Source organism: Coffea arabica, chromosome 3e, assembly GCF_036785885.1.
Source record: "Coffea arabica cultivar ET-39 chromosome 3e, Coffea Arabica ET-39 HiFi, whole genome shotgun sequence".
NCBI classification, from domain to species: domain Eukaryota; kingdom Viridiplantae; phylum Streptophyta; class Magnoliopsida; order Gentianales; family Rubiaceae; genus Coffea; species Coffea arabica.
The window spans coordinates 15,652,392-15,775,292 of NC_092315.1; the positions used below are offsets into that span (position 1 = coordinate 15,652,392).

A 122,901-nucleotide genomic window follows, 5' to 3' on the forward strand; every position below is an offset into this window, starting at 1 on the left:
ACTATTCATAGTTAATTAAGCATTATTTTTATTATAATCTTAGTATTTGTTGCTTTTACCATTAATAATTGATTAATCTTACCCTCTAATTTGTATCAGAACACAAGTTTTGTAGATTGAATCTTCAAAACATTGTTACTTTTACTCCAAATGTGATCACTAGATGAGCCCTTTATTTAAGATGGTGAGTCTCAATATATTTTGTCACATTTTTGCAGTAGTGCATCAATGTGTTTGGATCTGAGATTTTCTCATTTAATTTCTCGTACTCGAATGTCCACGTAAATGAGTTGTTATCACCGTAGGTTATCTACAAGACCAGTTCAATGAGGGTCCTATATGGATCCGGAGCCTTTGAAGTTGAACTTTTGTCTAGTTATGTACGATTATGCAATTGTTACGACATTTAGGATAAACTAATACAATTTTGATATAAACGTAAATTTTCATCTAATACAACTAACTTGATATAAAAATCATTATTGTGTGAGTTAATTACACCAAAGTTATCAGAATTACATCAATTTGACCAAATTAGATAGAAATCAGACTCTTTGTTTTTTTAAACACTCTCACCCTTCCCCATATCCTTTCCATCCCCGACCTGTCAGGCACAACTAGAATAACTAACCATAAAAAATGGGATAAAAACTAACCTCTAAATACTGAAGATACTTGTGTCTTCAATAACTAGAATAACTGCGGGTTTGTTTGTTTTTTTTTTTGTCGAAATGATAGCTTTTTTTCATATATATAGCACTTTAAACTGTACAATATTTGGACAAAGGTCCAGCGAAAAGGACAGACGTCCTACAAAAACTTGGTGCCTAGCACCTAAGAGTGGGATTTACCCATTCTTCATCTATCCAGATGGTTAGAGCATGCAAGCTCAATTTAATACTGCCTACTTTCCCTGTATTAGCAAATGAGAAAGAACACTTATGAAACTGATTACTAATGAACTGGATATCTTCCATTAGAGTAGCCATCATATGGTTGCAGTGCCTCGAACCTTTTATACACTCCATCAGCTCCTTGTTATCGAGCTCCACTCTGATACTGCTCCATCCTTGGCTGATCGCATTTAGTAACGCGAGTCTCACTACTACCGCTTGATCTTGAATTGGCTCAGTTGATAATCTTTCTCTTAGTGCCCAACCCGCTTGAATTTGTCCCATAGAGTCAGTTGCAGTGATTCCAATCCCTACTATTGCTTGTCTTTTATCTTGATGTGTATGGATCTTGATCAGTAGGCTGGTATGGCTCTCATTTTGCTCTAGCTCTGGTTCAGTTCGTTGCTGTATTTCTGTTTCCTGAGTGTTCTTCCTTGCTACGTTGCCTTTGTTTGCCTCATCAAACTCTGTCCACTCCTTCATGGCCCTTTGAATAATCTTGTGAGGTTCTCTTTCTTTGTGGTTGAATTCTCTATCGTTCCTTGCTTTCCATATCTGCCAGAGGATATTAATGGTGAGGTTCACCTGGTCCTCCCTTCCTCTATCTTGTTGAGCTTCCATTATTGTTGTCCACCACCTGATGAAGCAATCTGACAGCTCCATAATTCCATCCCACTGCACCGGAGCCATCTTCCAAATTTCCTTAGCTTTTGTACACTGGATCAGTAGATGTTCAAGAGTTTCCTCCTTGTCTCCACACCCTATACAAAAAGGATGCCCTTGTCTTGTTCTTCTGTGTATATCTGCTCTCACAGGAAGACCACCATGCAGGCATTTCCAAATGAAGACTTTCATCTTCTGGCTTACCTTTTGCTTCCATAGTGTTTTCCAGGTATTAGACATGGTCCCTTCATAGCTTGTTCCAGTATCCTCCCTCCTCCTTGTGCCTTCCAGATTCTCTTCCTTCATCCAAGTCTTATAGCCTGACTAGACTGTATATTGTCCATTCTGCGAGTGCATCCAGTAGTAACTGTCCTCCTTTCTAGTTAAGCTTATAGGGATTTTCAAGATCCTCTCAGCATCTTGTGAGTTAAATATTCTGAAGATCAGCACTGTGTTCCATCTGTTGTTGATCATCAATTCTGATACAAACTGGAGTTGACATCCCTGAGGCTTTGCAGACGTTGGTTTCCCTGATGGTCTGTCTGGAATCCAGTTGTCATCCCATATACGTGTACCTTTACCATTCCCAACTTTCCTCCTACTTCCATCTTGGACATCTTTTCTAGCAGTTGATAAGCTTTGCCACAGCCATGAAGCATTCCGAGGCACATTACAATTGAAAATGGATTCTTTAGGATAATATTTCGCCTTTAAAACTTTACTGACCAACAAGTTAGGTTGTGTTATCAACCTCCAGACTTGTTTGGCCAGTAGAGCTTTGTTAAACATTTTCAAGTCCCTGAACCCCATTCCTCCTGTACTTTTCTTTTCAGTCATCTTCCTCCAGCCAATCCAATGCATCTTTTTCTTCCCTTCAGATTCACCCCACCAGTAGTCTGCCATTTTGGCACTGATATCTCTACAGAGCTTAGTGTGTAGCCTAAAACAGGACATAGTGTAGGTAGGCATAGCCATCGCCACCGCCTTTAGCATAATTTCCTTGCCAGCCTGACTCAGCAACTTGTTTTTCCATCCCAATAGTTTATTATCAATTGAATTCCTGATGAAACCAAACACCTGCTCTTTTGACTTTGTAATGATCATTGGTAATCCAAGGTATTTGCCTTGTCCTACCTGCTGGATTGACCCCATTGTTTGACAGACTTCATGCCTCACTGGTTGGGTTGTATTTTTGCTAAAGAACACAGAGGATTTATCCATGTTGATAAGCTGTCCAGTAGCCTCTTCATACACTTTTAGTATTTGCATTAACTTCCTAGCTTCTTGAGAGTTGGCTTTGCAGAAAACTAGGGAGTCATCCGCAAAGAATAGATGAGTGATAGCAGGAGCTCCTCTACTGATCTTAACCCCTGTTAGCTCCTTCCCCATCTTTGCTTTTTGCAGCATATGTGACAGTCCCTCTGAACATAGCAAAAACAGGTAGGGAGATAGTGGGTCTCCTTGTCTGATGCCTCTTGAAGGAGTGATGAATTCCCTATGCTCTCCATTTATGTTGAAAGAGTAGGTCACTGAGCTGATACAGGTTGTAATCCATTCTATCCACTTGGTACAGAAACCCATCTTGGCCATTATAGCTTTCAAGAATCCCCATTCCACCCTATCGTAGGCCTTGGACATATCCAGTTTCACAGCCATTGAGCCTACTCTACCATGTCTTTTGTTTTTCAAAAAGTGTATCAACTCATGAGAGAGCATGATATTGTCTAAAATTTGCCTACCAGGAACGAAAGCTGATTGACTCTTGCTAATGCATCTACTAAGAAAAGGCTTTAGTCTGTTAACAAGAATTTTAGCTAGAGCTTTGTACACTACTTGGCAAAGACTTATAGGCCTATACTGTTTAATCTCAGTGGGGCAGTTCACTTTTGGAATCAAAGAGATAACAGTGTGGTTCATGGCTTTAAGAAGGACACTATTATTAAATAACCCTTGGATTGCACTTACTAGATCCTTGTGAATAATGCTCCAGAATTTTTGAAAAAAGAGAGGAGACATTCCATCATTCCCAGGAGCCTTATTAGGATCCATAGAGAAGAAAGCAGCTTTTATTTCCTTTTCATCCACTCTTTTAGTTAGCTCCCTATTCATTTGTTCAGTTATAGAGACAGGAATCCCCTCTAAGATTTCATCTAGTTCCCCTGACCCTGAACTCTTAAACAATTCCTTATAATAAGTGGCTACTTCCTTTCCCACCTCTTCTTCAGTTCCTGTCCACTCTCCACTAGACTTTTTCATATTCTGAAGCCTATTCCTTCTCCTTCTCCCCTTCACAGTTGCGTGGAAGAACTGAGTGTTTTTGTCCCCTTCTTTTAACCATCTCACTCTTGCTTTTTGGTTCCAGAAAGCTTCTTCATCCTCGTATGCAATTTTCAACAGTCCTTTCAACTCCTGTATTTTTTGCTTCTTATTTTCCACATCTGATTCCTTCATTTCCTCAATCTGGTTTTTGCACCATTTGATTCTTTCCATCGAATTCCCTTTCTTACTACTGCTCCACTTTAGTAGTTCAACTCTACAGTTCCTGATTTTCTGTTTCACCTTGAACCATCTTGTCCCCTCACAAGGTGTGTTCCATGCCTCCTTCACCACCTCCTGAATTCCATCATGCTGTAACCATCTTGTGTCAAGCTGGAACCTTTTTTTCCATTTCTTCCTTTCCTTCTGTGTATCTAGTACCAGCATGCTGTGATCCGATGCATGTGACTCAATGTGTGTGCATTTGGCTTCCTCATAGCAATGTGACCATTCAATCGAGCATAAGCATCTGTCTAGCCTCTCTTTAACTTCACCATTTCCTTTCCAGTTATTGGACCATGTCCATGGCTTGCCTTCAAAACCAATATCCATCAATTGATTTTCATTTATGAACCTCTTAAAGTCTTGGAAGGTTCTGTTATCTCTCATTCTTCCACCCCATTTTTCATCATTAGAGGTGATATCATTGAAGTCTCCCATAATCATCCATTTGTCTCCCCATCCTGCCTTCCTCCTTTTTAACACCTCTCACTGTCCTTTTCTTATTTGGCAATCGCAGCTTGCATATATACCAATAAACCACCAGCTTTCCTTTTTTTCCTCATCTTCCACTTTTGCTTCTATAGTAAAAGCTGTTCCTTGTACCTCTGAGATCTTGACATCATTGGTCCACAAAAGAGCCATACCTCCATTTCTGTTCATGGCTTCAACTATAAAGCTATTATCAAAATTCAACCTTTTTTTTACTTTTTCCATGTACCCTTTCCTGTTTTTTGTTTCACTGAGAAAGATAATACTTGGGGAGAGGAGTCTATTTTCCTCCTTCAAGTGGGGAACTGTCAAGGGGCTCCCTGCACCTTGGCAGTTCCACACCAGAACTCTCATGGATGGTTTAGAGACCATGTTGGGCTGGTCTCTTCCATCCTGTACATCTGTCCATTATCTTTCCCTTCTTCTACTGATTTGTTCCTTTTAGCCATCTGTTCAGTAGATCCCAAATCAGGCATTTCCTCATCAGTAATATTCAGCTTCCTTTTAGTGCTCAATCCTTTCCTTAGTTCCAAGTTTTGAATCTCCTGCAGAGGTTGTCTACCTCTTCCATTCTTCCTGTTTAAAAGTCTTACTCTTCGCTCTCTTTTTATTCCTCCTTCCATGACCTGTTCTGGCGCCTCCTCTTCCTCCTGCATGTCTATGTTCATCACCACATCTTCATCCACTTTAGTACCTTTATGCATATGCTCACTCTCTCCAGGCACTGATGAGAATCCTTCTATTATAAACTCATTCACCCTTCTCTCCACTTCAGAGCCTGTATCCTGATACACCTCTTGCAAACCTCCTTCTCCTTCCTTCACTCCCTTGACCTCTTGTGCATCTAGGATCTCCACATCTTCCTGATCACAGTTCTGTATACTCTCATTGAACACTTCCTTGTGACCTTACGAGGTGTCTGAGCTCACAGTCAAGGCCATACCTTTACTACTTTCAGGTCTGGCTGGTTTGGACCCCTGTTCACTGCTTTTCCCGTAATTTTTCCTTATCCATTCCCCATTTTGAAAACCCCACACATGTCTATCTGGATGGTACGAGTTGGATTTGCCATCCTTTTGTGGGGATACTTTCCCCGGCTGAGCTCGTAACCAGGGTCCGTACTGGTTCTCTTGCTGACCTTTTTTGATATTCACCTCATTCTTACACTTCCTCTCATTATGGCCAATTATACCACACTTGTAACAGAAGTCAGGCACTCTTTCATACCTAAAGCTGATCCATTTTAACACTCCATTCATTTTAACTGTTGTGCCTCTTAGCAGTGGTTGGGTCATGTCAGCACTCACAAGCAGCTTAAGATGCTTCCCTTCCTTGCCCCCAGAATGGGGAATTAACACCTCTTTTACCTCGTTGAAAACTTTCCCTATTTTTTTCCCCACATCTTTAGAAATCCAATGGATGGGCAAGTTCCATACCTGTACCCACAGAGGAGCAAACCTAAAAGCCTCAGTGTTTTCCTCAATTCCAACCTCCCACCTATTGAGTACAAGAATTTGATTATCTATCAACCACGGCCCACCTTTAAGTATTCGTAATCTGCTCTCTTCATCTGGAATAAAGAACTGAAACAAGTTAGGCCCAAGCTCAGCCATGTTAAGTTCTTTGGGGTACCCCCAGGCTGCAGTCACAAAATTCTTTACTCCAGTAAAATTAGCCACTTTTTCACCTCTTATCTTCCCTATTATGCTGTTCCTACACTCATTGATTCCAGGGCCTATATCATCCAACTCAAGCCAAGCTCCATCCTGTTCTAGATTAGACAGGGCAAACTTTTTTAGCACTTCCTCCAGTTCATCCGCCATGGAGACACGTAAATCTAAAGGGGATTCCTCTAGCTATAGTTAAGAACAAATAAAAGACGCTAACGAAACCAGTGAGAAAAGGAAATCAGACTGTTGTCTTCCCTAAGTAAGTACACTACCAGGTAGGCAAAAACACCCTACTTGTGCAAATACATGTGCAAACTAAGACATGGTGGAGAAGTTAATGCACTGATACCTGGGTCATTAGGGCTCCTTGAGAATAGAGTTTGTGTAAAATGAAGGAGGTACTGCACTGTCTGATCTCCGACCAATTTATTGAGCTTCTGTGTAGTTATCCTCCATTTGGCTGATCATAAATAAAGACTAAAAGGTACTTCATTGTCGTCTCTGCATCTACCTCGACTTCACTACTTTAGCATCCCGAAATCTTTGCATCAGATGTTGGTTAATTTGTTAAAGATTCACTGGATGTGTTTTGTTTTTCGACATTCTTGGGATTTTGATTTAGGATGGTTCAGAAATTTGAGCGGGGTTTTTTGAAATTTTCAATCTCCCACTCAGTGGAGAGAAAGCTCCCAATTAGAGAGAGAAAGCTCCCAGTAAGAGAGTCCTGTCTATGATTCGACTATTTTGTGAAATCAGATACACTGCGGGTTTGTTTGGACAGTAGATTATTTGGCCAAATATATTTGCTGACATCACCATTACAATTTTCAATACAGCTTTTTATCTTCCCAATTACCTTTTTATCTCACATATATCACATCACAAAAAATGTTACAGTAATTATTCCAAATAATATTTCAAATAATACCCTATCCAAACAAACTCTGGCATTACTAGCTAGACTAATTCTTACTTTAGCCATATCACAAGAAGTTTATTAATGTTTCATACCTGTAGTTTGAAAAATACAATTATTTTCAGAATAATTCTAAAATATACAACATACGAAATTTTTTTCTTAAATTATATGCACCAACTTGTTTTATTCAAATATAATACGTATATCTATTAATTGTGCTTCTAACACCAAAACAATGAAATAAAAGTTTGAAACAAAATATATATTAATCCAAGTAATGACGCAATTTATATCAAAAAATTTTCCGTGGGTATACTTCCATGCCTGGACGACTCTTAAAGTTCTCCAATCACCATCATGCTATATATATATATATATATATATATATATATATATATATATATATATATATATATTGTAGGAAAAGGGAAAGAGAATAATTAAAGTTTAAGCGTTTACAAGTCGGGTCATCATCATGCTATTCTTTTTTTTTTCTGGAGACAATAACAATTTTATAACCTATTTTGTCTTAAACTACAGGAGAGGGGGAGTCTAAAAAGGCTTGTGTTAGGAGCTAGCAGCTACACAGATTTTACTAGACCAAAGAAATATTTTAGCACCACTCTTGAACTTTTTTCACTACAGGTGAATTTTCAATCCCCACCTATAACCAAAGAGGGACTTAAGACCCAACTCCTTGGTGGCCACTAAGCTTAGCTTAGTGGTTGGCACCATCATGCTATTCAACACCTTGAATATGAGTAGGGCAGATGCCGGAGACATGATTTAAATATGAGTAGGGCAGATGCCGGAGACATGATGTTGTCTGTCGTAACGATTACACAGAAACACATCTCCATTTCATGATTTCATCTCGATTTGACCAGCTCACCACTTAAAATACTCATCTCTTCTTTGTTTTGTAGTCAACCAAGAAGCTAAGGTAGGTCTAGGGTTGCATATGAGTTGAGACACTCGCAGGAACATTACAAGCAGTTTGAGTTAAAGTTCGATCTCGAACTCGATCAACATCGAGTTCGATCTAATTAAGTCAAATTCATGTTCAAAAATATTCAACTCGTTAGCTCGTGAACTAGTTTGATTATATATAGATATAAATATATATATTATTTTTATTTTAATAGTGAAATTACTTATATATTCTTAATATTTTATTATTCATTAAGAAAAAAATTATTTTATTTATTTAAAATAAAATAATTTTTTTTATGTTTTAAAACTCGAGTTCGAGTTTGACTCGACTCAAATTTGAATCGAGTTCAAACTCGAACTTTACATTGAGAGCTCGTCGAGCTTTAGTTCGAACTTGATAAAATTAAATCAAGATACGATTCGATTAGTTCAAAACTAGACTTAATTTGACTCTGTAGACACCAAATTTTTAAGGAGTTTCGTTTGTTATTATTTCTATTTTGATTAATTTCATTTTTATTTTTATTTTTATTTTTATTTTTATTTAGGTCATTTTATCATTTAATTAAACTTTAATCATTTAATTTTCAATTTAATTTGTTTCGATGTTAGGGTTTTACTTTATCTTATTTTATTTTTGTTTTTGCACATAAGCCTATTTTGGTGGGTGAGATCTTGACCTTTCATCTTAGGTTTAATTTTTCTTTAGGGGAGATGCCTTAAAAAGAGAGGAGCCGCAAACAGGGAGGGGGGATTTAGAGAATGGAGCCACAGCTAAGAACGGAAAAAACAGAGGGCTTAGGGGGGAGGAAAGAAGGCAAGGAATTGGGGGGCAAGCAAAAATCAGAAAAAAAACAGAAGAAATGCAAGCAAGAGGCAGCGGCTGAAGGGGGGAGCCGGGAACCAAAGAAAGGCAAGAAACAGAGGAATCGAGAAGGGGGCTTGGCAGAACAGAAACGGGGAGCAAGAGTTGACGGCTGAGGAGCTAAGAAAAGCAGGGGGGCTTTGGCTAAGGGGGTGGTAAAAAGCAAAGAGAACAAAGCAAAAGAGGAGGACGGCAAAACAAAAAGATGGAACCAGAGGAGAAAGGCTTCAGCGAAAAAAAACATTGGAAAAACAGGGGAGAACAAAAACAGGGAGCTTGGGTTTGAGGCTAAAAAAAAAGATAGAGGAAAATAGAGAGGTCTCGGCTAGAGAGTAAGGAAAACATCGGAAATCTGGAAAAGGAAGAAACAGAGGAAATGGAAAAACAAAAGGGATGGGCTGCTGGTTTTGCAGAAGGAAGGCCGAAGAGAAAAAAAGAAAATTGGGAAAAGGGAGCTACGGCAAAAGAACATGGAAAACAAAAGAAAATCAGGGGCGGATGAAGAGGTTGAGCAAGAAGAAGAAAGAAAGAAACAGAGGGTGCCAATTAGAGAGGAAATGGAAGACTTGCGGCGGAGAAGCAAAACAGAGCGAAAGAAAACGGCGGAGGGAGAGCCGGAACTGCCGCTGCCACCACCGAAATTGCCCACCGCCACCGCTGCAATTTGCCATTACCGCCTGAAAAATCCTCGCCAAGGACGCCGCTGTAAGTCTTACTTTCAAGTGCAAATTCTGGAAATTCCCAACCCCAAGCGTGTTTCTGTGAGCTGGTTTTTACGGCTTTCTCGATTGCTTGTCCGTTTGTTTTTGTTTGATTGTAAATACGCTATGGGTCAATTGGGCTGTACTTTTTGGTTGCTGATGAAATTTTGGGGCGGGTTCTTGAGTCAATGGAGCAGAAATTTACCGAAGTTCTTCATGCTCGCCTAGTGTTCGATAAAATGCCCGAATAAAAATCAAATGGCAGTTTTTCTTGTTGGGTATGCATGCTGTCGGTGTTTGCTTGGACTAGATTTCCTGTTTTTGCTGATAATCTTGGAGTTGATTTTGACCCCAATTGAGCTAAGAATTGATGCTGTTTTTTCGTGCCCGTTTGCTGTTTATTCAAATGCCCGAATGAACATTTTACTTGAAGATGGTTTCTCATGCTTGACACATTTTCTGGTTGCCCGAATGAAATGCATGAACATTTTTATTCTCATGCTTGAATCCGAATTGATGTTGTGAGAGGGAGTGTTGTGAGTTTCGTTGATTGTTGGAAATAATTGCAATTGAAACCTTCATTTTCTGCCTAATTCCGCTGTGACCCAAAAATCTGGAATTTGAACTAATTTCACCCTTTTTGAAGTTTAATCCTCTGTTTGCATATTTTATGTGATTTGTTTGGATAGATTAATTCTTGTTTGTAGGTTGCAATTGAGGTTTAAGAATTCTATTTGATTTTATCATGTTGGGTTCAACAAAACAAGCGATGTGGGTTAAGAGTTTTTTTGTTGTTTGGGTCTAAGAAAGTGGGTTTTAGTTCATGATTTTGGGGTTTTGGTTTGGGCTAGAGGGTCAAGGCCCATCTATGCGGTTGGCTGATTTTTGGGCCAAAATAATATACTAGCCCCCTTGTTTTTCCTTGGACTTTCGATTGGGCCAAGTGATCTTGGCCCAAGAAAGGTGAAGATGACCCATTCCCTTTTTGTTTTGGATTTCCGATTGGGCCTGGAAGGTTTTGGCCCAAGCAAATAAGGAAAATGGCCCAATGGTTTGGTCCATTAAGAAATCAGAAAATGAATTTGCAAATCAGTCCCCGAATTTTTCTTTAACTTTACTATGGCCCTACAAACTTTCAATGCTTTCAATTGGGTCCTTACTTTAATTGCAGATGAGTCCTTGAACTTTGTTTTTCTTTAATTTTGGCCCCAAAGTTTTGTCAATCTTTGCAATTAGGTCCTTTCTTCTCTTAACTTCTTACATGTGGGTTGCTGACATGATTTAATTGATTCAAATTCATGCTTATTTTTATCATTTGTGATTATTTGCCAAATAAATTGGTGCCTTGACCCTTTTATTGTTTTGAAGCTAATATTCTCTTCATTTCGCTTCAAGAGAGGTACATTCTACCCTTTTATTTGCACTTCATTTGACCCTACGTGCTCCTACGTGCTATGTGAATATGCATGTCTACTTCGCTTTCCTTTGCCCTTCTTTAATTCCTTGCATTTATTACATTTACTTTACTTTTATTTAAGTTATTCATTATGGGGTATGTGTACACCTCTTGGCTTGTAATAGATAGGGCTTGGCGAGCAATTTGGTCCATTTCCCCTTCCCCTTTCCTTTTGCTTTTTATTTAAGTTATTCATTATGGGGTATGTGTACACCTCTTGGCTTGTAATAGATAGGGCTCGGAGAGCATCTGGTCCATTTCCCCTTCCCCTTGGTTGCTTGCTTTTGTTGCTACATGTTTAAATTGCTTTATTAGGCTCTTGTATCTAGTCGAGCATGCTAAGTGTTATGTGCTACGTGTTTATAAGTGTTGGACATGTCTACTCGCTTTCCATAGCTATGAATGAATGTAATGGATGAATGAACGTTTCCACTAGTCCAACGCTAGAAGGAATTTATAGAATGGGCTAGTCCAACGCTAGACCCTTAGGGATTTCTCCCGTGAGTCCATACTTGCATGTGTCACCTCATTTCATGCATTTTTTCTTAGTTTTATCATTTGGCATGCTCCTCTAACCCTTTCCCTTTCATTTTAGGTTTTGCATCTCATGCTAGTTATAGGGACATTTGCTTGACGAGTCCCCCTCTGATAAGGGAAACGAGCGAGTGTGGCTACTCGATAGCCTTGGCACGCTAGTTTTGCTTTCTAATCAAAGGGAAAATCGAAGTCGAAAAGTTAGGAGTCATTCCCATACCCGACCTGATGCATTCCTTTAGGATCATTCATTCTCATTTATCACTTACTCATTTTTTTTCAATTCACATTTCCTCATCACTTTTCCTTTCCTTATTGTTCATTTTGATTTCTACTTCACAAAATTGCACTTAATTACACCTATACGCACTTATCACTATATTTCATACACTTGCACACAAACACTTGGATTTTTCATACAATTTCACACGTGCACCTTTTATACACTTGCACACTTGTACTTTAGCCATCATTTGCATTAATCGACCTCTATAAGGTTTTCCTTTATTGGCCGCCACAATTCATGTGGTTGGGACCAAAAACCTTACAAGAGACATTTTAGAATTTAGGTTTGCATTTTTCCTTTCTTTTTGCATTCATCTAGTCAAATCCAACATGCGATACATACCTTGGGTAGAAAGTTAGGAATGGTAGGGCTAAATCACGCAACTAGCCTTGGCTAGGTCGAAGGGGTGCCTTGGATTTTATCCTTGCCTTCCCCTTCGTCAAATGTGACTCCCGATCCCTGTTTTGGTTACGTAGACCCAAAGGTTCTCTAAAAGGGTTTATTTATTTTTTTCATTCAAAAAACAAAAATCATTTTTGGGTGACTTGGTACACCCTAACTCTATACCAAGTGGCGACTCCATTTTTATTAAAAAAAACCCTTTTTGAACTTCACTTGGCCAAATCGTCGCATTCCTAAGTCCCATGGCCTTTCATCGTTTTCATTTTCACACGTTCACATTTCATACACACACTCACATCTCACACCACACACATCTCCATCAAAAAGTGGGGCGCGACAGTTGGCGACTCCACTGGGGACTTCCTAAGTGGGTCCGAGCATTTGATTTAGCCATTCTTTTCCTTTTTCTACCCTTTTTATGTATAGCATGTGGATATTAGGGTTGCATTTTCCCTTTTTAGGACCCTTTGCCTCACGCGCGTATCCAACTATTCCCTCACTCACGTATGTGTGATTGGTTGATTGGATATATGTTTACTTGTTTATCTCGCGCTTTGCATTGCTGTTATTCTTGGTTTTGATGATCACAAAGTATTTTGAAATGTATCTAACCTTCTTCGATTATAAGTGTCTTTACATATCAAAGAATCAGGTATGAATAGGTCATGAAATGCATTTCAACCAAAAGAAGAAGCAAAAACAGGATACTCACGTCGGACGGCCGAAAGGAATCTGTCGGACGTCCGAAAGGATAAAGAGCATCAAGAAGGAAGCTCTGTCGGACGCTCGTGAGGAAGCATCGGACGTCCGGAAGGATCGGACGCTTGCCATCGGACGCTCATCAACCGCATCGGACGTCCGAAAAATTCCAAGCTGACTTGCCAACTCTCTGCCTACGATCGGACGCTGCGGTGTCGGACGATCAAGACGCATCGGACGTCCGAACGTCAACTTGGATGCCATCGGACGATTGGTTCGGACGATGATTTGATCGTCGGACGTCCGACAGCCCCAACGGCTAGTTGACTCTTCAGCTGCCTTCTATCCGTTGGAAGCATTGATGAAACCCATTTCTGGTTCCCTTTAAAATCAAACTGGTCTGAACGAAGTAGGGACTTTTGCACACTTTGTTTACAAGATCTCAAGAGATATTTTAGCTAGAAAATAGTCTCCAAAGCTAGATTTGTTTTAAAGTGGTGTGAATTTCTGGTGAGCATTTCTTTTGTGATTGAAAGGATCTTTAGTGTAGCTTTGTTGAGGGTTTTCTGAGTGATTGTAAAACTTCTTAGCTTGACTAAGTGAGGCTTGGGGCAAGGAGGAAGTGATCCCTCCATTGTACATCTAGTTGATCGTCTTCCATCAAAGAGAAGTTGCTCTTCCTAGTGTGTGGTCTTCAAGTTTGAGGATAGCTTGGTAGACACTTGGTTTGATTCCCCAAATTTACTTTTCTGTTTAATAAAATTCTCATTGCTTGTTTATACTTGTGTTTCTGATCAATATAGCTCTTGTCTTCTAATCTACTTGGTTGATCATTACTAGAAAAGAAGGATATTTTCATTTAGCAAAAATTGTCTAAATCTGATTAAGATTTTGAATAACCCAATTCACCCCCCCCTCTTGGTTGTCTTTGGGACTTACAATTGGTATCAGAGCTTGGTCTCCTTGAGATTAAGCTCTAACGGCTTGGAGTAAAGATGACAACCAGTCATGCTATGTTTGTTGAGGGGCAATCTGTTACTAGGCCTCCCATGTTCAGTGGCTCTAACTATGTTAGCTGGAAAGAACGGATGATTATCTTTTTACAATCTATTGATATTGAACTATGGTTTATTGTGAGTGAAGGACCGCATGAAGCTAACTTTCTTGATGCAGATACAGGGCTGCTTCGGCCAAAAATGAGAGCTGAAATGAATGCTCAAGACAGGACTAACCTCACATTGAATGCCAAGGCCATGAATGTTCTTTATAGTGCCTTAGATTCAAATGAATCAATTAGAGTGAAAGGCTGTAAATCAGCCAAAGAAATGTGGGATAAGTTAAGAGAAATCCATGAGGGTGGTGACAATGTGAGAGAACAGAGAAATGCCATCTTGGTCACAAAGTATGAATCTTTTAAGATTGAACCTCTTGAGAATATTGACAAAATGTTTTGCAGGTTCACTGACTTGATCAAAGATCTCGAGGTGTTGGGCAAAGAGTACACCTTGGGAGAAAAGAACAGAAAAATTCTCAATGCATTGGGCAAAGAATGGGAAAATAAAGTGACTGCAATAGAGGAGGCTAAGAATTTAAGTTCTGTGCCTATTGAATCTATCATTAACTCACTAACCTCTTATGAGTTAAAACTGAAATCTAAAGTGCAGGAGGAAGAGGATGCTAGAGCAAAAAGAAATATTGCTCTAAAGATTACTCAAAGTGAAGATGATCCAGCTCACTTGGATGATGAAGATTCGGATGGTGATGATAATGATCTTGCTCTCATCACAAGAGGCTTCAAAAGAATCTTGAATAAAAGGAAGTTCAGAAAGGGAGGACCTAGCAATCAATTCCAAAATTATTCATCAAATGCAAGGAACAAAGGAAAACAAGAATTCAACAAGAAGCAAGTGGACAAATGCTATGAATGTGGACAGCCTGGACACTATGCAAACGAATGCCCCATGAAGAAAATGAAAGATGGAAAAGCTGATCGAAAGCCAAGATTCAACAACTTCCAGATTACTTGGAATGAATGCAACTCTGAAGGGGAAGTTGAAGAAGAGGAAGAATCAGCTCAAATGGCCTTCATGGCTATTGGAGATAATGAGGTAACTTCCATACACTCTCAATCTGAAAGTGATGATGAAGAAGATGATGATCTTGAATCATTTGTTGAAAAACTGCATAATGCTCTGAAGGAATCTTATGATAAGAACAAGCAGCTAAAACAGAAAATTGCTTTTCTCATTCATGAAAATGCATGTCTCCTTCAACAAAATAAACAACTAAAAACTGACAATGAATGTCTTGTAAGAGCCGGATTTGATGTTCAGAATGAGCTTGATAGAAAGACAAATATTTGTAAATTGCTGAAGGAAAGACATGGTGATTTAAAAAGGAGAATGGACAAATTGGATGAGACGTTGAAAGCAAGAAAGCAGGAGTTTATCAAAAGGAACATGTCACCTACACATCCTACTATTTTTCAAAGAACATTTGCACACAACAAAAATGCACATGGTTTCACAACATATAGAAAAGGTGGATTAAGATATGTCAAACCAGTACATGTTAAGAACTCTTCCATTATGTGTGGTTTTTGTTGTCAAAGAGGGCATTTGAAAAGTGATTGCTATGTGAAAAGAAATCTGAACAAAGGGATGAAATGCATGTGGTTAGTTAGATATAATGCTAACTATTATGGACCCAAAAATTAAAATGGGTACCAAACACTTTCTCTTTTCAGGAAAAATGCTCACACAAGTCCAAATGGTTCATTGATAGCGGTTGTTCAAGGCATATGACCGGTGATCCCTCTTTGTTCATAAAGCTGAAATCAAGATCAAGTGGAAAAGTGACATTTGGTGATGATGTGAAAGCTAAAACAATTGGAATAGGTGATGTTGGTAAGGATGGTGAAACTTTTGTTCATAATGTGCTCTTAGTTGATAACTTGGGTTATAATTTGCTTAGTGTTAGTCAATTGTGTGATAAAGACTTGAATGTGTTGTTTAGAAAGCATGAATGCATTGTACTTGATTCCAAATACAATGTTGTGTTCAAAGGTAAGAGGTTCAACGACATTTATATTGTGGTTCTTGATAAAATTGATTCTTCTAGCTTAACATGTCTTAAAGCTTCAAATGAAGATCCTTGGTTGTGGCATAGAAGACTTTGTCATTTTAACATGGAGTTACTAAAGGAAATTTCGAAAAAGGAGCTAGTTAGAGGCTTGCCAAAAATCAGTTTTGAAAAGGATAAAATATGTGATGCATGTCAATTTGGAAAGCAAACAAAAGTTTCTTTTAAACCAAAGAAGTGTGTATCTACTTCCAAACCTTTAGAACTCTTGCATCTTGACTTATTTGGCCCTACTCAAATCTCTAGCTTGGGTGGTAAGAAATACTGTTTTGTGATTGTAGATGATTATTCTAGATACACTTGGGTAATATTTCTTGCTCATAAGGATGATGCATTCAAGAATTTCACTTCATTGTTTGCTAAAGTGCAAAATCTGCTTGGATTAAAAATTGTTAGAATTAGAAGTGATAATGGAACAGAATTCAAGTATTGTGGTTTTCCAGAATTTTGTGATCATAATGGCATAACTCATGAGTTTTCTATTGCAAGAACTCCACAGCAAAATGGTGTTGTAGAAAGGAAAAACAGGACTCTCCAAGAGGCTGCTAGAACTATGTTAAATGAATGTAGGTTGCCTAAATATCTTTGGGCTGAAGCGGTAAACACTGCATGTTATGTGATGAATAGAATTCTCTTGAGACCTATCTTAAAGAAAACTCCTTATGAGTTGATGTTTGATAAGAAACCTACAGTTGGTTATTTCAAAGTATTTGGTTGTAAATGTTTTATTTTGAATCTAAAGGAACATCTTGGTAAGTTTGATAAAAAATCTGATGAAGGAATATTTTTGGGGTATTGTGAGAATAAAAGAGGATATAGAGTTTTTAATAGAAGGACTCTTGTGATTGAAGAAGCTATACATATAACATTTGATGAAACCAATGATGATAATTCCAAAAGTCCGTGTGAGGATGATGATGTAGGTGTTCGAGCAGGAATGGAAAAGCTGTCAATTGGAAATGAAGGAAGTTCTAAACCAGCAGCAACTGAAATGGAAAATGAAGTTCATAATGATCAAGAAGAGGAAGATGAAGACAAAAATGATGATCCACTCAAAGATCTTCCCAAGGCTTGGAAATTCAGCCAAAATCATCCAAAAGAGCTTATAATTGGTGATCCATCCGAGAAGCAAAATATACCAAGGAGTTGCTGAAAAGGTTTGGCATGGAGGACTCAAAGTAAGTTGGAACTCCAATGTGCACTTCTACAAAGCTTGACAAAGATGAAGAAGGTAATCATGTGGATGAAAAGCAATATAGAGGTATGATCGGAAGTCTACTCTATTTAACCGCAAGTAGACCTGATATTATGTTTGCTGTTTGCTTGTGTGCTAGATTTCAATCTTGTCCAAAAGAATCACATTTGAATGCTGTAAAAAAAATTTTTAGGTATTTGAAAGGTACATTAGACTATGGTCTTTGGTATGCTAGATCTAATGAGTTTGCACTATACGGTTATTCGGATGCTGATTTTGGAGGTTGTCGTGTGGATAGAAAGAGTACTAGTGGAACTTGTCATTTTCTTGGAAATTGTTTAGTCTCTTGGTTTAGCAAAAAGCAAAATGCAATATCTTTGTCTACAACCGAAGCGGAATATATTGCCGCTAGTGCATGTTGTGCTCAACTTTTATGGATGAAGCACACTTTGAATGATTTTGGATTGTTGTATGACTGCATGCCTGTATTCTGTGATAATACTAGTGCTATAAATTTGACCAAAAATCCTATTCATCATTCTAGGACAAAGCACATAGATATAAAGCATCACTTTATTCGTGATCTTGTTCAAAAAGGTGACATATGTGTAAATTATGTTTGTTCTAAAGATCAATTTGCTGATATTTTTACCAAAGCTCTGCCATTAGATCAGTTCATTCATCTAAGATCAAAATTAGGAATAATCGAAAAATCATCCTAAAATTTCTCAAAGTCTTCGGACGTCCGAAAGAAGATGAACGGACGTCCGATGATGTTCTTCAGCCATTTTCCAGAATTGCGCCTGTTCGGACGCAACTGTCGGACGCACAACTTCGTTCGGCCGTCCGACAGTGCAACGGCTCACTTTTTAAATTAACTTTCTCCCTCATTTGCTTCAAACTCTTCTTTTCTATTTCCTCTCGGACGAAAACCCTCTCATTTCTCACTCTCAAATTCATACCATTCTGAAGCTCTCATTCCCAAATTGACTCAAACAAAACTTTTCCTGATTGATTGCGATTCATTTCTCCTAATTATTTCATCGAATCGCAAAACATTTCGTAAATTCCCAAATTTCCCTCAAAACCCTACTTTCTCATAACCGCTCTGTCAAATCTTGTTCAAGGACTTTGTGTCCCAAAATTTCTGTGCGATTCACTTCCCTACTGCTGTGTGCATCATTTGCATCCCTCATTCCACACATTTCGCACAATGGTGAATCTAAGGGGAGGAAAAGTTACTGCCGGACGCAAGCATCCACTCAGGGATGAGGATGAGAGTCTTCCCACTGTCAAACGGACATCCAAACGCTTCAAAAGAGGAGCTATCAAGGGTCAAATGTCACAGCCTACACCACAACCCTCCTCTCAGCCTGAATCTGGACAGGGGACATCTTCTCAACCGCCTCCAAAATCAGCCCCTCCTCCTACATTCTTTGATGATGCTGCGAAAGACAAATACTCCTGGATATCCCAGAAGGGTGTCATCCCTCAAAGAACTGTAAACCCCTCTGAATTTCGCTCCATAGGTTTAGAATCCATTCTGAGTCTATTTGCTTTCCAGAAATGGTCACATCTTATTTCTATGCCAAATGTCTACTATCCTGATATGTTGCATCAATTTTTTGCCAATCTAAGGAAAGGTTCTGACCCAACTGAAATATTTTCCAGGGTTAATGGGGTAGACTTAATCATTGACTCTGAAATTGTGAACTCCATTTTAAATACTACCATTGAACGTTTATGCAAAGATAAGATTGCTAATTTCTTTTCTTATGAAGAGCTTCCTACTGCTGCAAATCATTTTGATGGGACAAAAATGTTAACCTATTTCAAAAGAAGTTTTTCCTCACCTGCTGATGCTAAATTGAATGATCTGGCTCCTGTGAATTTAATTGCTTTTTCTATCATTTCAAACCTGCTTGTGCCCACTGATGGGCACAGAACTGATGCAAACAAAATGGAGTTGTACCTCTTTTATTGTTTTCAAGAAAAAATTCGTATTGATTTTGGTTTTGTCATGTGCAAGTTCTTACTTCGCTATGCCACTGATTCTCGCAGAAAATTATCTTATGGAAAGTTTCTTCAAAAGATTTTTGAGTTTAACAAAGTACCTATTCTAGGTGTTTGTCCTAAAGAAGCATCTTCTTATGCCTTTACAAAAGGGTATTTTGAAAGAAAAAATCTTGTTTTCAAAGATAATCTGTGGGCTTATAAGGGTGCATCTTCTAGTGAACTTAGGTCTAAGACTGCACATGATCCTTCACCCATTTCACTCACTCCCATTCACCCTAGGAAGTCTGCCACTAAAGCATCTTTCTCTTCCAGTGATGAAGTAATTGAGCTCCTTCGTGAACTCAAACAGCATGTTTTTCTTCTAGAACATGGTCTAATGCTCACTATGTCCTCTGAGCAACAAACTGCCTTCCTAGACAAAAAGAACCTCCTGTTTCCCCCCCTGTTGTTGAGGAAGTTTCCCATGACAAAGAGTCACACCCCACTGATCCAAGTTCATCAATTCCGGATCCTGGTTCTTCAACCCCTGTGACTCCTCATGGCACCTCTACATCAGATAAAGGCAAGGCACCAGTTGAAGAGGCTGCTGAAGATGATGAAGAAACTGAAGAGGAGGATCTTGATCAATATCAGCTCTCTCGGAGGACACCTGGATCCACTTAGTTCATCATTTAGGACATTTGCATGTTGTTTGTCTCTTTTATGTTTTTGTAGTATTCAACAATGAATGTGTAATGTAATGGATATTTTAAGTTTCGTTTTGGATGTCTAAGTACTGTTTTGATGGATGTCTGAATATTTTGATGAATGATTGTCTATTCTGCTTATGTGATGAATGATTGTCTATTCTGCTTATGTGAATGTAATGATGGTCTAAGTTTTGATGTGTGAACTTGTCTAAATTTGTGAATTTGTGGATGTGGTGATGTGATTGGTTGCCCGTTTGTGATGACAAAAAGGGGGAGATGATTGATGATTGGTGATGTTGGCATGATTGATGATTGGTGATGTTAGGATATGTTGGATTGATTGTTTAAATTTGGATTGGCTGATATGCTTAATTGATTAACTCGGATGGGCAGCCTTGTGAGGGGGAGTTTTCCAAAATTTTCAAATTTTGTGATTCACTAAGACAGGGGGAGTTCTTGTCTATTTTGAAAGGGGGAGTTTTCATTGCAATCATAAAATTTCATTTCAAACCTTTGTTTTGTCATCATCAAAAAGGGGGAGAATGTTATTCTTGGTTTTGATGATCACAAAGTATTTTGAAATGTATCTAACCTTCTTCGATTATAAGTGTCTTTACATATCAAAGAATCAGGTATGAATAGGTCATGAAATGCATTTCAACCAAAAGAAGAAGCAAAAACAGGATACTCACGTCGGACGGCCGAAAGGAATCTGTCGGACGTCCGAAAGGATAAAGAGCATCAAGAAGGAAGCTCTGTCGGACGCTCGTGAGGAAGCATCGGACGTCCGGAAGGATCGGACGCTTGCCATCGGACGCTCATCAACCGCATCGGACGTCCGAAAAATTCCAAGCTGACTTGCCAACTCTCTGCCTACGATCGGACGCTGCGGTGTCGGACGATCAAGACGCATCGGACGTCCGAACGTCAACTTGGATGCCATCGGACGATTGGTTCGGACGATGATTTGATCGTCGGACGTCCGACAGCCCCAACGGCTAGTTGACTCTTCAGCTGCCTTCTATCCGTTGGAAGCATTGATGAAACCCATTTCTGGTTCCCTTTAAAATCAAACTGGTCTGAACGAAGTAGGGACTTTTGCACACTTTGTTTACAAGATCTCAAGAGATATTTTAGCTAGAAAATAGTCTCCAAAGCTAGATTTGTTTTAAAGTGGTGTGAATTTCTGGTGAGCATTTCTTTTGTGATTGAAAGGATCTTTAGTGTAGCTTTGTTGAGGGTTTTCTGAGTGATTGTAAAACTTCTTAGCTTGACTAAGTGAGGCTTGGGGCAAGGAGGAAGTGATCCCTCCATTGTACATCTAGTTGATCGTCTTCCATCAAAGAGAAGTTGCTCTTCCTAGTGTGTGGTCTTCAAGTTTGAGGATAGCTTGGTAGACACTTGGTTTGATTCCCCAAATTTACTTTTCTGTTTAATAAAATTCTCATTGCTTGTTTATACTTGTGTTTCTGATCAATATAGCTCTTGTCTTCTAATCTACTTGGTTGATCATTACTAGAAAAGAAGGATATTTTCATTTAGCAAAAATTGTCTAAATCTGATTAAGATTTTGAATAACCCAATTCACCCCCCCTCTTGGTTGTCTTTGGGACTTACAATTGCATTTGGGGAGGGTGTGTGTCACCTTTAGAGCCTCGCGTTGGTTCTTAACCCCTTCCCTCAAAATAGGGAACACTTCATACGTGCACATTTACTTGCTTTTATCCCATTTTATTTTATTTTTCGTGGGCTCTTTCCCACACCGCCTTGTAGGACTAGGAATGGTTTCTCTGGGTATGTGGATGGTGTGCTTTGCGCCTATAGCAATACCTAGGGGACCGCTCGAGCCACCGACCGAGGGTCTTGGGATTGATGACCCATTCCCTTAGGTCTGAAGGCTTGGGGACCTTTTAAGCCTTATCGAGTCTAATCGCATTAGTGAACCCCAGCCTCATGCATCCATGTTAGAATTTTCCTAGGTTAGAGTGAACCTCACCCTCTTTTAAGCACAATTAGGCACGAGAGAAGGGGTTCCACCCCTTTTATTGGCTTTTATTGTATTTCTTTTCTTAATTGCTCCAAATGTGTTATGTGTACTATCAATTGCACTAACCATTCTTTTGTTTTCTTGGCTTGCATTCATGTGCCTTAGCAATAAGAGGCCTCTTTGGCACTCTTTTAGTGACTCACCCACTAGATAACTCACATGTTTAAATTTCAGTTATTACACTTAATTTTCAATAAATACATTTCATTTTAGACCTTTTTCCCCGATGCATTATTTATGTCCTTTAGGCCATGTTTGTCACATATTTATTCGCTTTGATAAATGGCATCATGCATAAACCATAGAAAGGGAATGCCACATAGGGAATCCCGTGTTTAGGAATAAACCACCTTGTGTCTCGGATACTTAATCCAGTGAGACTTGCACGTTTACATTTTTGTACCATCCAAAGGGGTAGTGCACAAGGTAAGGTAGGATCCGATCATTTTCATAGAGTGATCTTTGGAATATGAGCATCTAATAATCACTTTTTGGCCATTATCAAAAATTGGTAAAAATCCCTTGCGTGAAGGACATTAATTTGAAGAAATTCACAAATGATTCCTCCTATTGAGACGATAAATAAATTGAGGCCAAAATTTGATTTTTAGAAGGTCATAGACTAATGCACCTCAATAATTTTGAAATAACTAATGGCCGGACAATTCAACCAATCCATTTTGCCAATTCATTCAATAGATCATCAATTCATAGGGTCATCTGGTCGATTTTCAATAAATCACCAATTCATTTGACCAATTTACCCTTTTTAGGGTCACTTGGTCGATTTTCAATAAATCACCAATTCATTTGACCAATTTACCCTTTTTAGGGTCACTCGGCCGATTTTTGAATAAATCGTCAATTCATTCGACCAATTTACCCTTTTTAGGGTCATTCGGCCGATTTTTGAATAAATCACTAATTCAATTTCATTCATTTGGTCAATTTACCTATTTTTAGGGCAACCGAGCCAATTTTAAATAAATCAAGTTTCGTTTAATCTATTTGATCAATGTACCCTTTTTAGGGTGATCTGATTAATTTTGGATAAATTAAATTTCATTCAATTCATTTGACATGTTTCCCTTTTTAGGGTAATCCGGTCGATTTTTAATAAATTGTCAATTTCATTTGACCAATTAGGGTTTCAATGTCGAATTTGAAAATGGAAAACCTAGTCGATTTTGAGAAAAACATCCATTGCATCTAGCCATTTGATCAGTTGGAGTTTCGACCCATGCTTCACTGTGAAAAGTTGTCAAAACGAATTCCAATCTCTTCGATAGAAAGTTCGTCAAGGTCAAACCCGTGCGTTTTTTCAGGTTCTTGTATCGATCAAAAGTGCTCAATCCCTTCGGACGAGGTCCTCATTTTGACAAACGTCTCTTCTCATTCCAATGGGCCAAATCTTTCAAATTATTTTTTCACTCCATAAGCTGATTGGATCCATCAGGTATTGTATAGTGCCTGCTCTGGAGGATTGCATTTTCATGCTAGGCCTACCCTTGGCACAAAAAGGGTTCCCCCATAAGACATGCATATCGATTTTATATTCTTGCTTACTAACTCAGGGTATTTTTCTTTTGTTTTCCCCCCTCCCCCTGCATTCGTAAAATACTCCAATAAAGGAAAAATATTTTTCTATATCTGATGACACTTCTGATCTAATAAAGTGTCAAAATTGCAAGTATTGTGTGATTCTTGGGCAGCTCCTACAATGAAAACATAAATGATCTATCTGGAAGCTCTACGCTAAAGCCTTTGAGAGATTTTGTAATTGTTGTTCAAAGGAAAATTTTGTTTATTTGATTTGTTAATATATTTTTGTTTCAAAAGAAAAGGAGACGAAAAGTGTATATGTGGAGTTCTTTAGAAGTTTCCCTCCTCATTTGTATCGTAATTGAACGAGAAATTTTTGTTTCAAACTTTTTCAGCAATAAAGTTTTGGACAATTATTGTTTTGTGTAAATTTATGTACATTTCTTTCTTTATTCTTATTCATTGGAGATTTTGTGATGAATTTTGAGAAATAAGACCAAATCGAGATTTTCTCAACCTCCAGCCTGGAAATTCACAAGTGACTGCTTTCAAAAGTCCTTATGTACACCAGATTGTTGATCCGAGTCATCCAACAAGAGTGCTAAAGAGGTCACTCAAAAGGCCCAATGAGATACCTTTTCTCCTTCACTTAACCCCAAAATAAAATCAGTCACATTGATTGATAAATTGCAAATTGAGGCAACTTTTGCTTGAAAATGTCCGCGGTGTCTAATCCGATTCAATCACATCTAAGTGAAAGCAAAATGTGCATCATTCTTGTTTATTTTGAAAATTTGGAATGATACTTCGAGCATTCTTTTTTCACTACCTATACACATTTTATCATTTGCTTCCCCATTTGAGCCTTGAAAGAATAATTTCGTTTCAAATAAGTGCCTTAGTGATCATTACCCTTCATTGAAAAATTTTCAAATATCAAAAGAGGAATGGATTTTCAATAACCATTTCGTTACTTTGGTTGTCATGAGGTATAAGAATGATACTTTGGCCGTCGTTTCTACAACCTAAACACTGATCACCCCTTGCATCCCTATTTGAGCCAAAAATTGGTGGTTCTTTTCGAGTGCACATATGATCGCACCCCACATTGGGGAAGGAGATTGAGGGAAATTTTGAAAAAGGAAAAGGAAAAGGGGGAAAGAAAACCATAAATTGAAGAAATTTGATTCCACTTGGGTTCCAATTTTGAAAAAAAGAAAAGGAAGAGTTTTGTCCGCGTGGATCGCCTATGTTTCACAAATATGGATGAACAAGGGTCTTCCTCAGTCAGTTAATTCAGATACATGCCAGAAATTTCGCATTAATGAAAGTTTCCTTTCAGGGTTATTGTAAGGAACGGAATACAAGTCAGGCCATCTTCTTTTCCAATCAAGCATTCTATCCCTAGTTATCCCTTTTGAGCCTTCAGAATAAAATACTTCGTTTGGCAACCCCTGAGAATCGCAAACCCCACACTGGGGGCGAGTTTGAGTTAAAAAGAAAATTTCAAGAAGTGAAAAGGATAAAGCAACAAAATCAAAAACAAAAGAAGAAAAGAAAACCTCAGTTCAAAAAATAAACTGGGGCAAGTTTCAAAGGATGGCAAAAAGCCGGAAAGTCAAAAACAAAAAAAAACAAAACAAAACAAAACAAAAAAAAATAGAAAATGAAAGTGAAAGGCCTCAATTGAGCATAAACTGAGGCAAATTCTGATTTTACCCTAAAATAGGGTTGGGACAACAATGCGATCTCAGATTCTTCAAACCACTTTTGAAATCCGTTTTCAAGCCTTAACTTTTCTAAGCACCCCACCTGACCCCATTACAAAGCCGAAAGTCCTGACTTCTGTTCTTTGCACTGGCCTTGTCAAGGAAATCTCTGATTTCGAAAATTTTAGCTGTATTTCTGAATTGATTAGGTGGGAGGTTGACACTGCTCTTCATGTGAAACCCCGCGAGGGTATTTTTGGAAAAAGGGGGAAAAAGAAAAGAAAAACGAGCGAAATGAATGCAAAAGAAAGATGCAAAAAGATTTGATGCTGTTGGGTGATGATAAAAAGTCAAACAAAGTCCAAGAATCTGGAGTCCAGATGAGGGCAATGTTGAAAAATGCGATCTCCGGTGCAATGTCCTTTGAAAATTATTTCTTTAGCTATCGTTTTCAAGCCAAATTACAAGCTAATAAAGTCCATCTTTGACTTATTCCTTCATGACAATCCAAAGTGAGGATTATGCTCATAAAAATCCATCGATCACTCATGATCATAGGGGTATAACCAGATTTCACATGTTTAGCTATCATTTCTACCCAAAATTTTGCAAGCCCATGAAGCTTATACGTTGACTAGGTTTTCTTAAGAAATAAGGGTGACAAACTCTTTGCTTTCACTAAGATATGGTATTGAAGGGATTACACACCATTTGGGCACAAAGAATAAGACAAATCTTGACCTCCCATTTCCAAATCAGACATAACACCCATTACCCAAAGCATCGATGCTAAAGTGAGAAAGAAATCTTCTGTAATTTGGTGATATTCTGAGAGATTCATCATGAAATTTCTGCATGAACTCAACATACAAATTTCTTCACGTTGAATATATGATTCTTTTCTAAGTTTTGGAAGGTGCGATTTCTCTTGGTTCAAATAAATGGAGAGACATCCAAACCAATGTTTTGCAATCAAATGGGCCCATACTGGGGCAAAATTTTTATTTCTAAGATTTCACAAAATAAGCCCACACTGGGGCAAATTTTTATAGTCCATTTGAGGATTACGTCAAAGACTCAAGCAAGACTTTCAAATCAATCACGCTGCCTTTTTCTTGAAAATTTGAGTGCATGAAAGCCCCTGTGCAGGTATTCACAGTTTGAAGTCGACGAAAAGTATCTGGCGATGTGGAAGGCCGATGCCGAAGAAAGAGAAGAAAGAAGGGAAAAGGGCCCTACACTGGGGCAAATTATTTTTTGAAAAAGATTCTTTCGAAAAATCAGAAAAATTCAAAAATCAAAAAATCAAGTTCAAAATTTTCTTTCTTGGAAAATCAAATTTAATTTCTTGTATCTTGACAAATCAAATCCAATTTCTTGACCAATTGGATGGCAGAGTTGGTTTCTATCCCACTGACCATTCACTTCATCATATTGGGCCTGGATTTTGTGCCGCCAACGTCACTTCATCACGTTGGGTCTGGACTTGGTGCCGCCAACTTCACAAGATCAAGTTGGGCCTGGATTTTGTGCCGCCAACTTCACAATATCCCGTTGGGCCTGGATTTGGTGCCGCCAACGTCACGTTATCATGTTGGGCCTGGACTTGGTGCCGCCAACGTCACTTTATCATGTTGGGCTTGGATTTTGTGCCGCCAACTTCACAAAAGTCATGTTGGGATTGTTTTTCACTTCAACCACCGTTAGCATCGAGTCTATCTCACTAACGTGTGCGTTTCTATTCAACCACCGTTAGCATCGAGTCTATCTCACTAACGTGTGCGTTTTCATTCTACCACCGTTAGCATCGAGTCTATCTCACTAACGTGTGTGTTTCTATTCAACCGCCGTTAGCATCGAGTCTATCTCACTAACGTGTGCGTTTTCATTCCACCACCGTTAGCATTGAGTCTATCTCACTAACGTGTGCGTTTTCATTCCACCACCGTTAGTATCGAGTCTATCTCACTAACGCGTGCATTGCCAATTCTACCGTCGTTAGCATCGAGTCTATCTCACTAACGCGCGCATTTTCATTCTACCGTCATTAGCATCGAGTCTATCTCACTAACGCGTGCATTTTTTTACTCTACCACCGTTAGCATCGAGTTTATCTCACTAACGTGTGTGTTTTATTCAATCACCTCGGCAGGACCAGGTTTTATCCCGCTGACCGTTCATATTCGTTAGGACCGGGTTTTATCCCGCCAACCTCGGCAGGATCGGGTATTATCCCACTGGCCGATTATCATGGCAGGCTCGGGTTTTATCCCACTGACCGCTTTTATCTTCGGCAGGCTCGGGTTTTATCCCACTGACCACTTCTATCTACGGCAGGCTCGGGTTTAATCCCACTGTCCGATTGTCAAGGTATTTCATTTATATCGATACTGGAACATGGGTTAGTCCCGCCAATAAACATTTTATTTACACCGTCACTGGAACGTGGGTCAGTCCCACTAGTGAGCATTTCCTTTTGCCTCTCCACTAGCCGTAGGTCAGTCCCACTAGTGTGCACCATGATTTTCATTTTATTCGGGCCAGTCCCATGATTTTTAATTTTATTCGGGCCAGTCCCATGATTTAAATTCTTGTTCGGGTCAGTCCCGTTTAAATTCCTGTTCGGGTCAGTCCCGTTTAAATTCTGTACGGGACTGTTCGGGTCAGTCCCGTTTAAATTCCTGTTCGGGTCGGTCAGTCCCGTTTAAATTCCTGTTCGGGTCAGTCCCGTTTAAATTCTGTTCGGGTCAGTCCCGTTTAAATTCCTGTTCGGGTCAGTCCCGTTTAAATTTCTGTCTGGGTCTATCCCATTTTACATTTCTGTCCGGGTATATCCCGTTTACATTTCTGTTCAGGCCAGTCCCATGTTTAAAATTCCTTGTTTAGGTCAGTCCTCCGAATAGGGGCAACCGCATGGCACAGGTAAGCATTTGGTGTCTATTTCTTTGTCTCAAGTTTTTCCAAAACTCTGACAAAGAGGGGCAAACTGTAGACACCAAATTTTTAAGGAGTTTCGTTTGTTATTATTTCTATTTTGATTAATTTCATTTTTATTTTTATTTTTATTTTTATTTTTTTTAGGTCATTTTATCATTTAATTAAACTTTAATCATTTAATTTTCAATTTAATTTGTTTCGATGTTAGGGTTTTACTTTATCTTATTTTATTTTTGTTTTTGCACATAAGCCTATTTTGGTGGGTGAGATCTTGGCCTTTCATCTTAGATTTAATTTTTCTTTAGGGGAGATGCCTTAAAAAGAGAGGAGCCGCAAACAGGGAGGGGGGATTTAGAGAATGGAGCCACGGCTAAGAACGGAAAAAATAGAGGGCTTAGGGGGGAGGAAAGAAGGCAAGGAATTGGGGGGCAAGCAAAAATCAGAAAAAAAACAGAAGAAATGCAAGCAAGAGGCAGCGGCTGAAGGGGGGAGCCGGGAACCAAAGAAAGACAAGAAACAGAGGAATCGAGAAGGGGGCTTGGCAGAACAGAAACGGGGAGCAAGAGTTGACGGCTGAGGAGCTAAGAAAAGCAGGGGGGCTTTGGCTAAGGGGGTGGTAAAAAGCAAAGAGAACAAAGCAAAAGAGGAGGACGGCAAAACAAAAAGATGGAACCAGAGGAGAAAGGCTTCAGCGAAAAAAAACATTGGAAAAACAGGGGAGAACAAAAACAGGGAGCTTGGGTTTGAGGCTAAAAAAAAGATAGAGGAAAATAGAGAGGTCTCGGCTAGAGAGTAAGGAAAACATCGGAAATCTGGAAAAGGAAGAAACAGAGGAAATGGAAAAACAAAAGGGATGGGCTGCTGGTTTTGCAGAGGGAAGGCCGAAGAGAAAAAAAGAAAATTGGGAAAAGGGAGCTACGGCTAAAGAACATGGAAAACAAAAGAAAATCAGGGGCGGATGAAGAGGTTGAGCAAGAAGAAGAAAGAAAGAAACAGAGGGTGCCAATTAGAGAGGAAATGGAAGACTTGCGGCGGAGAAGCAAAACAGAGCGAAAGAAAACGGCGGAGGGAGAGCCGGAACTGCCGCTGCCACCACCGAAATTGCCCACCGCCACCGCTGCAATTTGCCATTACCGCCTGAAAAATCCTCGCCAAGGACGCCGCTGTAAGTCTTACTTTCAAGTGCAAATTCTGGAAATTCCCAACCCCAAGCGTGTTTCTGTGAGCTGGTTTTTACGGCTTTCTCGATTGCTTGTCCGTTTGTTTTTGTTTGATTGTAAATGCGCTATGGGTCAATTAGGCTGTACTTTTTGGTTGCTGATGAAATTTTGGGGCGGGTTCTTGAGTCAATGGAGCAGAAATTTACCGAAGTTCTTCATGCTCGCCTAGTGTTCGATAAAATGCCCGAATAAAAATCAAATGGCAGTTTTTCTTGTTGGGTATGCATGCTGTCGGTGTTTGCTTGGACTAGATTTCCTGTTTTTGCTGATAATCTTGGAGTTGATTTTGACCCCAATTGAGCTAAGAATTGATGCTGTTTTTTCGTGCCCGTTTGCTGTTTATTCAAATGCCCGAATGAACATTTTACTTGAAGATGGTTTCTCATGCTTGACACATTTTCTGGTTGCCCGAATGAAATGCATGAACATTTTTATTCTCATGCTTGAATCCGAATTGATGTTGTGAGAGGGAGTGTTGTGAGTTTCGTTGATTGTTGGAAATAATTGCAATTGAAACCTTCATTTTCTGCCTAATTCCGCTGTGACCCAAAAATCTGGAATTTGAACTAATTTCACCCTTTTTGAAGTTTAATCCTCTGTTTGCATATTTTATGTGATTTGTTTGGATAGATTAATTCTTGTTTGTAGGTTGCAATTGAGGTTTAAGAATTCTATTTGATTTTATCATGTTGGGTTCAACAAAACAAGCGATGTGGGTTAAGAGTTTTTTTGTTGTTTGGGTCTAAGAAAGTGGGTTTTAGTTCATGATTTTGGGGTTTTGGTTTGGGCTAGAGGGTCAAGGCCCATCTATGCGGTTGGCTGATTTTTGGGCCAAAATAATATACTAGCCCCCTTGTTTTTCCTTGGACTTTCGATTGGGCCAAGTGATCTTGGCCCAAGAAAGGTGAAGATGACCCATTCCCTTTTTGTTTTGGATTTCCGATTGGGCCTGGAAGGTTTTGGCCCAAGCAAATAAGGAAAATGGCCCAATGGTTTGGTCCATTAAGAAATCAGAAAACGAATTTGCAAATCAGTCCCCGAATTTTTCTTTAACTTTACTATGGCCCTACAAACTTTCAATGCTTTCAATTGGGTCCTTACTTTAATTGCAGATGAGTCCTTGAACTTTGTTTTTCTTTAATTTTGGCCCCAAAGTTTTGTCAATCTTTGCAATTAGGTCCTTTCTTCTCTTAACTTCTTACATGTGGGTTGCTGACATGATTTAATTGATTCAAATTCATGCTTATTTTTATCATTTGTGATTATTTGCCAAATAAATTGGTGCCTTGACCCTTTTATTGTTTTGAAGCTAATATTCTCTTCATTTCGCTTCAAGAGAGGTACATTCTACCCTTTTATTTGCACTTCATTTGACCCTACGTGCTCCTACGTGCTATGTGAATATGCATGTCTACTTCGCTTTCCTTTGCCCTTCTTTAATTCCTTGCATTTATTACATTTACTTTACTTTTATTTAAGTTATTCATTATGGGGTATGTGTACACCTCTTGGCTTGTAATAGATAGGGCTTGGCGAGCAATTTGGTCCATTTCCCCTTCCCCTTTCCTTTTACTTTTTATTTAAGTTATTCATTATGGGGTATGTGTACACCTCTTGGCTTGTAATAGATAGGGCTCGGAGAGCATCTGGTCCATTTCCCCTTCCCCTTGGTTGCTTGCTTTTGTTGCTACATGTTTAAATTGCTTTATTAGGCTCTTGTATCTAGTCGAGCATGCTAAGTGTTATGTGCTACGTGTTTATAAGTGTTGGACATGTCTACTCGCTTTCCATAGCTATGAATGAATGTAATGGATGAATGAACGTTTCCACTAGTCCAACGCTAGAAGGAATTTATAGAATGGGCTAGTCCAACGCTAGACCCTTAGGGATTTCTCCCGTGAGTCCATACTTGCATGTGTCATCTCATTTCATGCATTTTTTCTTAGTTTTATCATTTGGCATGCTCCTCTAACCCTTTCCCTTTCATTTTAGGTTTTGCATCTCATGCTAGTTATAGGGACATTTGCTTGACGAGTCCCCCTCTGATAAGGGAAACGAGCGAGTGTGGCTACTCGATAGCCTTGGCACGCTAGTTTTGCTTTCTAATCAAAGGGAAAATCGAAGTCGAAAAGTTAGGAGTCATTCCCATACCCGACCTGATGCATTCCTTTAGGATCATTCATTCTCATTTATCACTTACTCATTTTTTTTCAATTCACATTTCCTCATCACTTTTCCTTTCCTTATTGTTCATTTTGATTTCTACTTCACAAAATTGCACTTAATTACACCTATACGCACTTATCACTATATTTCATACACTTGCACACAAACACTTGGATTTTTCATACAATTTCACACGTGCACCTTTTATACACTTGCACACTTGTACTTTAGCCATCATTTGCATTAATCGACCTCTATAAGGTTTTCCTTTATTGGCCGCCACAATTCATGTGGTTGGGACCAAAAACCTTACAAGAGACATTTTAGAATTTAGGTTTGCATTTTTCCTTTCTTTTTGCATTCATCTAGTCAAATCCAACATGCGATACATACCTTGGGTAGAAAGTTAGGAAAGGTAGGGCTAAATCACGCAACTAGCCTTCGCTAGGTCGAAGGGGTGCCTTGGATTTTATCCTTGCCTTCCCCTTCGTCAAATGTGACTCTCGATCCCTGTTTTGGTTACGTAGACCCAAAGGTTCTCTAAAAGGGTTTATTTATTTTTTTCATTCAAAAAACAAAAATCATTTTTGGGTGACTTGGTACACCCTAACTCTATACCAAGTGGCGACTCCATTTTTATTAAAAAAAACCCTTTTTGAACTTCACTTGGCCAAATCGTCGCATTCCTAAGTCCCATGGCCTTTCATCGTTTTCATTTTCACACGTTCACATTTCATACACACACTCACATCTCACACCACACACATCATTCAAAAAGTGGGGCGCGACAGACTCGTTTGCAGTTCTAGGTAGGTAAAGAAAATCTTCGAGGTAGCAAACTAGCTAGCATTGAGATGACTGCAGGGATACACGGAGTGCGATTGTGCCAAAAACATGTTACTGCTAAGAGTTTGAGGCACGGCAAAAAGAACACGTTGGTTATTGTGCCCAACTTAAAAATTCAATCCGCCCAAAAAAAGTACTCCCTCCGTCCCGTTTTGTTAGTCTTGGTTTTTTTTTTCACACAGATTAAGAAAGTGTAATTAATTTGGTTGGAAACATAAATTTAGATTAATAATTTCCTAAAATACCCTTATGCTAATCACGAAGAGTGCCAATTAATATCAGTTGCAACTAATGGTACCAATAAATATCAGTTATCGCCAATAGTGCACCCTGATTGTTTCAAATACCGCCAATAGTGCCAATAAATAATAAAGATAGACTTTTCATTTATCTATGTATTGGAAAAGATCAATATATTCAATGTAGTGGGTTAGTATTTAATAACACTGTATTAATAACAAGATATTTAATAAGGGTATTTTAGACAATTTGAAAGATTACTATATTTCTTAATGGGAAAGTGGACTACAATTTGGGACAAACAAAAAAGGAAAACAAGACTAACAAAATGGGACGGAGGGAGTATTTGAGTTCTTTTCATAATTCAGCTATGAGTATTTGAGTTCTTTTCATAATTCAGCTATGGAGATTTATCACATAATTCAGCTAGAGGATTGAAGAAGTGAACAATCCTGATAGCTGGAAGAATGAGGAGAGACTGGATTAATCCAGTGGTCGGCCCTGTGAGGCCCCAGTCCGTTCGTAAGCTGATATGAGGGTTATTCGTTAATCGGTGAGGTGGTTTCGGGTTTTTATCGCCCGCCTTTTCTACATTTTTTTCTTTATTGGAAATTTCCCCAGATAATTTTCTGAGTAAATATAGGTTTTAGATGAGTTTTCAAGTATCGGTTAGGTTTTGAGAAATTAAGAACGTATATCGGACGTGGGACCCACTAGTGCGAAAAGTTCGGGAAAATTCGGCCAATAAGCTTAAATTTCGGATACTGTGAAAAATTTATCGGGTGTTAGGAGATAAGTAGAGGAGGTGATTTGATTGATGTGAGAGAGAAAAGAAAAGATAAGATTGCATTTAAGAGGTGACAAGTGTCACCTTCTTAGTGGTTCCAAGTTAAGATTTACTATTCCAATTTTTGACTTTCTTTTTTGACCAAAAGGTAAATATCTTAAAAATTGCTCAAAAATTCACCATTTCTTCTCCTTGGTGGCCGGCCCTCTTGTGCTAAGAAAGGAAGAAAACTTCTTCAATTTACAAGTCCCAACTAGCTCAAATCACCCAAAAATACTTGCTTCCATCTATTTCTACTCCATAAAATCTCTCTAGTTGGTGTTAGTGGTTGGTTTGGTGAAGTTTTTGGAAGAGCTAAGGTGTTCCACAACTTCCTCTCTCTTATTTTCTTGGTAAGTGGTGCTTGACTACCCTCCTATACCTTATGAAGCTTAGGTTATGCTTATTAGTGATTAAAGTGCTGAAATTTCTGGTTTTTATCTTGGTTTGAAGTGATTTGGTGAAGTTTTTATTTTCTTGATGATTTTTCTGGTTTAATTGGATTATGATGGTGTGGTTGTTTATGATGATTGGCAATGGCCTATAATGACACTAGTAGGTGTGAATAGTTGATAATTGCAATCAATTTTGGATTTGGAAGAATTTCTGGAAAATTAGGGTTCTTGGTTGAACATTCTGTCCGAAATTTTAGGTCATAGATAGAGTCCGAATTGGACTTTGCTCAAAACATGAAAGTTGTAGGTATTGTTGAGGTTGAAGTGCCTGCAAAATTTCAGGGCATTTGGAGTAGTATAGAGTGAGTTATGTCGTTTTTACTGTTGCTGTTTTTGGTGAACAGAATGTCCGAACTGCGATAGTAATTGTCTGTTTTGACTGGAATTGGTTTGGATTTTGTTGTTGGTGTCTTCTGATGAAATGTAGCTTGATGTCTTAGCTTTCATATGCCTTTGGAATCAATGCTTTTGGACCTGTATAGACTGACTTGGACTGATTACAGTTTTGTGTGATTTGGGAACCTGCAATTACGGTTCTGGGTTGGTTTTCTGCATTTTGACTTAGTTGTGCTAGGATTTGGATTGAGAGGCCTTCTACATTGTTGTAGCCCCTTAAGTCCTGGATATCCCTGTAAATTTTCAGGATTAACGGAGTGGTATAACCTGAGTTCTAAACGAAATACTCAGACCTGTTTTGACCGTCAAATTCTGTTCTGTTCTTATATCCGGACAGTTTACGACTGGAACTTTGGCTTCACGTTTGACTAGGTTACAAGCTGTTTGGGCTTGCGACCAAAACACCAAACTTATATCTCTATATCAGAGCTTTCTAACGCCCTTGGAATTTCATGAATCGGATTTATAGAACCTGAGATATAGCCGAGCAAATAAGGCCTGCCCGTGAAAATGACCATTTTCTGGTCAGATTTGTTTTGGTCCTGACGACCAACTTCTGTTCCGAATTTGGATTGCCGACCTTCATGAAAGTTGTTCCATTTGGAATGAACTATCTAACTGCCAATTTGCAGCTCTTTTGCCCATGTGTAGCATAGAAAACAGTTTGCACTCAAAACTGACCATTTGTGCATTAGCCAGATTTCGTATGTGATTGTGTTTGGTTCATTTGGGGCTGAAGCCTCCAGTTTCAGTTCTGGATGTCTTCATAACAATTGTTGTTCATCCTTTAACCTAAACCCTAATTTGCGCGCTTATTTGTACATGACATATGTATATGAGAAATTTTGGAACTAAAACCCTTGAGCTTGTGGCTCGGGGTGACTTTCGAATAATTTTATGAATTTTGTGAGTTTGAGGTTGAACTCAATACCTAGATGGACTATTCGAGCCGGTTAGGGCTTGGTCGAAGTCAGTCCAACTTGGATTGAGGTCACCAAGTTTGTGACCCGAGCTTGCGACTCAAGCTCAAGTTTGTGATTTCGTTCGCCTGGGCAAGTTTGTGAGGTGACTGGCCAGTGAGGGTGATAAGGTGTCGGTGGGTGTACAAGTGAAGTTCTACGGACCTTATTTATGGTCGACGGAGTGTCGACAGGAGATCACGCATGGCAAATGACTTGGCTTTGGAGCCACCCGTATCCTTATTATGTGATGTTATTTTTCTGCTTTTGCTTTACTATTACTGTGTAATTGATGTTACGTGAAATTTACGCTTTTGCCCCTGTTTACTTACTAAGCTTTTAGCTTACCCTATTCCTTTTGTTTTCCTTAGCAGGGGCCGACGCGGGTACGTTTGGGGCTCATACACTAGTTTAGTAGATTGGCTTGTAATAGTTGAACTTTTAGGATGTTTGTTTTTATTCTGGTGGTTTGTATTAGGACCCTTCTTAGGGTCTCCCTTTTTGGTTTTGGTTGTAAGTATACGGATGTAATAGTAAGAGCAGGTACTTTTGGAGAATGTAATTATAACTCTTTTGGGATTGTATATAGTATGTATAGTACTCATTTGGATTTTCTGGCTTTTATTGCTTTAAGTTTTGAGTCCTGGCGCGAGCTAGGCAGGCGGCCCGCCGATACCCTTGGGTTCGCCCTTGGGAGAAGTGGGGTCGTCACAGGCCCCTGTACAGATTTCAATTTACAGAAGATTTCAGAAAGATGGAAGATACAAATCCCGTGTCCTCTCTTCTGCACATACTACTGCTGCTACCACTAACACTGTAATAGATACAACACAATTAGTAACCATTTGCCAACAACTCGCTAACTAACCCTGAGCTATGCGTTGCTGAGTTGGTATTCTTCCACCAAGCTATTACATGTGCATTTTCATGTCAGGATTTAGCTATTGATGGCTGATCGAAGATTGAGTTTATGTGGTGGTGCCCCTAATGGTGGTTGAGATCCTCAGCCCCTTATTAAGCTCTGTTATTGGGACTCATCATTCCATTCTATTGCTACCGCGTCACTTAACTCAACTCACATGCCTTTTCCATCTTAGAATAGTTGGACTTGCGACTTTTGGAGCGCTAAAATTGCTCCGGAGAAAAATGGAGTTTTAATACCCAAACTTTGATAGATAAGCATTTTTAGTCCTCAAACTTTGGACGAGAATAAATTTGGTATCCAAACTTTTAACTTTTGAGCACATTTAGTACTCTTGACGGTTTTTTTTTCCAAATTGTATGTGAAAGAGTCACGTGATAGTCACATGTCTAGCAACTATTAATAAAAAATTGTCAAAAAATGTAAAATATCCTTTTGATAAAATTATTAGTTCTTAAACTTAGTATTTAGTGTCAGAAGGATATTTTAATTATTAGTCCTTAACCTAGTATCAAAAGGATATTTTACATGATAACTTAGTGTCAGAAGAAAATTTTACATTTTTTTGCCATTTTTATACAATAGTTGCCGGATATATGACTATTGCATAATTTTTTTCAGTAGTAATTTGGGACAAATACGTCAAGGGTACTAAATGTGCTCAATAGTTGAAAAATTGGGTACTAGATTTGTTTTTGTCCAAAATTTAAGAATTAAAACCGCTCATGTGTTAAAGTTTGGGTACCAAAACTGCATTTTTCTTAATTGCTCCCCAATTTCACAAACAGAAAACAAGAATTCAATCAAAAGCAATTTACATGCCTGATTAAAAATCATCTCCTAAAATTTGATATAACTTTTTTTTTCTAGCTCCAAGATATAAGTCATAACTCAAAATGGTTGATAATAGCAATATCAATCCTATTCAGAGGTCAAAAATATAGTCAAAAATATAGTCAGAGGTCTAAGAGACACGTGAATTAAGTGACATGGCAGCAATAGAGTGATGAGACCCAGTAAGGGACTGAACAAGGGGGTTGAGGATCTCAACCGCCCTAGCGGTGTTGCGGAGAGAGGCTGTGGAATTATTTCGATTTCCTTTTTTACTAATTTTTTTATTTTAAGATACAAACCATCCAATTAATATTTGGTTTTCTTTCAACCAATCCAACTCTTAACTCAATACTCAATTGAGCCAACCAACCTGTCAATAGTGGGTGGATTGGACGAAGTGTTGGATTTTAGGTTTAATAGCCGGCCTTAACAATGCCCATTCTCAATAACAGTTTAGGTTTGTAGACCTTGGGCTTGGTCAGGCATTAAGGGCCTCCAACCCGTTTTACCGGACCCAAGTAATACACGCTATAAATGTCTGTTCAAAATAAAAAGAAGAAAATAACAAGCAAAAATAAACCAATTCCAGTTGCAATTTCTGAACAAATTCCACTCACGCAGGAGGCAAACAGTGAAAAAGAAGAAAATAGGATAAGGCTAATGGCGACGGCAGCGGAAATGGTGGGCGGAGGTGGCGCCGGCGGCGGCGGCGGTGGTGGAACTTTATCGGAATTGTACCAGAACTCGAAGCGTTTGGTACTCAAGTGCCGGGAGGGCGTGGCGAGGCTGGAGCGTTTTGAGAACTCGTCATCCTCTTTACCTTCATCGTCTTTGGACTCTTCGCCGGAGCTTGCGAATGCCGTAAAGCAGGATATCAACCAGATCCGATCTCTCTGCGCGGAGATGGATCTTCTTTGGCGATCCATCTCCAACAAGCCCCAACGCGATCTCTGGAAAAGGTTGGTTTGAATTCTAGAGAAAGCATAGCGGTTTATTATTCGATTTTTATCTTTTTAGTTGTGCTGCTTATCGATATTGGATGTATAGGGGAATCGATTGAAATGCGTGATTTGATTTCCAAGTGAGAGGAGTTTGAAATGCATATTCTAGGTTAGCTGAAAGGAATTAGGGCTGTGAATTTACTTTCTTTTGATTGAGAAATTGGACGAGTTGTTAGCGTGGAGAAATAAATTGGTATATTGGAAAAAAAAAGTACTGGAAAAGGTTGTAGAAAAGTGATTTTTTGGATTTGCCTAAGTTGAATTTTGCCTTGTTTCTCGAGGAATTTTTGCCCATGCCTTTAGAGGGGGATGTCAAAATGTGCATATTCTGATGATGCGGAATCTCCTCTAGAAGTTTTAATGGAGTGTATTGATCTGCAACAAGTGAACAACAATTGATTCAAATATTTGGGTTTGCTCCTCAGTAGCTAAACTCCTCCCTGCAAGCATACTCCAGCTGCAGAACATCCGTTGATGATGTCTCAAAGAGAAATAGTTTGCTTTGAAATTGAGAGTTTTGTCTTAAATGCTATTGAAAACACTTATTAGGGCTGACTATGTTTTAGCTAAAACACCGCTTTTCAAAGATCTCAGCTGACGAGTACGATCTGAGTGTAACCAATATGATATATCTGTAAAGCTCCAACAATACAAAATTGCTTACTTCTCCTTAGTCTTGAGGTGTTTATGGCCATCTCTGGATGAGATTTGTGGAAATGAATTTTTGAGTGTCTACAAAGATGTATATGATATTGACACAAGTAGATAATTCTTATCAATTGACAATAGCATTGGTTGATAGCCATAATGTTTTTTAGCACATTTTGTTACAAAACTGAATGAACTTAGGATTCTTAGGTCAATTGATATAATTTGAAGGGTAGCTCAGTCCACAATGGTTATTTCATTTTTTATATGTTTTACCTCTCTCTCTCTCCTTTATGTGTGTTTATGTACATTGACCCTACTGTGTATCAGGCTATGCATGTTTTTGGGGAAAAAAAATCTCCTTTCTTTTAATCACCAGCTGAAAACTTTTTCAGAACGGTAGAAAATATTAATGCAAGAGAAAATGGAAAAGGTGTCATGCATTAAAGCAGTCAGTGTCCATTGTGGTGGTTCATTTTAGACAAAAAAAAAGGTCTGAAGATTGAGGAAATCATTGTGGATTATGTCTTTTCTTTATAATGATCTCATACGTCAACTATTACCAATGATAGGAGTTTTTCCATTCACTTTCACAGTATTTATCTATGTGCGGGGCAGTCCTCTTACTTCCGTCACATGGTGGCAGTCATTGTGGTTTATCAGTACTGTCAGAGACTCAAGAGGGACTGTTTTCTCATATTACATGTGGAATTTTCTTTTCAAGTCTCTTTTTTTCTGAAAACATTTGGTGTGGCTGGTTTCGTTTGTCATTTAGCATTTTTCAGTAATTTGCTTTGGCATCTTTCTAGCAGATATCCTTTGAGAACAGCTACTCAAGCATGAAAACAAAAGTCACTTTGTTGTTGAGAAGATCTATATCCTTCAGATTCTGTTTTGCCTTTCTGTGTGTGTTTTGTTTGTTTGTTGTTCAGGTGATTAATCACCCAAAAAATAAGTTTTTCTTTCTTTTGCATGGTTTTGCAGACCCTGGGTACACATTTTACCTCATTGTGAACTCAATTTAGCAAATACTAGATGTTTTTTGCTATGACTGTGATGGGGAGAAAACTTTAATGTTAATTGCATATCACAAATAGGTTACATTAGGTTTTCCAGTACTGACTGGTTAGAAGGGTCAGTATTGCTGTTAGGTTCTGGCAATATAGAAGATTAGTGACTTGTCTGTAATTATTTTATTTGTATTATCATGATTATGCAGAAAAGTTGAACAAGTGGGTGAAGAGGCTGACTCATTGAAAGAGAGTCTGGAAAAGTACCTTCAACGGCATCAAAGACGAATGCAAGACGCTAAAGAGAGGGCTGAGTTGCTAGGACGAGCTGTATGGTGGAACCTTCCTCTGACTTCTGCTCAAATATGTTGATTGCATCTCTTAATTCAAGTATCTCCTGTCTAATGAGCTTAATTTTATTGTAGAATGGGGAATCATCTCATGTGTTGAGGATTTATGATGATGAAGCACAAGCAATGGAGAAAGTTAAGAGCTCATCCAGGATGCTAGAAGACGCTTATGCAACAGGGGTGGCTGTCCTTTCAAAGTATAGCGAGCAAAGGGATCACCTCAAGGTACTTAACCAAAGCAATTTATTCATCTGTCTTTATGTGCATAGTTTTTTGTGGTAATGCATTTCCACAGCTGTTGCATTTAGTTTTGAGATGTCTACACTGAGCAACATGTTCATATGAGAAATTTGTACTGGCATCTCAAAAGTAGTTGTTTTTTGAGGGAAAATGTTAATGTTGGACTTTTAGATGCTATTAAGCCAGACTCAAAATGTAATAAATCAGTAACCTACGGGATATTATCGCATAAGTTATTGAAAGCTCCAGTCAGTAACTAGGCAGCAAATGAAATAGTGGGACAAGTTGTATTTTGATGCAGCCAACGATTAGTTAGATGGATTGTGAACATGTACATTTCCTTTTTAACTCAAGCATTTCTCGGGCATACCTTAGAAGATATGAAACCTATTTGGACACTGAAATATTATTAGTTTAAGAGTCCCTGTCTAAATATGTCGATGTAGGTTTCAAGGTCTATAATCTTCTGACATTTTGTCTTACTTTTTTGCAAAAAAGTGTCTCGGTTTCTTCAGAAAACTTTATTTTTGGTAATCAAATTTTCTATTTGTTTGTCCTAAATTTTATATTTGAAATTTTTTGTTTATTTGAATTTGTCTTAGCTGGGAGTCTTATTGTTTGTGATAGAATTAATAAATAGTTAGTATGAGCAAGTGTATGTGCCTAGAATTTTGTACTATATTGAGCTTGATATATTAAATTCCTTGCACATATTTGGTGAGATTTTATGATGCAATCTAGCCTTAAGTGTGACTGAAGGTTTCTAGCCAAATGCTCTTCTCCTTTCTTCCATTTTGCTGCAGTTTTTCCTACTTTCAGCCTATCAAGTTCCAGTTCTCTGCAGAGCTTTTGATACTGCTATTCCTAATCATTGTAATCTGACATGTTTTCCAAATGCCCTAGTAGTTAGTCACACATTTTTTTAGTAATTATTTTCTCTATCCTCTGTCGCTATTGCACATTTACAATCCTCATTTCCACTGTACCTTTCAAGTACTGGTAATTATTTTTATTTGTTCCTTTAGAAGAAGATCATATTCAACAACCCCAATCCACCTTTCCTCAAGGAAATTAGAGAACTGCAGTATTCCCTTAACTGGTTCAATTGCAGGGTTCTACACCTCAGTATCTTATCTTTTTACTTCCTCATTCCTATGGCAATACAAAAGCCAGTATATAAGACTTTCAGCTGCAGACGTGATGTTGCTAAAAATAATAACAAGTAAAAACAAATTGTCAATCATTATAAGCTGCAGAATGTTTCAAAGGCCTTTTTATTTGTAAACAAACCTAATGGAGGTCCTTTAATCATCTGAGAGAATACCATATAGATGCTCAAGACTGGTTCAAAAGGAGTACCACTGCCACAGGCACTTCTTGCAAAAAAGGAACCTAATAGAGGCTTTTTAATTGTATTAGAGAAGTTTCGTTTTACAGACCTTATCTATTGATTTTATTTATTTCCTAATCTATAGATGTTATGGGTTCAGTCTTTACTCTTTACTGAAATAGTGTCAAGCTTTTCCTTTTACCATTACCTAAATTTCTGGTATGCCCACATCATATCAAATTCCCAACTTCCTCATCATATATGTAAAAGGAAACAGAACTGCACTGTTTTGGCCTTCTGTGTCAAACTTGCAAGAATTTGCTTCCCTCATATTGCTTCTTGAATATTTTAGAATTTTTTCCCCTCTTAACTTACATTGCCCAAGTCAAAATAAAACCTTGGTGTAAAGCTTTAACAGGTAGAATATGGAGATGGGTAATGCTGAAGGGAAGATTAAGTCACTTCTGGTAAGATTGTGTCAGTTTGGGAATCCATAGAACGTTGACAAATTTGAATTGAAAACACCAAGTATAACGAAGTAGATACTGAGGCAATGGAACGGTTCAATGGTTTGTTGATAGTGCATCTTGCACTTCAGTTTTCTCAACTTGGTCTATCAATTTATGTGTTAATTGTCGTATATCGACTTTTGGTATGTACAACTTTGAAGTGTTGTATATTAATTGTTTGAAGCCTGCTTCATCTGAAAAAACAAGGTTGCAAATGTTATCTGTGGTAGTCTTGGACCTATTGTTACTTGGATCTGCTGCTAACTGATAATGTGTGATACTAATACATGGAATTGGATGAGTTTTGTGCAGAGAGCTCAAAGAAAAGCACTGGATGTTCTTAATAGATTGGGACTTTCAAATTCTGTGTTGAGGCTTATTGAGAGGCGTAACCGTGTAGATAAATGGATCAAGTATGGAGGTATGATCGCCACGATCATCTTTGTCATAATGTTTTGGAGGTGGACAAGGTGAACCACATTCGTTGTACATATGCAAAATTATGGTGCACCTTTGTGATTTTTGGGAACAGGGAGATATGGATGAGAGCAGTCAGAAGCTTTTCAAAATTTCTAGGTGTCATTGGGTTTTGATTGATAAACCACTGGAACATATATATTGGAAAAACTGTATAAAAATGACACTTGGCAAGGGAAAAGGTACTACATGTAAATTTTTCAATGACATTGGATTCAGGTTCCAATTTGCTCTTTCGTTCTTTCTGCCTGGTTAATTGTGCTTCCGAGTTAGCTGTTGAAACTTGAATGTGTTGCTGTTCACAGTAGCACAATACATTTCTGCACTGAGCTGTGGCAGGCAGTTTTGCACCACCTACGCCCCTTGGCTGCCCTGCCAGGGATTCTACCACTTCTCTAGTAGCAAACTTTCATTGAAGCTTATTATTCATAATTTTGCTATCATGAGAGCGCACACAGCTAAGTAGCTCAGCAAATCTCCAATCTAGGACATATATGAATGAACTGATCAAGTAAATTTCAGAATTTACTAATTTTTTGAATCCATCCAGATATGCTGCCTATTCTGCAGTGTGTTCTTCAGTTTTGGAGCACGATTGAGTTCATATTCATATTGCTTGTGTTCGTCGAGGGCTAAATTCTGCAGTGGTTCAGATGCATAAGAGTTGCCCACAATAAACAGAATTTTGATGGACGTCCTAAATTTTGTTGCTCTCTTAAGATTGCGATCTTCTTTTTACGCCAGTGGTAAGTTAAAAATTGCTTTGCAAAAAACAATTGTATGAGCCGGCTTTGCTTCTGTACTGTGTATGGTTTTATGCAGCAGAAATAATTCACGTACAAAAGTTGTTAATCCATTCACTGATTTTGTTTTTCTTTTTTCACAGTGTGGATGTCTGTACTGTTCTTCATTTAACCAAGCACATCAAATTGAATAACACTTCTTCAAAAATTCTTTTGACATTGTTGCGATACAGAGATTGTAACCATTTTCTTCAAAGGTCGTCGCAATAGAAACTTAATTTTTCATTGCCATATTCGTTTGTATTTCTCCAAATAAATAAAATGATTATTTAAATTGCACTGACTTTAGTAGCTTAAGCAAGCCTATAAGGACTAAAGTATATTCAAAAAGTAAAATGTCTCATATGACTATATAAGAAATCAAAAGGTCTGAAAACAACAATATTGTTACTCTAACGGTAAATATATACAAAGAAAGTAGGAAATTCCATACTCCAATCTTTGACTTTTAGGATAAATTACAAAACTTGCCCCCTTAAAAGCATTAGGTTTCTTGCTTTGCCCTCTGGTTTGTTTGGACAAATTTGTCATTCACACTTTTCAAATTTTTTCAGTAGAAAAGAACCAGGTAGCCTCAAAAAATGATTTGATTTTATCACTTGACATTAGCACGTTGCAACACCAACACATACAAAGAGGAAAACCATTCAAGCTTTCGGTAACATTAGAATAGAAGATTGTGTATCTAAGCACAAAGGCGTGGGCTTGAAAGTTGAAAGCATACGAGGGCATCTTGGTACTTAAATAATTGAAGAAGAGGATTTGGAAATTGCGATCCCAAAGCTTCCTTTCTGGCTCGATATAAGCATTCCGACTTCTGACCGCTAGACTTTTTATTAGAATCTCTTGTAGCTAACACAATTAGTACAGTTAGTAGATAGTCGACTTCTTAGTAGATTCTGCAGTCGGTATATTGTTCACCTAATGTTACCGCCCAGGACATTAATAATTATTGTATATAAACGAGATTGGAACGAGGGCATACTTGAAAATAGACGAAACTGCTGAATTTATTTTGAAGAAAACTTGAGACTGAATAAAATTCTCAAAATAACCTTTATTTAATATGATTATAATAGAAGGTATAAGGGAGGCTTATCTAGTAGTTCTGAAAACTAGAGTCACTCTGTCTTTGATGATACACAAACATCTATTTATAATAGTATAAAATAATTTCATTCTAAAATAATTTCATTTGAAATTTCATTTTCATTTCATTTCATGCGGACATCATTTGTATTTGCATTTTATTTTCATATCAACACTTCCTTTGACTGATACTTCTTTTTGAATTGACTGGCATCTTTATATCACGTCACTTTTATCGTAACTGACAACTTTTGAATTATTACTGCATCTTTATATCTTGTTTGGATCCTGAGGATTTTGTAACTTCTTTGAGCTTTTCTTGTTTATTTTTGAGATAGTCCATAGCCTGTTTGAGCATTTCTAAATCTTCCATCATTTTTGTAAGTAAGAAGTCATGAGTAGATCCTAATAGTCCTTCTTCTTGAATTTTTTTTCTCCTTCCTTTTCTTTTTTCTTTTGAATCTCCTTGGACACAGAATTTATCTGCCATTGGATTTTTTGTACTATTTGGAGAAATCTTTGAACATTGTCTTGCGAACAATAATCCAAAGTAAAACATGTCCACTATTTGATTTTGAATTCTCTGATTAAAGACATTGGGTACGGCGTTGAAAGTTGTTGAGTGATTTTGTAACTCTACCAAATATCCATGGAGCCTTGAATTCTAAATGAAAGAGGACTAATTTTGCATAATCTTCCCCTTGTGCTTTTCTCAAATATAATTGGAATCCCATTTTTGCTTCAGGTGGTATAATCTCAATTTGTGGACCAAAGTAAGTCCACCAATGATAGAACCAAATTGGAAATTTTCGATTGCAATTGCCATGGAATGTAAAAAAACATGAATGATTGAAGGGATGAAAGAGAGACTCTATACCAAGCCATCCCATAATCTTGATATGTATAGCCTTTTGGAACATGTTTAACTGAAAAGTTTTTCTTTGAATAAAGAGAAATCCATTCATCTGTACTGCAAACCATTTTAATGATACATTTGGAATGAGAAATTTTGCTTGGGTCCTTTTTTTTTTGGAACTGCCCAAATTTCAATAGAGTTTGCATCTAATATAATTAATTCATAATATCTGATTGTTTTAGAAGGATCATCTGGACACCATTGGCATCCTTCTAGAAATATCCTACTTGTAAGACCTAATAAAGAAGTGTAAGGTGAAATTTCTTTGAATTTGATTAAGGTGATCTGTTGTGTAATGGGTTTAGTGAAATAAGAATTTGAATTATCTGTGAAATTTTCTAGGGCTTTTTCTTCAGTATTTTTCTTGGAAGATGTAGGAGGAGTTTGATTGATTTGAACATAAGATAATAGAGGAAAATCTGAAACTATTTCGAATGCATTGGAAATAGAAATTTAGAAATTTGAGTAGTTTTCATTTCATAGTCTTTGACTGATAAAGCCTTTGATGAACTTCCTTTGCTCATTTTCCTTCAAAGTATCAACAAATAATAGTATTCAATTTTTGAAGTTCTTGTCGTATCCATTCTTTGTAAGGAGAAGCATCACTCTCGTATTGTCTAAGCCAATATTCATTCATCTGATTTCTCTGAATATTTCTTTTTTTTAGAAGACATCTCTCTTTCAAGGTTTGAATTGTTCTTGATGGTCTCATATATACTTGATCATACTTGAAATGTCATAGGGTGGAATAGCTTTGACCTCTCCTTTTTCTTTGATGTAGTGAACAACTTTTCTATATCGATAAAGTGCTTCTTTTCTTTCACTGGTTTGGAAATAATGGTGCCTTCTTATGCGTTCAATAAACTCAATTATTTGATCCATGACTCTATTAAAATTCTCTTGTTAAAAAATCAGGTAAAGAATTGTTTTCTCCTTTTATAAAATCCATTTCAAAATCAAATAATAGTATGGCATGCCATCTGGCAAATATTTGTTTTGAAACTATATTTTCAACATCTTTTTGTAAAACTTCTTTTGCTGATTTATAATCAATTCTCAAAAGGAATTTTTTATTATATAAATCATCTTGAAATTTAGAAATGCAAAGAACTATAGACAAATTTTCTTTCTTAATAGTGGAATAATTCTTTTGAGGTCTAGACCATGTTCCTAAATGATATCTAACTAATTGCTCTGAATGATCTTCTAATTTTTACTTTAATATTCCCCCATATCCTAACTCAAGTGCATCTATTTCTACTAACATGAATGTATGAGGATGAGGAATAACTAGATATGGTAATAACTTAATCTTTTCTTTAAAGTATCTAAACTTGTTAGTATGTTCATCCATCCATGCTGATGGATTCTTATTAAATCTCCCAAATAATATTGAGAAGTCTTTTCTTAATTTTGTAAAGAAATCTTCTATATAATTTAAACATCTTAAAAATCTTTGTAATTGAGTTTTATCTTTAATTTCATCTGAAAATTTATTTGCAAATTCTAGAGCTCTATTAATAGGTTTTATAGTGCCTTTATAAATGTCATGACCTAGGAATCTTATTTTTGTTTGAAATTTTGAAGTGTTGATTTAATGTTTCCGAAGATATCAATATATCATCCATATATCTACCAACTAGATAAGAGAACAACTGAAGTTCTCCATTGAATGCCAAGTGTCAATGTGTTATTGGAGGAAGCAGTTTTAGTTTTTGAATTTTGGGGTTTAAGGAGTGAGAAATGTCTATTTAAGACTTGATATCCAAATTCAAAGACTTAATAGTTCCTTACTATTTAGGGGCTAATTGGTAACAATGGTTTAATTATTTTCATTTGTTCCTTTTGTTTGGTTTTTAATTGGTGGGAAAGGTTAACTGAATCCTTCTATGAAAACTAACTCTTTAAATAGTTGCTAACTATTTAGGGTTTTTTTTGTACATTTGAAATTATTTCTTTTATAATTTTCTGGTCAAATGCAAATAGTTGTAGACTATTTGTGGGCTCCTTTTATCACATGGGCTGCTTTTGGATTAATTAAGATAAGATAATGGAGTCATGCCTGTTAGAACTGATGTTGCTGTGTCATGCCCGGTAGTTAGTATAATTCTAAGTTAGTGAAGATCACCTTAATGGTCTTATTAGTTAGTGAAGTTCCTTCCCCTTCGTAAGTCAGTCTTATTAGTATAACCAGAACTTCCTTCCTCTTTCTTTCCGTGGGATAGGTACCTATGAGCTTGCAAAATCTTCACTTTTCTACCAATTCCTCCAACAACTAATTGTCCTTCTTTTTTATTGCAACCAAAAAAATCCTCCACATGTACGTGAAGTTTTCTTTTGTCCCAAAAATCAGCTTAGTGAAATTTCTTTTCCTCCAAAATCTATGAGCCTACAAAATCTTTAGTTTTCTACTAATTTCTCCAACAACTAATTGTACTTCCTTTCGATTGCAACCCAAAAAATCCTCCACATGCACGTGAAGTTTTCTTTTGCCCCAAAAATCAGCTCAGTGAAATTTCTTTTCCTCCAAAATCAGCTCACTTTAGGGATGACTGCTGTACCAATTTATCATGTATGGTACAACTTTCAAAACCTACTATTTAGACAAAAGAGATACAACAAGCCTTATATATACTTCTGTTTCCGACTTTTGCCAGCATTCAGACGAGCAAAGAAAATATAGGTATGTTTCTATTTTCTCTTCTTCTATTTTGAACTACAATTTTTTAGTTTGAATGTTGTTGCCTTTTGTTTATTGCCTTTCTTTAATTAAAGACTGCCGTGTGTTTGATGTTATGCATAAAAGAATAATTATAATGGTAATTTTTCGAATTAGCTTATGTTTACTTTTTCCTCTGTTTTTAATTTCAAATGTTGCATGATGATGTTAGCTATTTGTTTATTCAATAATTACATAATTTAGTATGATTGTAGTTTGGGTTATTAAGGTAGTCATTTTATATATATTAGTTAGTTTTAGCTATTCTAGGATGCTTTCATGTTGTCATTGTTGTGTGCCTTTCGCTTAGTATCGTAGTTTCTTTATAGTAAAATTAGATTTTGATCTTTTGTGTTTCAAAATGAAGAAAAAAAAGAAAATTTAGTACAAGTTTTAGATTGATAGATGAGTTGTTTGATGATGCTTTTGATCTAAGAATGTTAGAAAGAAACAAAAAGACAAACTTAAATATGCTCACAGAGCATATGAAGTTGTGAGCATATTTAAGTTTACTATCAATTCTTCTGTTTCTCAGGGATATTCTCCTTTTGTAATCAACACTGAGAATGACATTCATGAAAACCACTTTGTTGAAACATGTGTTTCACAAAGTCACATCGATAGGAATCTAATTCTGCCAAATGACTGCAGAGGTGAAAATGTTTGCTTTGCTCCAGAAAATGTTGGAGAAGTTCATTATACCTCTGATTCTATTGACAATCATTGTTTGCCCACAATGACTTCATGTTTAATCAATCTCTCTGATGTTGAACCTGCTGGTTCATCACAAGTGAACTGCAATGAGTAATCATTTGTTATACAAAATCAATTTCAGAGTGAACAAGTCACAAACGTTAAAGGTAAAAATAGTTACTCTGAAATATCAAATCTAGATATGGAAATAACTAATTATACTCCTCCCCTCTCTGTGAATAGGCATATACCTACAATAGGCACTACTCCTGTTATATCTTATGATAAGAGCCCTCTTGAATATTCTAAAATCTATCATCAAGAGGTAATAAATAAGAAAGAATATAGGAGACAAGCCTACTTTAGATGGAAAAAGAAAAGATTGAGAGTAAAGTCTGGATCAATTGCTTCTACAAATATAACTGAAAATCGAACAAGCATCGTAATTGTTGATGAGTGTTCCTCAGTTGTTGATGTTCAACATAGTTCTCGATGTCGTTCCAAGCATCACAGATCATCTCTCAAGAAAACTCAGCCAGGTCTATAGTTAATACTTTTAAGTTTTCTAATCTCTATTTTTACACTAGCATTAAAATCAATTGAATGATTTGACTACTAAATGCTCTAAAATAATAGGAAGAGGGTGCAAAACAGGAAGAGTTTTGTTGGATATAATTCCTGACAAAGTTGATATCCTACCACGCCAACTAGATTTGTGACAGCCCGACCTTCCTCTAAGGCAAATCAAAGGGTTCGGCGGACCGCCTGCCCAATTCTCGCCAGGACTACGGAGACAAAACGCATCAAACCCTATGTAACACGCGATATAATCAAAAGAAAACAAACAATCGGAGACCACTAGGCCAAAACTCAAGATTCAAGCAATTTTGGAAGTTGGAAATTCTTTTAGACAAGTCCATCTAGCACATAATACCCCAATAATTCATATAGCAACCCCTCACAACATGGCCAAGTCTCAATCATCACCTAGGGGCAGAAAATTCATTATAAAAATACAAAATTCCTCAATCACTACTTCAACCGACAATATTCCTCATAAACCACATAGTTTGCAACTCTAAACCACAAATATGCTAGTATTACTAGTAGAGAAGGATTTCTAGCAAAGATTACCTTGAAACCTCAAGAAAAGGTAGTTTAGAGCTTGTCCTTCTAAAATCACTCCACCAACTCCTTCCAACTTCCTTGGTGAGCACTTGTATGGAGTAGTTTCCAAAACTAATGGTTGAAACTCAAGATTTGGACAAGAAAGGATGATGCAAAGTGAAGCTCTCTTTCTCTCTTTCTCCCTCATGAAGCTCGGCCAAGCAAGGAGAAGAAATGAAAATATTTCAGCCAAGAAGCAAGATAAGAACGTAGAAAAATCAGCCGGTCAAACTTGGCTGCCGAAATGCCACGTCACAATCCGGCCAAGATCTGGCCGGATTTCCGGCTGGATTGCTGGCCGGATTTCCTGCTGGATTGTTGGCCGGATTCGTGGCAGTGGCGAAATCAAAATTTTTTCCAAATCCACTTCCAATCCGGCCAAGTATCCGGCCAAGAACTGGCCGGATATACGGCCGGATTCTCTGAAAAAAAACTTCCGGCCAAATTTTTTTTTTTCAAGGTATCACAATATCTTCCCCTTGAAAAAAATGTCGTCCTCGACATTCTAACTCGTACTAATCAGGCCAAGATAGTCCTCGAAAATCAATCAGACACTACGAATCACTCTAATATCTTTTATCTGGTTTCATCCATACAAACAGTTACTTAACTTTCAAATCAATCCCACAGTCCGGCACCTTAAACTTTTAGCCTAGAATACACTACAGAGATCTGAAGCCTAAGCTCTGATGCCAACTGTGATAGCCCCACCTTCCCCTAAGACGAACCAAAGGGTTCGGCGGACCGCCTACCCAACTCTCGCCAGGACTACGGAGACAAAACGCATCAAACCCTATGTAACGTGCGATATAACCAAAAGAAAACAAACAATCGGAGACCACCAGGCCAAAACTCAAGATTCAAGCAATTTTGGAAGTTGGAAATTCTTTTAGACAAGTCCATCTAGCATATAATACCCCAATAATTCATATAGCAACCCCTCACAACATGGCCAAGCCTCAATCATCACCTAGGGGCAGAAAATTCATTATAAAAATAGAAAATTCCTCAATTACTACTTCAACCCACAATATTCTTCATAAACCACATAATTTGCAACTCTAAATCACAAATATGCTAGTATTACTAGTAGAGAAGGATTTCTAGCAAAGATTACCTTGAAACCTCAAGAAAAGGTAGTTTAGAGCTTGCCCTTCCAAAATCACTCTACTAACTCCTTCCAACTTCCTTGGTGAGCACTTGTATGGAGTAGTTTCCAAAACTAACGGTTGAAACTCAAGATTTGGGCAAGAAAGGATGATGCAAGGTGAAGCTTTCTTTCTCTCTTTCTCCCTCATGAAGCTCGACCAAGCAAGGAGAAGAAATGAAGGTATTTCAACCAAGAAGCAAGATAAGAACGTAGAAAAATCAACCGGTCAAACTTGACTGGCGAAGTGCCACGTCACAATCCAGCCGAATTGCTGGCCGGATTCGTGGCAGTGGCGAAATCAAAATTTTTTCCACATTCACTGCCAATCCAGCCAAGAACTGGCCGGATTCTCTGAAAATAAACTTCTGGCCAAATTTTTTTTTTTTCAGGGTATCACAAGATTGTCCTCATTGCGGAGCCAAGAAGTTTTTTTCTGAGATAGCATATTTTTGTTGCCAAGATGGTGAAGTTGTTTTGGCTCAAAATAAAATTCCAGATATCTTTAAAGAGTTATTGACTTCATCTTCACAAGAGGCGCAATCTTTTAGAACTCTTATTAGAACGTATAATAATCATTTTGGATTCACTTCCTTCAGTGTTAAAGCTAATCAGACTCTCTCAAAAAGGAATAAAGGAATTTACACTTTTAGAATTCAAGAACAAGTATATCATTTTTTGAATGATTTCAATTCAAGAAATGGTCATAGTAATAATTTGCAGTTATATTTCAATGACTTTGAAACTGAAGTAAGTAATCAATTGGCAGCTTGTCCTAGACTATCTAAAAGTGTAATTAGGAAACTTATGCAAGTTCTTGAGTATAATCCATATGCAAAATTCTTTAGAAATTTGAGAGAGATACCTAATTTAGACAATTACTATATTGTGTTAAAAACTCTGCCTGGTGTTGATCAAAGAGTCTATAATAGACCAACAACTTCACAAGTTGCAGGGTTGTAGGTTGAGGGGCAAAAAAATGGAGAGACCAGCAAGCGTGATATTAGAGTTCATACCCATAGTGGTACTTCAAAAAATATATAATACTATTATGGATGTTATGATCCACTCCAATATTCAATACTTTTTCCTTTTGGTGATCTTGGTTGGCACCAAGGAATACCAAAGAAAGGAGTAAAAGTATATGAAAGAAAGGGAAAAAAAAGCAACCTGTAGCAGATTTGATTTCCCCTGCAAAAGCTGCTACAACAGAACAACTAATCCAAAATGAAGAACATGGTTAGCACAATAACTATATACCATCATCTTTCTTTTTATGTATTTAATATTTATGATTACATATTACATATTTAATAATGTACTATTATTATTTCCACAGCAATGGAAAGCATACATGAAGATCCAAATTTTGTGTCCCTTCGAGAATATTATTGTTATAAACTTCAGATTAGGGACAATGATGAATCTTGGTTATTGCATTTTGCTTGACTCCTACAACAATATATTGTTGATCAATATGTGAAGCTTGAGACACAAAGACTCGACTTCTATAGATTACAACAAGAGGAAATTAGGAGAGAGTTTTTGAAAGGCATAATAGATGCTTTAGGATCAGGTGAGAGTCAAGCATGTAATGTTGGCCAGCGTATCATATTACCACCATCCTTTATTGGAGGGCCAAGAAATATGAGACGTAGATACATGGATGCAATGACATTGGTACAGAAGTATGGTAAACCAGATATATTTCTGACCATGACTTGCAATCTTAATTGGCCAGAAATAAAAGAACACTTAATAGACAAAAAAGAGGCACAAAACATACCAGATTTGCTTGCTAGAGTGTTTCATGCTAAGTTAGAGCAACTTAAAGATGAACTTTTCAAAAAATGCATCTTTGGTGAAGTGGCAGCTTATACTTATATTATTGAATACCAAAAACGTGGACTGTCACATGCACATTTTTTGCTAATTTTAAAGTCAAAATTCAAGATGTATACCCCTGAAGAATATGATAAAATTGTTTGTGCTGAGATACCAAATAAAGAGAAAAATGAACATCTATATAATCTAGTCATCAAACATATGCTTCATGGACCATGTGGTTCACTTGATCCAACAAAGTGTATGCATGAGAAAAAATGGAACTTGCAAGAATAATTTTCCTAAAAATTTCTATGAGGAAACTATCCAAACTATTAATACATAACCTGAATATCGAAGGAGAGATGATGGAGTTCAAATTAAGATCAAATTAGCTCTTTTAGATAGCAGATGGGTTGTACCATACAATCCAAATCTTTTGACTAAATTTGATTGCCATTTTAATGTTGAAATATGCTCTACAATTAAGGCAATCAAATACATTTACAAGTATATTTGTAAATGTCATGATAAAACTAGCTTTTGTGTAGTAAATAATAAACCTGATTCAGAAATTGATGAAATTAAACAATATGTATCAGCTAGGTGGGTTTCTCCACCTGAGGCAGCATGGAGAATTTTTAGATTTTGTATGAGTGAAATAAAGCCAGCTGTTATTCATTTACAATTACATTTGGAGAATTATCAGTTAATGAGTTTCAAAAAAACAGCTGATCTTCAAAATGTTGTAAATAACTATCATTTGAAAAAAAACAATGCTCATTGAATTTTTTTACATGAATAGGACAGATAAAACAGCTCAAGATCTAAATTGTACTTATGTAGAGTTTCCTGATCATTTTGTTTGGTTACCTAAGCAAAAATACTGGAAATTGAGAGAAAGAGGTGAATCAGTAGGTCGAATAATGATTGTTCATCCTTCTGAAGGAGAACGATACTACTTGAGATTACTCTTATCAAAGGTTCGATGTCCAACTTCACTTGATGACTTAAGAACCTTTAATGGAGTTCAAGTAGAAACATTCCAAGAAGCAGCATTAATTTGAGCCTTGTTACAAAATGATAACAGTCAAGAAATTTGTTTACAAGAAGCCTCGCTGTTTCATATGTCCTATGAAATGAGGCGACTTTTTGCAACACTTTTGATTTATTCTTGCCCTAATGACCCAAAGGCATTGTGACAAAATTTTGAATATTCTATGTCAGAAGATTTTGCCAAGTGTTCAGCACTGACACCTGCACAAGTGAAAAGAAAAGTCTTGCAACAAATTGATGAATTTTTGCAATCCATGGGAAAAAGTATACATTCATATAATGTGATTCCCACTGGATTCTCTTATGAAAATATAGAGAATGAAACTCGAGAATTAAGAGCAGAAAGAAACATTGTCATTTCAGAAACTGACTTGAATTCAATTAAGCTACTCAATGAAAAATAGAAAAAAGCATTCATAGTCATATCTGAAAGAATTTACTCAAATAGACTTGGTCTTTTTTTCATTGATGGTCCAGGTGGTACAGGAAAAACATTCCTGTACAGAGCTTTGTTAGCTGATGTTAGATCCAAAGGCTATCTTTCACTTGCTACAGTTACATCAGAAATTGCAGCTTCCATTTTACCAGGTGGAAGAATTGTGTATTCCAAATTTAAAATTCTAATAGATATCTTTGATGGTGTAACATGTCGAGTCAGTAAACAAACTTCTTTAGCTGCAATGATCAAAGAAGCAAAACTAACAATTTGAGATGAAGCACCAATATCTAAAAAAGCAGCAATTGAAGCTTTAGATGATCTCTTAAGAGATTTAATGAATTCAGAAGAAGTATATGGGGGAAAGGTAGTTGTGCTTGGTGGAGATTATAGACAAACATTGCCAGTTGTTCGAAAAGGAACAAAAACTGAAATGATAAATGCATATTTGATAAATTCTCCATTATGGCACAAATTAGAAAAATTGCAATAAACAGAGAACATGAGATCAAAATTAGATCCTTCATTCACGCAGTTTCTTTTAAAAATTGGAGATGGAACACAACAAACAGATGAGAATGATATGGTAAAATTCCATCTTCAATTATAGTTAACTATAATAATGAGACTGATGCAATTGAAAAGCTGATCAATATTGTGTATCCTGAATTTAAAGATCCTTCAAAAAAACTGCATTGCTCACAAAATAGAGCAATTCTAACTACAAAGAATAACTTTGTAGATGAAATAAATGATCAATTGATCAAAAAATTTCGAGGAGATTTGACTGAGTACTTAAGCTATGATGAAACGTTGAATAAAAATCATCAGTCTGAATATATTGATCTCCTGAATACTCTTACAGCTAGCAACTTACCTCCACATAGGTTGCTGTTAAAACCCAATGCCCCAATAATTCTTTTAAGAAATCTTGATCCTACTAAAGGATTATGCAATGGAACCAGACTCATAATAAAGAGTTTGAGCAAGAATGTTATTTGTGCTAAAATTGCAGTTGGTGATTTTTGTGGCAAAGAAGTTTTTATACATAGAATTTCCATGTAGCCACCAAGTGATGAACAATATCCAGTTCCATATAAAAGAACACAATTTCCAATTCGTTTGTGCTTTGCAATGACAATAAATAAAGCACAAGGCCAAACATTAGATTTTGTTGGTATTTATTTGAAAGAGCTAGTGTTTTCACATGGCCAATTATATGTTGCACTTTCAAGGGCCAAAACAGCTTTAGCTGTAAAAGTGCTTATCAAACCAACTTATTTTGATGAATCATGCACTGATCATACTAAAAATATAGTATATAAAGAAGTTCTTGAAGCTTCCTAGATTACATTACCAGGTTTCAATATTCATGGCCTTTTTTGTTTAGAATTTTATTATTTTGTTTAATTGACTATCTAATTTCTCTACGAATATAGGTCATCATGCCTAGACATATATCTTCAGTGCTAGACATTCAGAAAGGAGCAGAAAAATGGACTATTCGAGCACAAGTTGTTCACAGAGGCCACAATCAACTGACTCGTGAAGTTCCGCCTAGGCGAATAATGCGATTTCTGCTCACCGATACTGAGGTTAACAAATACTTTCCTGTTTGTCTGCTCATTGCATTCATATATGAGAACATTTCACAATTTGTATAAAGAACATTTCATGATTTGTCTGCTCATTACATTTACTTAAGAAAAAATCCTTAGTATTCATGTAAGTTTACACATACTATGATAGCACAACTATAGTTTCATTGTGAATGAATAGTCACCTAACTATTAAAGTATTCATACCTATAATTTTAATTTCTGTGTGATAAATATGATGTTAGCCATAAACATGACACTTATGGTTTTAACTCATGATATATATAAAACTAACTTTCTGCAATTCTCATCAGGGAACAAAAGTTTCTGTTGAGACCTATGAACAACACATTAAGGTCTTCAGCAAATTTCTCCAGCCTTATCAAAGATATTATGTTTCTAATGCAACTGTCATTCCTGCTGACCCAACATACAGAGTTGGGACCTATGAATGCTCCTGGATTTTGAACTACAAGACTTTGGTTGAAAATTATACTGAACCTGTGCCGCCTATGTTGCCTTGCATATTTGAGTTGACAAAGTTCTCTGATGTGCACAAATATGCTGATTCAGATAATCTTTGCAGTAATTTTTCTCACATTATTTTTTAATTTGCTTGACAATCATTTGATATTTTATTGATTACGTACACTCATATCAATATTTTTATTTCAGATATTAGAGGTTTTGTGATTCAGGCATTACCAATGAAACGAGCAGATCCAGATTGTACTTCTAGAGACATTATAATAGTGAATGAAGGGTAAAGCAAAACTGAATACTACTTTTTTATTAAGTCATTTTAGATTAATGATAGCTGTTACAATTTTTTGTTATACCTGACAGGAAAAGACTCATGCTTAGAGCTGTTAATCGAGCCGAGTCGAGCCGAGTATTTGGCTGCCGAGCTCGACTCGAGTTTAATTCGAGCCGAGCTCTACTCGAGCTCGTTAGGAAAACGAGCTTTAAAATGTGTTCGAATTCGGCTCGTTAAATGTACATGTGGCTCGAGCTCGAGCTCGAGCTTGACTCGTTTATCACAAACGAGTCGAGCTTCACGAGCTCGAGCTCGAGCTCGTGCAAATTAATCTTAATAAAAACCTATAATTTTTAATTTTTATAATTTTGATTTCTAAAATGACAAATATGCCCTTCATTAACGAGCTCTAACGAGCTACTCGAGTATCAAACGAGCCGAGCTTACTCGGCTCGTTAACTAAACGAGCATGTTTCGAGCTCGAGCTCGACTCGTTAACCAAAATTAACGAGCCGAGCTCGAGCCTTAACGAGTCGAGCTCTAACGAGCTTTCGAGCTACTCGATTGACTTAACAGCTCTACAGTCATGCTTATGACTCTTTGGAATGAATTTGAACATGATGAAGGAAGCAAAATAGCTAACATGATTAGCACTGCCCCTCTAATCATAGCTCTTCGTGTCAAAGTGACCACATTCAATAGTAAAATTTTCATTATGCATTATGATTGCTTTACTGTTTGACTTCTAAATATTTGATATGTTATATTACTAAAAATTTTCATCATTTTTACAGCTCTGTCATTCACTACAAGGTATTCATCTGGCATTCTAATAAATCTTCCACTCCCAGATGACCTCTCTTTCAGGCAATGGTAAATATAATCTTCTTTTTATTTTTTACCATAAAATATTAATTTATTTCACTGGTAAATTTTTTATTTGTACTCTAAACATAACTATTCAGGTATAGTTTGAACAAGGAAGAAATCAGAAATTTGCTTGATGCTAAAACTTACAATGATCCAAACTGTTTACTTCCTCCTCCAAATGAAGAAGATATCAAAGCAATCAGCAATTTTCAAGCATCATTTCCAGTTGTAAGTGCTATTTGTTATTTAAAAATTTCGCTTAAATATAACTATTTTGTCTCCAACTTACATTCAAATACCATTCATACTTGCTTCACTCAGCAAAAGATAGCTTGGGTGCAAGGAACTATCAAACTTGGATATGGATTCACCAAATATTGGAGTACTGCTTGTGTGAATTGTCACAAAATTGTAAATGCTGACATTGACTGGATCATCCATTGTCCTTCATGGAAACAACAAAGTGAAGTTGAACTCAGGTTAGACCATCAACTTATACTTCTAAATTAAACATTATTCTGATTTGTCACCATATATTAATCTGAATTCCTTCACTCAATTAAAGGGCTCGCATTCCAATTATTATAACTGATGCTTCGAGCTCAATGCATTGCATTATATCTGGAGAAGATGCTGAAAAAATGATTGAGTTCACTCCACTACGACTTAAGCAAGCACAAGATGATGTAAGTAAAAATTTTCTGTCTTATATTCAACCATAAATACAAATATACATACAAAACAATTCACTAAACCTAACCAAAAATTTTTTCTGGTGCAGGGCTTTGGAATAGACACTGAACTTAATGATACCTTGAAAAAGTACACAGTGGTCTGTTTTCTGAAATCCTATGAGTCTCTCTTTCAAGGTCAACTCCAAAGAAAGAATACTGTCATTAAGGCTTACACTGCAGCTGAACTATCACATAATCCACTTCCACTAGCACTTCCAGAAAACACTGAAGTTTCTTCTGCACCTGGCAGTTTATCAGCAAAGCATGCAGAAAAATCATCAAAGGATCAAATGTTCACACCAACCACAAAGTTGGTACTTGAAGAAATTGCTACAGCCAGTTCTTGCAAAGAAAGCCGCACATCTACAACCAGTGGAGTAAAAAGAAGTCTTGAGTTTCCAGAAAGCCCATCTCAAAATCAAGCTTTACCAACAGACACACCTGCTAAACATGCAACAAAGGCTCCTGAACAGTTTGCCAAAGAAGCTGCAAAACAGTATAGTCCACCTGGCAATATCAAAGACAGTCCAACAAAGAAAGCTAAAGCTAAGCAAGTCTAATATGGCATAATTCTGTACTTTTGTTAAATCTTTTGTTAATTACCTTAGTGCCTGCCTTCATTGCTTAGACAATATGTTTTGAATTATATTATGATACATTATTCTTTTGACTTAAAAAGTAATGGATCCTAATATAACTATTAATAATTTAACCAACAATGTTGTAATTCAATAGGCAATGAAGCTTATTTAAGCCTCCTAATATGTAACTGTGGCTAGCACTCATGTATGTATTCTATTAAAACATAAATGACTTAGTTTATGTAATGTATGGTTGTGATTTGCATATTATTTACCTCTTGAACCTATATATACATTATGATCTTTTAGCAAATTATCCTCATTGTTACAGGAAATCCAAAAAATAAAAAAAACTCAATAAATAGCAATTTTTTAATCCATAATTTAGTTGGTCATATCAGTGGGTAGGCCGGTGCGTCGCACGGCCAGACCCATGCTAGTACTATTATGAATGAACTATAGGGGTTAAAAATATCATTCATTATATTTTGAAATTCTGATGGAGCATTTTTTAAACCAAAATGCATTACCTTCCATTCATAATGTCCAAAAGGAGTGGTAGCAATCGTTTTATATCTATCTTTTTCTACAATTATTATTTACCAAAAATACATTACATAAAACATGTTTACTAAATATATACTTCTTAGTATCTTAATGTTTGTTTACAATGATTAAAATTTTTATTTTAAAATAAAATCATATGCTTAAGCCTGAAAAGAATTATAAATAAAGATAAAGAAGAAAGAGAGAAGAAAATTGCAAAAAAGGAAAGTATTCAACACCACAAGAGTAAATTGGAAAATGATTATCTAGTTTGACTACAAAGACAAAAGCAAGGTTTTGAAACCCACCCTATTCATCAAATCAAAAAATTTACTGAATCAGGGGTCACTGATTCAATCTTGAATTGACGGTTATTGAATCATAATTGTCACATGACTTCATTAATACATAATATCTAATTAATATTTTAATTAAGTTATCTTATAGTCCAATGAAATAACCTCTATATATACATATTTGGTCAATCAATTAAATTAGAAAATCAAATTCCTTTAAACAAAAAAGAAAGAAAGATAATGAAGTGCTTTGATTCATATTTGATCAATTTTAAATTTAAAAATGATATGTGGATAAGAAACTTGAAATTACATAAGCAATTTGAATTTATAAATGATTTAGATCTAAAGTATAATTTTAGAAATGTAAAAAAAGGGAAAAATATAATTTCACAACAAAGGGATATGTTTTAAAATTAAAAATAAAATTAGACGATTTAACACAAAAAAGATACATAATACATGTATTAATGCTTCATAGACCATCCTTCAATCAGAGCCTACTTAATTTTATTTAAGAATCAACAAAACGGACTACGAATTGACTGGTGTACTAAATGCCATTTTAGTTCAATAGATCACTAGTTTGACTGAATAATTCAACTGATTTTCAAAATCTAGAACGCTTTTTCAACCATTGCAGGTTTGAAGCGTAATTTAGCTCGAAAAGAAGTTTGATCAACAATTTAACCGTGCAATTTGGGTTGAGTTTTGAAACCATGCATAGAAGTTACATGACAAGTCGTTTTGATTAGTTATTAGGAGGTGATACATATATAAATGTCATTAATATAGGGTGTAAATTGAAACTAACCTCTAAGTACAGTGGTAACATTTTATTTAAGCCGATTTAAGATTGACGGGTTAAGAGAAAAGGGGAGCAAAGTGGGACAGTGAGATACTTGAGGGGGCTTTACTGTATTTCACCTTTTTTGAACTATTGCGATAAATAAATAACTCGTAACATAATTTCTTTCTGATTCCCGGATTCCGAAACCCATCGTCCCCCTACTCCTGATTAACACGTCCGGCAGATCCGACTCGTCGCCGGAGAATCGGTGACCGGCTGATACTTCACCGCAGAATTCAACTAAGGGTAAAAATCGGCAACTTTAAGCTGAAATTTGATTAACTAGTAGTGGTAAAACGCAAAATTCCAGTACCTTAAGGTCCAATTGGATTTGTTTTTCTAGGTTTTTGGATAGTTTCGATTATCGCCTTGCAATCCTTCGAGCTCCTCACTGGAACTCCCCCCATCGGTATGCATCTTTCTGGTTTATTTTTGCTTACGAAATAATACTAGTCGTTTTGTTTGAAAGGACATATTGGGTTCTCTGGATCTGATGGTAATTATCGTTTACTTGATGTCAATTTTTGGGGGAAGATTGATTATTTCGAGTGTTCTGTTGAAATTTGAGCTCCTTCTTACTAATATTGTGAAAAGCTATGTACTGATGGCACATGAAATCATTCATTGTGCATGAGGATATGTATGAAAATCAATCTAGATCATGGTTTATTGTCATCTGTTTCGCCGAAACGTACTCAATCATTTCCATTCTCTCTTTTTTAGTAGTAAATGAATGTGTTTTAGGTCATTAATTTGTTGCCAATATTTCCTAATTTGATGTACCATTAGTGTGACTTTGTTGAATGTGGGCATAGTTGAAGTCGTTTTTCTGATTATAGGTCGTGCTTTGGAGGATATTTTGCCATGAATTTTGAAGCGATAATTTTAATTTCTGTGGTTCTTTCATGGTCTAATTGGCAAGGACATGCTAATGGGGGTGGTTGATTTTGGCATTTATGGCTTAAAGGACTTCTTGTCATGGTGAGTGGTGGGAGTTGTGTGAAGGCCAATGAGCATAGCTGTGGGAAAACTGGAGAAAATGAGGGAAGGTTTTCGAAGTGTTTCAATAGACTGTAGAGAGACAGGAAACTTTGTTCCACAAGATTAACTTAACCACTAATATGGAGTTTGAATGACATTTGCTAATTTTTATTACTTTTCTTTTCTAAAAGTCTTTAACATTTTGGTGAGAGATGTTGCATACTTTGCGTATTGAACCATCCTTAGAAAAGTTTAGATATAATAGACTGACGGCATTGTTTACCTATCATGTATATGGTATAATGTATCTGAAGGTGATGATTCAGTTTATGCGATAAAGTAGTTAGTCTATCTTTTTTACTTAATTCTATATGATTTTATATTGAATGATAATTTTAGAATTAAGCTATTTATAAAAAAAAAAGGGTACAATTTCCTTCTCTAATAACATCAGTGGACGTAATAGGTTCACCAATTATTGACACATTTATGACACCAAATTCATCAAATGGACTGGTTAGGTTTGTGATTTGCAACAAGTAGCCTCTTATTGATTACAACATAAGTACAGCACCATATACTCAAAACTATCTGTACTATTTGCATTTGCATGATGTCTATTTGTAGCTCCAAGTAGTTGGCTAGTCAGCCAATTGTTGAATTATTCTCTAGTGATTACCAAACCAAACTAGTACAAGTGTTTTATTTTTAGCTACACTTTGATAGTTTTTGCGATTATCCTAAACTAGAACTGTTGAACTGCTATGTAGATGATCCTGTCTGTCTTGTGTGACTTCACAAGGTTTGTTTGTTTAACTTTATTAATATCTTCTGTACTTTCTACTGATATCTGATAAGTGTTATTTGGTACTTTGCTAGAAGGAAAATGAAGATGGTGGCGGCATTAGTGGTGGCTTTGTTGGTTGCCTCTCAGCTTCCATTAGGCCTCACATTTCCTTCTACAGCCCCTGCATTTCTATGGTCACCTCACCAAGATGGGTATGGTTCTTTTCGTTGGATTTTTGTTTCTTCACTTACCAATGGTGCTTAGTGGCTTATCTCTTCTCCTGACTATTTGGTAAAGCTTAGCTTTTCTTTTAGTTATATGTGTCTGGTGAAGAGGTTTTTGAAAATGTTCCTCTATATTATATTCTTTCAATCCTTGAAATGTCAATATTTAAAGATGCTTTGTTGGATTTTTTATTTTTGGGAATCCTTTTGTCCAATTTGGAATTTACATTGACCACGAACTTCGTATTGAAGCGATTGAGGGGAAAATTTCATTAACCTTGACAATATAAATACAGCTCTAAGTAGAACACCTAAGCAATTTTGTATCACTGAGTAGAGCCTTGGATCATGTTGGTAGTGGCCATTGGCAGTTGCAAGCATCTTATGGGATGATAGGGGATGGTAATGGATTTTGATGATTGTATATGAAGCTAATGCGTATCCGAAGGGGTATAGAGATGAATATTAGATTGTGGATAAGAAGGATTTGTCTTGGTAGCCAGAGCTGAGAGCAGAAGAAATCTTCATCAATTATAAAAGGATCAAAAGCAAATGCTGACCTTTAACAAATGGAAGGCAATAAGTGGCTTATAGATTTTGGGGAATGCTTTCTTACATAGTCAAACATGCCTCTTGCTCATGTCGTAGTTTTTTTTTTCAATGCATTTTTTATTGAATCAAAACCTGTGGTTAGAGTGGAAAACCGTCAGCCACTCTGCTTTTATTAGAAAAGGGAAAAAAGAAAAGAACCCAAAAGCCATACTCATTGCATAATGAAGCATCTTAAAGAAAGGTGAAGAGCTCTTATTTCCTCATTGTTTTTGCCCTTATTGTTAAAGCAGAAAGGATATTTGTTGAAGATATGTTTCCACGACACTTGAGCGTAATTATTTCCAGCTCATTGGCGTTTGCAAGACGAACCTTGAGATTTGTAGTTGGTGGCCTTAGGATGAAGAAAATGTTCTTATGTTGATAATAGGCTATGAGTAAGTTTTATACCTTCCCTTTAAATTGAGGGTGGGGATCCAGGTCATGAAGCGGGATATATATGAGGAGGAATAAATTTTTGGGCAATTTTCAATTTAGTATCAAACTTCAGATAGCTGATGAACTGCAACTTAATGGAGGAGTTACTGGGATGTACTTGAACTAATGTTGTATGATGTTTGGGGAACCGTGAATCTGAGACATGTAACAGCTAATTGATTTAAGGAATAGTGTAGTGAAAAATTTCCTCTTCTCCTTCTGGTCATCAGTGCAAGGTTTAGATGTTGGCTGCTTTCACAATTGAAGTATATCGGTGTCCTATATACCTATTGGGTTTTCTTTTTCTACTTAGAAGAAATGGGAAAAACTCAAAGAAAACTAGGATAGAAGAGGTCTGGGGATAACATCTACCTTTGCTCAGTCAATAGGAGAATCTAATCCTTAGCTAATGTAAATCCCACAATATTTCAGAAAGCTAAATATTATATCTCAATTTTAACCTTTTTGGATAAGCTCTTTTTCTCCCTCTATAATTGAAGTCCAGATCATATTGGCCTAGATATCTGGTAGTTGATTTGATATTGTGCGATGTTTGTACATACATACATATAATATATATGTGTGTGTGTGTGTGTGTGTTATTAGAGGGTCTTGGTGGGCCCCCTTTTCAACCATTACAGCTGGCGTCGACCAGCTTTGCGATACGGACGGACACCAAGAAGAACGCAGGCAGCGGAAATGCAAAAGAAAAGAGCAAAGATTCCCGACCTAACCTAAACTTATGTAGATATCTTTGTCTCTAGGTTACTGGATTTGGGCATTGGTTTAGCAATAACTAGTAATAGATCTGGCTGTAACATTTTGTTAAAGTTGGGCAGTGTAGTTTAAGTACTAGAGGTAAAATCTGTAAGCCGATTGGAACTAGGGATAGTATTAGCTATTCTCCTCTCCCATTGTTACCGTTGGGACGATCTATGATATGGTGTAGGTTTCTGGATCATTCTCTTTTTGATATGTTATCCTGCATAGTCAAGAAACTGAGTCCTGGGGATCCTTGAGTAAAAGTTATGTGAGAGTCTAAGCCTTGTAAGAGGAAAGGGGAGGGCTTGAGAGTTTGGAATAGGCATCTCATGGTTACATGGGTATAGTCAAGAAACTGGTCCTGGGTAGGGGTGGCAATTTCTGACACGACCCGAAAACACGACACGAACCTAACACGAAATTAATGGGTTTGGATTGAAGTTTTGGGGGTTCGGGTCAGAATCGGGTCGAACCCGATGAACCCGAAAAGAAAACAGGTCAATTTCGGGTCAACCCGTGGTGACCTGATATGACCCGTTTACAAATTTATTAAATTATTTTATCTAACTAAACTAAATCATTCTTTTTTTTCTAAGGCATTAATTACTTAATCCTAAATGAATTTATTTACCTTGTATGAAGTTAAAATTATTATATTTGGACAAATAATATAATTCTTTTTAATTTATTTTATATTTGGTTTGGAATAAAACACTTTTAGGGTGTTTAATTTATTTTGGATTTGATTTGAAATTATTTATTTAAATTTTTATTACTTGATGATGTAATTAATTTTGTGAGAAATTGATTTTATTAGAATTTACAGTGATAAATTAATAAATTAAAATTAATTTACGGGTCATTTCGGGTCGACCCGCCAACCCAAAATTTTCGGATTCGTGTTAGATATACTGACCCGTCACGGGTTGACGGGTCGGGTTCGGGTCAACAGATTTTTTTGACGGGTCGGGTCAAGACCCAACCCGCCAACCTGATTGGACCCGAATTGCCACCCCTAGTCCTGGGGATCCTTGAGCAAAAATTATGTGAAAGTCTAAGCCTTATAAAAGGAAAGGGGATGGCTTGATTGTTTGGAATAGGTATCTCATGGTTACTTGGGTAATTTCGTGACTGGGTAAACTGTATGTTAGCTTTTTCCCTTTTTTTGTTGAACTTGGTCATTATAGTTTAAGTTCTAGAGGTAAAATCTGTAAGCTGATTGGAACTGGGGATATCAATAGCTATTCTCTTCTCCCACTGTTACTGTTGGGTCAATCTATGATATGGTGTAGGTTTCTGGATGTTTCTCTTTCTGATATGTTATCCTGCTTAGTCAAGAAACTGTCATGGGGATTCTTGAGTAAAAATTATGTTTTTCACATTTCTTTATTGCATAAACAGCATCCATTTTGTTGTTATTTCTTGTTTTTAAAGGAAAAGATGAACCATGAAGTCCTACCATTCTAGGTTCTACTGAAAGTCTATGCCTCATAAGAGTAAAGGGGAGGGCTTGAGAGTTTGGAATAGGTATCTCATTGTTACTTGGGTAATTTTCCGACTGGCTAAACTGTATGTTAGTTTTTTTCCCTTTTATAAATTGCCTTCGTGAAGTTTGTTAAAAAAGTCACCTGTTATACCAACGTTTGTTCTTTTTGTGAAATTAAGAGCACTTCTCGACGTTTATTAAAAGATCACCTGTTTTACTGATTATTTTATGTGAAATTAAGAGCATATACACATGCCAAGAAATTTTCTGTGTTTTGTGTCCTCAAATGCTACATAGATAAGAAGCTGTTCTTTGTTTATTGAGCATAAGTGCTACAGAGATTAAACGACAAAAAGATCTTATCAAATGGTGCTTAGAGTACTCATTTGTGTTTTCCTCTTACCCTATGTGTCATCTGTGTGTGGATTGGTTTAAAAAAGTCCATGATAATCCTATCCGTATGAATCTGATAGTGATTTTGCACGATGCAGATATAGTAGTAGAGATGTAGAAGCTGTAGATTACAGAACCCTCATCGCAAAGGATTTGGCCAAATCTGTGATGTCTGAAGGTGGCTGGTCAAGTTTACTGGTACTCTTCTGCACTGTACCTCTAGTTTACTGCCGTTTTTTTTCCTTATTTGTTTCCTCCTTTTGCTGCAACTCTTGCGGAGTTTTCACCCTATTTACATACATGTTATCAATTCTTCTAATGTTTCTTTTTCCATCAGTGCTCAGGAAAAGAAACTCCACAACCTTTGGATTTTGCTCTTCTTTTTGTTGGAAAAGAGGTAAAATTCCTTGTGTGATTAGAACGAACATAAGATTTGCTTATGTAGCTTTTGTGCTTTCAGTTTCCGTTTCTTGCAGAAACTCCAAAACCTTCATTTATACTCTGTATACAATTAGGATGAATATATTCACATATTAATTTCTGGAGGTTTCTCTTTAGAAATTACAATAGTTTTTCACCTGAGTAGTGTGAAAATGATATGTTCACAAGTAATATATGTTGCTTAATGGTCTTATAAGGGTGTGATGGATAGTGTGTCTGAGATGGGGGCAATATGAGATGATAATGGCAGATGAATATTGTTGGCATCAGTGTGACTTAAATTGATGCATTGAGAGTCACCAATGTTGTGTGAGCCTTTATTAGGGCAGTGTTGATCCTGCATCTCAAGCTCTTTAAGTTACTTTTCTTCCTCTAACTGGCACTTACGAACTCTTTCATGCGTAGTTACAATCCGTGGATATTTCTATGACCAAGAAAGCAGACCCTATGCTTGTGGACTTGCTCAAGGTACTTATAATAGCTGGAATAGGGAATTATTATTTGTATATGAAGTCAATCACATTAATATCTTGCTTGTAATTATTATTTGATTCTGACTACCAGGTCTCTTTTGGGAACTCCAACTTTTCCATGGCCTTCCCATATGTTGCTGCAACAGAGGAGAACAAAGCTCTGGAAAGCTCTTTGATTTCAGAGTTCGAAGGTACTTGTGGCAGTGGTTTAGGAATGCATGATATTGCTGTCCTCAATACGTGCTCTTTGGAGGGTGAAAGGTTTGAGAAACTTGCTGATATTCCTGCTGTTCGGGTAAATGAAATGGGCAATTCTTGTATCATTTGTTTAGGTGTTCATTTTTTCTGTGGGAAGTATGTAATGGTTTGTTTAATCCTGTGACATGAGTAGGATTACCTGGCTTTCAAGATGGAAAAGAGAACCATGGGACAGGCGAATCTGATCGTGGTTTGCCAGGGTGGATCCCAGACTGATCTAGAGTCTGAACATCCACTTTCTGAGGGTATAATTATAAACACCTTGGGCTATGCTTTCGGTTTATATAACTTCTGTTTAACAGAATAGTCACTTACCTTGAAAAGCTGGTGTAAACTGACTGAACCCTTCTGCAGCTCAACTTTTATCTCAGCTCATCAGCTCTGTGGAGCATTTAAATGCTAAGTATACAGTTCTCTATGTATCCGATCCTAATGGCTCCATCGAGAATCGTTCCCACCAGGATCTGAGAAGATTTCTAGCTGAAGGCAAAGGATCAACCAACTCAACATGTGATGGAGTTTGTCAAATAAAGTCATCACTTTTGGAGGGCCTCTTAGTGGTAAGTCAAAGTTTTCTGTCCATAGACTCTGGCATTTGATATGTAATCTAAAGATATGATTGCCTAACAGTTCAGGATTTATCAATTTCTTGAATTATCGTTGTGTATGTATTGGGTCCTCTCATTCTACTAACAAACTGTTAAACTCGTTTGATCTTCAACTAACCCATTTGCTCATTGTAATGTTTCAGGCAATAGTTTTGCTCATAATTCTGATATCAGGCCTTTGCTGCATGGCTGGAATTGATACCCCGACAAGATTCGAGACTCCACAAGACTCTTAATTGGGAGGCCTTTTGCTGTATAATTTTCCCATTTGTTTGTGGTGACATCGGTAATTGGCAAGATGGATGTATTTATTATAGCAATAGAACTTTCCTACATTTGTATGCTAGGACGGCCTTGTAATTTTTGATTACTTTGCTTAAACGGAAGGTGATACCACTTTACTTGTATTTGTTAGTGGAATTTGACGTTCAATAATACAAGGTGTCTTCATTTCGCTCTATTTGGTACTTTTTTCTGTCTGTTTAGGTTAGGATTAAGCTTTCCTATACTAGTAGTATAAAGGTTTCTTCTTACACAATTTTACTCAAGAAAAAAAAAATTAATTTAGATAAAGGTTATGTAAGAATCTCTCCATTAGGATTCGAACACTTAAATACGTTAATCCCCGAGCATTTTAGTACGAGCAGCACAAACTTAAAAAAAGCTTCCCATTTGGATTCTTTGGTAAGAATCTCCCCCAAGTATTGTCCTACAATTTTGGCAATTTGCAGACTCCGTGGGAGAAAAATGCAAAAGTTCGATGGGTGAATTGCTTTATAGGGCTAAAATAGAATGTAATTAATGCATTGATAATTAGGAGGGGAAATTTCTATGGACATACCAAAGTAAGAAGTGTAATATAATAAAGGTTCAGTCGTTAGACATTAAAAAGGGTTTTAGGTGTTAGTTTTTTTCAAAAAAGTATACTTAATTCGAAAAAGTGTCTAAATGCAGAGGGTAATATAGAGGGTGGATTATTGGTGACTATTTATATTTATACCTTTTTTGAGTTGGAGATATTGAATTGAGGACCTTCTACCAACAATTCTTCTCATTTTACTATCCAATTCAATCAGATTAATAGTGACTACGTGCATTAACATGATAAATTATATATAATTTAGGCATATCTATTGGGCACCAGTTAAAAAAAATTCATAAAATAAACGGAGTAAAGGGAGTACGAAGAAAAAATAGATTTTTTGACACAAAAAAAAAATGATTGGAATTGCAAGTGGGATCAGGTCTCTGTGCTCTATTTTAACCTTAGGAACTTTGCTAAATCTGTTAGTGCTTAATCTTTGATGACATAATTTAGGACTTCATTGAGCCGATACATGATATGGGCCCAAAACCTCCCCAATGATAATTGGGTTCACAACCTCCCAAGAGAATATATATATATATATATATATATATATATATTTGTAATATATAATTTTCTCGGGTTTACAACGTCAAATATCACTTTTTCAAGTACAATATGCAATGGACAAATAAATGCATAGGATTTTTGGTTTATTATTATTATTATTATTTACTTCCAAGTTAACCTTCCATACAAGACTTTCCAAGCATTTAGTCATTTTATAACTTTGTATGATGAAGGGTTATTCAACTCTAAACCAAATACTAAGAGTAATACAAATCAACTCCTAGTTTCTTGATGTGTCAAATAATTTTTCAGTGCTAAATTCTATGGAAGGAGTTTACTTAACTATTTTTTTGCCAAAATCTCTTAACTAGTTATCATTTGTCATTATCATTAACAAATTAATATCAAATAAAGCACGAAATTTAAAGCCTAAGATTATTCTAGTTAAGGATGAAATTGGGAAAGTAGGAAAAGTAATCACAGAAACATATTCACTTTATACTTAGTTTAGGAAACTTTTGGGACAAGTACATAATTTCAAAAAAATTGAGGGGCAACTTATTATTTTTTTTTCATTTCTGCTTACTACTACTACTGTTTCTACTTGTTTCCTCCATAAGCACCGGCACCACCACAAAGACCGGTGGCAACCACCACAAAGTAGTATCAAAAAAGTAATATATAATAGAAAATCACCAAATACAGCAAAAAAAAAATCATTAAAAAAACTCATTTTTCTATGTGTTTTAATTTTTTGAGTTTGTTAAATTTTGTATATTACTCAGTTAATAGTTATTGGAACTTAAAGAAATAAAAAAAATGAAAATATGATATTTGTGAAGAAGAAATAGTAATATAATAAAAAGTAAGATAAAGAGTGGAGTAGTAATTAGGGCAGAAGATCCGTTGTGAAAGAAAATGCTAATCTGACAAATTTATTAACATATTAATTCCTATGTCAAGGGCAAGAACAATCATTGGTTGACATAAACAAAGTAGGATTTTTTAAGCAGAGTCCATGCCCTTGTTAATACATCTAAATCATGAGAAATTTTATGTTGATCCAAAGCAACTATTTGGCATGCCTAGTAGTTGCTCTCGAACCAATAGAAGAGTTCCATATGAATATATAAGCGCTCCACTTGGTCCTGCATAATGTGTCAAGTAAACCCCACTTAGTATGTGACTTAGCAAATAGGATATTTATATAGCCACGTAGACCTTTCTCATTAGTTCTAAAGTCTTGTAGTTGCTCCGAATTGACATAAATTTTCTCTCTGAATCACATCTAAATTATCATGTAAATACACATTATATTTATTATACTCTCTGAATTGTGACACTTTCTCAAATTAATTAGTCTCTGTTTGGACTAGGCATTTATTGAAAAACTAATATTAAAAAATACAATGTTATAGTAACATATCCAAAAAAAAATTCAAAAACACCTCATAAAACTCCAAACACATCTCAACCTCACCTAATAAGAATAAAAAAAAATAAAAACAAAACAAGTCCTACCACCTTGTTTTCTTCCACGTACCACTTCCGCCACCCCTCTCCACTCCTCTCTCCTCTTTTCCCACCACCGCCCCTTCCCCCTCCCCTCTCTTCTCTCCTCTCTCTTCCCTTTCCTCTCCTTCCTTTCTCTTTCGTGCTCCTCCCCCTTCCTCTTCCCTCTTGATCGTGAGAAAAAGAAGGGGGTGTAGGGAAAAGAAGGGAAGGGAAGGGAAGGGATTGGAAAAAGGAGAAGAGATGGAAGAGAAAGAGGGAGGAGAAAGGAAGGGGGACGATATTGCTGGTGGAAGAGGGGTAGTAGGTGGATGGTTGTGGTAAAGGAGGACTAAAAGGCTTCGTATGGATCAGACATTTTTGGAGGATGGTTTTCAAATACTACACTATAGCATTGTATATAAAAAAAATTTTACTATAATCATTTGTTGGGGTGCTTTTAAAATTTAAAATTTTATTAAAGTATTTTTTTAAAATTGAAAATTACACCACCCCACCTCCACTCCCTCCTCCCTCTTCTTTCCCTTCCCTTTCCCTCTTCCATACTTCCCCTCCCCTTTTTCTTCTTCCCTTTAGTCGTGAACAGAGGGCATGAGGTAGAAGTCCCAAGAAGAATAGAAATTTCAATTTCCTTAAGCACACTAAAATTAAAATGACCAGAAATCCTTAAACTATGCACTTTTAATGTGTTCAGGAGTCAGTCGAAGACAAAAGTTAGATCAAGGGCCGAAACTTGATAATGGTGATAGTTTAAGGGCTCTCTAGGTCTTTTACTCTTATAGAAAGGAAATTTTATTATAACTTGTAGAGTAGAAGGTGTTCTCTATAGTTAGCCCAAAAATAGAAAACATTACGGGTAAATTCTTAACCACGAAAAATGAAAGAAATCAAACACCCTAAAGTTTCTATGTAAAAGAAAAAAAAAGAAAAATTCTTTTCATTTTATTAAAACAGTATGTTAATGTATAGAAAAGGTATGAGAACAATCCTATAAAAAGTGGACATATGATAAAAAATCAAAAAAATAAAAATAATGAAAATAAAAGTTTTCTTTCTTTGAAAGTATATATCTAGATCCATTTGTTTACAAATTTCATTATTCTTTATTTTCAAAGAAATATGCTTTCCCAATAAGTTGAAAAGCCAAGTTCCATGTGCAAAGCAACATACATAAGAATCTCAAAATGATGTTATCAATTTATAAAATATCAAATTTTTACTATAAGCAAAGGAAAATGTCATGTTACAATTCATACATTTTAGTTAAGTTTCAAGTGATTACCATTGTCTCACATAACCGAACAAAAATCCATGAAGTTTTTTCCTTTTTTCTTTTTAATGAAATATAACATTAATCTATAAACTTATCAAGTTTTATAACAAGAACCAATAGAAAATATAAAAAAATTCAAAGAGTTTAATGAGTTTAATGGTTGGGTTTTGAGGACAATACTAAGCAAAATTTTTCCGTATTCATTAGTTAACTTTACTTCAAACTAGTTATATGTAAATCTTCATGAACTAAATGAAGCACAGGTTCATCGTATTTCTTTCTTACACAATCTAAAATATTATGGCTTCTAGCTGTAATGAGTGTTTGGTTCATCAAAGATATGTAAGCACTGACATAACAAAAATGTGATGCTATAGCTAGAATAATGAGTGACAAAAAATAACGAGTTTTTGGTTCTAAAATAATGAGTGTCTGTACATTTTACCTTTTTTTGTTATCATTTTCGTCTTTACTGAGATGTTATAAAAAATAAAAGGTAAAATCAATTTACAAGTATATATATAGTTGTATGACCAGCAGTATGGAATAGTAGATATCTTTCATATTCTTTAATGTCTCATTTTATGATGAAGGACAAAACTTTGTCGTCAAAAGAATAAGGCTATTGAGTGTCTGTACATATTATAAGAAAGCCATGCCTAAAAAATGAGGCTATTGAGGCTTATGGAACAAATACCAAAAAAAAAAACTGTAAAAATATTCATATCACGTTTCAAAAATCAATTACCTTTTAGATTTTCTTAAAAAATGAAAAGAGAAAAAGAAAACATTTGAAGGGCTGGCACATTTAAGGGTTGCATTTGTTTAATGCGACAACGCTTTATATTGTCATTGTCACCGTTTTAAAATTAGTTGTATGTAATTTTAATGGTTTTCCACTCGTACTTGCCAATCATTTAGAGGCTATAACCACTCAATTTTGAATAGGGATAATTACAATTTATCCCCCGATTAGGGGGTAAATGCACTTAGTTAACCTAAACAAAAGGAATAAAAATTTTGCCCCACTAATGTAAAAGTTGTCCTACTTCTTAACACCATAAATTTCTTTTTTTTTTTCACCATTTTTATCCTTACTAAGATGTTACAAAAATAAAAAGTAAAATCAACTTACAAGTATAATCCAATTGTAGCACCAGTAGTTCAAAATGGTAGATATCTTTCATATTTTCTAATTTCTCATTTTATGATGAAATACAAAACTTTGTCATTGAAATATGATGCTTTTGAACTTAGTTCCATAAAGGTGATATAGCCACAGATTATAAGAATGCCATACTTAAAAAAGAGGTTGTAGAGGCTTATGGATCAAATACCAAAAAAAAACTGTAAAAATATTCATATGGTGTTTCAGAAATCAACTAACTTTTAGATTTTCTAAAGAAAATGAAAAAAAAAAATCTGACGGGCTAGCACATTTAACATGGTTGCATTTGCTTAATGCAACATCCTCTTATATTGTCATTGCCATAGTTCTGAAATCAATCTATATAATTTTAATGGTGTTTTTACTCCTACTTGCCAATCATCTAGAGGCTATAACTGCTAAATTTTGAATAGGGTCAATTACACTTTACCCTCTCCCCTGAATTAGGGGATAAATACACTTAGTTAATCTAAACTAAAAGAGTGAATTTTCCCCCACCAATGTAAAAGATGTTTTACTTCTTAATGTAAGACTTGCCTCTTTTTGAGGCAATTATGACCCACATGATTGATTCTAAAGTGATTGATATCATATTTAATTGATTGACATTTTTGTTAATAATTAATTAGCGTATCCCATGATATAAGGATTGGTGATTGACATCTTGATTAATTGATTGACATTTTTGTTAATAATTAATTAGTGTCTTCCATTTGTTAATGATTGATTGATATCTATTGTTAATTGATGTCTTATTCAATCAGCTAATCAATCAAATCAATCAATTAGTCAGAAAATATTATTTCAGTTATGAATTTTGGCAAGATTTCCTTGATGAAAGCAAACCCTAGGGATTTTTGTATTTACCAGTAAGGGTCCCTAGCCTAACTTATAAATAGCCTGTGGTATTCTATCAATTGTACACTTTTTTTTATTAGGCATAGGTTAGAAGATCCTTACTCTAAATTCTCCTTCTACTTTTTCTTCTTCTACAAATTTTTTTTTTGTTAGAATAGATAAGAAGGAGTCAAAGACATAAGAAGAGATCAACTTGTACTTGACAATAATGGTTAGAGGTAAGTATATTTAGATTTCCGCTGCTAGTACATTCACATGTACATAGTTAGTTTTAATATGTGGTATCAGAGCCAACCTCTAACCATGTTGTTCTGCTTATAATTTCATGATTTATTGGCAATCTGATAAAAGTTTTAGAGATTCGTATCAAGTTTGAATGAATCGAATTTAATTTGCCATGGGATCTATGGTCCATTTTCTCAATAATTGAGATTTATTGACTAATCCTATGTATATGTATCATTCATATGATATCTTATTTGGTTATGCAGTTCACCAAATTTTCTCCAATAATCTGGTATGATTGCAAATAATTTAAATGTTTCTTGGACTTACATATTTATGATTGTAAGGGTTATATGTATTGATTGTTATTATCAATACAATATAACAATTCGAGAAACATATAAAGAGTTATTATATTCAACAATCAAAAAACTAATATCATATTAATCTATGCAAGATAATTGGTTGACTTTATATGAATGGATATGCAAGTTTATTGAATTTCTACTACCTTATTATGAGATAAACATCTAAAGGCATGATTTCAATATGAATTTGTCTTCATATTCCTGTTGTTATTTGAAATTATGTAGTATTTGGTGCATTATGTTTATGTTCATTTATTTCATATTATAATGTCAATATTAGTATGGTTGATTATATTTACATTTCAGAGAATTTCCTTTATAAAGTGTGTCTAGCATTTCAATTATTTGATGCATGAAATATTTTAATCACATAAAGGGTGGTGGTTAAAAAATAAATATAAAAAAAGGAAATTATGAAATTCTTTTGTCAAAATATAGATTTCTGACTATTTTGATATCCTTATAAAGTCTAGCACACTTTATGTTTGAGAGTAACCATAGCATCTCAAACATTGGTGTACCACAATTTTGATCACATATAGTTTAGTGATTAAAATCAAGAATTTCTAGTCAACAAATTGACTACTTATTTTCTATGAATTTTCGTTAGAATTTTTCTTACATCATATATTTGGGAGTAGTCACAACATCTCAAATATATGGTGTAAATAACTTTAATCACATAAGATTAGGTGATTATAAAAGAAAAGGAAAATTCAATAAAATTCAGTCAACATAAAGTTTTTTTTGACTGTTGAAAAATAACAAGATGTCATGCTAAGAATTTCACTTTTACATTATATATTTGGGAGTAGTCACAGCATCCCAAATATTTGATGAGAAAAGTTTTTCATCACATACAGTTTGGTGATTGAAGTTATGAATTTTTAGTCAACATATTGACTACTTGATAATTTTTCTTATAACGCCATATACTTAGGAGTAGCCACAACATTTTAAGTATATTAGTGTTTGGAGAAATTTTGTATTTCTTTTTCACATATTGCTGAGTGAATAAAGAAATTTAAAAAATGACATCTATATCAAGTGGCAATTAATTCATTGAGATAGTTATCTGGCCTCATAGGGAGGTAGTTATTTTCATGAGATTAATTGATATAAGATGGTAAATTAGACAATCAATTAAGAGATATTTCTATGCCCATAGGTACGAATTGTTTCTTTAATTCATTGTTCTAGATTACTAGTCTTATGATTAAGTAAAGTAAATTCTATGCATGTTTGCAACCTTTGTCCACAGAAAGGTTTGAATTTACTATTTGAATTGATATAAGGTTGATTCAAAATCAAGGTACAAATTTCATAGCTTTTTTATGATATAGTTCTTAATTGTTAATTCGGTGCCAATGATTTTATGGTTCTTATTAGCTTGATTTTTAAATTCATTCTCTTTTGTTTTTGGTGCAAGTTTTAAATTAGCACTTTATGAGAATGAACAAACCATTCTCATAATGTGGATATATTTGCTAATATGGAGGTTGAGTATGAGAATTGGGAGCAATTTAATAGTTTGATCATTCTGTCTCATATTCATATAAATTAGGGTTCAAACCCTAATTATTTAACTAGCACCATTAGAAGACTTTCTTTTGTGACACTTAAATATTGAAGTGTATTTTAGCTCATTTCTTAGATTTGAGAATTTTGCTATATCATCAATTAAAGTCCCATCAAATTGAGATTGAGTTATTTCTATAGCATTTCATTCTTGATTCTTTCATGCAGAATTTTTTAACCATTCAAACCATTATAACACAGATAAAGATATATGATTAATTACTTGTTTTAACCGTGTGTATTAAGAAAGGATAAAGAGCTTAAGAAATAAGAGAAACTTAACCTTCATGAAAGAAGAAATAGAAAGAAAGGTAATTTTGTTCTCATTAAATCAAACAACGATAGAGACCAACGTTATTTGTAAAAGAATGATATTTGATACTCTACTTTGAAAGAAAGTAACTCAAAAGAAAATCTCAATTGTTGAGTGTTATAAATTGTGATATATTTGATAAATTGTGATATATTTGGTGAATTGGCTAAAGCTGTTAATTTACGCTATCAGTATAATAAGTTTCTGATTATATAAAAAGTGAACAAAAGTTTCTTTATAGAAACTAAAAAATGTTCACATAAAGATAAGTGATGTATTATTGCTCATTTTAAGAAAATTTGTTATTTTTTAAGACATTATTTTCTTGTTACTTTAGAATTTCTATTTTCAAATTAATTACTATTGGGTATGATTAATAACCTCATTATTCAATAGTAGATTTTGAAAATAGTGAAGTTATTAATTCTAAAGTTTTCTGTACCATCCTTTGAATTGAGCAATATACTGCACTTGACCACAATACTTATATTGATAGCAGGTATGTTTATCACTGGGGAAACTCCTTAAATTTTGGCATAAGAGATTGAGATATGTCTCTATAAGGAAATAAAGAGTTGATAAATCATAAATCTTTAAAGATTTTAGATTTATTGACTATAATATTTCAGGTAGATTGCATAAGTAAAGCAGACTATTCAACCATTATGGATGCCATAAGAGTTTCATTATAACACTAAAATTTTGTGAATTATTTATATTCTTTTTGATTGGTGAGAGCTATTTATCTCATTATTAGATAACCATTCATCAAATATAAAGTTCATTTCTTATTTGATAAATGATCAATATTTGATACCTTTGTAAGTGTTCAAACGAGAAAGGAAATTTGAAATTTGAGGGATAAAAAATAAAATGAAGGCACACAAAATTAGGGGACTATCCTATATGTGCTCATTTTATAAATTCTTAATTATGAAGCATTGCTAATGAGTAAAAGCAATGCTTGATTAGTTATATCCAAATGATGTACCTTAAGGAAATAATGAGATAGTTGTGGATATACACATGAAAATTCTTCTTCCATTTCCTCACAATGCTTCCTTCTTTTCAGCAAATCATGCAATATTTCAAGTGAAAATTCTCATTGAGCTTATGGTTTTACGCTTTACACTATTAGAGCCAATATCTCACATTATTTACCCATATACCACCAACTTTTTCTATCTGAAATTTTAGGTAGAATCATTTTGACTATTTAGATATGTGAGATTACTCTCCAGTTAATAAATGATGATGCGATTAGGGACAAGAATATAATTTAGACAAATTCAAATTAGTATACGAGGATGTCTAACTTATTTCATTTGTTTATAATGTTGTCTAATTTTTATGCGTTTTCACAATTTTTATAGCACATTATAAAGACAAAAACGTGTATCGCCTAATATTATTCTGATACACCATGCCCGATAACAATATGCTATATAGATGTGACTGATTCCACAATTTAAAATAATGACAAAGAGTGAGATAGCTCATAGATGTTTTGTTCTAATTTCTATTGATTTGACTCTTTAATACAAGATTAAGTTCCTGCATCATTATTTGTTTGTGCTTTGTAGCACCAAAGGAGTATTTTACCCCATGCATCACCATAATATGGGCAATTTAGTCATTACAGTACCATTTTGAATTACAGTGTTAGATAAAGATAACGTTTGATTGATCTTAGGGGCACAAAGTGTAACTTTTTTGTTCAGGTGGGCAATATTTATTTAAGCCTTTTAAACAAGAATTACCTTTTTTTTGCGTTGATAGTGCAGTAATTATTTTTACACTAGTTGCTACAGATGTATACCATATGTGTATGATTTGAATTTTAAATTTATGTTCATGTTATGTTGCATGATCTAAACCTGCTAGTGTAAAATATTTGCATACTGATAATGAAAAAATCTTTCTCATGCGAACTCGACTTAGCAAGAACCTATCTTGAAGAACTAAGTCGATTAGGTAGTGGAAGAATCTATCTTGATCAGGCTATGGACAAAATTGGATGGATTCTAATCCAATCAAGTACCGCTTGAAATTGATTAGAAAGGTAGAAGACGCTAAAATCAAGCGCGATTTTTGATTGATAAGCCAGATTGAACCCTCGAGACCAACTCTAACGTGTTCAAGGTCGCTTCAAAGAAGCCAAGAAAAAACTCTCTCAATCACATGTCAGTGTAAACTTTGTCTACTCATTTTATTATTCCTATTGAATGACATTGATGCCTTTTTATAGGCTTATAAAGACTCAACTCAAAACCCTAAAAGAATAAGGAAACTAATGGAAACCTATTCGGTTTTAGTAACCTAAGCTAGCCGAACATAACTTCTAAACCTACTAGATAATTAACTAAAACAACATAACCGACTAATCAAATAACCAATCGGCCAATCAAACTAACAAATAATCAAGTGACTAAGTTGATCTATGATCAACATGAGCTAATCGAACCAACAAACAACTTACTAAAACGGACTAAAACACTAAGACTAAAACATATAAGGATCCGTGACCTTTAACAAGGTTTTAAGCCATGGTTAGGAGGCAAGTCTTGAACTTCGGATGGCTTGATTTTAACTCTATTCATTGGACCCCAACGAATCATTATTGGATCTATAAATAGAGCACGAACACCTCCTAGGATTCATGTCATTCCCCTCCTCTTGAATATATTTGTCCCCAAATCATTGGATCGCTTAAATTGCAACAACAATGGAAACACGTGAATGATCACGATTCTAGTCGCATGATGTTTAGTCAACCTCTAAATGCTCATGAACTCAATTGGCACATAAAACTCAACTTTTGTTGGTAGCAACATGATAGAATCAACAATCATATGTTCATGCGAACAGGCAATTGATGAAGACTTTAAGGGTGAAGGAAGACTACTCAAATCCATGGGTTGATTGAGACTGAAAAAGCCGTGGATTGTAGCTGGTTTTTGATCCTCATATGCAATTGGAACAAGCATAAAATTAGGTTGCACTACTTTAATCAAAGCTCCAAGTTCACGGACAGCTTTACAAGCTACAAAAACAAAATAAACCTCATCTTGATTTGAACCAGAAACTGGATATATGAGCAATGAAACATCATTAACTAACTGATAAGAAGGTGTAGAACAGAAATTAAATATGAAAACTCCCTTTGACACTTCATTATTCCTTCCATCAACCAATTCAACTAGATTAGTCATTGCTGGCTCATTACACCTTCCATCAAAATCTGCAAGATAAAGACAAGAATTAGGACTAGAAACATGCTCAAAATAAGGTAAAGATAATAAATCATCCAAGGTTAACAAATAAGAATCAAAATCTGGAATTCTCCCTTCGTGACGAGTTCAATTAATTCTCCATTGGTGTGAATATATTTGAATTGGAATTGTTCCATGAATTGACACCAAATAGATTCAACTCCTAGAAGACAAACTCCATGAAAGGTCACAAATTGTACGAGTGACTTTGGAACGGAACATTGCATGACTAACTCCACTTTACTTCGCTTAATCTGCACAAAAGAAGAAACACTAAACAAAGTAAAGGTAAGTTTGTTAGGAAGACAATAAGCTCTCACATTCTCACTCAAAATTAGCTCACTTGATTTTGCACTCATCTCATCAAAATTTTTCATCTCTTTTTCTAGCTCAATGCCCTCGTTTTTTACCTCATGTTCAAGCTCTACAACAGTGCTCACACCCTCATGTGTTTCTACAATTTTCTCACACACTTTTCCAACTAGTTCATGACTAGAATCTAATATAGATGTCACTCCAAGATTCAAGTGCATGTTCATTGCTCGGCTTCAACTCATTGTCAACCTCCTCAACAAATGATTCAATGGAATGAGATACTCAAAATTGGCTCTCACATTCTCACATTAAAAATAGCTCACTTGATTTTGCAGTCATCTTATCAGAAGTTTTCATCTCTTTTTCTAGCTCAATGCCCTCGGTTTTTACCTCATGTTCAAGCTCTACAACAGTGCTCACACCCTCATATGTTACAACAATTTTCTCATACATTTTCCCAACTAGTTCATGACTAGAATCTAATGTAGATGTCACTCCAAGATGTCACTCATTGTCAACCTCCTCAATAAATGGTTCAATGGAATGAGATACTCCTTCATTAGAAATAGACTCAGCTACCTCCTCCTTAGAAGACTCACTTTGATGGCCTCTATTTGACTCCATTTGTTTTTGGCGTAGACGACAATGATATGTCTCCCAAAATGACTCCTCATGAGATTGTTCAACTCTAGTTTAGGCCTTAAAGATGCGGAATGAACCTTTTTATCACTCCTTGAATAAGTTTACTTTGAAGAGGTAGGTTGCACGGAACTAGCATACATGGAACCCCTCCTATTGACAACCTTATTCTCCATTCGATCAAGTCGTCTATGAAGAGGCTTGAAAGCTTCATGCACAATTTGCTGCATTCTATTTATCATGAATTCCATATTGAGCTTGGTATAAAAGTGTGATAATCTTACTCCATTGGACATGATGATGTACCTGCAAAACATTAGTAAAGAAAAGAATTTCCTCACAATACACAAGCTCACGTATGTACTCACACTCATGTATCATTCAAGTGTTTGAGACACTCTAATAATCTCACCAAGTGAATCTCTAAGCTGTTGATCTCCTTGCTTGAAGAAATCAGAAATTTCTCAAGTAGTTCAATGAATTGTGTCCATAAATGCATAGGAAAGTGACATATGTGAGATTGGTTCCACTTGGAGTTAAGAATTGATGACACAATGAACTGATTTTATGACTCTATAATATGGAAACAAGCCTGAAAAAATTCCAGATTTTTGAACAAGTATGAACCCTAATTTGACTCGATGAAACCTAGATTGATTAGCTCAAAACCTGAACTAATTTTGGTGCTGATTGTGTGGATTCTTGCTGGAAAATGACTCTTCAAGACCTGATTTGACTTGGACAAGAATGACACAAGATTTGAAAAGTACTTGACTTGGATAAGGAAGACTCAAATTAGGAAACTAGTGACTCAACTTAGGAAACTTATGGATTATTAGACTCCAAGACTGATTTGAACTATTTAGAGTTATTTAAAAGCAGGAAAAGAGACTTAAAAATGGACAAGAGATAGTTGGATAGATTACAAATGAAACAACAAACTCTTGGCAGAAATTTGGAAACCTAGAAAACTCTACCCGAACGTTTGTGGTTGGGATTTAGAAACTTGGTCCGAATGGCTCTTGGATTCACTTTAGGAAAGTAGAATGCTGTTTTAAGGAGCTTTCCTAAGTGTATATTTTTGGATTTGCAGCTGGAACATATAAACCAAGTGCAACAAGAATTAGAAATCAAGAATTTGGAAACAAATTCCAAATCACTTTCAGTTTCCAAATCCAAATGCAAGGCTATTTTTTTAGGCTTATTATCTAATTCCAAATTGTTTCTTTCCTCTTTTTTTCACGGATTAGATTCTTTCTCTTTCTTTTTTTTTTCCAATTCGCCAATTCAAGAATCAACAAGATCAACCACAAACTTCAAGTTCAAGAAGATGAACTTAGAGTTTTTAAAAGTTCAAGATTTGGAAACTTTGGATCAAGATTTTCAAGAAACCCCACTTTGTAATCCAAGAACTTCAAGAAAACACCAAACCAACTACAAAACTCAAGAACAACAAGAGACAAACAAACGAGATACAAAGATTACTCAATAGAAAATTTTCTTTTTTGGATGAACAGTGACACTACAGTATGATGAACAGTACCACTACAGTAACTTTTTTTGGGGTAATAGGAACAGTAATACTACAAGGACAAAACCTAACGATATACAGATTTTTTTTTAATAAGGTAGGGTTTGGTAGAGAAACAAAGAGGAAAACAAGAAATGAAAAGGATATTAACCTGGATCAAGAGCCGAAACTCTGATAACAACTAATGCGAACTTGATCTAGTAAGAACCTATCTTGAAGAACCAAGTCGATCAGGTAGCAGATGATCTATTTTGATCAGACTATGGACAAAATTGGATGGATTCTAATCTAATCAATGACTGTTCGAGATTGATTAGAAAGGTAGAAGGCGTCACAATCAAACGCGATCTTTGATTGATAAACCAGATTGAACCCTCAAGACCAAACAAGAACCACTCGAGATTGATTACAAAAATAGAAGGTGTCACAATCAAACACGATCTTTAATTGATAAGCCATATTGAATCCCCGAGACCAACTCTAAGGTGTTCAAGGTCACTTCAAAGAAGTCAAGAGAAAACTCTCTCAATCACACATTAGTGTAAAATTTGTCTACTCATTTTATTATTCCTATTGAACGACATTGATGTCTTTTTATAGGCTTACAAAAACTCAACTCAAAACCCTAAAAGAATAAAGAAACTAATGGAAACCTATTCAGTTTTAGTAACCTAAGCTAGCCTAACATAACTTCTAAACCTACTAGATAACTAACTAAAACAACAGAACTGACTAATGAAATAACCAATCGACCAATCAAACTAACAAATAATCAAGCGACTAAGTGGACCTATGCTCAACATGAGCTAATCGAACCAACAAACAACTTACTAAAATGGACTAAAACACTAAGACTAAAACATATAAGGATCCGTGACCTTCAACAAGGTTTTAAGCCATAGTTAAGAAGCAAATCTTGAACTTCTGATGGCTTGATTTTAATTCTATTGATTAGACCCTAATGAATCCTTATTGGATCTAGAAATAGTGCACAAATAGCTCCTAGGATTTGTATCACTTTCTCTTTAAATAATTGCATTTGACAAATTACTATATCATTAAGTACATGAAGCCTTTAAGAATTAAGTTTTTATATATGGTTAGTGTAAATTTTTTTACACTAGCAGTTGTAGATATTCTCTACATGTGTAGAAATTGAATTTTAAATTTGAAATTAGATTACATGGAATATATCTAGTACCGCTTATGTACGCACTGACTACTAACTATATGTAAAAAAATTACCCAAAACTTAAATGAGTCGATGGTAATAAAAAAATGAATGTAATCAACTGTTAAACATTATGATTATAAATTTTCAATCTCAATTAATTGCTCTACTAGGCCCCAAATTCCAGAAATCATCCAAATTAATTTCAGTCTTTGTACTCACTTCCTCCCAAAATTCAAAAATGCCTTCTGCCCCAAAGTCATCAAGGGCTCTCAGGGCCTATTGCGCAGTGTAGAAGAGTGTCTCAAAGGCTCTTAAGGTCTATCGTGCCACCGAGAATGATGTTGAGAAGAAACGCAAGTGCCTGCTGAGATTTTCGCACCATGGTGATAAGATCTAAGGCAGATTTGGAGGTAGTTATGAAGTTGAAGGAGTCCAATCACCTTTGGGATGTGAAGGTCAAGGTCCCTACGAAATACAAGGCCAAAGGCCGAGCTAAGCCCTCAGAGCGCCGCCTTGTGGAATTAGCTCATAAGGCTGACATCTTAGGAGCGGGTGATGTTTTAGGAGAGTATTAATGATTAGAGAATGGAGCTAGGGTATGAGTTCGTAGGGGGTTTACATATAGGAAGGATCTAGTTGGTGCTTTTGATGTTGATATCATATCATGTTAATATTTTCATCATATTAATAACATTGCTATTGCCATCCTAAAAAAAACTGCTCTACTAAAAACACTATATGTTTGTTTTTTATCAACACAAAAAATTGAATTTAACCAATTAATGTCAAGCAATTTTTTACACATTCTCAAACCTCTTTATATTTATTTTTTTATTTATGCTTAATGGATAATCTTTATCTACAAAAAAGTCAAGTTTAAAATTGGTATAAAAGCTTGATCTATAATTTCAATACTCTATTAAAAGAAAATACTAAAACCTAGCTACAGGCATGTCATATGAGTCTACTTTTATTGTGTACTATATAAATATCTAAATGTAAAACATAATATAGATGAGAGAAAAGAATATGAAATAGAATTTTGGAACCAAATGTTTGAACTTTGAATTTTTGAACTATCATTGCATTTGTCAAATACGATACCAATTTTTTCCTATTCTATTCTTAAGAATTCTATGAAAAATTTGAAAGGCTTGACAATTTTTTTACAAGATTTTTCTTTTCTTTTATTTGCTATAAATCCTCTATAGTCACATTTTAACTATCTAAATTTCCTATAGTTGCATTTAACTATCAACGTTTTGGAACTCATCAAAAGCATCACATTTGAGTGACTTTTTTTTATCATAAAATGAAAATTAGCCTTATTATACATGATCCATGTATAAAGAAAGATTTGTGTACTGTTTTGTTTTGATACATAATTATCTAATAAGAGTTGCTTGATGAGTTTAAAGTCGTAGATTCTCTAAACAACATTTGGCCACTAATGAACCAGTTTTATTACTAAAGAATAGAGTTAGATTTTTAAAAGAGATAAGAAATATGTATAAAAGTAAGAAGTACAAATTACTATTATTATCATAAAATGGTGTAACCAATATGTATACGAATCATGCTGGACAATTTTCAGCAAATTTAGTAATAAAATCTTCTTTGATATAAAAAAAAATATGTATATAAATCTACCTTTAGCAATCACAGTAATGTGATTATGGTAGAAATAAAATATCAAAAATACTAGTGGACTACTCATAGTCATACGATTGGTCGTAGTATGAAATTTAAGTTTATTAACATCCCTTTATACTTTGAGTAAAAGTAATACATCAATATGACGATTATAAAATTTAAGAATTAGTTGTAACATCCATATTTATAGCAACCCAAAAGAAATTTAAATTATAATATTGAATTAAATTCATCCTTTGGTTTTTATGTTGTAAGAAGACTTTTTACAAAACACAAGTCACTGCATTAGAGAATGCAGAATGTCTAGCCAGATTGTGTTTTACGCTAGCAAGCTATCGAGACTCATTAGATAAAGTGTAGTAGCTAACTCATCATTTTCTACAAAATTCTTTTGCTAGTAAAGTTAAGAAGATTGCACTGGTTATTATTATGATCTTGTTCTCGGCTATTTTAGATTTTGTAAAATTTGATTATGAAAATTGATTATAGACAATAACCAAGATTGATAAAAATTACTCTTTGATTGATTATGGATTTTAGCTTTTTTGGTTATTAAAAAAATTTAGAGTCTGAACACAAAAACAAATGAGAATATAACTACTATGGTTGGTCTAATGGTCAAGGGAGGGTTTTTAGAATTTTTTCCATTGCCAAATTCAGGATTTGAATCCTAGGTTTGGTAGTTGACGGTGGGAAGAGTGTGGAAAATGGTGGAAGTTTAAAACAAAACAAATGAGAATATTACTAGCAATGATATGGGTTATTTCTAGCAGGAGGAGGGTTGACTTGGATAGTAAGGTGGAAGGGATTGTAAGTAAGAGTCCCTGAATTCAAGACCTCCCACTGACAAAGAAAAAAAAAAGACTTGGGTCATTCCTGCCATTTTTTTTAGTTAAAAAAAAGGCAAACTTCATTCTAAAATGAAGATTGAAACAAAGTACGTTAAAAGATTATGGTTGCTATTAGAGGTTGATTGTAGGGCAAAAGTACAGGAAATTTGACAATAGAGAGAAAAACAAAAATAAAAACACATAAGACAAGACAAATAAGGAAAGAAGAAGGTGGAAAGAAAAGTCAAAATAGAGTGGAAAAACTAAATTTTTGCTAATTCATAACCTAGTGTAACAAGAGTTAATTTTACTTTATATGACACTATTATTTTCATTTTTCATGTCCACTCAAATATAACACTAGTACGTTTACAGCATATAGCTTTAGCTTAAAGTTAAATCAAACACATTGACGTAGTAGATCATTTTATAAGAAAAAAATTGTAAAAAGGTAAAAAATTTTGTTTATGTTGTTTGAAATGTGATAAATTAGTCAATATCTTTATAATACCTAGAAATATTATAAATTTACTATGTTGGAAAATAGAAGCTTTGGTTTATGAAAATTTTCGTAAAAAATTGCAATTCATAAGCTTTAAATGTTTCTCTAAAGTATTCAAATCTCAAAAATGTTCTTTGCTATTTGCATTTCTAATAGTGTTAAAACTATTCTTTTCATTGTCAAATTATTCACTTTGTGTTGATTTTAGATTTTCTCAAACCTAACCTATCCATTATAATCAAGTTTGACCATCGATATTAACAAGAGAATTATTATCATAAATTGGAAACAAATAAGAGGTAAATAGACTTTAATAACAAAATAACTTCTTGATGATACTATCTTTGAAATTGTAGCAAATATTTTATATTAATAATAAATGGTTAATCATATTCAAGGTGCATAGACTTGATTATCATAGCAAAGGCATTCTTAGAAAATCATGAATTGATAGAACTCGAATACAGTAAAAAATTCCTTCTATGTTATTGAAAGAGTAAGAAAAAATAAGTAACAAAATAGATTGTCTCACCATGCAACAAAAAGGTCGAAATGCCTTATTTTTTCTATCACATTGTCATCTTCTCGATTCGATCATTTCTTCCTTCATTCTTTGCTTTGTTATTGAAAGAGTAAGAAAAAAGAAATAATAAAATAGATTGTATCACTATGAAAAAAAAGGTCAAAATATCTCTCTTTTTTTTCACAGTCATCTTTTAGATTCGATCATTGCTTCCTTTTTCATTTTCCTTGTTTTTCTTTAGAATGTCTAAATTTGGATACACTCTTGTAGCTTATTTTAACAAGATGGTTAGATATTTGAAATTATGAAATAGTTAAAATTTTATAAAATTTCTAAGAAAATACTATCTAAAATTGCAAGCATCTATTTACTACTTATGCTAACAATTCAAGAAACTAAAATTTTGAAAAAAAATAAAAAAGAAATGAAAGTACAACCACCATGTAGATGTCTTCTTTATATATAATCTGCATATATAGCATGTACAAATGCATTTTTGTTCATCGTTCATTCTCTATTTTATAAAACACACTCTCATTTTATATTTGAGATCCTTGTTTAGTTAGAACACTTAGAGTTTGCAATTATTACTCTTGAAGGACTACATTTATGAATTTGTCATTTTAAGTTATTTTAATAATTTAATTATATATAATACAACATATACTAGCACCACATCCTTTTGAGTTTTAGAATCCTAAAATGGATTATTGTCCATCATCTTAATTCAGTTTGTTAAATACCATAAAGGTTCATTTAATAGTGATTCGCAAAGAAGAATTGTGAAAATTGAAAAGTGCTTCTTATTTTTAGAGAGATCATCATCATTATCTTTTAGGCAATATTCAATGATAGGAAGGGTAAAAACCCATTGTGAATGTCATTCCTAATATTTACAAGATTATACTTATCTAGAACTGGAAAATAATTGTCTTTACATAATTTATTAGTGTTTTGACAAAATGTGTGATTTAAATAAATTAAAACAAGTATCTTGGGATACTTGTAGACTCCCTAGTCCAGTAAAAGCATTTTTTGAAACATAGTTCATGTGTTGATTCTTCCAAATAAGTAAGCACATATGAAAATTTGATATCAAAAGAAATAATATATAAAATATTTTGAGTTGGCATGCCCTTTCAACCTCGAAATCTTCTTTGGATTTTGATAAATTTTAGAAAAGGATGTTGTTATTGATGATATTCCAATTTCATTAACATTGTTGAGAGTTTATATAAAAGTTGCCCTACAAAGATAATGGTAACAAAAGATGTTAAAATTAAAATAATAACTAACTAATTTTCAATACTTTCCCTCAAGTTATTGATCACGACTAAGTGTTTTGAATCTCTTCAAGTTAATGATTCTTGATATTATTTCAAAATGATGAAGATTCATTATTGTGGAAAAGCACAACTGCACTATTAAAAGGAAATTCCTAAGGGGAATATAACCTATTAATTGAAATGGTATGTAACCCATTGAAAATATTGCAAGCGAGAATAACTAACATACAATATAAATTAAAAAGTAAATACCCAATAAAGGGAATAAATGCACACCCTCAAGAGAGGCATAAAGGTTTACACCTATAAAAAAGGATGGAGAACAACATTGAAGAAAAAAAAACAATCAACCATAACATGAATTATTATCCTTGAGGTAATGTGAAAGGAGAAAAATTGCAAAATTAAGAAACCCATGAAAGGAATTGAAATATCATCAATAGATAATCATTTTACTATAATCTTTCTACACCATAATTTTTGGGAAAGATGATTCCAAGGTAATTGTCCTTCCATCAATAAAGCATAGAATGTTTTTTTTTTTTTTTGCTACAAAAGTAATTTTAACAACATTTCTCCAACAAGAAAAAATTCACCGTTAATTTTAGGAAATCAAAACCATATCAAAATAGTCAAACACATGAAGATAATGGGGAGAAATATAATCAATAGCATCAAGTATTATTCCATTATTTACTGATTCTTCTTGATCACTTTATGACATTGTAAGTCATGTGATGGAGAAATTTTGCCAACACAAAACTATGGATGTAACTCTAATATGATGATAAATTTTAGAAAAGGATGTAGTTATTCATGATATTTCAATATCATTGACATTGTTAAGAGTTTATATAGAAGTTATCCTACGAAGATAATAATCACAAAAAATAAAATCCTATCAAATTAGAATTCAAATTACAAATCAAATACTTATACAATAACTTATCACATAAGATGTTGCTAAAATTAAAATCTAAAAACTAACTAATATTTAATAAATTTCAATGGTTGTACTTGTAATAACATGCGCCCCTATCTATAGTCATTGTATAATTCTATTTTATAATTTAAATGATTATTAATGGCTATTAATATCTGATTAGTTAATTAAACGAAGAAATAAACTTGCAGCAAACCATTGGTAAATTCTTCAACGATTATAGTTTTTCATTGCAATTTCACCATTTGATAATTATATATGTTACTCATAGACATATTTTAATATGGCATCAAGAATAATGAAAAAATACCTATTTATAGTTTCAGTTGTCCTATATAAGTAGCCCTTCATAACTCAAAACCTCAAATTATAACTCATTATTTGTAGAAATATCAACAATTGCCCTCTTGTTGACATATAGATAGGTGATTACAACAATTATTTAATTGTGAGAGTAATTAGTAATTGACAAAATATATCTTGGTCTATCCTAATTTGACCTATACAATGAGAATAACTTTCATATAATATGTTATCTGTATAATCTTGCCTAACTTTATCTCTTTTAATACAATGTAATTTTGATATGACAATCAGAATTTTAAAAGTTTCAAGACTTACATATTTTGCTACTAAAATCAAAGTGACGATACCAATTACCATTATAATCTCATCATTATTACTTGTATCCATCTATAGAAATTTAATATAATTAATTACATAATTTCATATAATTAAATCAATCAAAACATATGCTACCATAAAAAAGTTATCAACCATAAATTATTAGTATTTTTCATTATATCCAAGGTTTTGGATCATATTATTTGAAAGAATATCAAAATTTTAAAAAATTTAATGTATTTATTATAAGAATTAAAAGAAAATGATCCCAACAAAAGAAATTAATATGAAAGAATATCTTTGTTTAAACCAACACATTAACACATTAACGTTGCATTATGAAGTTGCACGAGACAAAACATTAATAATGTTGAATTTAGAAGTTACTGAGTCAGGACATTAATATTTAATAATATTGAATCCAAAAGTTACACGAGTCAAGACTTAATATTACAAAATTCTAATGAACACCCCAACCTACCAAAATCAACATCAGACCCCAGCAAATCACTTAACATCCCCTGTATTTAGTAATATTTTTAAAAAATGCAGAATAATTTTTCACATTTATCTTCAAAAGAGACTTCCGGTAAAATCTATCATCACCCAATTTGGGCAAGCCAAATACCAACAAAATAAAATTGTTGATCATTATTTATACCGAAATGAGTAGCATAAGCAATTGACTCTTGATTATGCTATTTAAGAAAAACAAAGGTGAAGTAAATATTAATTATTATTTCGGCATAGAAGATCTCCACCTCATCACATTTTTTATAACCTCTAAAAGTGTAATACTCCATATCATCATGTTTTATTTTATTTTTTTGTACAAGTACTTCTATGGTTTTCGAAAGGTCTATTACCGCCCATGAGTTTGTTGTATTTTTGCACATGTTACTCCTTATTATCGCCTCTCATCCACTTGTTTCAACTCCACCTAAGTTGAATCATAGTGATTTTTCAACTCTTTTGAATTAAAAAAAAGGAGCTAAGAAGGGAGCAATTGATACAAATAAAATATTTGTATTTTTTTTTATTAAAGTCATATGTAGTTATTAAAAAACTTCTAACAATATAAAGTTTAGTAAAGCCAAACATATTAAAAGTAGCAGCAGAATTCTTTTTAATCCTAAATCCAATTAAACGAAAGGAAGCTGGAGATAGGGTGTTTCAATGTTATCATTGCCGTTTTCAGTGTTCTTGTGAGAACCCGAAAATTTTCTTATTTTTATAGAATATTATTGAAATATTTAAATGATTATTCACTCATTTTCTTCGAATTATTTATTTCGACCATTTTAAATCCATTTATATGGAATCACGCCTCTTTATAATTTTAAAGCGTTTTGTTGAAAAATTCGCTTTTCGAAAATTTGATTAGTCCGGAACGACGGGTGCATGTGTCTCTAGGCTATACTTGAATAGGGAGTGTATTAATATTGAAGAATTAAGAACGATCAATAATAGATTAAGAAAGGTTAATGGAGGAATTAATACTCAATTCACGTGAGGACTCGTAAAATTATTATTGTTAAAACCCCTAATTTTGGCTCAATTAATTATCTATTTGGATTTTTGCCCCGAATATTATTTTCTATCCTTATTAGACCTAAGTACATGGTTTTATAGCTTCGTTATATTTTTAAAGTATCTCGTTTCAAAAAAAAATTATTTTTCTTAGAAACTTGTTTAGTGAAAAAGGGAAAACGTGTCTGAAAACTTTAGCCATTTGGGAGTACAATAAGCTCAAAAATTTGAGACATATACAATGGTCCTAAATAGGCAATTTTAGGTTTAAAGACTCAAGTGATAGTTAGTGGTACGATCGTTACAAGAATTTCTCAAAGGTTTCATTTTATCGCGCCTAAATTGGAAATACATGTTTTCACGTGCGCGCTTAATTGAGGGACTTTGGACCATTATTTTGGGACAATTAAGAATGAATAATATTTATATGAATATAGGTGCCCTAGAGGTTTAGTGCACTAGTGCAACAAACTTAAGAGAAATCGAGTACAAAACGCGCGCGTAGGCGCACTAGTTGCAATCGATTTTACGTACTTAAAATATTTGACGGCAAGCTTTCTTTATAGGCAAAGGAATCAGATCAAAACATTCCTCTTTTCTTCTCATTCTGGCCGAGCTGCAGCTGAGGCAAAACATCTTCAAATTTCACAAACTTCACCTCAAAAATCTTGCTCAAACCTCCATAGATTCACACCAAATTTCACATACACTTAGCTCTACACTTGGACAACACTTTGAGCTGTAAAAGGGAGGAGCTTTCACGGTTTTCTTCAGGCTTCAAAGGGACCGAAAATTCTGTTTAGACAAACCATCAAAGTAGGTAACGATCTAATACCTTAAACTTGTCCTATGGAAGTTAAATTACGCTTATGAGCTTGAATTTGCATATAGATTGTGGTTGTTGTTGGAGAAATTGGAAAAGTGGGCTCTATGAATTCCCACTCTTGGGTTGCTGCTGATTTTGTTCTTGATGATGTTTATAATGTGGAATTAGTGTTTAAATCAGTTGTTTGTTGATGGAAAAGTGATAGAAACTCACGTTAGGTGCAAAAGGCCAAATCTGACCATTTTACCCCTGCTCTGTTCGGTCACTTTAATGCAGAAATTTGAGGATTTAATGGCTTGATTGTGTTGTTTATATGTTGTAGTAGTTGTGTAAAAATTTTCATTGAAAAATACTGAGTTTTGGTTGGTCAAACGAATTTATTCCCAAAGCTAGTAATCTGGAAAACGGTTTCGTCGTAATCCAGACCAGTGTTCGTATTTCATCCATAACTCCGTACTCCGACGTCGAAATCAAGTGCCGTTAGCGGCATTTGAAACTAGACATTCTCATGTTTCCAACGGTGTATAATGTACATTCTGGTTTCATGTGTGTGAGCCACACCATTCATCTGAAGTCGGCTGTCCTGTTTCTCCGTTCTGCCGAAATGATTTGATGATGCTGCAACTTTAGGCTTAATTTCGAACCAGTTGCATGCTGAAACTTGAAACGATTTCTTCTGTGAAATTTTAGCCCTATGAATTTATTTTCTAACACTATCAACCATTCCCAATTCTGAGTTAAATTGAGGGAGTTATGATCAAAATACGGCGACTGCCTCGTTTTTGAAACCTTAGATTTGGACAGATTGCCTTAAGGATTTTTCCAAACTTTGGTTGATTGATTAACCACCTTTCCGAGGGTATTTTTCCATGAAATTTTATAGAGAGATACCCTTCATATGGGAGTATTATACTGCAAAATTTGGTGTCAATTCAAGTCCGTTTCGACACTTAATAAAAGGTCCAAAGTCGGAACCAAATCTGGAAATTTTGTAACAGTCTTGAATTTTTCCCAACTTTGAGCTACCATATCTTGGTGCTCGAAACTCCGATTCTTGAGCCGCTTGTTCTGTCCGAAACTTTACTTGTACTTCTAATTGAGTTATAAGTTTCAAGGGCCGGTTTGCAACGAGTGATTTTTGCCGAATTTCCAAAGTTAGCGAAAAACCAACCCCGGCTCAATCCTGGTAATCTAGAACAGCAACTTTAGGCTCATTTTTGAATACCTTCCACTTAGATTCATGGAACAGTGTCTTCTAAGGACTTTTAGTACTCTGGAAGACGATTCCAACGGTACCAAATTTATCAAGTTTCAACTAGTAGCAAAGAAGTTATGATTTTTCAAAGATTTAACTAAAAATCGAAAAATTCTGAAATTTCAAAGAAAATCCACGCGGGAACTATTCCACCAGAATCCGGCCTTGAATCCGGCCAGTTTCTGGCCGGATTATCGGTCGGATTGGTGGTGAAATTTGAAAAAAAGGGAGGTTAGCCACTGCCTCCAATCCGGCCAGAAATCCGGCCGGATTGTGGCGTGGCCAGCCCTCTTTCGATTTCGATCGTTCGATTTGCAATCGTTTTGCTCGTACTCGTTTCCAACCAATGATTTTAAGGATAATAATCTGATTTTTACTCGAGTCCTGCACCCTTTTGAGAATCCAACTTCAAAGACAAGTCAAACGAAGTTTTCAAATATTTCCGAACCTTACCCGTGTCCAATCTTTCTCACCACTTGGGGACCTATAGTAATTATCTACTATTCGATGTTCAGGCACGTACGAGGACCTCCAAGAGGACCCTACCGTGGAAGTTTGAACTCTCCCTCCAACCTACTTGCTTGCATAACTGGTGAGTGTCAAGTGTATGCCTACTTGAATTCTAAAGACTTGATTCATGTTTGACTTACCTGATTACATGTTTAGCCTATCTGATTTTGGAAAAAAATGGAGTCGAGTGTGTACTTAATCGCACTCGTCCTCATTTGAAACAAATGACTCATGCCTGACATGCTTTGCCTGGTTTATATGACCTGAAATACATGTTTAAACCTGTCAAATGCTTGAATATATGACATGGTATGCTATGATTGCATACGTCGATGGAGTGAATCTCCTCGACATTTACATGATACATGGGGGACGCCCAAACTCATAGGCCGACCTTGGAACTCGAGCCGGCATGGGCTTGGTCGGGAACCTCGGTAAACCATGAGATTTATATGATAAGCTTGATCTATTGAGAGATCTCGCTTGGCTTACTCGTAAAGTATCGCCTTATAAATGTTGTGCGGGCCCGAAGTGGTGTATGGTGGACGGATGAGAAGTAAGTGGTGAACTACGGATATGAAAATATCAACCCGGTTGACGGAGAGTCATCACGGGGAGATATACAAATGACATCGGCAAATGTGGAACTTAGCTCCTGAGAGCTTCCATATCCTTGAATTGTTTCTGGTTACATTTTGTCGGCGTTATTAATTACTTGCAAACTATTACCTGAATTGTATTTGGGCTTGTTATCTGAACTATGTGTCTGCATGTGTGTTCTTGGCCTCACGAGCGTTTTGCTCACCCTGTAGACTTGTTTTCCTTAACAGGTTTGAACTCGGAGGTAAAATGAAAAAGCCCTCTTGATGTACTTTTGTTTAGGGCTTGTTATTACTTTTGGTTATGCCTTTGGTTTTGGAATTGTACTTTTGGTATGGAAATGTGACCCTGAGAACTGTCACAGTTGGTATCAGAGCCATATGCCGACAGTTGGGACCTTAAGTCCTTCGTCTGGAAAAGCCCCGAGCCTCTCGTTCGTGAAGAGTCACGAAGCGAAACTCTCCGTAGGGGATGCCCGCGTGCGGGTGGCAAGCTGATAGGTACCCCGTGATGTGACCCTTTGGACGAAATGTAATCTGTATTCTGACGTGTGGTTTGGAGAATGGATGACTATTATTAAGTTTGAATACTTCCGCATTTATTGTATCTAAGTTATTGGCTTGTGTTGTGTGATCCGACTATAAGTTGAATGGAATTGTTTGAGTCCTGGCGAGAGCTAGGCAGGCGTCCCGCGAATACCCTTTGGTTCGCCTTAGGGAGAAGTGGGGCGTCACAGTTCTCCTTCTCTGGAGAAACTGAGGCGGCATTATCACATTGATTACGGAACGGGGAAGAAGAGATCAAAGAAAAATCTAGAGAAATTGAATGAGTGCAGTCATTGTGGCAATCTGTTTGACAAATCACGGCTGGATTCTCACGCCTGTAACCGTCAACTTAAGCTTGGAGGAGTTTCATTTGATCCCTCCTACTATGGACACAATGAAGATGATACCTTAAAGGCTTCAAACCGAAGCCCAAGGGACAAGCACAAGTCAAAGTCAAAGTCCAAGCCTCCAAGCCCCCAAGCCCAAAGCTAGAGCCACAGGAGGTCTAACTAGGATTCTTACTGATAGACTCTAGAGATATTATGTGTTGGCTGATAGGCTCTTATCTCTAGGAGTAGATTAGGAGTGGCTGATATTTTGTGTGAACTATTTAGTACATGTTATCTGATTGCACTACGCTCCCAAATCTATGTAGAAGGGAAGAAAGAAACATTTCAAGTTTTTCACTTTTTACCGCTATTGAATGGGGTCATGCATACAAATGGCCAAACATCCCATGAGTAAATTATAAATCTTTGGAAGAATGACAGAAAGAGAACGAAGGATAAAAAAAAAAAAAAGTGAGTTTCATTATCTAGAGTTTTTAACAACAATTCCAACAAAAATTTTCATCAATATTGGCAAGAAGTATTTATAGGATTTCTTCCAAAAGAACATTATTTAAAATAATATTAAAACTATATTTTATAAAATTTTGATTTTAAATTAGAACATGCAAGTTTAGATCAACTTGATATAATAATATATCTGACAAATGTAAAGCACTAACTATCATAACAATGGTTACATGTTTATCATAATCTGGCATTGCGGTTATCACCAAATAGTAACTTAAATAGTATGTGTTAAAGAACCGACAAAAAGTATGATAAATATGTTTTACTAGATATTATAAACTATTGAATCTAAAAGGATTTCATGCTTCTTTTAAAAGTTTTTAATTCTAATTTGATTATAGGCTCTGTTTTTCAAAAACTAGTTTTTCAAATACATTAAAAATTTATGAAAAAATACTCTAAAAGGTAATCCAAAAATTAGTTTAAAATTTTAAAAAATATCTCAAAATATATTCTAGAAATTCTTCTACTCCTAAAGATTCTAAAATATTTTCTAAAAATATTCCAAAATATACTCTAAAAACTCTGCTACAGCAAAATTTTTCAAAAATACCCCCAAAAACAGCTAATCCAAACAGAGTCATAGGTAGTTCTCCTACGAAAATGGTCAACCATCTTCTTTTTAATTATTTGAAGGTGACTTACTAACTCCAGTAGCCAACATCACCAATCTAACATTTTAGTATCAACTCCAAAGCAAGATGACTAATTAGCATATTACCAATCTAATATATTAAAATTGGATATAATCGGTTTTGTTGAATTTGTTATCTACTAGCCCAAAATTAATCAAGATATAAAAGAAGAAAAACACTACAAAATAAAGATCCAACATAATAACAATACAATTATAACATAAAAAATAATAATCAAAATTAAAATTTACTAAACTTTCCAAACATATGCAAATTCAATTGACTTTAAACAAAATCAATTTAACTACAACATATAGAAGGATATCGATGAAATTTTACCCTAATTTAAAAAATAATTCATATTGATTAGGAAATGTTTATGGACTATTAAACCAAAGTAGTAACAATTAGATATAGACAAATTTAGTTTAATAGTCATAAATCCATAATATTTTCAAAAATTTTCACTTAAATATCAATATTGAGAGAAAATCATTTTTTGGCAAAGAAATCATTAAGATCATTTAACTATGGAAAGATAAATAATAAAGAATCATTGTTCTATAACACTTTGCATCAAGAAAATCGATAAATTATAGTTCTGCAATATAATGTTTAAGGCAAAATTAAATTCTAAGAACAACAATGGAATGGAAGTTTATGAAAATTTTTAAAATATTTTGAAATGAAATAAAAATAACTAACCATACAAGTTAAAACTTAACTCAAAATGAATCTCTGAAAATTTGAGCAATTCAATTTTTCCTACGTATTTCATTTTTTAACAAAAGCCACTTGAAAAAGGTAAGGGATAAGACATAGGCCCCAACCTATTTATTACCATATTTGCAAAGAGTACATCATAAATGCAAACATGCAACTGTTTTGGTTAGATACAAACTTGACAAACTTTATTCTAGAAAATTCTTCAACTATTATAGTTCTTCATTGCAATTTCACCATTTGATAATTATATATGTCACTCGTAGACATATTTTAATATGGCATCAAGAATAATGAAAAAATACCTATTTATAGTTTCAGTTGTCCTATATAAGTAGCCCTTCATAACTCAAAACCTCAAATTATAACTCATTATTTGTAAAAATATCAGCAATTGCCCTCTTGTTGACATATAGATAGGTGATTACAACAATTATTTAATTGTGAGAGTAATTAGTAATTGACAAAATATATCTTGGTCCATCCTAATTTGACCTAAACAATGAGAATAACTTTCATATAATATGCTATCTGTATAATCTTGCCTAACTTTATCTCTTTTAATACAATGTAATTTTGATATGACAATCAGAATTTTAAAAGTTTCAAGACTTACATATTTTGCTACTAAAATCAAAGTGACGATACCAATTACCATTATAATCTCATCATTACTACTTGTATCCATCTATAGAAATTTAATATAATTAATTACATAATTTCATATAATTAAATCAATCAAAACATATGCTACTATAAAAAAGTTATCAACCATAAATTATTAGTATTTTTCATTATATCCAAGGCCTTGGATCATATTATTTGAAAGAATATCAAAATTTTAAAAAATTTAATGTATTTATTATAAGAATTAAATGAAAATGATCCCAACAAAAGAAATTAATATGAAAGAATATCTTTGTTTAAGCCAACACATTAACACATTAACGTTACATTATGAAGTTGCACGAGACAAAACATTAATAATGTTGAATTTAGAAGTTACTGAGTCAAGACATTAATATTTAATAATATTGAATCCAAAAGTCACACGAGTCAAGACTTAATATTACAAAATTCTAATGAACACCTCAACCTACCAAAATCAACATCAGACCCCAGCAAATCACTTAACATCCCCTGTATTTAGTAATATTTTTAAAAAATGCAGAATAATTTTTCACATTTATCTTCAAAAGAGACTTCCGGTAAAATCTATCATCACCCAATTTGGGCAAGCCAAATACCAACAAAATAAAATTGTTGATCATTATTTATACCGAAATGAGTAGCATAAGCAATTGACTCTTGATTATGCTATTTAAGAAAAACAAAGGTGAAGTAAATATTAATTATTAATTCGGCATAGAAGATCTCCACCTCATCACATTTCTTATAACCTCTAAAAGTGTAATACTCCATATCATCATGTTTTTTTTTTTTTTTTGTACAAGTACTTCTATGGTTTTCGAAAGGTCTATTACCGCCCATGAGTTTGTTGCATTTTTGCACATGTTACTCCTTATTATCGCCTCTCATCCACTTGTTTCAACTCCACCTAAGTTGAATCATAGTGATTTTTCAACTCTTTTGAATTTAAAAAAAGGAGCTAAGAAGGGAGCAATTGATACAAATAAAATATTTGTATTTTTTTTTTTATTAAAGTCATATGTAGTTATTAAAAAACTTCTAACAATATAAAGTTTAGTAAAGCCAAACATATTAAAAGTAGCAGCAGAATTCTTTTTAATCCTAAATCCAATTAAACGAAAGGAAGCTGGAGATAGGGTGTTTCAATGTTATCATTGCCGTTTTCAGTGTTCTCCTTCTCTGGAGAAACTGAGGCGGCATTATCACATTGATTACGGAACGGGGAAGAAGAGATCAAAGAAAAATCTAGAGATATTGAATGAGTGCAGTCATTGTGGCAATCTGTTTGACAAATCACGGCTGGATTCTCACGCCTGTAACCGTCAACTTAAGCTTGGAGGAGTTTCATTTGATCCCTCTTACTATGGACACAATGAAGATGATACCTTAAAGGCTTCAAACCGAAGCCCAAGGGACAAGCACAAGTCAAAGTCAAAGTCCAAGCCTCCAAGCCCAAAGCTAGAGCCACAGGAGGACTAACTAGGATTCTTACTGATAGACTCTAGAGATATTATGTGTTGGCTGATAGGCTCTTATCTCTAGGAGTAGATTAGGAGTGGCTGATATTTTGTGTGAACTATTTAGTACATGTTATCTGATTGCACTACGCTCCCAAATCTATGCAGAAGAGACGAAAGAAACATTTCAAGTTTTTCACTTTTTACCGCTATTGAATGGGGTCATGCATACAAATGGCCAAACATCCCATGAGTAAATTATAAATCTTTGGAAGAATGGCAGAAAGAGAACGAAGGATAAAAAAAAAAAGAGAGTTTTATTATCTAGAGTTTTTAACAACAATTCCAACAAAAATTTTCATCAATATTGGCAAGAAGTATTTATAGGATTTCTTCCAAAAGAACATTATTTAAAATAATATTAAAACTATATTTTATAAAATTTTGATTTTAAATTAGAACATGCAAGTTTAGATCAACTTGATATAATAATATATCAGACAAATGTAAAGCACTAACTATCATAACAATGGTTACATGTTTATCATAATCTGGCATTACGGTTATCACCAAATAGTAACTTAAATAGTATGTGTTAAAGAACCAACAAAAAGTATGATCAATATGTTTTACTAGATATTATAAACCATTGAATCTAAAAAGATTTCATGCTTCTTTTAAAAGTTTTTAATTCTAATTTGATTATAGGCTCTGTTTTTCAAAAACTAGTTTTTTAAATACAGTAAAAATTTATGAAAAAATACTTTAAAAGGTAATCCAAAAATTAGTTTAAAATTTTAAAAAATATCTCAAAATATATTCTAGAAACTCTTCTACTCCTAAAGATTCTAAAATATTTTCTAAAAATATTCCAAAATATACTCTAAAAACTCTGTTACAACAAAATTTTTCAAAAACACTCCAAAAAACAGCTAATCCAAACAGAGCCATAGGTAGTTCTCCTACGAAAATGGTCAACCATCTTCTTTTTAATTATTTGAAGGTAACTTACTAACTCCAGTAGCCAACATCTCCAATCTAACATTTTAGTATCAACTCCAAAGCAAGATGACTAATTAGCATATTGCCAATCTAATATATTAAAATTTGACATAATCGGTTTTGTTGAATTTGTTATCTACTAGCCCAAAATTAATCAAGATATAAAAGAAGAAAAACACTACAAAATAAAGATCCAACACATAATAACAATACAATTATAACATAAAAAATAATAATCTAAATTAAAATTTATTAAACTTTCCCAACATATGCAAATTCAATTGACTTTAAACAAAATCAATTTAACTACAACATATAGAAGGATATCGATGAAATTTTACCATAATTTAAAAAATAATTCATATTGATTAGGAAATGTTTATGGACTATTAAACCAAAGTAGTAACAATTAGATATAGACAAATTTAGTTTAATAGTCATAAATCCATAATATTTTCAAAAATTTTCACTTAAATATCAATATTGAGAGAAAATCATTTTTTGGCAAAGAAATCATTAAGATCATTTAACTATGGAAAGATAAATAATAAAGAATCATTGATATTATATAAAGAATCATTGTTCTATAACACTTTGCATCAAGAAAATCGATAAATTATAGTTCTGCAATATAATGTTTAAGGCAAAATTAAATGCTAAGAACAACAATGGAATGGAAGTTTATGAAAAATTCTTAAAATATTTTGAAATGAAATAAAAATAACTAACCATACAAGTTAAAACTTAACTCAAAATGAATCTCTGAAAATTTGAGCAATTCAATTTTTCCTATGTATTTCATTTTTTAACAAAAGCCACTTGAAAAATGTAAGGGATAAGACATAGGCCCCAACCTATTTATTACCATATTTGCAAAGAGTACATCATAAATACAAACATGCAACTGTTTTGGTTAGATACATACTTTTTTTTTTAATTTATTTTATTTTATTGCAAACAAAACCACGGTACATAGAGCCAGCGTTGATCGTCTAACTAACCCTGGTAGGACAGTTAGATACATACTTGACAAACTTTATTCTAGAAAAAAATTAAAATTTAAAATTTTTTTTAACAAAACCTTAAATTCTCAAGCAAAATTAATTCAGCAATTGTATGAAAAATAAAACTTGATAGAATCCTAAATTAATACACCAAAATTTTACCTAACATTTTTCAATGAAAAAGACCTAAAAGACGTTGATGCCGATGATAAAAATTATACAACAGTCATGTCTACCTCATTGATTACTCTTGCTCGGGCAAAATAAAAGAAATGGTTGGGCAAGAATCTTGTCCTCCTGCGAGACAAATCCAAATTCACTATACAATCCATACAAATCCAGTACATATTATTAGAGTACCAAAAAATCCTCAATATACCAAAATTCAGAAAATCACTTATACAACAACAAACTTTGAGAACCAAGAGACATCAAGATGGCCAATGAGGAGGTGCCGGCGGCTAACTTGCTGCTGCCTGATGAAGCTTTCAAGGTAGAGAAACATCTTATCAGATGAGCAGGAAATTGCAATACACATTACTTTCACTTGAAGAAAAAGGAGAAGCAAGTTATTTCTAGGTGCCTATATAGCCTCGTAATCTTCTATGCCTTTATCAGAGTTTGGCTGGTCAAGACTAGACAAGAACACACATGTTGGTAATCAAAGTTTGATAGCATTCCACCTTAAGTGTCATTGAATCATGACTTTTACTGGCATTTTCTAAAAAGTTAAAAAAAAAATACAATTTGCTAATTTATGAGATTTGCTTGCCAAATTGATGAGTTTGCTTTCCTAATTTATTTCTTCTATTAACTAATAAGTATTAGAGTAAATCCCTCAAACATTGAAACTAACTAAAATTTTTTCAATCTAGCATTCTCTACAAATCTTTATCCATAAGCCCTATCATTTAGCATCTCAATTCTGTTGTCATCTACCATCACTAGGAGTCATTAAAGGTACTTTTTTCCTCTCTAGATTCCATTGAAACAAAACAATGGTTTATAAATTTTTGTTTGTTTTATCATTGCATATCACATGATTTTGAGTGCAATCTTATGATAAAAAATATTGGTTGTTTCTGATTTTTTTTTCTTTGAGCAATTGCATTAATTATTCTAGGGTAAAAATCTTCTTTCTTTCACAATTATTGTGCCATTGTACTTTCATAGTGTTAATAAGAAACTCCACTTTTTTTTTTTGCCAAGCCAAGTTCAGAGATGCTTTTGGAAATTTGTTTCAAGAAAGGGCAAAATTTACATTATTTGACTGAAAGAGATAGTATGATATTCTTTGCATAAACGTTGAAAACGTAAAGTGCAATCAGTAGATAAGGAAAAGAAAATATTTACTCTATCATTTTAGAAACATAATTGAAAACTTTTTGGATATGTATCTTCTCTACTTATATCTGCATTTTTTGTATAACTTTTTCTGAAATTCATATAGTATGAAATGCCTTTATTTACCATATTTTAACAAAAATGTGTGCTAAATTGTAATGGTAGGTGTGGTTAGACAACTAAAATTCAATTAGAATTCATTTACATTAAGTCATTCTGCCTTGGTGTAATTAGGGGTGGGCACGGGTCGGGTACCTGCCCCGAACGGCAAATGACTGACCTGATCCTAATATGTCGGATCACTATTTTTTTGACCCTAATCCGCTCCACTTGTCCTCGGGTAGCCGATTCTCGGATACCCGTAAATTAGGGGTGGGTCATAGGGTACCCGTGGGTTTTTTGTCCTTCATTACCGAAAGGCTCTAAACCATACACGTATTACCAAAAGTTTTTTAATCTATAATGTACCATATATTTTCTATAGAGGCTACATGCATCCTGTTGAAAGGTCTTAATAAATAATAAACAACATTTATAGATCCTTGGCAAAGCGAGAGTTAACAAAATAATAATAATAATAATAATTGACAATATTTTATGACATCAACTCAGTGGCCGGACTGGTGGTGCTGCCTCTGTATCTCCCTCCAAAAGAAAAAACCAATTTAAAAAAAAAAGAAAAAAACAAGATGAAGGTCGGCGTTCTCAAAAAGCATCAAAACCAAAAGAACTCAAGCTATTGAAGGTCGGCGTTCTCGAAAAAAAAACCTTTTAATTTATGGCAAAAATTACTATATGGCAAAATTACTGTATGGCACAAAAAGCTTTATGCAAAATGCTAACAAATACTTGTCCAAATTACCTTTTGTGAAGGTACAGCTTCTGTTTGATAGTTTGAGGCTTGAGAAATCGAAGGTCTCTATTGAATCTTCTGCTTGAGGCTTGAGGTTTGAGTTTTGAGAATCTTTTGCAACTTTCTTTTGAATTCAACTTGAAACAAAATTGAAGAGAAGGAGAAAGTCAGAAAAGAGTTGCCGTTGGGGTGAAAGTGTGAAATGAGAGTGTCGGCCGCTGAAGAGTTCCAATTGAATGATTGATGCCCGATGGATTTCAGGTTATGGTTAATAACTTAAAAATATTATAAATTGGCCCCTATATTTTTTAATATTTATATAATATACCCCGGGTCGGGTACTGGCGGGTTTTTATTTTTATGATCTGTATCCGTATCCCAATATTATGGTACCCGACCCTATTTGCTCCACTGATAAAAATCAGATCGGATATCCTAATTTTCGGTACGGGTCGGATCGGTCTATCAGGTTTTCGGATTTTTTTGCCCACCCTAGGTGTAATGCCTCACAAAAATAAAGGGTGCAATGCATGTGTCTTTAATTAATTATTAAGTGGTAAAATATGCCAACTTTTGTAAGAGATGCTGGTTGTGTGACGTATGTCTTCTATGCAGACCAAATGTATGATTGTAAGTATAGATATGGTCCAGCATTAGGAAATACTAGATAAATTTCCTTCTCATTTGAGAAATATAGGAGAGTGTTGATGTATAATAGTTAAAACTATGCAAATGAAACCCAACTATGTGTTGCTTTTATTTAACTTCTCAATATTGTTCTATGGATCCACTAATTTTTAGTAAGGAACAATTGCCTATCTTATGCCTTTTAAGAAGTCACTACAATTTCATTATAGATCGATGAACTCTTTTGCTATTACATTTATATTAGAAATATAAAAAATTCAAATAAGGCAATTATCCCTATAATGCTCAAATAATACCAAATTATCTTATTTTAAAATTGTTGCAGGTTCACTTTATATATATATATATATAGTGTAAGCAGGAGGGATCGAACCCAACTTCTTACTTATATTCCCTCTCCCAATTTCAAGTTCACTTAAATAGATGCATTTAAGTTGGAACATGGCAAGAATCAAACATGAACTTGATTTTGCTAGACTTCTAACTAGCAAAATTTGTGACTGAATTGGATTATTGAACAGATATTTTTGTATTGTTGTATAGTGATTAATAAACCTATGTAAGATTTGCATTTTTCATATAGTCCACGAAAATATGAAAGTTGTTTTTTGGTTTCAACATAAATTTTATCTAAAAAAAATATACTCACATAATGCCAAATTTAATACTATCTCCTAATAAGTTAATTGTACTTTAGAAAATTATAATTTTTACCAACAGTGCATTCAATTGAGTAAATTGTGTTTTGCTTTCCATCTTTTACACTTATATGTGTAACATAGGCTGACAAAGATATCTTGAAAATCAATCATTGTGGAGCCCGTTTATTTTATAGTTTCTACTAGTGTTTTTTAGGCACCATATTGTAGTTATTTCCAATTTCTTTTGATTAATGTGTGAAACTTACATGACCCACATTTGAGAAGGCTAAATAATGAAATTGGATGAAAATATTTTCATTTTATTATATGACAATCAACCAAAAATGAATTGGTGCACATAACTTCAATGAAATGGAGGGAGTACTACTTTGAAATTAGCTAGAATTTGTGCACATAATTTTATGATATTAAAATGAATGATTTTAATAGTTACGTAGTGTAAAAATTATAATCTTGTGTTGTATTATAAGAGATTTCAATATTTTTGTATAATAAATTTGATTGAATTATTAAATTTTATCAAGAATAATGGTAATATTGAGATAGTATATCTTTTCTAAACATCATAAATCAAATTGCAATAGTAACCACTATCAAGTTAATATTATCTAACAATTGCTTATTTTGATCGTAGTTTAAAACTTATTGCTTATGCACGAAGCAAAATAAAGATAAATTGGTGGTAGGAAAAATTAAGAAAAAATAGAAGGGGAAGAATAATAAAGAGAACAAAAAAGAATTAAAGAAAATGGAGTGAGAATTACAAAGAAATTTATGATTTATCAAATGATATAGTGTTGCATACAACTAGAGCTATCAAAGTTGGAGATTTTAGATTTTTTTCGTAGTGTAAATTAAAAAGGTTCTGTAGAATATAAAGTTCATGGATGAAATTTACCGAAGGACTTACACATATTTTCTCATCAAATTTAATTAGGTGGATATAGATATATGCATCTTTGTAGTTGAGGGTGAGAATATGTCAGTAAATTAGTAATTCGATAAGCCGAATTTTGATGTTTTTGGTGAATTTACTTAAGAAAGCTTTGACAGATTTTGATTTGTATTTTGTATTAAAAAATTATTGAATTTTGTTCCCTTTTAGATTCGATATTTTATATCAAATTTAGTTGGATGTAAATTAGGCAATTGATATTAAGCCATATTTTTATTATACTACAAACATTGAAAAACATACATGGTTCATTTATAGATGTACTGTCACATTTTTTAAAATTTTTATTACTACTATATTAGACATACTTATATTGGGTTGATATTCATTTAAATATATAAAGGCCATTAAGCCCAATAAACATTACCTAATCCAACAAATTTATTAACATATAAACGACATTAGTCTTTGTTCCATTTTTTTTTTTTTGGAATGTAAATTACATGATCAGTTCTATAGTATGGGATTCAAACATCCTATAAAAATATATAACATTAAAGGACAGAATTAGATATCAAGGCAAATTGAATCTTGTCTTTTCCATGATGTGTTTTTGAGTACAAATGTGTTGCATACTTCGAGTAGCGCAACACATACTCTAAATAGCGACACTTTTTATAGAGTGGTTCTTCTCCAGTGTTCTCATAAACTTTTTCAAAAGGTCCAATGATTGGACAAAGGTCTTGGGCCTACAAAAATGACATTGAAATTTTATTGTGATTTTTTCTAACAGTCACACAATGCTCGATACTCTTATAGCATCATTTGCTCATGATTTCTAGAGTATCAACAATATTTATCATCCAAACTCCATTTATTGGAGTGACATGTATCCACGGATCACTTTTTGATTTTCGAATCTAAATAGTTGACCATACCTTGAGAAAGGATAGTGATGGTTGATGAGTCAGAATGATGGCCTATGTCAATAGCAAGCTTAGGTTGGAGACATTTTGGATAATAATTTAAATTGACTCCTTTTGTACACATAAGCATTGAGTGTTTTTTTTTTAACTCTTTCACATAGAACCACTTCAGGAGAATTTTTAGTAGCTTTTTGGCAAGTATTTCACACAATTTTATATATTCCAACATTTCTTTCTTACAAATTGGAAGCCAAAGCTCCTGGCCATCTTCATCGGAAACATACGCAAACATAAGTTTGTCATGCTACTTATCAATCTTTTCAAATTCTAGGAGAAAGCTTGTTTGAAGAGAAACATTTTGGTTGAAGAATTGTTTTTGGTATATTTCAATCTTTAAATTGGTGGCAATTCAAAGAATTCACGAGCTACAATCCTTAATTTGAAAGTATCATAATAGAAATCCCATGATTAATAATTTGGATCAATCCCCGCTTCTCAACTACATCATATACCATGTTCTCAATGTTAGGGTCATTCAAATTTGATATATCAATCACGGGTATGTAATATTTTAAAATATTGTCAGTATTGAACCATTCTTCAGGTCGCTGAATGAATTCCTGTGGCAGAGTTTTAAGGTTGATCTCAGACAAACCTTTGACCCAATGACCTTTATCTATTATTAGTGCTTTGATATCATTTAAATTTAAAGATATTGCAGTCTTTTTCAAATCGGCCATTGAATTTATGGAGCTAGAATGGCACTTGTCACTAGTTTATCTATACAATGGTAATTTAGTGCTCTATTGTTCGATTCTAATAGTGTAATGCTAAATCCTCCAATCATCAATATCTGAAACTTTTACAAGCACCAATTGCGATACCTAATACTCTATTAAAACATCTTTTATTTTTTCCACTTGCAAGAGTTTATTTGAACCACCTTGAAACTATGAAAGAGAAATTCAATTAATGACAGAAACCTTCGTATTTCATATTTAGATAAAAGATCAAAATCTTTTGGAACAAATTAACACCTTAAATAAAATTATATTTAACTTATCCCACATATTCAACATAAGTGGTCAGCACTATGTTTGCCATAGATCATGCAAAGTGACTCCACAATAGAAACGTCTTACAAGAAGTCATAAGAGCAAAAGGAAAGCATCTGCCATGAATCGTGTAAAGTTTATGAGTTTTTCAACAAAAATCATGATAGTTTCTCAAGTCAAACAGTTTAACTAGATTAAAAAGTCAACAATTTAGTTGAAACTAGGCTGAAAAAAATGCAATAATTTTCTCGAATATCACAGAAGATGAAGTATTATAGATATTCTTGTTATACTAAAATTAAGTCTTTAACAACAAAGTATGTCCTATAGTTACCTTGTATCATCTAGTATAAAAAAATAGAGAGAGAGAGAGAGAGAGTAACATCCATACCATAAACAATTAATAGAAAAATATGCCAAAAAAAAGTTCTATTGAAATTCAATACCAAAGTTTAGACGATATGCAAAAATTGATTTTGAAAGAACAAAATAAAAAAAATTGAAACTTATTTACCCAATTATTGATTGCTACCAATGATAATCCTTCAATTTTTTAGTCATAAACACCATTCCAGCCATTTTTTGTTGTTGTTGCAGGTCATAAAATCCATTCTAGCGTTGTTGTCCCTTGCACATTGCGCAATTTCTTAAGCCTCAAAATCAATTTTAGTTTAGAGAAAAGTTAACTATCATGTTTCTAGTGGTAACTTTTACTTTACTTGTGGTACATACAAGCCTACTATTTCCCTCCCATACCAATCACATTACCATTTGGAGAGAAAAGTTGTTGTCATGTTTCTATGGTAACTATTGCTACTTTACTTATGATACGTTTACCGCTCCAGCAATAGGCAACTTTCTTGCGGAGTAAATAGTAGTCAATATACTAGCAAGGGGAGATAACAGCAGAGTTGCACCAAATCAAAATACAATATGTATATCGAGAAAGAAATTGGTGTGCAAACCTTTTGGCAAAGGAGGGCACTCTTTAGCAACAATTTTTATTTGTATAATATTTACTCTTAAATAATTAGTTCTATCTATTCTGAGGATTTGAAGGGACTTCTCAAATCTTTTATTGTTTAAACTATATTTTTTTATTAAAAAAAAGAAAAAGTAATAGCTACCTAGTTGTATCAAGGGATTTGGGTAAAAAACAAAAAACTTACACTTTTTTCCTCCTATTTTCATGGCAGATCTGATGAGAGTATTAACCTATAATCTTGTAGATTGGATAACGAATGAAGACATACAAGTAATATATACATTCTCTTGCCCATATTTACCTTTATTTAAAAAAGAACTAGAATTTTTTAATACTATTTGTAATATGGGATGTTATTACATGTTATCCCAAGAAAAAAATAAGTTTTATTAAGATCTTTTATTTTCGGTTGTTGATTATAGAAACTAGGAGTTCTCTCTCTTGTTTTAGACAAAGAAATCAACAATAAAAATATTAATCACCGAAAAATAGCTAAGCATTTCTATTTAAGAATACTATCAAGAGAACTGAAAATGCTACTTGATTAGCCTTTATTTTATCCATTGAAGGGTCTGATTGAGAAATGCTTTTTTCAGGATTTCCATTTTGTCTTTTCTTGAATTCTTTTACCATTTAGCAGTTCCAGGGCTATCATTTTCAAAATAGGCGTTGACACTAAACATCAACCTAAATATGCATTAAGAAAAAAAAATAAGGATTAAACACAAAAAGAATCCCACAATCAAATATACGATGAAATAAGTTTCACCCAAGGCTTTTCTTGTAGCAAACAAGTACTGGAAATTGATAGAAATGATATCTCTTCCATTTAACTTCATCCAAATTTGTCCAATCATTAATGATTAGGTAAAATCCACGTTCTTTTAGCAAATCAAGGGGGCGATGCCTATCCTCTGGAGATGTTTAGGCAAACAAAGCAGCTATATCAGCTCTCAAAAGAGCTTTGGACCCTAACTTTGCCACTTTAGATAGGTTTTCTACCTCCAACAATTTGACAACCTCACAATTTTCATTTAGAATCTCCACTTCGCATGCCTTATCGTCAAGATGTTTAAACAAAGCCATTTATAATCTAGAAAAATAGTAAATAAGGTGGGATTGTTAGGATAATATTGGTTGACAACATAGATAAAAAGATAGAAATTAAGTCCAGTAGCAGACATCAAATCCTATCCAAATGAAGATGATTTTGAGGTTAAAATCCAAGGCAGCAAACAAATGGTAAAGTCAAAGAATATGGGATTCGTAAAGTTTTATGTGCAAGGATCTGTAAGGTTTTATGTGCAGGGAGTCATCATCACTAGTGCTACGGAGATAATGATTTTTTAGAGTTTTTAATTTTTAATATAATTAAAAAATATTGAACTAGTGACTCGACTAATTAAACCGGTAAAATTCAAAGATCAATGGGTTCAGATGGGTCGGTCATCCGTTCGAATTTAAAAACATTGATGATGAGTGATTGCTTAAATAGTTATACAATGTACACTAATTACATGAATAGTAATGTGATGAATAGTCTCGAGAAATAGAAGTGGATTTCATAATTAACTTTATTCTCTCTCCCATAATTGCTTGATCTGATACCATGATAATGTGTTTGGCCAAAAAAATATGATGACCTTTTGTGTTGTGTGTGTGTGACAAACGATTATATATATAACAATACCCTTATTCTCTTAACAATGCTAACCAATTCTAGTATAACAATTTGAGCTGCAAATCCACATACTACCTAATCATCATCCTTTTATGAGTATAGTCCAAAGAAGAGGTGCAGAGAAATAAGTTTTACCTTGTTAAATGCTCAATTTCTCTTCTTTCTGGGATTAATTGGTCACTCTAGAATCATAAATACCTTTTTAATTTATTGGTTTTTGGCCCTAATGGAATGACTGGCAAGAAAATTAGTGACTAAAACGTTTTAGAATTGTTACTTTTCATACAAAAAAAGAATGTGGTATAGCAGGATCCTCCATTTTAGAATTGTTACTAGCAAGAAAATTTTTGACTAAAACATTTTAGAATTGTTACTTTTAATGCAAAAAAGAATGTGGCAGAGAAGGATCCTCCACTCTTCCCACTGGCGATTGGTGGAGGATCCTTCTGTGCCACATTCTTTTTTGCTTGAAAAGTAACAATTCTAGAATATTTTAGTCACTAATTTTCTTGTCAGTTATTCCATTAGGGCCAAAAATCAATGAATTACAAAGATTTTTATGATTCTAGAGTCACCAATTAATCCCAACAAGATGAGAAATTGAACATTTAATAAGGTAAAACTTATTTCTTTGCATCCCTTTTTTGGACTATACTCATAAAAGGATGATGATTAGGTAGTATGTGAATTTGCAGTTCAAATTGTTTTAGTGAAATTGGTTAACATTATTAAGAGAATAAGGGTATTGCTATCTATATATATATATATATATATATATATAATCGTTTGACACACACACACAATACAAAAAGGTGATCAGATTTGTTTTGGCCAAACACATTATCATGGTATCAGATCAAGCAATTATGGGAAAGAGACAAGAATAGAGTTAATTCTGAAATCTACTTTTGTTCCTCGAGACTATTGATCACATTATTATTCACGTAATTAGTGTTCATTGTATTACTATTTAGTCAATCACTATTCATCAATGTTTTTAAATTCGAACGGATGACCGAACCATCTGAGTCATTGGTCTTTGATTTTACCGGTTTAACTAGTTGAGTCACTGGTTCAGTATTTTTTAATTATATCAAAAATTAAAAATTCTAGAAAATCATTATCTCCATAACACTAGTGATGACTTCTTGCACATAAAATCTTACAGATCCTTGCACATAAAACTTTACAAATCCTAGATTCTCTGACTTTACCATTTGTTTGTTGCCTTTGATTTTAAATGCAAAATCATCTTCATTTGGATGGGGTTTGATATCTGCTTTTAGACTTAATTTCTCTCTTTTCATATGTGTTGTTAGCCAACATTATCCTAATAGTCCCACCTTATTTACTATTTTTCTAGGTTATGAGTGGCTTTGTTTAAATATCTTGACGATAAGACATGCGAAATAGTTTGGTTAGGTTTTAGGGCAAGTTTTTGATGTGTTTTAAGTTAACAAATAGTATTTCTTAACTATAAGTTACTTTTTATACAAATAGTATTTCTTAACTAAAACATGCAAAAGTGTGGGTTAATATGCAAATTTGTGTTGTTTTTGTAGGTTTTGGTAATCTTATGAATTGATTCAAAACAAGAAGAGTTGGACAGTTTTGACACACCTTGGCATTTTGGCCATATCTTGAGTTACAAGTATTGGATTGAGATGATTCTTGAGTCATTTTAAAACTAAGACATAGCTCTACAATTATTATAGACATTGAAATCTAGGTCATTGATTTTCCTAGTCAAAAAATCAAAATACTATTGATAAAATTTCTGTTGAAAGTTAAAATAGAGCATCAACTAGTTAGGGGTATTTTGATCATTTAATAGCATACAGAGATTCAAATGAGATGATTCTTGATGAATTTGAAAGCTAACTCAAAGAGTTACAACTTTCATGTTTTGTGTAAGAGCTAATTCGACTTTTATCATCAAGAAAATTATAGTTGAAATTGGTCCAAAAATGGAGCAAAGTTGAATTTTTAGCAAAAAGTGAAAAACTGAGTGAAAGAAAGAACCGCGAGGCAATCCGCGAGGTAGCCATCGCGGATCTACCCTCATGGATCCCTAAGAAGCTTCGACAACTTGATTATGCAACTTGCACTCATTTCACATTGTTTTGTGGACCAATTTTTTCGATAAAATTCGAGTGGATCCAGCTAAACTTTAGTTGGAAAAGTGAAGAACAACTTTATGATCACATGATGAGCATATTTTCTCATCCAAAAATATCTATAAATACCCCTTGTATCTCATTCATTTGAAGCATCTTGTAGTATCTTTTAACATCTTTAGCATCTTCTAGAGTAGAGTAGAATTAGTTTAGTTCTAACTTCAAGAAACACTAGTTTCTTTCTTAGTTTAAAAACTTTGAGACAAAGGTGAAAACACTCTTGTATCAAACTTATTTGAGAGATCAACTTGTGAAGGAATTCAAGGATTCAACCTTCAAGACATTGACTAAGAATTTTTCTTTCTAAACTTTGTCTTTTGTTCTTATTTGCCATGTTTTGTTACAAGTTTGTTTCATGTTTAGATGTTATTAGTATGACATCTAACTAAACTCTTTCATATACTAGGGTGAAGATGAACTTGTTATAGTTTTGATTTGAAGTAGTTAGGGGATGATTATGCTTTTTCATGATTTATTAGTTTGAGAACTTCTATTTATGCTTTATAGTTGTTTAGTCATCCACTATGAATGATTTGATAATTGTTGAGTAATGAAAATTGCCTTCTAATAGATCTAAGTTCTTAAACATTAGCCTTAGTCTCACGAAAGTAGTGAATAATGGTTAGTTGGATTCATATAATAACTTCATTGAACTTATTCAACTTGTTTCTTACCTTTTTTCTATGAATATAGGCGAACGATAAATCAAGAAGTTAAAGAAATTGGCAAAAACAATTTCTAGAGGAATTAGTTAAGGTGATTTCTCTTAAGAATGTCCATTAGCAAAAGTAAGGACATTCATTTGGAAGTTATTTCTTAACAATTTATGGAAGCAAAAGAATAATCACCTTAACTAACTTCTAATCTTGACATAACAAGGGATTCTAATCCCTAGGATCCTCTCTCTCAATCTTTAAGCAATTCTAATCTAACTTGTCTTTACTTTTATTTATTTTCTTGCAACACATCGCCTACATGGTTGGTTTTACCACCTAATGGCTGGTTTTATATTTATTGTTTATGTCCTATGGCTAGTTGTATCACCTAAACTAACATTTTCTATGGCCGGTTGTACCACCTAATCTAACATCTTTCATGGTCGGTTTTACCACCTAGTTAACTTTCTTTGTTTTACTTCCTTAAACTTTGATTATCTAGATAATAAAGTAAGTAATTATACTCAAGTGATTTCCATATTCTAAGTCCTTGTGGGATCGACACCTATTATCCGTACACTCAATAAATGAACTGTACACTTGCGAAAATAGGGTAATAAGATTTTAAAATTTGTAGTGTAGTAAAATACCTTATCACTACTAATGCATAAAATATGGAACAAAAAGGTAGAAGTGCAGAAGGAGAGACAAAACTTTGAACTTTTGTTGAAATTACAGATTTATTGAGGAGAATCGTAATTACTTTTACTCAAAGTATTTGTGAAGTTTCTTCAGATTGTTGCTATTGTTATTGGATAAGAAGGGTTTCTTGTTGCTGTTTTTATGCTTTTTTCGAGATAAAATAGAAAAATATGCCAAAAAAGAATAAAAATTATTTATAACAATACATTGGCTAAGAAACAAAGTTAAGAGAAAGTTGAAATGATATTACACTAAGTCAAATAATTAAAATTGTTGATCCATGAATACACCAACATTAGGAGAAGAAGTGAAAACTTACATATTATTTTTCTTATAAGTTTTAGAAGTTGAACAAATGGACAAAAATATTAAGAGACAATTAGACATTCACTTAGGTGGCAATATAATTAATAACTCCAACTACAATAATAATAATAATCAAAGTTGATCTTATAATTTAGAATCAAGTACAAGCCATAACACTTTAATAGTCTACTCAAAGTTTTCATGGTACAGTCGAACACTAGGACATTAAAACTTATCACTGCAAAACATAGCAAATCAGTAGAACAAATATGTAACACGCATTGAAAATGTACACTCTTTTCGCTATGATGAATAACCATATAAAATATAATTTAAAAGAACATGAGCAAAGTACATAAATGATAAAATAACAACTAATTGTAAGTGTAAACATAATAAAAGAATTACTTTAAGAATAGAAATAACATTGTAGTATCCACTGTAAATCATTTAAGATTCATGTGTTTTACTCTAGAAATAAAAATTGAATAGCATATTCACTAAAGCATATACAATGTATGTGTTTGAAAAGAAGTCTAATAAATAGAACAAAATTCAATTTCAAGGAATTAATTTAATCCTAAATATAAAAATCAATTACACATAGCTTAATAATTGCAATATAAAATTAAAAATAATATATTCAATTAGCAAATAATGAAATTTCCATCTTAGCAGATATAAAAGTGGCATACATACAAATCAAAAAATCAATATTTCTTTGTATAAAACCACATCATTATTTTCTTATATTTTCCTTTATCTTGCACTTTGTAGAATACCAATCCACATATTTACAATATATATTACTTGCTCACTATTTAAGTAATAAAATAAAATAATATAGGTTAATTTTTAAACACTTTCAAATATAAAGTAATCCAGACTACAACTTCAAGTAATTAGAAACAATTCAAAAATATTAACTTCCTATACAAAATGAAAGAGCTTGCCTAAAAGAAAAATAATTAATGTATTTCCTATCAATTTTCCATATTAGCAATTTTTTAAAATAAGAAATCTATATGCCTAGTGCCTAACTACATACCTAGAATTAATACAATTTCATCTCCACTTGATTCAATTGGTAAGAGAACATATATAGCTAAGGCATTCGACCATTAGTTGAGTCATGAGAATGACCTCAATGCTGCAACCCCTTATGCACAATTTTCCTTCTCATCACTATTTGCAATTTGAATGCAATTTTGGATTCATTTCTTTGAACTCTACTTCTAACCTATTGAAGTAGTCAATAAATTTTCATCTCATTAACAAAAGTATCTCAACAGATGTTTATTTTCATTACTTCACCTCCAATTAAAATTTGTAACCCACAGAGTCTACCTATGCATGAAAATCAGATTCTTTCATTTTTTGGGAGCATATGTAATAGCACTTAGAGAATAAATATAACTGGAGTCTAAAGTTTAGCCATCATAAAATGAAACATATACACCATTCGAAATTGTGAGAACATATTCATGGGATTACATCCAATTCGATATTTAGTCCACTCTTTCCCTTGACCTTTGAACTATCTATATTAGATTCACTATAAGTATTTGACATACTTGTTGGCTTCCAATATTTTTTTTCAAAAGCATTTTCCTAGACCTTGTTGAATAAAAATTCCCTTTACTCTTCTTTTACCAAAGAGTACAAATTGCATACACTTTAAATTTTGTTTATTGGATATTTCTACTAATCGATTTGATCTTAATAGTTTTTACCAGAATCCAACCAAACTTTGATACCAATTTTTAGGATCTTGATGCAGAAAATAACAAATGAAAAATAAAAAAACAACAATTTAATGAAAACAATCCAAAGCCACAAGCTCTCAATTAATAAACTTATGTCCACTGAAAGAAACTCATTCTTTATTATGAAATAAAAAATCCATAAAAATATACTGTGAAAATGATGATTGGAACACTCTAGAATCCTTTTTGTGCTGTGAAATAGCAAAATGGATAGTCATTTTTTGCAAATTTTGCTACGAGTAAATGATATTTTGTTTCTCGATTTAGTAGTTTAGTTTCCTATACTCATAAGCTTCTATAAAAACAAGTTTATTGTTTATTGTGCTACAAGACAAGTTTCACATGAGAATTGATATACCTTAAATGAATCAATTTTTTAAGATGCCTTCTTCCATTGATGTTCTTCATACTGTGTGTCTACATCTTTGGAAAAACATGATTGCAAATTTTGCACACAATTATGACATTTCAAAAGTTGAAACAGATACAATATCATATTTATTCAAATGGATCTACAGATCAGATCCATGGACTATGAGTTGCAAGTGTTCAAGTTGCACAACTTGCACAATTTGTTCAAACTTTCACACCTTATCATGACAAATTGAAGGGACGTTTTTAATTCCCAAGTCCAACTCTTGTATAATTTATCTTGCCTACCAATAACACTCTCTTGTGTTTCTTCTTGTGTGATCCATATATTTATGGTGTATGTTACGTGGCCACTATTCAAATAATAAAAAGATATAATTGAAATTAAAACATAAATCCATACAAATAGAAATAATCTTGGCTATTACTCCAAGTAAAAAGAAATAATTATGAAACTAGTTACTTCTTGCATAAAAGGAAAGAACTTTTCAAATAGAACTTTTCAACAAATATTCTAAGCAGCAAATGAATTTCAGCTGCAACAAAGCACAAATATAATGCATAAATGAGTAATTATCTAAATTACTACAAAAAACAATAACTTCACTTCAGCAACAGAGATTGCTAACTTGTATTCTTTGTTTTTTATATATAATCTAATGATGTTTGGAAAAAGAAAGTGCTAACTTAATGTTGAGAAAGAGAAAATGAAATATATCTAGCTCCCTTAAGTTCGAGTCAATATGCAAACAGCAAACATGATTTCATGAGTAAAGAATCCAATGGTATAAACAACATGGAAAAGATTTTCTACTCGATGCTTTAGCAAAAACTATAAGTTCCATGATTAATTTAAATTCTATAAAATTATCAAATTACTCTAATATGAGCATTATTCATATTGAAATTAGTTAAAAGTAGCACTCGCATATATTGCTTATATAAAACACATTGGGGTTTTTATATAGTTATAATTTTTTCAGTTAGTTATTAGAGATTCAATCAATATAAACAAAATAAAAGTAAAAGTAATAACTTAATTGTCACTACCCAAACTATGTTTAATTCTATACTACATAGAATCGATTGTTTAATATGATTTAAAAGCACTAATAAAATCATTGACAATATAAGCACTTATTCAGTAAAGGAGTATAACACATAGGACTGGGTATCAATATTGATGATATTAATTTTTAGTATTTAGGAGACCTCTATGATAATGATTCTATCAATTTCATTCATATACCTATGGATTTTGTGAACAATTACCAAATTGGGCATTTTCACAATGTTTTTACCTAAAAGTGATGAAGAAAAAAGCAAAACAAAAAAAAGGTAGAGATCGATAGTTTTGTACACCCTCCTTCTCTTACTCCATCTTTCTTTTTATAGTCTTTCCTTGTCCTTTGTTCTGAGATCTTACAATTGTTCTCTTTCATAAAAATCTTCTTTTTTATCTCAAATATATGTCATGCTTCTTTTGATCGTATTTTTTTATGCTTGATGCTTACAATTGGAGTTGATCTTGATGTCAATTGTCAATAGATTTTAGTTTGCAAGATGAGAAGACCACTGAGATTTGAAAATTTTGGAGTTTCATCTTTATTCTAGTTGGAAAGTCTGGTGCCATTATAGTTGGTGGTCATGTTGGCCTTTCTTTATCAGATTTTATCAATTTTGACAAAACAATGAGATAAGCACTCAATTGGGATAGGATGATTGGTAGTTTGCCAAAATTACTCATCATTTAAGGTGATTATAGTTAAGGCTGTCAATCAAGCCATGTGACTAGGGCTTTTGTAAGCTGAAACTCAACTCACAAAAGAAATAAGATTTTCTTTTGAGTTTTAGACTTATTATATTAAGTTCATACTTGACTCATATATATATATATTTGAGATTTAGGACTAGTTTGGGCTCAATCCAATTTCATAATTAAAATATAATTATATATAATTATATATTAATTTATATTAAATATTTATATTTTGTTGTATAATCATATATGAGTTATCAATTTTTTACATTTAATACATTAATTATATATTATGTACATTATTGTAGATATAGTATAAATGCCAATACATAAAATTAGTCAAGCTGTCTTTACTAGAGCCTAGCTTGATGAAATTTGAGCTCGACTCACGATTAAATTGGGTCTTATATTTAGGCTCAAACTCTATTTAGTGTAATTAAACCTAAGATTTGACCAGAAAATTTGTCAGTTAATCAAGCAATCTTGAATTGACTCAATCCTATTAACAGTCCTGGTTACGATGGTGTTGAAGGTGGCAAAAAATTAGTATTAGTAGGGAAAGAAGAAGAAAAGGAAAGAAAAAGAAAAGAAAAGAAATGGAAGAAGAAAAAAATTAGAAAAATGAAAAGCTTTAGTCATTCTTGAATTTTTATATATCAAAACCTCTGTGAGAACCAAAATCCATTATCATTAACTAGCTAATCATACTCACAATAATTGTGATTGAGAAACTTTAACCAAATGTCTACTAAGTTCGTAGAAGACTACATGATGTAGTTTATAAACAATAATTTAGTTATTAGTAATGGAGGTTAGTAATCGTACAACCATTCATAAGATTGACTCATATAATTAATAGTGAAACTTTCAAAACCATTTTTTTTAATATGACTCAAAAAGTCAAAAGTCTAAAAGATATAGTTTTAGTATAATTGCTTCTTAAGTTAAGGATATAAGTTCATTATTCACGTTGTATTGTGCTTTAAGTTATAAAAACAATTTCTATGTGAAAATATATATCATCCATGTAATATCTTACGATAGTTTCACGGTTACTTTAATGATTACTTTCAAATTTTCACTGCTTTTTTTATATGAAAGCTGAAAAATATAACAACCTTTATATATATCAATTGTTTAATTATACTAATGAATTATGAATAAAAAATTGATGTAGAAAAAGTTGTATTTGAAAATTTATATACTATAAATATATTTTTAAAAAACCTTTCCATCTCCAAGTGTCAAACACAATATTCGAACCCAAAACTTGGTTACTATGGGAGACTTTGTGAGAACCTGAAAATTTTCTTATTTTTATAGAATATTACTGGGTTATTTAAATAATTATTCACTCATTTTCTCCGAATTATTTGTTTTCGACCATTTTAAATCCATTTATATGGAACAACGTCTCTTTTATAGTTTTAAAACGTTTTGTTGGAAAATCTACTTTTGAAAATTCCTTTAGTTCGGAATAATGAGTGCACGTTTTCGAGACTACACTTGGATCGGGAGTGTATTAATATTGCGGAATTAAGAATGATCAATGGTAGATTAAGAAAGGCTAATTAAGGAATTAATACTCAACTCATGTGAGGATTCACAAGAAATTTATTTATTTTGAAACCCTAATTTGGGCTTATTTAATGATTTAATTGTCCATTTATTCCGAATATTATTTTCTAGACCTATTGAACCTAATTACATGGAATTATAGCTTCATTATATTTTTAAAGTGATTTGATTAAAAATTTAATTTTCGGAAGCACGTTTAGTGAGAATAGTGTATAGTGTTTGGAAATTTTAACCGATTGAGAGTGCAATAAGTTTGAAATATTGGAGACTTATACAATGGACCTAAATTAGGTATTTTTAATGTTTAAATACTCAAGTGATAGTTATTAGTATTATCGTTATAAGAATTTCTCGGAGGTTTCGCGTTATAGCGTTAAAATTGACGGTACGCGTTTTCACACGCGCGACTTTATTTGAGGGACTTTAGGCCCTTATTTCGGAACAATTAAGAGTGAATAATATTTATATGAATATAAGTGCATTAGAGATTTAGTGCACTAGTGAACCAAATGCGAGAGAAAATGGAGCCCTAAACGCACCAAACGAGCCCTGATGAGAGTTGACCTTGGAGTGAATTTACACCACTCATTTTAATCTTCTCTTGAAAGCTAACCTTGATCAAATCTCACTCTCTCTTCTCTCTCCTATTGCCGGCCAACCCCCTCTCCCTCTCTAACTCCATTGTTTCAAAAATTTCTTCACCAAATCAACAACAAAACTCCAACCAATCTTCACCAAACTTGTAGATCAACTAGCAAACTACTTGGAGGTTGGATCTAGCTAACCAAAGGGCTGCATTTCACGGTTTCTTGGAGCCTCTTGATGACCGAAATTTTCTGATCTAAAGCACTAAGGAGGTATAACTTAATCCAACACCTTAAACTTGGTTTATGGTAGTAGAAATGCATCTCTAAGCACTTACATATAAGTGGATGGCTTGATATTGTTGGAAAATTTGAAAACTGGGCTCTATGAACTCCCACTCTTGGGTTGTTGCTGATAAGAGGTTTAATGTTGGATTTCATGGTGGTTTAGTGGTTAAAATGATAGATCTATGGAGTATTATTGTTGGAAACTCAAAGTTGAGGCCATGACAAAAATTTCTGAAACTGCCCCTGCTTTGTTCGGCCATGATAAGGCCAATTTTTGATGATCTAATAGCTTGAATCTGATGTTTATATGTTATATTAGATGTGTAAAAATTTTCATTGGAAAACATTAACGTTTGGTTGGGCAAATGAATTTATTTGTGAACTAGTCAAACTGGAAAACTGTTTTCGGATAACCCTGTCCAGCGGTAGCATTTCGACCATAACTTTGTCCTCCGATGTTGAAATCGAGTGCCGTTGGTGGTATTTGAAACTAGACATCCATACCTTTCCAACGGTATAAAATGCATATTCTGGTTCCATGTGTGGGAGCCGAACCATTCGTTTTAAGATAGCAGTCCTGTTTCTCTGTTCTGCTGGAATGATTTGTAGAGGCAGCAACTTTAGCCTCAATTTCGAGCTGGTTGTTTGCCAAATTTCAAAACGTTTTCTTCGGTGAATTTTTAGCCCTATGAATGTATTTTTTCAACGCCATAAACCATGCTCAATTCCGAGTTAAGTCGACTGAGTTGTGATCAAAACAAGAACACTACTCTGTTTTGGAAAAACCTAGTTTTGGACAGATTTGAGATGAGACTTGTTGTAGTCTTACTAAATGAAATTCTTGGTGTTAAACACCTACCAAATGTATCATGAATGTTCCTTAGACTTTCCTTTCACATATGAACCATGATTGGAGGATTTTCTTAGTCAAACGATTGGATTTGGAAAGAAAAGGATTAAAGGCAGATTGCCTTAAGAATTTTTCCAAACTTTAGTTGGTTCGTTGACTACCTTCCCGAAGGTATTTTTCTGTGAAATTTGATAGAGAGATACCATTCATATAAGAATAAAATACTGCCAATTTTTGTACCAATCCAAGTTCGTTTCGATACCTAACTAAACTTCCAATGTTGGAAGTTCAAATCTGGAAATTCTTCTCCAGCCTTGAATTTTCCCCAACTTTGAGCTACCGTATCTCGGTACTCGAAACTCCGATTCTTGATTCGCTTACTCGTCTATAAACCTCACTTGTAACTCTAATTGAGTTACAAATTTCAGAGGCCGGTTCACAACGTGTGAATTTTTCTGAATTTTCAAAGTTGGCCAAAATCCAACTTAATTCTGCCTTTTGAACCGAGACAGTACCTTCAAGCTCATTTTTGAGCACTTTCCACTTCGATTTATGGAAAAGTGTCTTCTAGGAACTTGTAGTACTTTCTAATAGGTTTCCAACGGTATAAATTTTTACAATTCTTGACTTATGTCGAGTGAGTTACGATTTTTCAAAGATTCTTAACAAAACTGAAATTTTTCAACTTTCAAGGAAATAGAGTTTTTCAAGAACTTTTTATTCTTTTGATATTATCTAAACGTTTTATCCCCGATTTCCTAGATAAAGATTTAAATACTTTTGAACGTTATCAAACCCCACTCGAACCTCGATTTACGAGTAATTGAGGTTCATTTTCACGAAATTTCCTAAATTAATACTAGTGAACGAATTATTCCTCGATAATTGGGATATGAATGGTAATGCACTATTATTTGCCCAAACTCACACGAGAACCTTCAAGAGGATCTCACGGTGGACACTTAAACTTCGAGTGCCCTTTT

General features: G+C 34.1%; 3 protein-coding genes and 1 long non-coding RNA gene across 8 annotated transcripts; 3 read left to right on the forward strand and 1 right to left on the reverse strand.

The window, feature by feature from the left end:
• Positions 1–827: 827 nt before the first annotated feature.
• LOC113737417 (uncharacterized) lies at positions 828–1,862 on the reverse strand. Its single transcript, XM_027264652.1, has one exon. It carries the CDS (start codon positions 1,860–1,862, stop codon positions 828–830), a length of 1,035 nt encoding a protein of 344 aa, XP_027120453.1.
• Positions 1,863–37,738: 35,876 nt separating this feature from the next.
• LOC113736583 (membrin-11-like) lies at positions 37,739–42,986 on the forward strand. Its single transcript, XM_027263634.2, has 4 exons — positions 37,739–38,147; positions 40,057–40,177; positions 40,273–40,422; positions 42,589–42,986. Exons 1-4 carry the CDS (start codon positions 37,849–37,851, stop codon positions 42,748–42,750), a joined length of 732 nt encoding a protein of 243 aa, XP_027119435.1. The 5' UTR covers positions 37,739–37,848; the 3' UTR covers positions 42,751–42,986.
• A 17,883-nt stretch (positions 42,987–60,869) lies between these two features.
• On the forward strand, positions 60,870–68,734 carry LOC113736582 (uncharacterized). Of its 4 annotated transcripts, none has more exons than XM_027263629.2 (11): positions 60,924–61,081; positions 61,179–61,244; positions 62,587–62,618; positions 62,696–62,815; positions 66,593–66,692; positions 66,832–66,891; positions 67,341–67,403; positions 67,500–67,703; positions 67,800–67,911; positions 68,021–68,226; positions 68,418–68,734. In XM_027263629.2, exons 3-11 carry the CDS (start codon positions 62,587–62,589, stop codon positions 68,508–68,510), a joined length of 990 nt encoding a protein of 329 aa, XP_027119430.1. In that variant the 5' UTR covers positions 60,924–61,081; positions 61,179–61,244; the 3' UTR covers positions 68,511–68,734. The 4 variants fall into 4 exon arrangements, with proteins under 4 accessions (XP_027119432.1, XP_027119430.1, XP_027119431.1 ...); XM_027263630.2 differs by having other exon boundaries at positions 62,699–62,815; XM_027263631.2 differs by lacking the exon at positions 62,587–62,618 and having other exon boundaries at positions 60,870–61,081.
• Positions 68,735–92,340: 23,606 nt separating this feature from the next.
• LOC113737048 (uncharacterized) lies at positions 92,341–96,201 on the forward strand. 2 transcript variants are annotated; one of them, XR_003459909.2, is made up of 3 exons: positions 92,341–92,586; positions 94,363–94,439; positions 95,188–96,201. It is a non-coding gene; the product is annotated as an uncharacterized lncRNA (long non-coding RNA). The 2 variants fall into 2 exon arrangements; XR_011812675.1 differs by having other exon boundaries at positions 95,322–96,201.
• Positions 96,202–122,901: the final 26,700 nt, after the last annotated feature.

Coding starts and splice junctions, on each gene's coding strand:
- LOC113737417 (XM_027264652.1), bottom strand. CDS start 1,862: ATGAAGGAAGAGAATCTGGAAGGCACAAGGAGGAGGGAGGATACTGGA.
- LOC113736583 (XM_027263634.2), top strand. CDS start 37,849: ATGGCGACGGCAGCGGAAATGGTGGGCGGAGGTGGCGCCGGCGGCGGC. Junction 40,178..40,272: donor CTGAGTTGCTAGGACGAGCT/GTATGGTGGAAC, acceptor ATTTTATTGTAG/AATGGGGAATCATCTCATGT. Junction 40,423..42,588: donor AGCAAAGGGATCACCTCAAG/GTACTTAACCAA, acceptor AGTTTTGTGCAG/AGAGCTCAAAGAAAAGCACT.
- LOC113736582 (XM_027263629.2), top strand. CDS start 62,587: ATGATCCTGTCTGTCTTGTGTGACTTCACAAG. Junction 67,912..68,020: donor TGAACATCCACTTTCTGAGG/GTATAATTATAA, acceptor ACCCTTCTGCAG/CTCAACTTTTATCTCAGCTC. Junction 68,227..68,417: donor TTTTGGAGGGCCTCTTAGTG/GTAAGTCAAAGT, acceptor GTAATGTTTCAG/GCAATAGTTTTGCTCATAAT.